The sequence below is a fragment of the Ammospiza nelsoni genome, chromosome 2 (genome assembly GCF_027579445.1).
Source record: "Ammospiza nelsoni isolate bAmmNel1 chromosome 2, bAmmNel1.pri, whole genome shotgun sequence".
NCBI lineage: Eukaryota > Metazoa > Chordata > Aves > Passeriformes > Passerellidae > Ammospiza > Ammospiza nelsoni.
Genome location: NC_080634.1, coordinates 46,994,300 through 47,130,456, shown reverse-complemented (window position 1 = coordinate 47,130,456; position 136,157 = coordinate 46,994,300). Strand labels below are relative to the sequence as shown.

At 37.9% G+C, this 136,157-nt stretch overlaps 2 protein-coding genes across 4 annotated transcripts; one reads left to right on the top strand and one right to left on the bottom strand.

Annotated features, from left to right (window-relative positions):
• The first annotated feature begins 35,714 nt into the window (after window positions 1-35,714).
• PSPC1 (paraspeckle component 1) lies at window positions 35,715-94,614 on the top strand. Of its 3 annotated transcripts, XR_009420536.1 has the most exons (11): window positions 35,715-36,158; window positions 37,761-38,062; window positions 40,579-40,674; window positions 41,685-41,881; window positions 45,816-45,900; window positions 46,858-46,966; window positions 86,512-86,765; window positions 89,558-89,662; window positions 92,802-92,905; window positions 93,154-93,431; window positions 94,063-94,614. XR_009420536.1 is itself a non-coding variant. In XM_059494029.1 (9 exons), the coding sequence occupies exons 1-9, from the start codon at window positions 35,778-35,780 to the stop codon at window positions 71,231-71,233; spliced, it is 1,584 nt and encodes a 527-aa protein (XP_059350012.1). In that variant the 5' UTR covers window positions 35,715-35,777; the 3' UTR covers window positions 71,234-76,738. The 3 variants fall into 3 exon arrangements, 1 of the variants encoding a protein (XP_059350012.1); XR_009420537.1 differs by lacking the exon at window positions 86,512-86,765; XM_059494029.1 differs by lacking the exons at window positions 86,512-86,765; window positions 89,558-89,662; window positions 92,802-92,905; window positions 93,154-93,431; window positions 94,063-94,614 and adding exons at window positions 63,349-63,406; window positions 67,726-67,895; window positions 71,048-76,738.
• A 3,220-nt stretch (window positions 94,615-97,834) lies between these two features.
• MPHOSPH8 (M-phase phosphoprotein 8) lies at window positions 97,835-119,843 on the bottom strand. Its single transcript, XM_059493945.1, has 13 exons — window positions 119,565-119,843; window positions 115,703-115,858; window positions 113,971-114,804; window positions 110,956-111,052; window positions 109,146-109,271; window positions 108,971-109,059; window positions 107,707-107,847; window positions 106,863-106,949; window positions 104,800-104,954; window positions 101,256-101,410; window positions 99,871-99,998; window positions 99,151-99,234; window positions 97,835-98,280 (listed from the first exon to the last, which is right to left on the bottom strand). The coding sequence occupies exons 1-13, from the start codon at window positions 119,841-119,843 to the stop codon at window positions 98,239-98,241; spliced, it is 2,373 nt and encodes a 790-aa protein (XP_059349928.1). The 3' UTR covers window positions 97,835-98,238.
• Between the last annotated feature and the right edge of the window lie 16,314 nt (window positions 119,844-136,157).

The window sequence follows — 136,157 nt, the reverse complement described above, 5'->3', positions numbered from 1 at the left end:
GCGGCAACTTGCAGAAGTTCTCGGTGCCGCCGAGCCAGCTGCGCCCCGCCGGCCGCGAGCAGGGTGCGCTGGCCGTCCCGGCCGTGCGCTCGGTCCCTGCCGGCGCCACCGCTCCGACCGTGGGGCGCGGGCTCGCCTCTCCCGCTCCGTCCCCTGCCGCCGAGCCAAGGGGCTGGCAGCGCTTATCCGAAGGGTCCCACTCTGCTCCTTCCTTCCCCTCAATAGGGTTTTGAACCTGGGGCCATTTCCATGGTGGACAGAGCATGGGTAATGGAACCCATTACCCAGAGGGAAAAGGGAGAGTTCACGTCTCCTAGGGACGGCGCCTGACCCGCGTCCCCGCAACCTGCCCCGCCGAGCAGCGCCTCCTCAGCCGAGGACGCCTTGCTGCCCCCGCCCGCCGCGGGGGAGGGCGCCATATCAGCCGCCGACATGGCTCCTGGAGGAGATGGTAGTGGTGGTGGTGCTGGTGGTGGCAGTGGTGGTGGCGTCCTCCATTTTGTCGGAAGCCGCTGCGGGGAGCTTGGTACCAATTCGAACCAACGTGAGGCGCAGCGGGGCGTCCATTTGAACGGCTTCCGTCCGGCTTCCCCGCGGGAAAAAGAGCCGGGTGCCCCCGGCAGTGCCGCGGGGTGGGGACGAGTGCTGCGGCCAGGCGCCGGGAGCCAACTCTCCGCCCGCCCTTCGCCAAAATGGAGGATGCGCGCTTCCCTTGCGCGGCTCCTTCCCCGCGCTGGCCATGGCACCAGCGCCCGCTCCTTCGAGGACCGGGAGAGCGCAGCCACCCGTCTGGCGTGCTGGTCCCGCTCTGCTCCATTCACCCATCCTCCTCTGCCCAGAAGAGGGAGAGAGAGAGCGCGATACCCGCCCTGATCCTCTAGCCGGGATCAATCCGTGTCAACCACGCGGAGCAGCGTCCCCCGGGGAGAGAGGCTCTTGTGTGCGCAAGGCGCTGGGTTTCAGCGGCTGGCGCCATTTCCAGTCGGGAGCTGGAGCCCCCCGCGGGATCAGCCTGAGGGACAGCCTTCCTCACGGGCGGCGCAGGAGTCATTGAAGGGATGTCGCCTCTCTCTCAACAAACCTCTGATGTGTTTGGCTAATAATTTTCATGTGTGGGAGAGACGAGAAATTTTCTATCATCCATTGTCACAACAATACATCTAGTGTCTTCCCAATGGTGCCACCCAGAGACACAGGCTCCAGTCAACAACTCAACCTAAAAGCTTATCCGGCACTGTTACTCTGTGTTGTTGGGTGGAATTAATATGGGTTTGGGGTTTTGGGGCTTTTTGTTCAAAACACACTGCTCATCAGATGAAGCTTGGAAGGGCTACTTGATGTGGAGGGACAGAGTTCCCTCAGGACTGGCAGCAGCTTGCTCATGCCTGCAAAAAACTATGTGAGCTGATGGCAAAACAGCTCTAATACAACCACTGCCAAGGAGGAAAGTGCCATGTCTGCATGCATCATCATCCATTTTGAAGATCTCAAAGTTGACCCATAAATTTATATATATTTGATCTGCAGTATCACACTACCAAACTAATTATGTAACCAGAAAGGTGTTGAAATTTTGACATTGAATCCCATTCACTCCAAGTCAGCTGGCTCCAGACCATCTTCATCATTAGCCTGGAATATCTTCTAGGCTAGTAAAATTCAAAGCTGTTTAAACTTGTCCTCCCTATTACATATTTGCCAACGTTCCTAGTCGTATGTCTCAGGAAGAAGTCTTTTGTTCTACAACAGTGTTTATCCATAAGCATTTAAGTTCTCATGGAGTTCAGAAAGAAATTCAAGAGGGCTTAAGCACTAGGAATGGATGGTAGAAAACGAGTGTTTTTCTAATTAAGAACGCATTAAAAGAAACCTATCATTCTTAGTATTCTATAGTACTAAAAGTAACTGGAGAATACTTTGCATCTTACCACTGCCGCCATAGCAAGAGACATTACCTAATGGTGTTATCTAGGACTATTACGTAGCAATAGAATGTTTTCATTAATGTTTTAGATTATACAGCCTAAACAAAATTTAATGGTTTTGCTTGCACTTTTGGAACTATGTGAAATGTTTTTATATATTAAAGTTTAATACTCCAGAGAACTGTTGTCCCCCTATAGACATGTAACCTTAGTTATAAATTCATATGTTGAAATATAGCCAAAATAATTAAATGCACCGTGACTTTTCCTTTATTTCTTCAACTGACACCAGGAAAAAGGGTGAAAAGTTCAGGCAATTATGTAAATTCCTCTTCTTCTATAGAAACATGTATAATTCAGATAACTTTTAAGAACAATTCATAGAGAGTAATTCTTTTTATGGTTTGAAAGAGCGTTATTTCAAACTCTTTCAGCAAAATCTCTTCATGAACACCAGAGAACTGAAGTATATGTGTTTATAAGCTTCACACCACTTCTTTCATGGATAGGCCTGATGTCAGTAACCTTACTAGAAAATGTCAAATGTACTGACCAGGAGTAGATAAATTCAACAAAGTTGAGCCAACAGTTTGTTTACCAACTTACAAGAAGAATGACATCCTTCTCTCTGTCATGGAGGACTATTTTCTCAAAAAGCAGTCAACTTTGAACTGAGAAGGACTAATCTGATATATTTTGAAAGGTTTATGTTTGAGCAGAAATCTTAAAAGCACTTACCAAGACAACCTTCAAGTGATGCATATTGTATTGTAATTACAGGATGAACATAGTTTAAAGCCACTTCTTAGAACAACTTTTCTTTTTCCCCCTACCATTTCTTCCAGTTTTTCTTTCTTTTCTGTCCTTTATCTCACTTCTTTATCTACTTACCCTCAGACCCTCTTAGCCACACAAAGAAGAAAGATGTGAACAACCTGTATAGGTTGATGGAACATGTGTTCTCATAGTCATGGCATAATGGAATTCTGATCTACCAGTGTTTGCTCAATACAACTTCAAGAAATAGCAGTGGGAAAAGAAATTAAAAATACAAAATCAAAACAAAAGAAAGCAGAATCTTAAAACACCTATAATTAGTAACAACTTCATCATTTTGGTTTTGCTTCCTCTATTGGTGTTCTGATTTTTGAGTTTCATCAGGCATAGCAGCTATTCTTTGTAGACTAAAGCTCTGAGTGAAAAGATACTTAGGAAAAAACTCTTCACTGTGAGGGTTCTGAAGCTCTGGAGCAGGTTGCCCAGAGAAGCTGTGGATGCCCCATCTCCAGCCATGTTCAAGGCCAGGTTCAATGGAGCTTTGAGCAGCCTGGTCTAGTGGAAGGTGTCCCTGCCCATGCTACAGGGATTGGAACCAGATGGTCCTCAGAGTCCCCTCCCAATCCAAATCAATCTCTGATTCCATGATTCCATATCTGTGTGTTTGTACTCTACATAACAGAACCCTTAGAATTTTTTAAACACTACCAAAAATGCTTTGTACAGGACATTACCTGTGGTATTCATTATGGCTGTTGAACTACATATATATTTTGTAATATTTATAAATAAATCACTATGTAGCTATAAGCAGATTGCATTCAACTGTTTTATATGCAGTTTAATTAACCAAAAGTGATCTTTCCAACAGTTAAATAAGGAGACAATATATTCTATTCTATAAGATTATCATTCATTGCATAGTATAATATGCCTTCAAATTACCTTTATGCCACATCCCGTATTTAAATTTTGGAAGAGTAAATAACAACTTATGTTCTCTGGGCAACTTCCCCACTGAAGACATTCCCATACTGAAAGAATAAGATTGTAATACCTACCAGTTGTTCTTCTGAAATAATTTTAAGAGAGCTTACAATAATCAACATAATCTTTACTTACAAAATAATTTTTATTAATTTTTAAACATTGGAGGATTTTAGTTGGATTTATCTCTTGTCCTAATGGAGCAATGGTATTACAAAACACAAGGTAGGATCTTAAAACTGTAAGAGACTGCTTAGGTCACTGAGTCCACTATCTTGCTATTAGAGGAAACTGTGTCATATAATCCCTTGCAGAAACTTTTCAAGCCCCCTCTTAATGGTAGCCTGATATGTTTACCCCCTACTTCTGTTGCAAATCTGTTCCAGAACTTCATTGTTTTGGTGGTTAGAAACTTCCTTCTAATTTTCAGACTAAATTTATTCAAGAATCCATTTGTTTTTGTGCCAATATTCATCCTTTGGCTTAAATAGCTCTTCTCCCTCCCTGGTGTTTAGTTGTGATATATTTAGAGACAGCCATCATATTCCCTCTGAGCCTTCCTTTTGCTAGACCAAACACAGATTTTTTAGTCTCTTCTTGCTCAACAGATCTTCAGTCCACTGGTCTGAACTCATCTGTCTGAATGTGAGTTCAAATTCTCATAATAATCCATTTTAGGCGAAATTACTGCATTGTACAGTAGATCAATATTTCCATATCTCCATGGAATATTACAGTCCTGGGTGTGTAGTTGCCTTTTTGTATAAGTGCATTAGATAGCCACCTACTGGTACCTATGTTCTTTTCTACCACTCAGTTACTGGGAAAGTTCTCCATTAACAGCAAAATTTTTGTTAGCATCCAAGTGCATGACCTTGCATTTTGTATTATAGCAGTTTGTTTTGTTTCCATTAGTTCAATCATCAAGGTCATTCATTGTTTTTCCATATGACATCTCACTGCAGCTCTGTTGATGATGCTGCCTAGTTTTGTGGAACCAGCCACTGCAATAAATTTATTTTCTCTTCTTTGCCAAACAATAAGATTCATCCCAAGAATAAGTCCCAAAGAAACCTACTAGAAGATACTATTCATTTTGGTACTCTTCTGCTTGATACTACCTGCTGCCATTTCCTTCATTCTGTTCTGAAAAATATGACCTTACCTCTGGGATTCTCAATGGGTGGCAAAACTCTTCTGCTACTCAGTCCCTCTTTCCCCAGAAGCACTCTACTTAATGATCCTTTTTATGAACTGTCTTAGCACCTGCCCCTTTAAGAAAGGGCAAATAATTTTGATTTCAAACTTCTGAGCTCCTCCATTCAGTTGACTTGATTAACTAGGTCATAGTTTACCAAAATTTGCCTTTTGAATAAAGGGGTTTAGATATAGACCTGCTTTTGTCTTCTTTCCATACAATTTACAGCATCAACTTTCAGGATCATTTTCTACAGCCAGTTTTTCTATACTGTCCTGTCCTCAAACTGTAAGTCCAAGTCTAAAATAGCATGATTTTATGTTGGTTTAGTGACATTTTGCTGAGAAAAACTGTCAGCTATGACATTCAGCTATTTTGGAGGTGCTGCCACCATTAATAACATTTGTTCTCCAACCTACTAAATCAATTAAGTAAAAAAAAAAAGGTGAATAGCTTTTTGCCACCTTAGTGAGTTGAAGTGACTTATGTGTCAACCAGGTACCAAAGCCCCCACAAAGACCGCAGAGAAGAGTGTGCAGCCTGAAGGAGGAGAGAATGACTCTGTTTCAGCAGGAAGGAGTTGTTGCATGAACCTAGCTTCTCATCTTACCATAACCTATCTTTGGAGCAGCATCTGTGTATGTATTGCTATATATAAAGAAAATTCCCTATTCTTTCTAAATCCTATTTCTTTCTAGATTTTTCACTTGTGGATCTCAAAAACTATTTGATCACAAGTACTAATCAAATACTGGATTTGCAAGTTAAACCTTTTCTAGTTTCCTGAATAGGATATTTCTACTTAAGAGGTTGAAGATCTCCTCCTGTGGGATGTGTAAGAATAGCACTGAATGAAAGAGCTTCTGTGTACCTTCACCTTTGTTTCTTTCCATTAAATATGGCTGCTGGTATTCCTTTTTTTTATCCTGGTATTTCTCTTACAGAATAACTTGAATAAGATCAGGCTCCACGGTTTCACCACAGGCAAGTTGCTGCATGATAAAGCTGCTGCCAAAAGTAGCAGTCCTGCCTTCTTCTCAGTGACTAGCTATAAATTTATGTCACCTTTCTATGGTGACATGAGCATTCTTGCAGCTAGAAATTGGCCAATTTTCAGTTGGACCAACACGTTGATCTTTCTGCATGTGCAATCAGATGAGTGATAGTGCTTGATAAGGGGGTGCAGTGGAAAGCACAGGGAAAAAATGTATTTTCCTTTTTTGAAACAGCACTACTAGCCTGCAGAAATTGAAGTGATGCTATATATATATAATGGAATCAGTAGTTTTTGGCTGATGACCTGGCTTCTGTTTTATCTCAGTAAGATCCACAATATAGTTTTTAATTGGTTAGTGGCATTGTTTAGAGCTGTCTGAGAGAAAAAAAACTAAATTGAAAAATATAAAATTGTCAAGTGAATTTTATTTCATAATGCTTAAATTTGGTCAGTTTTTAAACCATTCTTCAATATATTTCTTGTAATAAATTTCATTTTAAAATCAAATTATTCAGAATCATAATAAGATTCTCTTACTACAAATCACTGTGATAATAGTTAAGTAATATTTTGACATTTTCTATTTCATAGGAAAAAAATGAAAAAATGGTAATTTTTGTGAACATTTTCATTTTCAAAACAAAGCCATTTTTCTTCAGTTTCATTTAGTGTCTGAGCAATGAACAAAGTTGCTTTTGCTTTTTTAGGCAACTTGTCCTTTCCTGTTGGATGAGGACTGCACCATAATCAACAGGACTGTCAGGTTGGATTAATGCACTGCTTTTTTATATTCTAAAAGGCCATTTGGAAAAATTAGTTAGGGCAGAACACAGTCAGGGCATTTACTAGAGCACCTTTCCACAATGGCTTTGTTAAACTGTAGGGTGGATGGGTGAATATTCTAAAGAGCAGAGTCCCTTGCTTGTCACGAGGCTCAGAATATGTCCTGCACAGAGCCTTGCAAGTGGGAAGACTCCAGCCTACTTCCCACAAAGAGAAGATTTTGTGATGGCACTCTCACAAGACTCCTGACTGACCTGACCATTTCTTCCTTTAAAAAGACTACAGACTTGGACTTTGACTTGTGACCCAAAACCCAAAATTTTTGCTCTTTAAACATCTGTCATCATGGTGCAGCCCCTTTTTCATATAAACACTAACAGTGCTCTGTTCTCCATTTCAGACCCCTTACTAGTGCAACATCACCCCCAGAGCTGACTCTGTTGTGGTCTCTTTATTTTTGTGATCTTTCACAGGTCCATAATTTCTTTTTAGTTTTCTAGTGTCTCTTAAGGTACCTTCCCTTCAATCTCTTGCTCTTACTCTAAAAGCATAATTTTGTTCACAGACTTTTCTTCATTTAGTTCAAAACCAAAAACCATTCTTGTTCATCATAACTAAGTGTGTTATACATGAAAAAGTAATTGAAGGAATAGAAACTTTCCAAAGTCTAATGCCTACAGGTTAGGATGTGCAGCATTCCCTACATCCCCATTCAACTTCAGTTCTAAAAGGCCAAATGTGAAATTCACAATGAACTTGTGACATGGCTTTTAAGAACTGCCTTCCATAGTCTCTGCTCTCTGGAGCTGCTGTCTCCAATCCTTGTGTCCCGCTGCCTATGTTCAGCTCAACAGGCAGCTCCTTGTCCCTCTTTGTCAGCTTATGGGGATTCAGACTCAAAAATCCCCACCCTGTGATCCCACCTTCAAGCTGTATTGATGTAAATTCAGATTCGATATTAACAAGCTCTTCACTGAGAGTGTGGTCAACTCTCAGTGAACTGATGGGAAGTGCTCCAGGCCAGTAGGTGTTCAAGCAGGGTTTGAACAAAATTCTCAGATATATGATTTAACTTTTACCTTGTCCTGTGGACAGTCAGGACTTGAACTTTATGATCCTCATGCACCCTTTGCAACTCAGAATATTTTAGGATTCCACAGTTCCTTTGACATTTATCACTAGCACATGACAGCTTCACAAACATTAATGCATTTATCCCCACATTATACACATGAGAGAGCATACAGTTGGTGTCACAAATATGTGTTATTTGGCTGCCTGGTTTGGATGGCTACATTTGTCAGGGATATAGCATTTATTTCTACACTTTATTTGGCAATCACCTCTGACATCAACTTTGTTTGCAGTTGAGGAGTCTTCACAGCATGAGGCTGGGTGCCCAGAAAGTGAAAAATAACTATTTCTCATTGCCTGTCCCAAAACTGAATTAAATGAGATTCAGCCTCACACAGGATCCATTGAAACAAGACAATGAGATAATCCACTTGTTCAGGAGATATTCTTCTGTCCAGAGAACACACTTTTTCTTCATGAAACCAGGTGCCTCAGTCACTGGACTGTGTAACTTTTGTACTAGAAAAGGTAAATACAAAGAGTCATACAATCAGCAGGCTACTCCACGTCTTCTCCCTACTCTGAACACTAGATATCTTGTGTACTGAAATAAGTAAGGAATGGAACATTCTGGTTCAAACAGAATGTGATCTCTCACAGATAAAAGACTGTATCTTCCAGGAGTTTGAATTAAGTTTTTACAAGTGACCCAAGTTCGAGTGCTCTTTATTTTTTGTATGTTTTAATGTCTGTATTCTTAAAACTCCCCAAATTACTTTTAAGAGTTAACTGACCCAGAAAAACAACCATCAGAAATTATGTCTTGTTAAAGCAAATTTATATCCCTGGGGCTCATCCAAAAAGTTCAAAACTCACAAGTTTATGGAACAAATTCTGGTGACATAAGCCAATAGCAAATGACAGCAGGAGAAAAATATAATTCCTGAATTCTGTGTAGCTCAATCATTTGGGAGAGACAAGCTTAAATGTTAGGTTGTCTCTTTACCAGCTAACTCAGGAATCCTGGCCCCTGAACTGTGTTCCAAAGGACCACACATTCCCTTTTCTTCTGCACCACTACCTGCCCTGCAGCCTATGTCTGATTCTTCCAATTTCTCACGTCTTAACTTCCAGTTTGAAGATGCACGTCCTGGCACATTTGAAGCTTATATCCTAGTCCCCTATTGCTTTGAAGCATTGTTCCAGCTCCCATTCTTTCCTTATCTCAGTAATCATTAAGTCCCTTTGAGCATATCTTCTCACATTTATGTATTCCAGCACCACTTCCCTACTCTCAGTTCTTGGCATGGTAGCAAGCTATTCAGGAATAATGTCAGAGTTTGGACCTCAGACTGGAGCATATCAGTTGGTACGTAATCAAGAATTTATGAATCACAAGCTAACTTGTGCATACAGAGGATTTTCAAACTTACAGGAACATATAAACATAAAAGCAGTCAAACCCAGCGTTTGTTTTGCCCAAGATCCCCTCTCTCACAATGGCCAGTGGACATCCTGAGAACAGCAGAAGACAGCAGTACAGTGATACTTCCCAAATATTCTCTCAGCCTCCATCTTGTCACTTTTTCAAATATAGGTCAGTGAATAGATATCAGGAGATAGAGAGGTAGGAAACAACAGGTTGCATATATTGCCGTGGATCATAGTTGTTAAATATACTTGCTTCAAGGTTTCTTTTGAGCAAACAGGACATTTTTGTGGGTTTTTATTCTGCCCCATGGCTTTTGGTTAATATTTTGTCACATTTTAAAGATTTGAGATTTCAAGATGCCTCACCTTGATCATATTTTCAAAACAACCTACCCAGCCCAAAGTCACTGTTCTGCTGGAGAACAGTTTACCCACTGGGGTAAGTGGCTTGTTTTTCTGCTCAATTAGATACCAAATAATTACTAGACAAGGAATCATAGAATCATAGAATAGAATCATATAATGTCTTTAGTTGGAAGGGACCCACAAGAATCGTTGAGTCCAACTCATGGCCATTGTGGAAAATGGACTGACTGGCTGTTTATGTCAAAATAGATGCTGTGAGACAGTGGAGAATTGGTGAGGGTTATTGAGCAAAACCACAAGCTAGACCACTTCCTCATCTTGTGCCTGGGCTTGAGCAAGGCTTAGCAACTGAATGTTGCCTGTGCTGAAGCAGAGGCCCCAGAGCCCAGTGTTGTCTCAGTAAAGTGCAGAAACTACATCTCTGTGCCAGCCCTCAGCCTCCTTCACTGTGCACAAGCAGCCTTGGTTTAGATCTGTTCCTCTGAGGAGACAATGATGGGAATACAGACCTGGTGAAGGTCAGAGGGCCACCAGTGCTGCCTCAGCCCTGTGGAGGAACACACTGAGGTACCACACTTCTGTGCTGTCTATGTTTCAACTGTAAATTTTGTTCATACCTTCAATCAAACAAAAATTCTGCAAACTCAGTTTGACTAAAGATAACCAGAGACCTTATTTGTCCCCTTATTTACATATTAAAACCACACTCTAATTGGTCATAATTCAGAAATAATTAGCCACACCAAGCCTCTCTGATGTCTAAGGACTAGTTGGAGCAAGGGGGTTTATTTTCTGCCAAATTTTGTACACTTACTGCACTAACTGTGCAGAACAACCCCAAGGATCACACCATTTGCCTGGGAGCATTGTTCAAACAATTTTTGAACTGTGTTGGGCTTGGTGCTGAGACCACTTCCCTGGGGAGCCTGTTACACTGCCCAACCACCCTCTGGGTGAAGAACATTTTCATAATGCCCAACTCAAACCTCCCCAGACACAGCTTCATGCTATGCCCTTCATTTCTACCACTGGTCACCAGAGAGAAGAGATTGGCACTGTGAGAAGTGCCAATCTCCCCTCAGTCTCAGGAGGAGGTAGAACTTGGATGTAGCACATAAAAGAGGAAGCTTAAAACCACATAACCTACAAGAGAAAGTTTCATCTGAACTTAAAATATCATTTCTGAGAAATCCCTTTATAACAATGTCAAATGGCACAGATTTTAACTCCCTGCAGTGTAGAGATCTTTAATGTAGTGGAAAAGTGGCAACAGATACATTTTACTGATTGAAAAAATTGAGTATGACATCTAATTACTGGAGCAAGTAAAACTATGAACACACCTATGAGGAAAGATCCTAGGCTGGAAACTGCTCTACAAAGACACTCTTCAGAGCACTCAATGTAAAATGGCTGGAGATAATTAGTGGAAAATCCCCATTATGAAGAGCTATTCATCAGGACATGACTAGGGAATCAGAGAGGAGAAATTAATGTAATCATGTGTTTCATACAATCTAGGAATAGGAAAGAAATGAGTTTCAGAATTTTCTTGCTATATACCTGATGGCTACTGATAATAGCAGCAAAATTTATGATGGCATAATTTACAGAAACTCTTGCTTTAACTTTTGTCAGGACCCACATATGAGAGATGAGAAGTCACTTTCCACTGTATACAGAAGCAGCACATGTGATCCAGTAAGACATTTAGAAAATGCATTTGGGGATCTTCCTTGGTTTTGACTGTAAGCCACTTTGTTAATGCTGCTATTCTGTAAGCACATGTCACTCTCATAAAATGATACAATCATTTAGTAAGAGAGTGCAAGGAACAAATATACATTTGAATATTTCTACATGAAAACTCATCAGCTGGGAAGAAATTTTACCATCTTTAGAGTCCAGGTGCTCTGTTCTGGCCTGTGCTAACTGGGTCACAGTGAAATATGATTCTTCAGCACAGTCTTGTAGGCAAGAGGGCCATTATAATCCTTAAATGTATAAAGAATAACATAATAAGATGTTGTAGGGAAATTATATTACAGCTGAATTTGCCAAAGTTGTGGACTAGTACTGCAGTGACCATTGACTGTTTACATTAGTTAGTTTAGTAATTGTTAACACCCAACTTTTGGATCTCATGAAGCCAATCTGTAGTGAGAGACACCATTGTAGTGAGAAGCTCAGGTGATTTTAGCTTTGTGTGAATCCTAACTTTACTTAACGTTTCTCCCATGGGAAACTTACATTTGGTAGAACCAGGGCACCTTACTCCTTGCTTATGTGGAGGAGGATAGAACAACTGAAAGAAATGTGGAGGTCAGATGGAACAACAACAACAACAAAATACACAGGCTGCACTGGAACTACTTATCAAGCCTTGATATGGACTCTTCATCACTACAAATGTTTAAAATTTTTTTTTGTAAAAGTTGTACTATAACTCACATGGGAAATAATTCTGAGAACGTCTTTCATTCAATGTTGTTTAGGCACCCAGAGGTCTATTCTGGTATCAATCATCAGAGGAGAGACAACAGCCTTTCCTGGCTTTCTCTCAGTAAAGCCAACCTGGATATCCTTTTTTTTCAATGATAGGGCCCAGGCAGTTTAGCTAGAATTAAGAATTAAGAAGACAAATGGAAAAATGTCCTGTGACACTTAAAATACATGAGGTCTAATCAGTTCTTCAGAGGAAGGCTGATGAGTATCATGTTACTGTTTATTTAGATGTAATTATCCTAAGTAGAATGCACATCAAGGAACAACAGAAAAATTCAGAATGTACAACTGCTAAAGAAGACTTACTATCACTTTCTTGAAAAAGAAAAATTGATTTATTGTATATTCCTCAGAATATATATCTGTTATTTCTTTAGAAATAAGTGGGACTGTGTCAAGAAATAACTGACTGTGTTACTGGTTTTTCTTCTGGAGGAAACAAATCAACACCCCAGATTGTTGGGAAATTGACTGTATAAGTTATTGTATTTTCTTCTAAGCAGTTTTGTGTTGCTGGTTTTGTTCTTTGTGGCAATTGCTAATTTTGGAGAGCTTTTCAAGCTTGATTAAATTCTAAGAGAAAGATAGCAGGAAAAAACTTGTGGTTTATTTATAAATATCAGTTAATAACTGTTGACCAGTTATTTCTCCTGAACTGAGTTGCATTTCTTAATTCTAATTTTCCCCCAACAATAAACAGCAAAGGGCTTAATTTACTTTACAGTTGCCTAGATGCAAGTTCAGATAAATATTTAAAATTAATAATTACATTGTTGTCAATGTCTGTATTTGCTAGACAAAATAACCTGATTCAGACATTTTTGTGTGGATTACTGGGTGCATTAAGAATTCAGTGTGGTTCTGTATCAAGTCTGTCACTGCTGTGAATATCATCTAAATCACACTAAATGTATAAATCCAATGTGATGCTTTCAGAATTAAAATGAAACTATTTTACTAGAGCTAGAAGCAGAGAGGTAAACAGGAGTTGGTATAACATAAATTAAATTAATATCAAAACCTTTATTTGTTTATTGTAAGATGTGCACTTTTGTAATAAACATTTCTTAGTGTATGGAATGGAATTTCAAAGTGGTTTACTTTTCTTTCTTTCACTGATTCAGAGATGGGTTCAGAAGCTTCACAGAATTCCTACCCCTCCCAATTCCCTCAGTTCTAAAAACTCTAAAGCAGGTGTTTCTCAGACATTTATCACCTTTAAATTTCAGACTCAATGTGATTAATGTAAAAAAAATAGAGAGAAACTACAGCATTTTCCTGTTTTAGTGTTTTCACTTTCCAATTGTCACTTAGAAGCTGATGTGCTGAATATTCCCTCTTATATACCAGCTGAAGTAGCAATTTTCTTCTATGTTTAGCAGTGGCCCAGGGAACCATGATTATTCTTCTTTGCTATAAAATGAAGGAATTCCTATTTAATAATGAGTGATTGTGAAATATTCAACCATGTTCATAATTTACAAAAATACTCCAGAGGAAAAAGGGAATTAGCTAACCTTTTAGAAAAGATCACTATGAAATTTTCTGCATAGCACAGGATTTTTTAATGCAGGAATGGAATTCTGTTAATCCAGTGTATTTCGCATTATAGAGAAAGAAACATGAAATTTAAGTGCTTGGACAGTACTATTTTTATATGCAAAGTTAATAATACTGTCTTGAGATTAACCTTCTTTCCCGAACATACTCAATGTCTTTTCCTTACTAGCTGTTGACAAGCTTTATTCCAAGATGAATCTAGCCAAAGTCAATGGATACTGAAAGCAGAATTTTGAAATTAAAACACTTAAAATCATATATATATTTTAATAGCCAAAAATATTTCCACCTACTATTTCTTAACAAGCAGTCGAGCATGCAAAACCCACAGGTTTTGCTGTAAGTAAAGAAGACACTGAACTCAGGAAGACAGAACTGTCAAAGGATTTAGCACATTAAGTAGTCAGTCAATGTATGTCCACTAACAAAGCTAAAAAGAACCAAAGAAAGTTCTAGTGCACGCAGAGGACTGGCATGAATTGGTCAAAAACAAGTGCCACTGATGGAGTGTCAGGGAAACAATACCGGAGCAGAAAGCAGATCTCAAGAATACCAGTAAGTGCTCAAGAACAAAAGCCAGGAGCATGATTACAACTTAAATGCAAAGAGCAGCAAAGAATTACAATGCTCATTAAATGTATTGGGTGGATCTCCTGCAAAAACAGAGACAAAGCTTCTAGGATCAGCTTCTAACTTGTCCACTTGTCAGGACTTGATGTGATTAGCTGCAGAGCTGTTGGCCCAGAAAGTAACTCCCAGGGCAATCTGACTGGAGGACACAACAGGACGTGAGCCTTAACACCTCAGTGTTACTTGGATTTCTCAGTGGCACAAGTGAGCAGCAGCACCTTTCAGCTCCACAATGTACTTTGCAGCTGAGCGTGGTTTTAGAGGGAACAGAGTAAAGAGTTTAAAGCCAAACAAAGTAGAAATGCTACTGTGGACTTGTGGCAATATTTCCTCTTGAATATGGGGAAGAACTTTTTTACTGTGCAGGTGGCCAAGCCCTGGAACAGATTGCTTAGAGTAGTTGTGGAGTCTCCCTCGCTGCAGATATTCAAGAACAATCCTGTGCTGTGTGCTCTAGGATGACCCTGCTTGAGCACAGAGTTTGCATCAGATGACCTACTGCAGTCCCGTTCAACCTTACCTATTTTGTGATTCTGTGAATGCCACTTAGAAGGTTAATTCCATAATGAAAAGTTGGTTTTAGACATTTTGACTATATAGTATGATTTGCTAAAGGGAATTTTAGTCATTGGAGCAGCTCCATTACCTAACACTGGGCCACAACAGTTACATTCAAATGAAACGTTAAACAGCAGAGAAGTGAGTTGATCTCAATGGACCAAAATTTTCAGTTGTCATTACATTTTTATAATCTGAAATGATTCTTTAATATCATAGTACATATTTGCATATAACTTGTCATCCTCCTCTAGAGACAAGGAAAGTAATATTTTTAAATATCTTAGGATGATATTGAACGCTTTCATATTTTAACTCTTACCTGTGTAGAACAAATCCATGTTTACATGGATAAGATGTTCTGAGAACTGTAAAAGTGTCACCAGCATGGGTATGGAAAGCAACTTATGTCATCAGAGGTAACATTTACAAATTTTAATTTGCAGTCCTGGAGACAGCTCCTTTGTTGAGTGACACATGCATCCGGATGGGCTCTTTTACCCACCACACTACAGAAAGAGTACACCTCAGCACGTTCCCAGCAGGGGTCGGAATTTGAGACTGGGTGGGAAGCTTGGGAGGAGTTCAACATGGTTCTACCCTTTTTTGTAATTGAAAAAAAAGGATACCTGGAAGGGCAAGTGTCCCATTAGAGAAACAAATGTTTTCAAAGACTTGACAATAAAGAGATAAAAAGTAATGACCAGCAGACTAGTAGTGGACTTCTCACATTTTTATCAGTGATGGCAGGTGAGATTATCAAGATACACAACTAGAAGCGTCTCATGTGTTGTGTATGGCACAGACAGAAACTTGTGAATCCTGTGGAAACAAAGAGATGCAACATGAAATCAAAAGTGTGATTGTGCTGGCTATGATGTTATTATATTGAGAAAAAGGACTTGCCTAAGTGAACAACTTACTCCATCTTTATTTGCTTAAAATTACAGTTTAGAATGTATCAAAGATAGTGTAAAGTACCAAAACATTTATTCCTGGCAAACTTACTACTATGAGTAGTAAAAATTACAGTCATTACAGAGGTAGTGCAGTATCTTCTGCAAATATAAATTATAAAGTCAAGGAGAATGGCATCAGCAAGAAGTATAAAAGAAACTGTCTGGCACCTTTGGGAACGGCTAATTACTCTGCAGCAGTCTGTGCACACTGAGTGATCAGAAGGGGTCAGCATGTGACAGTGTGCCATACCAGCTCTGTTTAGAACATCAGACAAATGTTCTGGCACTTTCCACATCAGAGAATGAATAATTAATTCCATTTCAGCTACTGTGCTGTATATTTAGGTGCAAAAGGTCTAAAATAATCTTTATTTTATGCAATGAACTATAAATTGTTAAAGTAATAAGGCCCACAAAGAAGAATTACTTGAACAGACAATAAGTTACAGCGGCTCAGTTCACATATGAATAGTTCCAGCTGCTTTTTGAGGAAATGGTATCAAAATGACACATCAGCCTCTTACCCTCCTGCCATGAATGGTTTAGTGAAATGATTCATTCATCTGTTTGAGAAAGCAATCTGTGCTCCATTCCTGCATGGTATTAAGCTAGCTAGCTCAAGCTAGTTACCAACACAATAATCTTCTGTCTGTAGAAAGGCACTCTGGCACTACCCTTTGTAGGACTTAATTTAAGACCTCACCAGGATGTTCTAATCCTTAAATGCAGAAGGGTACTGAAAATAAATATTATGACTGAATAGTTACAGCTAAAAACAACAGGGCTTTCATGTTACAAAAAATCAAACCAAAACAAAACAAAAAACCCATAAAACCCAAAAAGAAACCCCAAAACAACAACAAAAAAGGATATTATGGAAGCATTTGGAAAGGTGGAGTAATTAGGACAGAGAATGATCCCATCCTCTTCTTCACTGTAATATATGGTAGGGATAATTCATGCTATTAATGTATAGTATAAAATATTGTGAAATTCAAAAGCATGTCTTTGACCATCCCGGCAGGGAGCAGCTGTCTATTTAGATTCAACTAATTTCTGGACACAAGACAGGATAACGATCGAAGCCTTAAGACAAATTAATAAATCTTTGCTAAATTTTTTATAATTTTGGCTCACGATTTGATCATTTATAACATTCACTAAGCTGAAATCTCATAGAACTAATTAGGTTGTGAAGAAGACATGGAATATTAAGACTGAAAGAGATCTCTCAGGGTCTCCCATTGCTTTGGCTCAATGCAAAATGAATTCTATCGTTATCATCCCCAAACTGCTCTTTAAAACTTTAGTTAGCTTGGTTTTAAACAACCTCTATATCCTCATGAGTTTTATTCCAACTCTTCAACACCTGCAACATTCAAAAGTTTTTTCTAATGTCCAGTTTGAATACTCATTGCTTTTTCAGAACAAATATAAACAGACTATGTTTCTAATTTCTTTCAGTCCTTACTTTCTACAGCTCTCGTCATTCTTTTGGGCTTCTCTGGACTCTTGCTAGTTGATACATGACCTTGTCCAGAGCCTTAAATTGAACATGACATTGCATTAGATGAGCATATATATGTGTCAGAGCCATATGTATGTGTCTATTTCCTGTGTCAAGTAGAATGTACTACTGTGCATCCACTCTACTATTGGTGTTTGTAACACCACTTTATGTAGGCAATACACCTGGAATCCCACATCCTTCTTTGCAGAACAGTCACCTGAGCACTTTATTGTTCTCCATCCTATATCTGATTATTTTTGCCTGAAGGTAGCATCTCTTCCCTGTTGAGTTTTATCCTTTTTCCCTCTTCAGATGATTTCTCTGATTTAATTTTTTGAGTACTAATTCTGACTAAACACAGCTAAAATCGCTCCCATTTTTCTGCAAAGTTGAAGATTCTATTTAACTACTCAGATACCTTATGAAATAGGGAAGAATACTGAGCCCTGACCTTGCAGGACTCCAGTCAATACACTGTCCAAACAGTCAATAAAAACTCTCTTAGTACAGTTTTGCATTACAGTAGTTTCATCCAGGGCATCTTTCTCCAGGTTCTTTATTGGACTCTCACATACAGGAATATCAAACCCATTACTTAAGTCAGTATACAAAAAAACAACCAGTTCTTCATCTGTAAAATCAATTAATCTGTTGCAGAGAACAATTAAACTAGCTTGCTATTATTTGTTTTATGCTGTCTATAACTTTTGTTCCTTCTGATTCTTACAGATCATTTGTTCCAGCATTTTACAGGAAAAAACTGATTGGTTTATCATTTTCTGATTTATCTTTCCCCATTTTAAATGTTTTCCCTTTTCTAATCTCTTGATACTTTTTAGAATTTGTCAAAGCTAGGTACTAACTACTTCACCCATATACTAGAGAGAGGTTTCTTAGGTTCAGACAGTTTAAGAATTCACAAGTCAGTGTATTTCTAGTCTGCTCGTGCTTATTCTTGGCTGAATACTTAATCCTTTAGCTATAGGTTTTGTGCTACCATCTGATTGCAACTGACCTTGATGGTAAAAGCTGATGCAAAAAAAGGCATTAAACTATCAGGTCTGTTATTAACTTCCTTGTGTATTTGTCAGCGGGCTAGTTATTTTCTTAGCATCATATTGCTAATGTATTTAAATATTTTTGTGGATATTGGCCTCTCTGATTTTTGTACCTTTATATTTATGCTATATATTTTTATTTCTTCCTTGGTAATTTGATCTATTTTGCACTTTAGCTGTGTTTCCTTGTTGTTTAAGAACTCATGGTTTAACCAGGTTGGTCTCTTTGCGCATTTACTGTCTCTCCTACACAATGAAAACAGTACACATTTGTGTACATACATTATTGTGGACCTGGTATCTTGCCCCCAGTTTCTGACTGCTTTAACTTCCCAAAAATCTGGAATTCCTATTTGCTATTCCCTCCTTCCTAGGTGTCCGCCTAACTTCACATTTTCAACCAGTTCCTCAGTTGGTTAAAAATATCATGTAGAAGAATCCTTCAAGGAGCTTTCTCCTGCTGCATCAAAAATTTTTCACAGACTGGACAGTCTGTGTTATTTTCCCAACAAATAACAAGCCTAATTATTAATCTATATTATTATCAAATAGTGGCTCTTAACCTCTTGTCTGCATGACCACAATTAGTTACAACTTTTGATTTGCTGGTCTGTGATAGGTTCCCACAGTGATAACACCCATAATTCCTTTATTCTTTGTCCAGAGATCTTCAGCATGAAATGTTCCTCTGTTAGCGTTCAAAAACACATAATCACGGGGGATTATATGCGGTGCTTTTTATTAAGAGCTCTGGGAATCGGGGTATATTCAACCCAAATCTGATTCCGACCATACATCCGAAATGATCATGTTTTATACTCTATCGTTATATAACTTTCATGTTAATTATTAAACTTACATTGTTCTATTGTACACATAAATTTAGCCCCTCTCTGAATTTCCAACATAGTTTCTCATTATTCTTCTTATGGTTATATAATAAATATATTTAATTACTAAACAATCATCACATCTAACAATTATATAATTTATCTTACTGCTTACGCAGGTGCAGTTGATCAGGGAAAGCACAAAGCCTAACATTTTAGATTCTATCTTTAACTTTTTCCAGGGCTCCACTATCACCTCTACCATCTGCAGCTCATAGCAAAGCTAAGTCTTATAAGTCTTTGCTTATTTAATTATCTGTTATAGATGGATAATGAGATGATTGGCTCTCAAAATTAAAAAATAACTATTGTGTGAGTATTAAGAAAAGCTTTAGTGATGTTCAGTTATGTTGTTGTAGTTTAGATGTCCTCTGTTCTCCCCATAGTTCCCTTTCTCCCCCCGTATTGTTGCCATCAGACAGCCAGGGTTGTCTAGGACAGGTAAAAAAGAAGGTGTGCACGTGTATCCCTTGCCTGGGGCAGTTGGGAATGGACAAGCTTGTTGCTTAGGGGGTGTGGCATGGCAACACCTGATCTCCAACCAAGTTACACGAAAATGGTTTCCACCAATAAACGGCAAAGAAGAGCCGACTGACCGACTATGGGAGGGGCCAGGGCTGGCTGATGCAATCCCCCCCCCAGAGGTATAAAGGACTGAGCATCAATCTTGCAGGTGAGTTGGATGCGTCGTGTGCACGAGGGGCAGGTACGAGCACTGCGGCTTTTTCCTTATGTAGTCTTTTGTTGTATTTTTGTTAAGGTTTGATAAGCCTTTTTAATTTTTTAAGTGAGCAGTTGTTTCTCACATTACGTATGTAATATAACAACCGATTTTACACCATTCTAGTTCCCTGAAAAATAATACAATCTCTTACTCCAAATTTATGATCATTTGAATAATGTGATAGGATTTAAATGTCTTTAGACACAGTTTAAGTGGAGAAGTGAGAAAAGGGCATGTTCATCTTCTAAATATCAGGTGAAGACTGAAGATTCATGACTGCTTATACTAAGTATGAACTTAGTCAGGGGTTCTGTTTATTTTAAGATATTCTCATCATCCTATAAATTTTTATCCTGCAAAGACTCAGAGGATTCCGTAATCCTTCCAATGCTTAGTGGGGGTCAGCAAGTTCTCAGTTTAGAAGACCTGTCTGATTAATCCCCGTGCACCATCCAGCAGCATCTCCTAGCCCTCAAAGCAGTCTATGGACTCAGGTATATCATGACAGGGGATTCCAGCTTTGCTGTGGGTTCTCTGCTGGAGTAGTGGTGGCAGGAGCTGCCTTCTCCGCTATCCTGGCAAGAACAGTGTCATAGAACCATTGAATGTCCTACATTGGAAGGGACACACAAGGATCATTGAAGTGTGACTGCTGGCCCCAGCAGGTCACGCCCAGGAATCACACACGTGCCTGAGCACCCTCTGTTATCTACTCCCAGACATGCCTCAGGGGATGACTCCACTCAGGAACAAAGAAGTGACTACAGGAATCCCCATTTCCTTTCTGAGCAGAAGCAGGAGCAGGAAGAGATATGCATAGATAGTGCGCCTCTGTTGCCAAGCTGTTCATGTGACTTAGTCTGGAAGAAGTCATCTGTGAATTCTTTTGTTCACATAGTTCTTTCACTAAGTGGTGGTTTCCACTCACAGCTCACATTTCTTCTTTAGGTGTATAGGTTACACACCCTCAGTCAGTCACACCTAATTTATGATTGCAGTATTTCCTTCAGAGCCACATGACTGGACATTTGCTTTTTAAGTTTTAAATACAAGTCTGAGGGTTTTTTTAAGAACATTTTTGCAGGAGGTGTACAGCAGTCCCTAGGATTTAGATCTATACTTTATACCTACCCTAGATAGAGTTACCTCTCAATATTCCAGAAAAACTCTGAAATGTTTTATTCAGGTCAGGTAGATTTTCACTTATGTTGTTAGGCTAAAAATGAGATTCTAAGATAGGCATAGAATAATCTAATGATTTTCAAACGTGACACATGATAGTTCCTAGTGAACTTACTGGCAGCTCCTAATTACTGTTACCAAAAATCAAACCATGCATTTAAAAAAATAAATATGGATAGGAGATACTAATTTATATTTCCATTAGAAAACTAACAGTGTTTAAGGAGCTATAATGCAAGTAACAATCAGTTACCACATACCAAAAACTTTCTCTTGCACCCTAAGATTACATAATGAACTTTCCATGTCTATTATGAGAAAGAAAATTTACTTGAAACTGTCCCCTATTTAAGTAATTTTCATAGTGCACTAGCTCAGTAATATTCTGTTTCTTTAATCTTTCTCAGTCTTTATACAGTGCAGCTGGAATTATTACTCAGGTGCTTTAATTGAAACCAAACCAAACCAAACAATGCAAATTAAATCCATCAGGTGATTTCTGAAGACAAGCTTCCTCTGCTTGTTTGTCAATGGATGCAGAGAGCCCAGACCCAACTTCTGACCTTTAAAGACATTCTGCACAGGAGGAGGTGCTAGGCTTCCTGAAGTTAGCACCTCTCTTTGGAGTGTTTGCAGGCTTTTGTACAAGTGACAGCAAAGAGAAGGTTGCGCAAAACTTGTTAACTGGTCATCTTGACCAATGCATTTCTGCACATGCTCCAGCTGCTCACTACAGAGAGGCAATCTGATATTAGCATGTCAGGTTCCTCTCAGGGGCGTAATTTTTATCAAGGTAATTAATCTTTAGTTATCTTCAGACAACCTTGCTCTCTTCTCTCCAGTCTCCCTAGACAGGAGGTGATCCATCTTTGGCATTAACACACCCTTGTCATTCTTGTGTGTGATTCTCCACTTTGAGGAGGACCACAGTATTGGATCACAATACAGATGATGCAAAGTCCTGAGCTCACACAAACCTACTCTGAAACTTCAAGTGTGTGTTAAAAGTGTGAAGGTGGACTGTGTCCTAGAGGATTTGGTATTGGATCAGGTATTATCAAGCTACTTTTTTGACTTCTTGCTGAATCAAGCATACTTTGGCCTCCTACAGACAGTATGAAAAATTATAGCCATTATAAAAGGGGCTGTATCAAGTGCTAGGGAAGTGTGGTGGAAACGCAGTGCTTTGTTCATGCTTGATCTATATTAAATCTGAACTGAAAGTGATTCACCATGCACAAATTTGGAACCCGGTCTGAGGCTTCTCCTGGTCAAGGAAAATACTCCAATGAATGACCAGCATGCTTATTGCACTTGTTATAATTACATATAGTTTTACTTGATTTCAGCTCTGTTTAGGTAAAACATCCCTTTCATTATTTTTCCCAGGATTTTAAGGGTAGAAGATAAGAATAGATCCTTCTGAACTAGTGCATCTAGGTACTACAAGGCATTTGGCTATCACATTATTGTGGCTATATAACTTGAATATTTATGTTGAAGCAATTTTAAACAATATGACAGTTCTGCACAACATTAGGGGTTTTTCCGCATCATCTGGAATTAGAACTAGTCTGCCCAACTTTTCAAGTCAAACAAATTAACTAAAATAAAAAATACCAGGAATTTTTGTAAAAGCTTAATTGTTCTGAAAACAGCTATACAACAGTAGGAGATTAAATCAATTAGATTGCATATTCAACTACAGTTAAAAACAGTGTATTCTAGTGAAATAATCATAATATTAAAAGACACGCCCAAGCTTCAGCTGAGTAGATGAAAATGCAATATTTTGCCACTTAATAATCAAGTAAGTGACCACAGTTACTTTTTACTTTACAGTTACTTCCAATCACTATCTGGAAGGTGAGTAGAAATAGATTTGTAATTGTGTAACTATGAAGAAATGTGTAACTTTAAAAAATACATTGTCTAGAACTCCTGGTATTTGGGATACTAGGTACATGTACCAGGATGTTTTCCTAGGTAGATAGATAGTTTTGTGACCAGTTCCATATGGATCTTTGAACCTGCAAAACTGAGACAAATGCAAAGGCAGGACATATACTCCTACAAAAGCAGCAGCTCCAGTCTCCAAGAAAAAACAGGCTGATGAAGGTTCTTCCTTCATCATTATTTCACTGTGCAGCACAACTGTCTGACTGTGAAGTGATGATCTCCAAACCACTTTTTACTGTAATTCCTCTCATTCTACATCAAATAAATTTCGATATTAAGAAGTCCTCTGTAACTTTTGAAGGCATTTTTTCACTAAGACTTCATTCAACCTTGATCTCTCTATGCCATTCACCCATTCATTAAAGCTACCTCAGAGAGCAAGTTTCTATTGCTTTCCACAAGTTTAGAGAAAGAATAAGAGTTGTCTTTGATGACCTTACTGCATTTCTTTGTATAATATAAGCTTTTCCCACAATTCTGCAATGTGCTGTTTTCCTCTCTGTTCTGTTTATCCCTCTGATCCTCAAACATATGCTGGAAGAAGTAGCAGATTCATACAAGAATATGTAATATATATTTTTAATTCTTGATAGCCAAAACTTTTATCATGCTCTCAAAATTATTTACATCTGAGGATGCTGGGATAGGTTTCTCTGGAGTGATTCTGAAATACACAAAGAATGTTTTGTAACAGTAAATACGGTGCTTCTCACAGGCAACTCTTCTCTAGGTTCAACATTCACACTGTCTGGATGGACAGCAGTCTACATTCACAGATTTATGTGTATTTTTCACCCATTTTGCACAGTATGGTCTCCTGAAAGTTCACTTGGCAAGAAACAGTTTTTGCTAAGTATAAAGTGTGAAATCTGGCAATAAAGTTTTAAATTAAACCCAACATTTGTCAGGCTACATTCTGACAACTGCTATCTTACTAAACAGTATTAGTTTCTAGCCAGAATTATGTGCCATGTCCACCACCAAATTTTTCAGAGCAACATACAGCTACTGAGATACCAGGTATCACAAGGCAACAAGGATGGGCAGGGATGACTACTACATCACCTCTAATTGAAGATACGGTGAATGTGACCCAGAAGAAAGAATAAATTGAAAAAGATCAAATAAAATGACATTATTGTCTTTCAAATGTATTGCCCATTGGAGAAGTGTCTGTAAGGGTAAATACACCTGGGGGAATCTTGGTCAAGTTGCCATTAAGGTAAGTGATGCTTAGTCCTGTTGGCAGAAGGGATTCTGTCTTGGGAGACCGTTCTCAGCCCTGACATTTGCAAGTGTGAACAGATGCATCAGTGTAGACTGAACCTCTCTACTGTACATATATCAAAAAGATAATATACTTCTGAGTATTTAAATGCTCTCCTCTTGAGTACAAATCAGTTACAGGATGGTGTAAATCAATTACTTAGCCAACAAGTTAAAACTGATTGTGTTGATTGTGTAGCCTCAGACTCCTAACCTTTTTCATCATATGGAAACGAGGTGGATCGTTCAGACTCATACACTGTTGAAAACCACTGGGACCTCCAGCGCTGCATTTTTCACCACTCAGGGCTGTGCTCCATCACTGACCATTTCCCAGTGCTCCCAGAGGCAAGGACGTGCTTTCTACAGAGGGCAAAGCCACAGTGCACCAGCACTCTCCTTAAAAATAAGCTCCAAATTCCCGCAGTTCTCAGAGGGAATGAAGCCACTGTTGCCCCCAGCCTCTATTTTGACAGTTTTGTAGCCATTGGGTGGGCTGGGCCTGCCCCTGTGGCAGGCGGGTGGGCTCAGTTCATTGGGAAAAACAGCACCTGGGAAATGGCAGATCAAAACAAATCAGCCTGCACTCTCAGGAAGAGCAGGACATGCTGGCATTGTGGAAGGGATCAATTATTCATTAGGTTCCTCACAAGTGACTTTATGTACTGCCTCTGCTAAGCCTTTAGTTATATTGGAAAATAAAGTAATTAAGCAAGGAGTTTGACTATTGGTGCTAAATAAGCATTTTAAAAGGCAACCTATGGCAACATATTTGCTAAAAGATTAGAGATTAGGATAAGAGAGGTGCAATGATATGTGAGGCTATAGGGATGTAGAGTAAATGAGGGAATTTCCATATACATAATAAAAAGCATGTGTTTTTCACACAGGAAAGGAATTTCCACTTTAACCATTACTGCAAGTGCAGCTAGATCTCTTTCTGTTTGTGTAACCCAGGCTCCTTCTCCCAACTCGATCTGCTGCTCACTCAAATACAGCCAACTTTTTGTGCTGATGGAAGCATTTTTTCCTTTTAACACTGTTCATCCTTCTGTCTTTCATGAGAACATACACTGAAGTGAATGGTGTGGAGAATACTAGTGTACAACCCCTGCCAGAGATGATAGCTTCAGCCCCCAGTGTATTTTGACCAGCCTTCTCCCCATCATCCAAGCACTCTGTCTCAGGCAACTCTCACAAACAGCAGAAGCATGAAGCAGGGATGGTGATATCGTCCTGCTGTTGAATGAACACTTTCATCTTCACTTGCCATGCTGGTTAGCACATCCTAGTTCCTCACAGATTATGTTGCATTTGGTTTTCTATCATCTGTGTTCTAGATTTGTATCACTGAAGGGGTACTGGGAAAGACAAAGGTGATACAGAGACTCCATCATCAGAAGGCATGAAAAAGCATTTTATTATTAGAAATTCACAGTTCTTATAGAAAAAATGGTGGACCTAAAACCTGATTGACCTTTAGCAATCCTCTCTCACCTATTGGATAAGAAGGGACAACTCCTTCTTGTAAACATCTTTGACAAACAGAGATTGCCTGCCAAGTGTAGAGATTGAGATAATAATTGTTTTAATTCTTTCTCTGAGCTTTCTCACAGCTTCTCAGGAAAATCCTGGGAAAGCTGAGTCTCTCTCTGTTCAGAGGATATGTGATTACCACAGACTTAGCCTTATTTGTCTGATGGGTGGGCTGGATGTCTCCATTCTCCAGTTATTTTCCTTTTTGTTTCTATTATTCACCTGTATCTGTAGCTTCCTTACATCACCCATATGACAATTAAGCTTGGAAAGGTTGCCATTCTTCAGTGTAGTAAAGTGATGGTTGTACTCCCCAGATGCTTAATTGTGTGTCCCTAATATCAGGTCTTTTCTGCTACTATAGCAGAAAGTCTCCTTTGTATTACCTTCTCTTAATTTAAACATAACCTTTGTTGTTCTTTTTCTGTTCTTAATTGAAAACAGGGAATCTGTTCTCTAGTCAGTCAACTGGTTACCAAACCAAAGATAATAAAAGCTAATCAGTTTAGTCCCTGAAACAATATACCTTGACACCTCAAAATTGATTAACAGCACTCCAGGTCTCACTTTTGATACTCAGTCTTGCAGCTGTCTGTATGGCAAATTTTACCTGTGCTCAAATTCTTTCCAGTGCAAAACCATTTACATTCCACTGCAATGCATGGTAGTACCTTGTGTAAGTGTGGCCACCAGACAAGTTTAGGTGACCTAGTTCAGGACCAAATCATAGAAAGATCCCACTTGGTTAAATAAGAAAGCAAAAGTAAAAATAAAGATGAGGAGGTGATTATTATTTCTTAATTTTTTTTTGAGACATGAGAAATACTGAGAAAGAATACAGTTTTTTGACACAGAGAGCTCAGGCAAAAGTAATCAGTTTATTGAGATATTATAAGCAAACTTCTCTCACCAGGCCTATCTTCTGTACACAGGCTCAGAGATAGCTCAGAGATCCCTTCACACTTGGACCCTGGCCAGTCTATTCTCTCTTCCCCAAACTGGCCTCTCTATTTTAGGGCTTCAGTGAAACCTGACATGTCTTAGAAAGTGTGTGCACATGTCTGAGGATGCTCTTCTCACTATGTTCTGCATTCATCACGCTCAGCATAATGTGTCATGATTGGCCTAGTTTGAGAAAAAGTATCTCACGTGTTCTGGTTGCAGTTCTCCACTGAGTATCCACCAAGTAAGTTAATCTGCAAAAAGCTGAATTAGTGAGGTTTTGTGACCTTACAGTTCCAGGTTTGATTATGTCCAGAGGAACTGGACACAGGACTTAGGACATCCCAGGACCCTGAGTTCCAGGTGCTTCTGTATCACCATAGTTTTTTCAAATGTCATGCCATTTCCCATATAAACTAACAGAGGCATTCATCCCCAGCCTGGCTAGGCTCAGGCACGTGGGTCCGACTGTGCAAACACTGTAGGCTGCTGGGTTTGCTCGTGGTCTGCTTTGTACATAGTAGATGGCAAAGTAGGTTGCATGCAGGGTGCCTCTGTGAGCACCAGGTGATCATGTGAGCAGATTTGCAGAGTATTTGTGTGGGTATCTGGCTTTAAGGTTGGGTTGGACTTTCTAGTCCTGTCCCTACAAGCAATACACTTGGTCCTTTGCCTTATTAAAAAAAAATGACCACAGTGTCCCAATTTTTCTCAGAATTGGAACATCTAATGAATATCACTTGCTTTGGGGATTCATCCTGCTCACATTTCTGCCATAGGATAACTGGGATTCTGTGTGATAATACACAAGTAATCCTGGGAATTTATACTTGAAGAGTTTCCTTCGTTTGAGAATTCACAGTGCTTAAAATTTAATTCATATTACATTACATTACCCATGTGAAGTAAGTAAACATTTTCCCCAGTGCAGAAACTGAGATGTTATGAAGATCAAGACTTTGTAGGCTGTATATCTCATAGACACCTGTATAAAAAATGGCCTTATTTTTGAAGGTAGTAAGTACTTAAGTTTTCTACTGACTTTAGCCTCTAGCTTTTGTCACCTGCTTTAGAAAATACTGACTCAAATACATTGCACTGCATCACAAATGATGTGTTAAATGTGTTCACATCAAGAATCTGCCTTTGGCCTGATATTCAAAGAGAAATCCTTCTTAAATTCCTTTTACAGTCCTTAATATTAGGGAAAAATATACCAGGAAAAAAAAAACCCTGAAAACAAAAAACAGACCACTACAACCCAAACCAAAAAGGATCTCATATATGTGTCTCATCTAGAAGCTGATAAGATGTATGTTTGTCCTTAATTTCTCTATGGGAGAGTACAACTTCTAACAGATTTCTTTATTGCTGGGCAACAAAGCAATTTTGCTGTGCTACAGATTTAACCAATAACTTGCAGGAGCTGTCACAGTGTGAGAAGCACCACCAGCACCTGTGGGAGCAACTTATTCCAGCCTGTAACTAATCAGTCACTGGTGCTCAGAAGCACTCAAGGGAGCTGTTCCCTGCTACTGGGTTTAAACAGGATTCCAACAGGAACAGAAGCTGGCTGGCTGCAGGAGAGCTGTTTTTAAGTGCAAGAGGTTTTCTCTGAGGTCACACTATTACTGAAAGGCTGCCTGACCTTCAGGCCTGTGCATCAGTTTACTGTATTTGTTTGCCGAATGAGCTAAACTGACCTTGCATTTACTTTGGGATTAGATCTTGCTCAAGAGATTAACTGGGGAGCTGTGGCCTTCTTTTTTCTGGTCTGAAAAGAGATTAAATGGAGTATATTACACAACTTTGGGCAAAAAAGTGAGTCTGTATTCAAAGTTTTTGCTCAAAGATTTTTGTTAATTTTACTATCATGATTCAGTATGTTACATTCATCAATTACCTGCTTGGTAGCTGAGCTATTTCCTTGACAAGGTAACTTTACCTTAATCCAAAGATGAGCTGGGAGCAAGAAATACATGCTCAGGTCTCATTTACTCCAGCCTACAATTTCAGCTCAAGTCCACTTTAATGAACAGTGTACTCGGTAGCTGGTAACACTTACCAGAAAGATGGCTGGCATAGGGATAGAAAAACTTCAAGCTGTAGCAGGATCTTCTCAAATGCCTTAGGTGAGGTATTTTTACAGGGACAGACACTTTGTCATGTTCATGCAGGTGGATACCTCCAAATTCCAGAAGTGGAAGGTGCTAGTACTTTAAGGAGTGCTTCTTTCCTAACAGGTATGAGGAAGCCTCCATCAGGTGCTGTTTGAGATGAGACTGGAATGGTAATACCACAATTATTAACCACCAATGCTTGCTTAAACAACTTTTCACTTGCTCCTCTTCTCCCTCTCCCTTTATTCTTTCAGCTGGATTAGTTCCCCCATCCCATTTACATGTGGCTGAATAAGCAGCAGAGTAATGTGTCAAAAAAACCCCCTGCCATAAGAAACAAGACAGGGACAATCAGAAATGTCAGGTGAAAGAATGGAGCAGAGATTCTACAGAGCAGTGTAAGTAGTGCTGATCTATGTGTGGTATAATTTTGCACATGCACCTGAACTTACAAATACTGAATAGCAACAATTAGCAAGTTAAAAACAGCTAAATGCATTGTTACATAACGTGAAATTAGACTTAATTTTCTGGTATCAATTTTAATTTATCAATTTAGAGATTATAGATCTTGCATTATTTTATGTTGATTTTTTTTAACAGTAAAACTGTATATCTGCTTCCTATATTTACTTCCTAGACAGATCAACACTTTTCCCTTAAACATTTGGCATTGACTACCTGTCAAAAATAATATGATTAATAAGACAGGCCTTGAGGTTTCTCTAATATGGCAGTTCCTGAATTTATGTGTGCTACACTACAGACAAGCCACATTCCACCTTAAAAAAAAAGCAAAGTTAACTACTCAAAAAAATGTCAAAACAATATTCCGATTTATTTTTTCATTATTTCCTAATTTTTTGTTAGGTGAATTTTTCAAGTTTTTGAATTTTAAGGATAGTAAAATATTTTGACCTGTAAAACATACTCAAAGATTATAAATACTCTTTCTTCTCTAGCTGTAAGAGTGATTGACAGATATGAGTGAAATCAATAAGGTTTAGATAAAAGTATTAGATAAACTCCTGAAAATTGAATTCACAAATTCCTAATTCAGTTTAAATTTCTTCCCTTGATAAATACAAAATTCAATCCTGGAACTGGAGAGCAAAAGTAAAGACCATAGAGAAATGTCATATACCTTTTCAGATCACAGTCACTGTTCTGATTACAGAATATTTTCAGTCCCAGTGGCACTGTGGAAAAAGTCAATTCACAGAGGAATAGTCTTATGCCCCAATTTGAAAGGAAAACCAAAAGAAAAAACTAGTGAACAAATAAGAATCATGTAAGAAAATTTCCAGAATACATTAGCTTAATTGCAGAGGATACAAATAATCAAATGCAAGAGATACATTTTGCTACAGATTGTAAAAGAGATGATTTGGAGTAAAAGAGAACAAAACCCCCAACCACTGGCCATCTACCATATTCTACTGGATCCCCAACTGAAGCTCTACTGCCTGATGTGCTGACAGGATACCAAATGATTGTTCAGATGTAAATCAAGAGCTGAATATATTTGGGAAATGCTTCCTTAAATCTCCAAGTTCCTGCTTGCCTTAGTACTTTACTGTCATTCATCTACAGAAAAGGTAAAGAAAATATGCTGAAAAATATTAAAAAAGGAGTGCATTGTATGCATTGATTATATTAGTGGAGAAAGTAGCTTTGGAAAACTCAGGTAATGTTTGTTGAGCCTATATGTCCATCTGACAAGTGTCTTCACAGACACATATATTTTAATGTATTTTCAGTCCTTGAGACTAATGCTGTTTCAAAGAATAATACTGACTATTCAAACATGGATAATTCCAAAATACAGGTCTTCACTCACATTAAGGTAGCTATAGATATGGCATGAATTTAGGTGACTACTAACCATATTAGATTAGGTTGTACAGATTTTATAAATGCAATTCATGTACATTTCAATCCGTGTAAAAGCAATGAAAGAAGGTTGCTGAATTCTGCTAGTGTTAAGAAAAGAAAACAGAGAAAGGCAGCCTTCCCACCAAGTTTAAAAATAGAAAATCCAGCTCGTGCTGTCCATCTGGGAGCAGAGAGGTGGTATTATTGTAGGTTTGTCATGTGTATTTCCACTTGAATTATCCACTAAAGCGATAATTCCAGTATTTGTCACCAGATGGCACTGCAAGGACGTGATCCCGTAACCTCTCCTCGTGCTCCATTAGCGGCGCCATGAGGCCATTCCCCGGCAATCACAAAGATGCTCCTTCGGATCGCATTAAGCCTCTCCTCCTCCACCCCTTCTGTTTACCCCCTCAGGCCTGCCGGCACAGCTATGACAGCTTTTAATATTCCTAGCCAGCTGGACTTGGTAAGAAAAGCTTGATACTGGAGACCAAAACCTGCCTAAAGGTAATTAGCCCAGATATTGCCATGAGCAATACTGAAGGCGAGAGATGAAGGTCCCACCTGTGTCAGGTCATGCACAGAGGTTTGCTTCAGTTCCATGGCCTTGCAATTCTGAGCAGGATCCCAGCTCAGGCTGTCAGCCTATCTGCCTGTCTCATTCCCGGCTTTTTCAGTGCAGAATGCTGTGTTTTCCTTTGTTTCCTTTCTCCTCTCAAACAGAGCATCCTGTTCCATGCCCTGATTTGCCTCTCAGTTCTAGTGCTCCCTGATACCTTCTGTCATGGCCTGCCACTGCAGCTTGAATTACAAGTACTGATCCTGTGACTCAACGCAGATTTTAGGAAGTAAAAGGAAATAAACCTGGAAGTCCAGAGATGTATTGAGCACTAAGCTACCGTTGCCTTTTGAGAAGTCAGTTTCAGCCCTATCACAGCTGTCATCACTGGAGTGCTGGCACCTGAGCAATCACATTGAAGCTGTGCAAAGGAAACTACGTGTAGTGTCAGATCCTCATTTGCAGATCAAGGTGTGTAGCATTTTCAAGTTCGCAGCATAAAAAGCTCTCGAGCTTCCTTTCAGAGGTCTGATGCATTCCTTGTATTCAGCAGGATGCTGATATTTGGTAGGAAAGTAATGCTACGATACAGAAAATTAGAGGCTAGGACAGTTCCTTCTGACAGTCTAATATGACAATATGACATAACCTGTCTCTGTAGCAGACAAAATGAAAAATACTGATTTTCACCCCCTTTCTTTTTTTTTCTTTCTTTCTTTTTTTTTTTTTTTTTTTTTTTTTTTTGCTACTGAATGTTCTTCTCAATAGGGCAATAGTGATTGTACTATAGATACTCAGGCATATGCAGAATATTGTCTTTATGCTAGTAAATTTAAATACAAAGCCATCTGTGAGATGATAATCCAAAACAATACATGAGTAAGAAAAGAGAGTCTGGCAGTACATGTAAAGACAGAAATGAAATGAAATGAAATTGCAAAACCCCAAAATTCCTAAATGAAGTGAAAACAATTAAATGGAATTGGAATTACAGGCATGAGCCGAAACTTCACAGAAAGGTTTGTCACGGAAATCTTGAGATTTCATTTCCTTTCATGAAAAGAAGGATTTTCATTTCATGAAAAGAAATTAAATGAGATATGAAGGAATGAAGGGAAATAAAAAGACAGGAAAGGAAAGGAAATATAATGATATGAAATTAAATTGGAAAAAAAATTCTGAAATTAGGCGAAAACAATTAAATGGAATGGAAAGAAAGGAAGTGCAATGAAATGGGCTGAAACTTTGTGAAATTATTTTCATTGAAATCTCAAGATTTCATTTCCTTCCATGAAGTGAAGAAGTCATGACTGTTTTAAGGTCTTAAAATAAATTCCAAGTCAAACTAAATTTTGTTAGTCAAAATCAGGGCTGTCTGTTGTGGCCTTTTGAATGCCAAGTTGAGTAAATTCAGGCTTTCATAAAACCCCTCAAGAATGACAATGAATGTAAATTATCATGTGATTATAAATATTTCTCCCCCATGCTTCTGAAATCACTTTCATGTAGTTCAGCTACATTAAAAACATTAAATGTAACAATACCAGACTAATGGAGAGTGGCTGGAACAGCCTAGGATATAGCTTTCAATGATATGTATTTGATTTAATAAGCCATAAAGATTTCTGTGGATGTTTATAGCTAAAGGAAAACATTGGGACAAGAACTTTAAGGGACCCTTTTTTCTCCTTTGAAAATAATTTTTGGTTAACTGGTGTCAGTGCCAAGGTGTACATGTCACCAAGCCACCAAGACTCTGGGCACTTGGGGAGATAAACTGTCTGGGGCTCTTCTGATGAATGAGTAAATTATTGTGAAATGATGTGTTCATGAAGATGAGGAAGTGACTGAACACAGCAGATATAAGATTCTTTCTGTGTGTTAACTTTAAATGCTTGCCCATGTGCAAATAGCTCCTTCTCAAAAAAGCTAAAACAAGTGCAAGCATTATGGTTATACTGTGAATCTGACTAATTAAGATAGTGTATGGATCCATGAGCATATTAAGTATATATATGTTTTCAGATATATTTCCTTGTTTCTGGAAGGGGGAATTTTGTTGCTCTATTTTACTGAACTATAATTTTTTTAATTGAGGTATTGCTATAGTTAAGGAAAAGTAACAATAGTATGGAATTTGTAAACACTCCTTTCTCTTCCTATTGACATTTTTATAGTACACAGGAAATTGTGGTCGCAATTTAAATGGTTGCAGCTTTTACTACTAACCTGATTTGGAAATCTCTGTTTGAAAACCATGACAGTTTTATTATATCACATTGGTAAAAACAGCCAGACTACCCGGCATCTCCTTTTTTCCATCTGCAGTGTATAGTCACCTAATTTCTAACATGTATTTCACCCCTTTTCATGCTTTATTTACAAAGTTATTGGTTTGGTGTATATTGGTTCCTTTTTTAAACACTTGTGTCTTAACACTTGTTATTGAATCCTAAATATACTTCAAAGCATTGTTCTTTGGACAGTCAAGATGATTAGGCTTTAGGGCTCCCATACTGCTACTCTCATGCCTCCATCATGTTCCTACACTGCCTGACTTCCTGCCTTTTCTATGAGTAGACATCCTTCTCCTATCATCTGTATTTTCTGAATTTCAGAGGTTAAAATCTGCATTTAGCTTGATGCACTACACCCACAAGTCTGCTTCAGAAAGAGGTGGACTGATAAAGCTGGGAACTTGTGTCTTCTCAAGGTCCTTGAACAAGCTCAGAGATAGGAAGAAAGGGACAGATCTTTGTTGTACCTCAAGCGGTACGACAAGACAGAGGAACTTCAAATATTCCACAATAGACAAAGTAACCCCCAAGCACCACATTCATGCCTGTTGTAATTTGTTCTTGAATATCATGCTTGATATTGCTTGTTCCAAACAACAGTGTATGCCACAAAGTAGCTGAAGTAACGACTGACCTCATAACATGGTTTGGACTTTTTCAGTGTTAGAGTTCTATTAATGAAACAATTCTGAGAAACCATGCACTAGTTGTACTACTGGTTGAAACACATGAACCAAGCCAAGCAGCTACAAATCTGGCAGGAGAGCAAACCACAGTCTGGTGCTGCAGATGGGGAACATCCGCAGTCTTTGCCAGAAGAAGGCATGCCCGAGGGAGGAAACGTTTGACTTCACACCTCTCAGAAGAAAGTTGCCCCCTTTATAATGAAAGCTGTTTCTCCGTAAGAAGTTGTCCTGGAAGGAGTGTAACAAATCTGAGTGAAGGCCTCTCTTCACTCAGATTTGTCTCGCACATCTGCTTCAGTGAATGCTTTTTTTGCCCTGTCAGTCTGCAGGTCCTCCCATGCGGCACAGCAGTGCCCGGACAGCCCTTCCTGGCCTGGCTCAGCCAGGTGTGGCCGGCAGGAGCAGGGCAGTGACCGTCCCCCTGTACCCAGCACTGCTGAGGCCGCACCTCGAGTGCTGTGTCAAGTGTTGGGCCTCTTAATTCAGGAATGACACTGAGAAGCTGGAACTAGTCCAGAGAAGGACAACGGAGCTGGAGAAAGGTTTGTAGAACAAGTCCTGTGAGGTGTGGCTGAGGGAGCTGGGGGTGTTTAACCTGGAGAAAAGGAATCTCGTGGGAAACCTCATCACTCTCTGCAACTGCCTGACAGGAGGGTGCAGCCAGGTTGGGGTTGGCCTCTTCTCCCAGGCAACAGGTCATAGGACAGAAGGACATAGCCTCGAGCTGCATCAGGGCAGGTTTAGGTTGGACATCATCTCTTCACAGAAAGGGTAATTAGACATTGGAATGGGCTGCCCAGCGTGGTGGTGGAATTGCTTTCCCTGGAGGTGTTTAAGGAAAGACTGGACGTGGCACTCAGTGCCGTGGTCTTGTTGACATGGCGACATTCAGCCGCAGGTTGGATTCGATGACCTCAAGAGGCGTTTTCCAACCTGATTGATTCTGTGGTTTTTGTGATTCCCACAGCTGTTCCCGCCGCCGCCGCCGCCTCAGCGTCTCTAGTGTCACGCCTGCCTCCCACTACCGCAGGGACCAAACACCCCAGGGCATCACGGCCGGCTGCCTTTCCCTCGGGAGAGAACCCAGCGAGGGGCTCCTCTGCCTGGGGACGCGCTGAGGAGACCGCTGCTCTAACACAACGCGGCAGCGCAGCCGCGGAATCACATCTGTCTCTAGAGGGGGACAGACGGCTCTCCGTGGGCCCGGGGCAGGTCCGGCCGTGCGCGGGAGCGGAGGGGGAGCGGCGGCGGCGGCGCGGCCGTGAGGGGGAGCGGGGCCGGGGCGGGGCTTCCCGCGGGGACGGCACAACTCGCCGGGGCTGGCGGCGGCGCCATTTTGAATTGGCCGAGGGTCGGAGGCGGCGGCTGCCGAGCAGGGTTCCGCGTCCCCCGAGGGAGAAGCCGCGAGGAAGGAGCGGACATGGCCGCGAATAGGAACTTGAAGCAAGTGCGGATCGAAAACAGCTCCCCGGCGGTGCCGCTGGGCATGGTGGGGGGCGGCGGCGGCGGCAACCTGAAAGGATTGCGCGGCCTAGAAGCGGAGAGTGAGGCGGCGGCGGCCATGGCTCTGGTGCCGAGCAAAGAAGGCGGCGGAGATGAGGAGCGGGAGGTTGGGTTCACCATCGATATCAAGAGCTTTCTCAAACCTGGCGAGAAGAGCTACACGCAGCGTTGCCGGCTGTTCGTGGGGAATCTGCCTACTGATATCACCGAGGAGGATTTCAAGCGCCTTTTCGAGCGCTACGGGGAGCCCAGCGAGGTCTTCATCAATCGGGACCGCGGCTTCGGCTTCATCCGCCTGGTGAGGATCCGAGCGGGCCCCTGGGGCTGCCTCTGAAAGCGAGAGGCTTCGGTCCCTCGCCCCCCGCCCCCTTCCCCTCCATTTCGGCGGGTGTAGAAAAAGGCAGCATCTGCCTGTCTTCCTCCTCGCTGCTAGCGCAGGTCCCCCCGCCTCTTCTTCCTTTTTCCCCCTCCCCGTCCGCCTCTACACATACAAGCCAGACCCTTGCATTCAGAGGAGTCTTCCCAGCCCCTGGCGTTTCGGTCCTTGCCTCACCCCATGGCACTTAATACAGTTAATTTTAGAGAATGGACAGGATTGTTTCGAAATACAGCTGCTCACACATCGTGAATACGGAACATAAAATCACGGAGTTGAAAAGGTTGCGGACCGCGGGTTGTTTGAATTACTTGTGCCCAGATAAGACTAGATTTTTAGGGGTAATACAGTATTTGATTAAACGTGTTCGAGTTAAGCATGCAAAAAAACCCGAATCATTCGAAAAGTTTATGATATTGTATTTAAATGGTAATTTAGTATGCGAGATTAGTTTTCACGATTGCTCTGTTTAAAATGCACAGATTTGTATCATTCTGGGCATGGCTTTAGAGTGCTTTAGGTGTCTAGTCATGATTTTTCCATGTATTTTACTGGTTAGAGTTTTTTTACTTTTCGGTTGTCATCTTAAAATACTTGTGGCATTCTGCCATGCGTCTTTTAGCCTGAGAATTCCCCGGCCTGAAATAGCAATTTTATGGAGGAAGTGAGATATACTTACATCTCGTTACTTGTTTTTGCGTGTAATAGAAATTAGATAGAGTTTTTATGTGACCTTCCATTTTCCATTACGTTTAGGGAATATATATATATATATATATTTTAACAGCTTGCCTAGCCTGTTGAACTGTGAAGAAATATATAAAGAATTTATAAATGTCAGGGATTGCAGGTATCCAGCCTGGTGAAGATTTTTGAAGTGCAAAGAAAGGTAGTTGTTGATTTACACAGTCTCACGGATGTGGGTGCAGAAAGCCCGTTAATGTGAGACGAATGAATAGAAGAGCAAAGAAGGTAATTTCACCATTTGTTGATGAAATTTGAATTGGACATTGAAGGCAAGCGCGATATTTTCACTTACTTAAAAACAAAACAAAACCCCAACCCAAAATACCTTAGATCCTGTAATGTTTGAATATCGTTTCCTGCTGTGGGGAGCCAGAGATGCAGAATATAAACATTTGAGTCGGTAAACGTGAAAAGTATCAACTTTGCAACTCTACTCAAAACCTTTATAGAGCAGTAGCATCATAATGAGAATCTGTTAAATCCTCTAATAGGCAAGAAATAATTTGCATCTGTGTTGTTTTTAGAATAAACCATAAGGGGTAATGAATGCATAATGTATTTTTTTCAGTCGGAGGACAGAGACTTTGTTGATTTGTTTGTTGGGTTTTTTGTTGTTGGCTTGATGTTTTGATTGGAGGAAGCAAGTTGGATGATCTTGTTGCCAATATGCTCAAGTGAAGGAAAACATCTTTGCTGCTTTTTGGGGGGAGGCACACAGAAGTGATACTTGCTGTCTTTGAAAAGAAAAGATATAAAATATTTTCTATCTCTATAAAGGAATCTAGGACCTTGGCTGAAATAGCAAAGGCAGAACTTGATGGTACTATTTTGAAGAGCAGACCGCTTCGAATTCGATTTGCTACCCATGGAGCTGCCTTAACTGTGAAGAATCTGTCGCCTGTGGTTTCCAATGAGCTGCTGGAACAAGCATTCTCGCAATTCGGGCCGGTGGAAAGAGCGGTTGTTGTAGTCGATGATCGAGGCAGAGCTACAGGGAAAGGTTTTGTAGAGTTTGCAGCAAAACCTCCGGCACGGAAAGCTCTAGAGAGATGCAGTGATGGGGCATTCTTGCTTACAACGTAAGTTCCCAGGTTTTTGTTTGAAGTTGTGAGTATATCTTCCCGATGTGAGCAAAAGTTGCATTCATGCTATTCCCTAGTTCTTACTTGGTTTTCAAATTCTCTCAAAGCCATGAGGTTAGAAAAGTGTTTTGCATGAATACCACAAATGCTCTTGTTTTGTTTTTTAAAGAAAACCATCTTTCTCTGCTTACTGTTTATAAGATTTTTTTATTACCATATGAGAGTCTGAGAGCAAAATTCTCATTTTTTTCTTGCTCATATGTAATACTACTTTTCCTTCTCTATATAATAAGGCATTTTCTGTTGAGACTTTCTTTTCATTGGTTGAAGTCTTCCTGATCCCAGTAACAGTGACAAAATAATATTCCTTTGTTTCTTAACAAATCAGTGCACCACATTGCTGATATTTCTGTAGACTAAAGAAAGTGTTTATACCTCAAAAATTATCTGTGGCTTGTAAGGCCAGGATTTTCTCGCTGTTTTAAAATGAAGACTGAGATTCTGAAGAGGTTGATATAAGTACCAGTGATATTTGGAAAACAGTCTATTTGAAGGACAAGCAAGCTTGCAATAGCAGCACTTCTCCTGCAGCTCCTATTTCTGTACTTGCCAAAGAGAGTTGTTAATTGCTGCACTTTACACAGTCGCAAGTAACATTTTCAAATGCTTTCTTAACAACGGTGTGAAATGATACATATTTATGATTTCTTTTTATTTCTGTGATTCTCATTGGGAAAATAAGGCTGTGGTTTCACAGCATGAAAACTTGCTGCCATTAATTGGGTTTGGAGTTCTTTTCCTGCCCTGGCTGTGCTATTCTTGAACTTCTTGACAATTCCATAAGCCACTTGTGCTTGCTAAAACAACAGAAAAGCATTCATTTGTATGGGGGTCCATTGCAGTCTGCTCAAGCACAGGAAGGTGCTTGCTGATGTCAGGTCCAGCAGAGAATTAGGCAGGAGAAAATGTTGCCAGGAGGAGTTGGCAGGTGAGTAAGGGGTCTGGGACTCCCAGATCTTGTGTGCTGCTGAACTGACTTGATGGTTACATAGTAAATTTAATCTGAATACATCTTTACTGTTACCGAGAGGAGCCAGCAATTTGTCCTTGTTCCCTGGGTCTTCTTGGCATGAGTAACTGAATGGAAGTGTGGTGAGCCAAACAAGGGAAGTAATGTAGTTCAGTGTTACATTAGTGCTATTCCTGGCGTGAGAGATGTGGCAGGGAAAAAGAAGCTGGGATATGAGGGGAGAGTATTCTTGTTTTGCCAGCTGGATAGATCAGTTGGATTGAAATGACCACCTAACCGTGTCCTGAGTGAATAAAAAGCACTTGATCATTTCATTGCTCAGGTGACATGTTCCCTAAGGCACAGTTGCAAAGATAATTAGCATGAGTCTAAAATGCCGCTAATCTACTTTGATGTTTTGCTTCAGAGTCTAAAGTTTTACCGTTTTAAGTTGAAAACTCTTTGCCTAATCAGAACATTTTCAGTTCTTGTTTAAATGTATCAAAACTAGATATTTAAAACATTAATGTTTTAACATTATTGTTTTACATCATAACATGTTAGCACCACAGTTCAGTTGCATTTAAATAGCAGAGCTGTCAGCAATTGCCATGCAGATGGCATCAGTTGTGGTCTTTGATTCTGGGCTTCATCTTTTTAATGTGAACTTGATGCACAGAGTTAAATATATTGGAGGTCATTGGTTTTGTTTGTTATTTGTTTTTTTTTCCTGGTTAGGGACTGGGGCAGTAGGGAAAGATCTGCAAAGTGAAATAAAGACATGGAACACAATAAACGAGTGCTGATGTTTTGAAAATCTGTCTCTAGTGCTCTGTGATTTGTAAGCTCTGCTCCCAGGACTGATGCAAAGAGCTTTTTACACAATTCAGAGTTTTTACACTGCTCTCTTTGGCTCATGCTTGCCAAAATATCAAAGAAGCTGTTTTCAGCTTTTCAGTCAGGATTCTAATTTCTGAGTGTGTGGTTGTTAAAATAATGGATTTTAAATAACTTAAGTGGAAATGTTTTTCTAATTATCGCTGTAATATTAATACTAAATTATCAAGCTGTTTTCAGTTCTAGAGTAACTTGCAGAACTAAGTTGTAGAAGTCAGTAGAAATATGAATAGGTTGTGCTGCTCTGTTTTGGATTTGTTGCTTTCCCAGTACAGTCATGGCCTCTGTGGTGCCTCACTGATAAAAACAGAAAGGTAGTTCCTTCCTAAATATTTTGTAATTAGTGGTAGATGGTTTTGGTATTTTAAAAAAGCAATCAGAACTGTGTCAAGTAAGTTGTGGTTTCTAGGCAGCATAGCTGGATTTGGGAATAAAAACAATTATTTTCTGAGGGTAATTGTTAAGATTGGGATTCATTTGAATTCTGAGATTTAAGACAAGACACAGGAATTACATGTTAGCTTTCTGGAGTGTTTCTTCGAAATGCTAAAGTAACTTATAACTGCTTCTTTAATGATTCGGTTATTAAATTGAAAATGTTTTCCAGAACACCTCGACCTGTTGTTGTAGAACCAATGGAGCAATTTGATGATGAGGATGGACTCCCTGAGAAGCTAATGCAAAAAACACAACAGTACCACAAGTAAGTTGTGGTTAGCCTTTTTTTGTAAAAGAGTGTTTAAATACGTAGTTACCTTTGTAAATATACACCAATTTTTACTTTGAGTTTGTATAGCAGGAAGTAGTGCTTTTGTATGTTGTGCTGTTTTGGGTCAAAGGATTAAACAGGACCTTCCCAAATTTCCTAATCGTGGTAAAATAGAGACTTGACCTATTACTTTAACATTCTGTGCATTTAATGTAGTAGAGAGATTCTTGGCCTACACTGCAGTCAGTAGGAGCTTGTTGCCAGCAAACGATAGTCTTTTATGGATTAGAGGTGTGGTCTAATCCTACAGAGATTTTGGATACCCACAGATCCTTATGTTCTCTGAATAGCCCCTGAACTGTTTGCAGCCTCCCTGGCATGTAAATCTTTGCAGCTTCCACAGCTGAGGTAAAACATTGAGCATGACATGAGAAAGTGAATCTCAGTCATGAGATAGAAGTCCCCATATCTGAAAATACTAATTTTTAATATTGTAATTTGCCACTCATGTTGCTTGAATCTAAAATGTTGATTTTGAGACTGTAGAATATCACTTCTTAAAAATTTGTCACTGTTAGGTACAATATTAGTGTTAGAATGGGAAATGTGGGCTCATTTTAATGGCTGCAGATTCCAGCTATTATTCTGGGCTGTCTAGTAAGCATTGATGTTTATCTAAATAATTGGTTTAGTGGGTTGACTGCTTGATTTAGAAGGCTGAACACTGTTAATCTAGTGTTGCAGCTTAGTATTTTGTATTGATGTCAATACAAATTTTTATCTTAAATAAATTGAATCTTTATTTGGGCAATTTTTGGAAAAGTGTCTTTTTACTTATCTTAATGTCTGATTTAAGCTTTGGTTTAGAATGTAGTCATCTGACAGGTTGATAAAAAGTGAGATCTACACTTGAAGTGGTTGTGTTGTGTATACATTCTGTGGCTGTTAGAGCTGTTGATCTAAATGTGTCCTTCTGTACCTTTTTACTGCAAAATTTTTATTAGGGAAAGAGAACAGCCTCCACGCTTTGCTCAGCCTGGAACATTTGAGTTTGAGTATGCTTCACGGTGGAAGGCTCTTGATGAGATGGAAAAGCAGCAGCGGGAACAGGTTGACAGGAACATTAGAGAAGCCAAAGAGAAACTTGAGGCAGAAATGGAAGCAGCTAGACATGAGCATCAGCTAATGCTGATGAGGCAAGGTAAAACCAGATCATTTACTGGTATGGAAGTTGTTTTGTCACAGATGGTTTTTTTTGTGTAGCATATTGAGCTGTATACTTGGACCTTTTGCTGGTCACCATTTAATTAAATGCGTTTAACTGAGAAAAAGGAAGGAATAATTCTCTGTACACATATTCCTTGATGATTTGCAGAAATTAATTAAGAATTTTATAAAGAAGTGATTGTCTGTTTTCTTCACTTCCTAAATTTATCTTTAGTAAAAAGTTTACTTAGCCTGTTTTTCCTGAACAGGCACATATGCTCCCAATGTGGAGCCATGCTGTTTTTATAAGGTCTGGTACAGAGCAGAAGGTCTTATGCAGAATATAGTAACATAAAAGCTTACCTATATAATAACATGAAAAGCAGAAGGTCTTATACAGAGTGTAATAACATAGAAAACTGTTTTGAAATGCCAGATAGTTGCTGTGGCACCTGAAATGGCAACTGTTTCTTGGTTTGTTTTCCAAGAAAAACTGTTGAAGCATTGTGTTTCCTTGTAAGCACAGGTGTGTATTAGAGGTGAGGAATGTGCATGTTAATATGATCCAAGATTGCTGCTGACAGTACACAGTGCAGCCCTCCTTGGCAGCTGGACACACATTCTAATTTTGTGTGTATGCATGACTGACATTTTTAAAGATGGTTCAGTGCTTAAATTACAAGTTGGATAAATCTACTGTTGACTTATCTAATAGTTAGTATTTAACAATGCTAATAGTCCAGTTCCAGAACTCATGCTCTTTAATTTCTTTTGAATTTATTCACCTGTTGCTTGGATTTGAGGGCAAGATTAGAGATTACTTTGTCTTAAATTCATGTCTTAATTATGTGTTAAGCTGAGATAAGATTACGGTGGCCTCTTCATTAAGATAGAAGAAATGGTAAAACATGGGAAAACATCTTTGTGTTTTTGGATATTAGGGTTTCTTTTAAGGACAACATGAAGGAAAAGGTATTCTGCTTTTTGAATATTTGTGAAATGCCAGTTTTATATAAAAAAGAGAGAATTATTCCTTCCATTGGAGAGCCACTAAAACATAAAAGCCTGTGGTGCTACTATTCCAGTGGGGAAATACGTTTCTTTTAGTGTAGGAGGAGAGCTTTTCCCCCTCATAGTTTGGTTAGCAGAGTACCTCTTTGGTACCACATAACTCAAAATTTTGTTAGATAGTTGGGTTTCTTCTTGGTTGTCTGCTGACACTTACTTTTCAGAGCTCTAGAGATCAGTAAGAATTCCCTGTGTTTTAATCTTCTCAATTCTTCGGCTTCAGTATGCATGAAAATGAGGTGGTTTTTTCACTTGTATTTATTTTTGGAGATACCTTCCTCTTGTAGCTCTGAACAGTGGGTCTGAGTTCATGCCATGCCAAGAGTATTGCTTATATTAATTGCATGACAGGATTGCAATCCTTTGATTACATCACTGTCACTCTTGTGCCGAGAATGGCACATGAGCAGGCAGGAGGCAGTATTGTAGAAAGAGGCTTTATTCAAGAGAACTGCACGGTTTTTATAGAGTGATATGATACATTCTGTTTGGTTGGCTAGTTAACAAAAACACCTTTCTCATACTCCATCCTTGAGAAGAACAGAAAGATGAAGCAGAAAAACACCACCTGCAGATTGTTTATACTTAACAAGTTATCATAGCCTTACAACTCCCTGAAAGTTCTCACAAGCTGCTGTGAGAAACTTTTGCCGTTTCTCTCTCTCTGTCCCATGGCATCCACACATCACAGGATTGTGTAGAAAGATGCAATGAAGTTTTTAAGGCACCAGAACCTAGAATTAATAGTTTTGTATCCCTGGTGCATGAAGTTAAATTTAAAGATGTATTGAAGTAATTATGAAATATGAAATAAAATAGAAAATGTCATGTTTTAGTTGTGTAGGAGTTAAAAAGAAGACAGGAAGGATGAGCTTACTGGTCCATATACTGTAGCAGGTGAAGGTTGTGTTCAAACTGCTCCACGAGAGCTAGTAAGACTGGAGCTCTAGAACGTGTTGGTTTGAGTACTCAGGTTTTTGTGGTGTGCTATTAATTCTGAAGGTAGATTTAATTCTTCTGATATGTGTAATTTTTCACTTCGAAGTGTCATATTTTGACAGACTGAGTCAGAAGTAATTTGTAAAGCAGAATACGTGTTTCCATGTGTAAGTAAATTGCATGGTATTTCTGATCTATGTACTGGTGGGGTGCATCAAACATTTGTAAATATTCTCTCGTAATAATGGTTAAATAGATTATGAAAATACTGGAAAACGGGACTGAATTTAACCAGAAGCTTAATTTTTGTATCAGTTACATGGAAGCTTGGCATTTATTTTCCATCTTTAGAAAAATCAGTAGTTAAAATTGCTAAAAGTCTTTGTGGAGTTGATATTCCAGTTTGTAGGATTAACTTCTGAGGTGAAAGAACACCTTCACCTTCTGCTGTCTGCTATGTTAGAAACTTGAAGGTAAAACAAAGCCCTTGTCCTTTTATAAGCACAAGAAAATGCAGAGGCTAATGATAATGCTCTCTGTTTTTCTTTTTTTCCCACAGCTGCTTTAGTGCAGATTTTTTTCTGCTCAGAGAAAGGGCCTGTCAATCAAGAATTACCATCATTACAGGTCCTTTAATATGAATGGCTCTTGTGCAGAGTTGGAACCTGTATATCTGTGTTTTCATCCTGCTTATTAGGCTTTCTGCCAAGATTCAGCAGTTGTCAAATGATACTGAATCATAATTTGCTATGTTGAATTTTTAACATACTAACAATTTCAGGAAAGGCAATAAACTATGCTGTGGAGAAAAATCAGGAGAACAATGAGAAAAGTAGAGTGCTGCACCTTAAGAACAAAGGAGAGTAAATGGTAGTGGTAGAGAGAAAGTAGGAAATCTTGGTCCTGTGTGCACAAGAAATAGGGAATGCTGTATAAATTTGGAAGAACAAAGAATTAAAAAGGAAGCATATTTTCCCATAGTGGACAGTGTTGTGTACAAGTTGGAGGACACTGATTTGCATAGCTAAGAAGATATTTTAATTAGTGTAGTGAAGAAATGCATAGAGAAAGGGTGCAGACAAGTTGAACTAAAGCATGAAAGCCATGTAATGGACAGTATTGGAAAATGTTACTTGTGGTTTCTATAAATAGTATCATGTGGCCAATATCCTATGTAGTCAAAAAATAAAAAAAAAAAAAATGCTTTCTAACAAATGGTAAAATTATTATTCATTGAAGAAAGCATAGATTTCCAGGCAGAAATCAATAATGTGACTTGTCAGCAAAAGTAATTACTGTGAGTTATGCCGTGCTTTTTAAGGACATTTGAAGTGCTTCTTAGGAGGCTATGGCTGTGCCTTTTTTGTGGGGTTAAACTACTAGTCATTTGTACGTTGCAGTAAGCAGAGCCATGATAGAGCTTCGTGGAGCTTCAGCCTTCCTTCATGCACCTGAAATTCGTATGACTTCTCTTGCTCTGATGTGTGCCATGCAGGGGTCTGCCGTAGGTAGTGGAGAGTGTAAAAGTCCATAAGTATTGTAGTGGTTTTCTTGGTAGTGTGACTTTAGCAGTACAAAACCTTGTGAGAAAATCGAAAATTTCCTAGATGTAAAACCAGGATGTGATTTAAGGGATTAAGGGAGGTTTTTTTCCTTTTCTTTGAGAACTTAAAACTTTGTTTCTGTAACCTGCTCTGGGGTCTTTGCCCATTTTGTACTTTTCTATGTTTGTAAGCCACAGATCCAGTGTTTTTTTTCAAGTACTAGACTTAGCTTTATGGAAAGAGATGAGTTAAATGCATTGAAAATTTGGTTTAAAACCTTGAATGTTAGAACTGTAATCTGACAGTAATAACATATTTTGTGTTGCCACGTGATTGATTGACAGCTTTTATATTTAAATGCACTTTTAATCCCGTTAGATCTCATGCGTCGTCAGGAAGAATTGAGGCGCTTGGAAGAGCTTCGAAACCAAGAACTTCAAAAACGCAAGCAGATACAGCTGAGGTATTTTGTCTTCTACTGTGCACAAGTGTGGCATGCAGCCACTGTAGGCCTGCATGAATTTAGATATGTTAGCTCAACTGGCTTCTCAAAAGCATAATAGGTGATGTTTCTGACAATATAATGCAATATAAAAGATTATTTTCGAGTGTTGCTTGATTTTTTTCACTTATTTGAGCTCTGCTAATTTTGTTGTAAATTTCTGTGATGTCTAAATAGCATTGAAATGTCAGCCTATTTTTTTGTTTCATATTTCTTTTAACATGACCAGAGCATTGCTGTAATAGATAGGAACATACTTCTAAATTTTATGGGGAGCTGATCTGCATGTAGAATCATAGCATTGCAATCTTATATTCTGATAATGGGATTTTTTTTTCACTTGATATTCTAGTTGTTGAAAACAGTTTTTCTTTTGGGATTTGATTCATGCAAATAATTGTTTTAATGCCTCTTCTAAAGTTTAAGAAAATAGGCATAGTCTCTTCATATTGATTTATACTCTTTGTTAAATATCACAATAAGTGTCAATAAGGTAAAAAGATAAAACAGCACAAACACATCAATAAGTGTCAATAAGATAAGATAAAACAGCACAAACACATCTCAGAATTAAAAATTGTGTCTTTTGGCACTGTTGAAATGTTTTAATCCATAGTGGCTTCTTTAAAACTGGAATATTTTAACTTGTTTACTGATACTAGCTGGAAGAGTAGGTATAGAATGTATTGGTATTGAAATTACTTGTATTCCAGTTAAAAAAAAAAACAACAAAAAAAACCCAAACCAAAACTGCAAAAGTACTCAGACTCATCAAGTTGAGTAGATTAGTGCCTTGCACTGTGCAAAAAAATAAATAATGGCCAGTTTTGTTTATATGCTTGATCTTACCTCCGAGGCTGAGTACAAACCTAAACAGGTCAAGAGACTAAGCTGACATAATTTTGAAAAATACCCTAGGCATGAAGAAGAGCACAGACGTCGGGAGGAGGAGATGCTACGCCAGAGGGAACAGGAGGAATTGCGACGACAGCAGGAGGGAGGATTTAAGCCAAATTTCATGGACAATGTAAGTACAGTTCTATGGTGAAAGTCCAAATTGCAAAAGAATTTTTTCATTATATTATTTTTATACTAGTTATTGAACTGCCATCTTCTTGTTGGCTGTTTTCAATTCAGTATTTCACTGTTCCCTGAGCAAATTGCTGCATATTCAGTAGTGTAGTTACTCTTTTGTATGATGACATCACTTGTATTTTTCCAACAAGCTAGTGATGTAACACTTCCATCAAGTGAAGGTGCTCAGATACTAATTTTTTTTTACTTGGGAATTGAAATGTTTCAGTAAAATAATTTTTCTAAGTGGGAGGTGATAGGAATCGCCCATCCTGATGTGCCCTGCTCTACCTGAAGATTTAAATTTTAAACCAGTTAAAGCTGCTAAGCTTGTTTGAATTACTGGTTTTGGTTTATGCTTAACTTACTAAGAAAGTTTTCAGAAACAAAAAGGGCAATATTAATTTCATATGGAGCCTAAAATCACTCTCCCTTTTGACCCTGTAAAACTAGATGAGGAGAACATCCAAATCATTACTAAAGCAGACTTAAAGATTATAATAGTGAGGGAAAATTTGTCCTCACTATAATCTGTACGTTATTTATATTAGTAGTTTAGGTATGCTCTGCCTCTGAAGACTCATCCTGCAGGACTAACAAAAGAGTGCTATCAGAGGAGTCAGATTCTAAATTTTTTTGGTTAAAGGGTATGACTTTTTTTCTACCAACCACATCAGTTCAGTGAATGCAAACTGTGTTGCAAATGCTTTAGTTTCTCTTGAGTAGGATGCCTTTTACTATAAGAGCTATTCCTGGTGAGGAAATAATGAATAAGCAATTCACACAATGCTCTTTTACATTATTAAAACAACTGTAGTTTGCAGGAGGGGATTTTGCTCCCCTTCACAGGTGCAACTTCATACATCAATGAGAAATGAGCTGGTTTCTCAGCTACTTCCTGTGAAAGAAAAACCTGGTTTACATTCTATACCATGAAATTTTCTGTAGGGTTGTGAAGAATTTATTATCTATGTTGAGACATCCTGAGAGGTGTTAGAAAATAAATTATTTTGTCTTGTCAGCAGGACATTTTTCCCCTTGTCTGTCCCTTAGTTTTTTAGTAAAGATGGGGAGGAAGCAAAATAGTTCCTTTGATTTTATTAACAGGTGTGATTTGCTTTTGCTCACTGTGTTTTGAGGGACTCGCATCCAAAGTAGATGGTAATTTATTTCCATATGTTCTCACTGTCAAAGAAAACTGCTTTCAGCACATCTTTTCTTCAAGGAAATGAAGACCAAGGATTCAGAACTCATACTGTCCTTTAGTGTTTTCCAGATATTATCAAACATAATTGGGGAAATAGCATGTTACAGTTGTCTCATGTAATTTAGAAATAGCACTTACTGATGACTTCTGTAGTGCCAAATATGAAATTTCACATGACTCTAATATCCTAATGTAGCATCTTTTGGGGTTGCCTGACTTTCTGACCCTGTAAGCTACTTGTCAAAATCTCCTGGCTCCTGTGAGACCCGTGATTCTTGCTGCAGGGAGCTGCCATAATAGCAAACTGGAGAGCCAACCCACAGCTCTGGGATGGCAGTAGCTCCCTCAGATTCCATTGCTGTTAGGAAGCTGTGGCCTGTGTTCTGCAGCTTGGAGCAGGGAAAACTAGATAATGTTGGCCACCACAGCCTTTACTGGTTTATTCTTACATCTCTCTTGAGATAGGAGTGTTTAGTCTCTGTGCTTAAATTGCTTACCACAGTTTGTCCATCCGTGTTGCTTATCTAAATTTTTAAATTCCAAACCCTACATGAGTAGAAACTGTTAAAGTTGGTGTGCTGGACTTGGCAAAAATGTAGGATAAAAGGCGGAGAAGAGTGGTTCAAATGGGAGTCACTTCAGTCACTATGCATAATTTTTATGGCTTTTATATGTCAATTTTTTTTAGGTGAAAGGTAGAAGAGTGCTTTGGAGAAGTGTAGCTTTGCCACTCTCATGCATTACTGAAATAGTGTGTTCATATGGACCTAAGTAATACACTGCAAGAATATATACATGTAGTTTTGCAGTAACAGCCCTACAAAAAGCTTTTAAAATTAGATATAAAGGACTGTAGAGTACAGGTGTTGTTTTTAATCATCTTATGAAATTGAAGTGGCATATACAGTGATACATAATGAAAAAAGATATTTTTAAGATTAGTCTTTAGTGTTCTGGTTATGTCTCAGGTTTTACTTCTCATGCTTTTTAAAGCAGGAAAATGGAAACAAAATAGCGAGTGATGTGTTTACTTTCTTTAGCACCAGTTTCTAATCAGGGCAGCAGTGTGACTAAGCATTTTTTAGATGCTTGTTTTAAGATGTATTTAGATAACTAGTTGTATAGTGTGAATGAGAGTTGAAAAAGCCTTTGCATTTTGCAGCAGAGAAAAACTGTAAGCTTTTTCTGGAGATTGCAAAATGACACATGAAATCTGATTTCAGCTTAGAATTTCTTATACAACTAATTCGTTTTTATTTGTTCTTACTAATACTTGTTTACTGTGAACAGATTCCATCTTGCACTTACTTCTACTCTCAGATTACTACTGTACATGTACTGGGAAAGTTATTCTCTATTTTCAGAGATTAAAAGTTGACTCTTGGTGAGAATTGCATTTTTTGATACTGTTGGATAGTACTGTTGGATAATTTTTTTACCATATCAAGTCTTGATAAACTTTTCTGGCATTATACCTACAACATAGTAAAGTCTTCTGCCAACAATGTATTTAGCAGGACAATAATAATTGTTTCTAATCATTGTTTTTGTTTCTTAAAAGCTTTGAAAAGTAAGCTTCCTTCACTTACATCCTATCACTTTTTACTGGTCAGTCTAAAACAGGAAGATAAATGGTAAGTGCAATGGCAACCAGAATTGGACCCTCTCATGTAAGGCTGCAGTATTAGGCTTTCCTATTGAAAGTTTCTATCTGTGTTTTTTCCCTAACTCATTAAACTTGGATTTATTAAAATTATAACTACTTTTGAGAAACATCTTGTAATCAAGTTTAATGCAGGTAGCAGTTATTTGATTTTATTACAGATGATAAAAATATTATCTGTGAGAGGATTTATTTTCCTGGAGCATTCTTGTTGCTGGTGATGATGAACATTAGAAATTTGATTGCATTGATTGTTAATATAATGGGCAGCCTGATGATGCCTAAACAATTTATTATTCTATTTGTGTGATCTCTACTAGATAAATTATGAATAAATACTTTCATATTGGTTAGGGGTTTTCCCTTCCTTTCTACAAGTCAGTTAGTTGAAATGTGCTGTTATAGCTCAACAATTTATATGCATTCTGATTTCACAGTAGCTTAATTGGGAAACTAATTTTCCAGTAGTATTTTGCTAATTTTTATTTTGCATACATTCTTCTGGCTGAAAGAGGAACTTGATGATGGTGATTTATTTTGCAACAGCACAAATATTTTTTAAATAGAAGATACTTCTGAGTGCCAGTAATACATTAATTACTCAAATATGCAATGGTTATTATCCAGTTATGGATGGCTTGCTTTGATTTACATTGTTGAATTTCAATCAGAGGCATTCTACAAAATAATTCTTGTTCCAAGACCTGCTTTTATTTGTGTCACCAACTTAGTGTTTTGCATTTAGTGTATTAAAATAGTTTCTATGTGTCTAAAACAGAGACCAAAAATATGTAGGAGTTGTAGTCCTGGTTTTATGTGGATGGATTTACTTCTGTAGTAACACTGTGAAATAGTGTTGGGTGGGTATTGTACTTAGTGAAGCAATAGCTGTAATACCAGCCTTAAACTTACCTCTCTTCTTACTGGTAGTTTAAAGAGGGAATTGAGATTTTTGGACATCCTTGCCTACTTCCCTCCAAGGAAAACCCCTTTTTGAATGTGTAAGGGACTGTTTCCTGAAATTTCTTCAGTTTCAATTTCTGAATGCTTGCTGTTTTTTTCATGTAAGACTTTTTCATATATTAAATAGTTTTCTTTTGAATCTCATAGTCTTTTCAGGAATTATTACTAGATGTTGTTTTGCTTTCCTTTAGTTTTTCTTGCAGAAGCATCTTGCTCTCAAGTATGGTGAGTAATTATCAGCATAATGTGTCAGCTGCTAAAGCAGTGGAGATGCTTCAACAGCAGGGATTGTAGTGGACTTGGATCAAAAACTCTAAGACAGATGAGAGCAAGAAAGTAGAAAGGCACACTGCAAAACAGCAATGATGTTTATAGCTTCAGGAACGCTATCACAACATAGTTCTTGTTCTAAGAGTTTGGTCCTTTGGAGCAGTTTATATAGTTTTCAATTTCTTACTGTTTGGAGCCCTGTGGAGGCATGTCTTATCCCTCACTTCTAGGTTTACTTGCAAGTTAAGCATTAGGCATGTTTTAAACAAGACTGTCAGATTTCCATGAACTTCAGTAATTCAGGACTAGATTTTTGCACTTCTTGCCTGTTTAGGAGAATAGAGCTGTGTTTTGATCCTATCTTTTCATAGTGTTGTGCTCAAAAGCTCCAGTAATGTAAGCAGTTAGAATTTTCACTGAATGGTGATTTTTTTTCTTACCTAACTCAAAACTAAACTGAGGCAGATGCCCAATAATAAAATAATGAAACATTTCTAAGAATCTTTTCAAATTTGATAAGTTTTCTAACAATTAATGTTGGTTATTTTATCCTGACAGCCTCGTATACTGAATGAAGCTAATGGTGGTAAAGTTGTGTGAGTTCATATGAATAAAATCTGTTTCTTGCTGCTTTGTAAAAGCTCTTCTGTAGAGTGGGATTGGGTGAGATGAATTGCATCCTTACTGCAGTCCAGCATATACATAGTTCATGTATGACACCTTAAAGGCTTTTAAAGGTAAAACTAGCTTGGAAAAAGACAAATCATTAAATGCAGAACTAAAACACAGCAGCCTGACAAAATACTGCTTTTCTTGGCAGTGGTTTTATTTCTGTGATCAAGTTTCTTCCTATGCATAAATCAACACAGGATAGGCCTTTAACCAGGCATTCTATCAATACATAGTTTGTGGTTTTGTGGGCAGTCTTGGTTTTGGCAGTAGCACTAAATTATATTTATTTTTTCATGAGTGATGTACATCAGTAGACAAATTCTTAAATCATGCGTTTCTTCTGTTCCGAGATGTTTCAGATACTAAATTAGTTGCTTTGGGCAAGAATAATACTTCCTTAACAAGCCTTAAAATATTCAATTTGTATTATTTTCAGCAACTAAATAAATTATTTTGAGCCTTTAATTGCCTTGTCAGGTAAAAAAAACTTTAGCTGTCATATCTGCTTTTAGTATGAAAAGACATTGCATGGAAATCAATGCAGATCTTCAGGTATCTTTTTGTAATGTATTATGTGCTTATATGTATTAAGTGAAGGTGTTTGAGGAATAAGTTCTTTTGGTTGTAAGTATTTCATGACCATTTTAGGATGGTTCATAATTGTTTTTCTAGGTCATGGTTTTATGTGTGTGAAGGATGCTACTTAAAGTAATTTTTCAGTAACAGTTTTTAGGCAGTATGATACTTTTGTATTATATTTAGGAGACTAAATATAATACAAAAGTATTGTATTTGCAGTCATCTTCTAAATTGGAAAGTCCCAATGTGTACTTTATGTGAACTCACAAACAGAACAAGTGACTATTCACAAGTAATTTTTATAGTTTATTCTGCTGTCAAATGTGCAGTAATCTCCAATATGAATTTAGGTGTCGTGCTACTGCTTTTAAGCTTTCCCAAATTTGTTCTTTTCTACAGTAATTGATAGAGAATTTTCTGTCCATGTTCTTTAGATTATCTGGTTTTGTTTATAACCTTAATTTCTCTTAGTAAGACTGATGATTGGGATGCTAAAATAACACTGTCCAGATGCTGCTTATGTAATGGCAAAATTACATTAGTCATCATCAGTCTCAGTGTTTCATGAGGCCTCAGCTGTAGCAGATGCCATTTTTATTCAATTATTGATGGAAAGACCTCATATGCATCTATACTTGTTTGTAGAATACTCCATTTGCATACTTGACTTTTTCTGTTTGATGGCTAAAAATGAAAAAATCTAATCAAAAGCAGATTTTATATGCCTATATTCTAGATTTTACTATTATTTCTGAAAATTGTTGCTGCTCACAATTTGAAATAAATGATAAATGAAATGAATGATAAATGAAATCATCTTATTCAAGTTGGAGTTCTTCAGTTTTTCATATTCTGCCAAGCAAGAGTACTTAGAAAATAAGTAACTTAAAAAAATTATTGATGTGTTTGATAAATGCCATATATATTTGAAGAAGCTGAAATTAATGTTTGCCTTAATAATTTTCATTTTTTCTTCCTCAGCTACTGGAGTTAAGTTTGACTTGGAGTTTGTACACGTATTTACCCAGACTAAGAAGAAACTAACTTTCAGTTTCAGTTGTCTGCTTGGTACCTATTTCGGACTCATCCACCTCTCTAAATCTTGAGATCTTGCTTGGTGGCACTGAGACTTGCAATCAAAGTACATTCCTCTGCTTAGAGCAGTTTGTCTTTGCTCAAGGGATCTGGGTTTAAAGTAAGAATAAAATGCCCAAGAAGCACTAAGTGTGATTTCTGTAGAAATAGTATTTTTGCATGCAAGGAAACCTGTTAATGGGTCTGTTGCATAGTGTGGAGGAAGCCTGTGTAGTGACCTGGTTTCTGTCTCTCAAGCCAGTGCCTTCCACATAGTTTTTTTCTTAAATGTGACCTTTTGATTAGCCTCTAGCATTTTACTTCAGTAGCTCTCATGGAGCAGAAAATATTAATAGTGGTAATGCAGTAAACTGATAGAAATAAATATAAATTTACTTAGTGCTGTTACTTGTCTGTTGAAACCAGGATGTTGTTTTTAAAATTAAAATAGTTATTATTTTTCTCATGAATATTTCACAAGCCTCCTTGTCAAATTATTTTTTCTTATTACTGGAGGTAGTGCTTGTTTTGGGTTATTAAATCATCCATGAGGAAAATGGAGTTTAAATCTGATACTTCTGACTTCCATCAAGTACACTTTAATTGTGCAAAGATTGGGTATTACTTTCCAATTAATTAGCACTTTTAATCAATAGTAGGTTTTGGTAAGAAGATGAGTTTCAGTAGAACTGTTTTGTAACTAATTTTGTTCAGATGGGGAGTTCAGTAGAAACTGAAGCCTAAAGAGTCAATTAAATATATTTGAGATTTGCTATTCAAAGATGTTTCTGCCTGAACATAATCTTAAAATCACAGCATGGTTTGGTTTGGAAGGGGCCATTAAAGGCCTCTAGTTCATTGCCTTCTGCAATGAACAGTGGCATCTTAAGCTACTTTAGGTTGCTCAGAGCCCCATCCAGTCCTTAATGTTTCCAGGGATGGGGCATCCACCACCTGTCTGGGCAACTTGTTCCAGTATTTGTTTGCTCTCATTGTAAAAAAAAAAATTTAAGTTCCTTTCACGTAGTTGGAATAGCCACTCTTAGTTTAAGGTTATCACCCCATGTCCTGTCACAATGGGCCCTACTAAAACATTTGTCACCGTTCTGATTTCCTACGGTGGCTGATGGCTCATTAGTTTAGGCCTAGAGTTGTGTAGGATGAAAGAGTGCTTGCATTAGTTTTGTTCTGTATATGACATGAAGCTCTTACTACAGGTCTCAAATGCAGTTTGGGTTATCTGCTTGTGACAGGATAGCTAGTAGCTGTCTGTTTTAAGAATAAGACAATATAATGTTGAAATTAGGCTTTGTTTATCTTCCTACATGCTTCTGTATTTTATAATACTTTTTAAATGTTATTTATTTATGGAGTCTTCCTGTTTGTTTCCCCCACCATTTCTGAATCATTAAACATTTGTTTTAACTATAGGGGAACTTCTGAGTTTAGGTAAGAACCAGCCATTCATGTTTGTCCCTGTTGATTGGGTGGTCCCCATTGAGTCCCTATCATAATTCTGACCTTTGGGTTTATTGTATGTAAATAAAATAGTAGTTTTTGCTGGATATTTTTTATGAAACCAGACAGTGTAGCTTAAGAGTATGTGAGCTTGGGTTAGGGTATTTAGCTAGAAAACAATGTTTCTCAATCTGTTTAAATTTATTCAGATGACCAGTGTTTTACACATTTGATGGAAATACTAGGATTGTCTGGTATAATATATTATTTTCATCAGACAGAACTTTGTGCAAATGACAAGCATCTTCCTCATTCAAGTCTGCTTCATGTTGCACCAATTTTACAGGAAATGGCCAACAAGTTGTGTAAAATAACTGTGGAGTTGGCTTCCTGTAGAAAGTTTCACTGATGCTTCTCTGTTTTTATTATGTTTTAGTGTGCTGTATGTGTGGACAGGCCATAAGTTAATTGGGAAAATCTTGAATGTTGAACTGTTCTGGTTGTAAGCAACATCCATAGCATCTACAAAAGGCATTGTATGGGTGCTAGAAGTTTCTCCTACAGGACCTCTTTGTAGGATTGAAAGACTTTGGCTTTCAGCTTCCTTTTAACAAATACTTGCATATTCTATTTACTTGGTAACTCAAGTGGATTATGAGTTAACAACTACAATTGGACTGGCTTTTATGTTATAATTTATTTGGCATATATAATATCTACTTGGTGAGGGAAAAATTGATATTAGAGAAGTCTGGCAAAGAGCTATGTTTAGTGCACTGTGGCTGTAACTAGTGGTGCCCTTAAGTTGATTGTGCAGTCTTATAGTTGGCACTTCAACTAAGAAGTAGGTTTTCACATAAACATTCCATGATTAAGAGTATTCTTGGCTGATTAATTTCTCTTGTAAGTAAACATTGATGACTTTCACTGCATTCTACTACTTACCATTGAATCTTGCATTTGGGGAAAACACTTTTTTTGACTCCATCCAGTGTTCACTCTTTAAAATATTTGTATAGATTTGGGATTTGTGCAAAGAAAACATAACAGTTTGGGAAATCTATAGTGCAGCATTGTTCTGTAACTCCTGATTTTCAGTTTTGTATTTTAGTGCATTTCTGCATGAGGGTAGAGTTAGCCCAGTCTTTGTTACCAGTTAAGCAGTCCTTTCAAGTCCACCCCTACCATGGTAAATAGTGGCATGCATCTTAAATCATTTGCAGCCTGCCAGGTTGTCTGTTTTGATACTTATCCACTCTTTTGACATTTCTTCAGCTCATATAAAACCAGAATAATTCTAAGATGAAATTCTCTGATATGCCTTTGAGATTGTGAATATATTGTGAATGTAGTGTAATTGTTACATGTCTCAGTCATGAACTTGGTGATATGCTGTATATTTCTTCTAGAAAGTACTTTTGTGGGTAAGTAAACAGTAAAGTGCCTTTGAAAAATATTTGTATTATGTTCAGCTGTTGATCTCTATTTAATTTGTAGTTTGAATTTTTCTACTATTACTGGAAAAAAAGAAACTAACAGAAATGGGAGAAATTTTTTAATATTTTGGTTCCATGAATCTAAGGTGCCTCCTAACTCCAGCAGAACCAGATTAAGTGGCAGAATTGAAAAAGTTGCTATTAAGGGAATTGATATAATGGGATCTCATTTTTCAAAGGATTTCCAAATCTGTTGAAGGTGGTTACCTTCTCTAAGCACCTTTGTCTTGTGAAAATTATTTCTGAATTTTAGCTTAAAATATTTGAGAAGCAGATTTTTACCTCTCTTGTGAGTCTTAGTTGTTAAATCAAGGGGAAAATTTGCCAGAATAACTCTGTGCTTGTTTTCTCTCAAATCATCAACAGCAAAGGCATTTGGAAAAAGTATCCTTGTTTGCAGTTACATCCTCAGAGAGTGCTTCATATACAGTGAAAGGATATGGTAGGATTTTTCTTTACCTGAACAGATGATGTAGTGATGATTTGAGGCACAGAGTTAAGATACTCTGATTTTGGTCCTAGCTACTGTATATATATGCAGTTTGTTTAGGGCTTGATTTTGCCCTCTGTGTACCTTTTTTTTCCTAGATGATGAGTAACTTTTATCTCAAGTTACGAGAAAATGAAGTAAAGTTTTTGTCAGTTTTGTAGATCTTGTATATACAATGTTGTACTGTATTTTAACAAATGAAAATGAGACGTGGTAGAAATGCTCACAAATTATATTAAAGCAGTGGCTTAAATGCAATATTAAAATTCAGTGAAGGAGCAAGTAACTACAAGACAAAATAATGAAGCAGAAAAGATATAAATTGCAACATGGAACCAAGTTCTGTAATCAGCAGAATAGGTTCAATGGTGTATCTTGGCTTCTTTTAGACTATTTTCTTCCTTGTTAACAAGTTGGATTGTAATTTGCATTTTGAGCTGTAATACATTCTGAAAGTATGACTTCTTGTGTAAAACAAAGCAGTTACTTCGCTGTACATTAAATAGTATTGTCTTTCACCTTTAGGATTAACCTTTTCTTTAATCTTTAGGACTATTAAATGTTGCTGGTTTGTGATGTATCCCCTAAAGGTCTTTGTATCGAGAGTCATGTTAGTGTAATTAAACTGCTTTCTTTTCCAATACTGGCAGTTTAGACCTGACTTAAACATTATGTGAGAATTGAAAGGAGGCTAACTGTAGTTCAGAAAATCAAAACATTCTGGGAGGTTCACAGCTGTTTAACAGTTTACTGTAAAAGAATTTTTAAATAATAACTTCAATTTACAATGCTAAATACTTTTGAGGAGTTTTAATTGCATTTGTTTAATTGAGTGTTTTTTCTCTGTGGGCTTTAACTGTCAAGGACTATCCTTAGCAGCTGATGCAGAAGGAAAATGAGATCCCATAGGAGTTGAAGACTTTTTGTTCTCAGAACTAAAAGAAGAGAACAAAGATGTAGTGCATAGAGGTTTTTCACAAATACATCTCTATCCTTTTGCTGTTAGTTTTGAAAGAAATTCCCCTCTTCAAATAAAATTGATACTTCCTTTCCAATCTTACTGAAAGGACAGGAATACTTAAGAAATATGTTAAACTAGTAATAATTTCTTTTGTAGTTGTAGATTTAATAGCATTAGGAGTGTTTTTCCAATTTGTAGCATTTACTGGAATATGTCTGTGTGATTGTATTTCATGCAATGTGTATTCCTGATTTTACCTGTGTGATACTTCTTTAATGTTGAGGGTTTTTAGTGTTGGAACTTAATGAGTCATCTCCATTAGCTTTATTCATGACCTGAGTCAGAAAGCAGTAAATTGCCTTCATCTCCTCTGGCCACCTTAGTATGTTTTTTCAAACATTGAGGCCTGGTGACAGGTATTAAACATAATGAAAATTCTTTTCATTAGGATTCCTATTTAAAAAACAGGACTCTCTAGTTTTTATGTATGCTATATGTTTTATAGCTACATTTACTATAGTTGTTATCTAGTTTGATATATTTGTGTAGATTTGTGTGAAGTAAGAGAGTTTATATTTTTTTAGACTCTTGGGTGAGCACTATCCTCAGTTCTTAGAGGTTGGAGTAGTTTAGGCTGGAAGGGATTTTTGGAATCATCTGGTATGATGCCCATCTCAGGGTAGGGATCAGCTCTAAATTTAGATTTCAGTGCTCAAGAACACATAAAAATCTTGGATTTTGAAAGATCAATATTTGTCATGTAAAATTACTTACTGGTATTGTATATGAACTCTGTGGGGGTATTGTAACTTTTGGATCTTACATAGAGATCTTAATTGAGGAACAAACTGAAGAGGGAAGGATGACAAGAAGATGGAAGAGAAATCTTTTATTACTTTATCTTCCTACTGCTACTTAACTTCAGTGCACTTGTCATTCGAGTGAAATAGTGGACTATTCTGAGGAAAAGACACATAATGCAAAATCAAAAGTATACCCCAGATTCTAGTTTTGATTAAGAACTAGCAGCTTTAATAACTTGTATGATTTATGCCATTAAAATATAGGTGTCTTTCAATAAGTTACAATTTAAGTAAGGTTCATGCCTCATTAAGAGGTCTTTGAAAAGAATTTTTTTTTTCCAGAATGAACTTAATGAAATAAACCAGACTAGAAGGGAGTAATGAATTCTAGTAAGAGGCACAGAAATGTCATACCTGTTTGAACAAATATATAGTCTGCTGCAGAATAAAATTCAGTTTTCATGTTAATGAAAAAAGTGAGAATCAGCAGCGCTGTTAATTACATTTTGCTCTACATGCACAACCTAGATAAAGTGCTAATTAAACGGTTAATTTTCAAGTTTATGGGGAAAGTGTTCTTTTCTTACTAAGGCATTTTTTGGATGTCATGTCTTAGCATTATTGTGATTACTGTACTATGAAAGGTAAGTAAATAGTTGCATGTTTGTATGGTCTGCCATCATAACATTTCTGAGATGTTGTGCTTTTTTGCTGTTCTAAAATTTTTCGTGCCGTATTTTGTTCATACCATAATTTTTGACAGTTTTGTTACCATGAATATTGCATCACTTGGAGACAAGATTAATTTTTGCTGGGTTGCTGCAATTGCAAGGCCTATTTTTAAGGAGGAAAAGTAGCACTGGTGTGTCAGTTAAAAACGTCAGGTTTATGACTATTTGTATTTTTACTTGCAGTGTGACCTGTATCAATTCTTAGGTGTTTTTCAAAAGATTTAGTTTCATAGTTTTGTAGATCATTTAAAAATAGTGTAATATTTAACAAACTCAGAAGAATCATCTTGGCTATTCTCTGTATGTTTAGACTGCTATATCAGTGTGGTAAGAGGTGTAAGAACATAGCACATGATACACCTCAAATACTTTGGAAAACTGGTTTCAAGTATTTGGTAAAAAGGGGAGAATCCATACTATATTAAATGTTAAATACATATTTTGAAAACTGAGTGTATTCAATATTTTGTTGTAGATCTACTTTTTACATTTGATGTTAACATTAGTTGGCATTGTGAGAAATACAGTTTTCAATGTTTCTGTCTAAAGTAATTAGTAAGTATAATCCTATAGTTGCCATCATAGCAGTTTTTCTAAAATATTAATCAGATGAATTGGACCTTTTTGAAGGTTGTCTGCATTAGTGAGTTCTGAAGTATTTGAAAAATATCCTGGCAACAAATAATTTGGAAAAGTTTGAGTTGTGTAAACAGTGCTTTTACAATAGGACATTTTTTGTTTGCTGATTTAGTCTTTTTGATAATGGTTTTTTCTGATTTTCACAAAGTTTAACTTTTGCTTTCCTGCACATTTTTTGTCTTCTTTTCTTCCTGTAACAGCATGTCATCCATTTTTCTTCTCTTCCTGTTAAGATCAATTTCCCAGGTATGGGTGACTTCAGAGGTTCTTAATCACCCCACATATTTCTCTCTTAAGGATTTAGCCCTGTTCTCCTCGGGCTGCTCAGTTTTAACTCCCTGTTGTCAGTGGCTTTGGGGGAAGAGTCTGAAGCAGGCTTCTACTGAACAGAAGAATAGGAAGTAATTTAGTGAGGAAAAGAACTTTTGAGAATGTAACACTATCATTGTTAAGCTCTTCAAAAGGCTTGAGTATCTGAAAATGAACCTCTCAGATGGGCTGGAATTACCAACCAGCAGTGGTTCAGCTACTGTGTCAAACTGCCTGTTGGTGTTCCTTTCTGTTATATTTTGGGCAAAACTCATGGACTAGTTGATTTAACTTACCTGTAGTAACATGTTTATGCTCACATTGTAAAGAGCTGTCTAGGATCTGATTTGTGTGTGACAGGACTGAATTTTTGTTACCATCCAGGACTCCTCCAGATAGAATTTTTGAGTACATCAAGCATCTCATGTCATAAATGATATATACTGCTTGCTAACATTTGAAATTGAGTATTTTTTCTGTCAGGAAGTGTAAAGTTGCTCATTCTGTGTTACAAGTTTGGAATAATTTTTCCCGTGCTGAAAAGTCAAGGGAACATGATATGTTTTGTATGTGCAACAGTAGGAATAAATATAAGCAGCAGCATCTTAATCTTGAAGTCATGTTAATAAAGTAATAGGCAGCAGAGACCTTAAGGCACATTTATTTATTATCAGAGTCTTGATTCTATACCTGAAATGTTGTTTATACTGTATTAATTCAACACTGAAGTTAAAGCTTGAAAAATGGCAAATAATTACTTCATGGTTTTTCTTACAAATGTTAAACTAGACTAAACAAAAGTAGGTTCTACCTATCTTTGGTGTACTTCTGTTAACCAAAGACTGGTAGCATTTCAAGACAGGGAAAAAATGGTGAATTGCTAGGAGGAAGACTAGTGTATTTTTTAAGGAAAGTGTACATCAGAGCTTGCATATGCTTCTGTCTTTAACAAAGAAAACTAGTTCTAGTAACTAGTGCAGCTTTACAAATCTGTACTTAACATCTTTATCAAGCCAGTATTGTACTTAGCCTTGCATTATGGCACTTGTCACATTAAAAAACAAATACCAACCAACTTGCAGTTTAACCTGAGATGAATTAAGTAAGGTTTGTGCCTACTGTAAAGTCTGGTGCTTTGCTTTGCAGTGGAAGTTTGTCACGGCTGTTCATGATGTGTCAGGTTTTCACACAAGCATATAGGCATACACATGTGCACACAGTGTGACTGGTGTAACTGATAGCCACGGTGTTTCCCTGTCCTTTTGGGCCAGGGATGATACACCACTTTCCCTTCTGCTTCCTGATGTCAACACTGAGTTTTACAAGCAGACTGATAATCAACGTGATTGTATGCTGATTTGTGACTAACTCATGTCAGTTTATGGATATGCTTATCCTGATGGGGCTGCTGGTTTTACTTAAAATGTCAATTGATGTTACTGTGAGAGGTCTGTCAGAGTAAGCTGCATGTTCTCGGATAAATTTTTAATGTGGGTTCTAGCGTCAGAAGAAGAGATCCTCCTTAGTGTTCCATCAATGGCCTTTTTTAGCCGGACTTTAAAACCTGCCTGTGTCTTTTAGTTACCAGACCTTATTTTTCCACCCCACATTAAGCTATATTCTTTTGAAAAGAGTGTATACTCTTCTTACGTTAAGTACTTTTTCCAGGTTAATATGACTTACTACAAACAAAGTTGTTGATTTGAGAGCTCTTTATCATATATCCCATGGTATTTTTCTATAGCAGGATATTTATAAAACTGTTGGTTCTGTTCTGTCACATAGTGGTGTCTGCTGCTTCAAGTGGCTGAAGATAGAAGACTCATGTTTGGCATCCCAAATATGATTGACCAAACCAGACTTTGTGAACCTGTACAAATACAATGAATGTGTTTTGATGTATTAGTATTTCCATGTAAAAGTCACTTATAGACAGATTTAGTTGCCTAGTATGCAGATTTCTTTTCAAAGTGTATCTGATCTTAGGCTCTTAAATCATAAGTGGAATGGTTTTTCAGAATGAGGTAATTGTTTTTGAGTTTTCTTATTCTCAGCACGTGTGTGTTTGTTTACTCAAGAGAAGAATGCTTGTTAATATTCCTGTAGAAAATTAAGGAGAATTTTTTTTTTATAAATTTCATTTGGTTTTGTTTTTGAACTGTGAATTTGTTCTTTTTGATGTAAACAGAAATTCTAAAATCCCTTGGAATTGTCTCTGCTAGAGTATTTTGTTTTCCCATAGGTGATCATTTTTTTGCCACTCTGGGTACTATCCTTCGAGTATTGTTTCACAGCAGGCTGGGGTTCATGTTTAGTAATGTCAGAAAACTTTTGCTGTTGGGTGACTGACCATCAATTGAATCTTGATCAATTTGATGTGTTATTTGTTTAGTGTAAATGCATGTCACAGTTTCTGGTGACACTACAGTTTTATGCTGGTTTTTAAAGGATGGTCAGTATCTGAACTAACATCAATAGCAAAGTATAATCCATTAAAAAAATACACTACCAGCAAGTTAAGTCAAAACTATTTCAACAATGATGAATTGGTAGGTTGAATTTATATACCATAATATAATACATCAGAACTTGGTTTTCAATCAACACAAGTATTTTTGAGTCATTAAATCAGTTTGAGTATTATTGAACCTTTGGGCGAGTATTGTAATAAGACCTGTTTGTTTACAGGTAAACCAGAAATATTTATTAATTAAAAACACTCCGTAAAGATGGATTCATTTGTGGTTGATCACATAACTATTTGGGAGCTTTAGACTGCTGCATCTGATAAATGAAACTTGGGGTGTTTAACCTTTAACCTTTATTATGCAAAAATATACAGCATTGTTCCCTTGAACTTATTTATCCCTTTGATGTTATAAAAACCATTATACATCCTTGCACTGTTTTTGATCAATGGAAACTTTTAAACTTTAACATTTTTATTTTCATGGAGTAAACAGGAATGTTTCAAGTTCTAAGAATGATAGGTTGACCATGAAAACTATGTTTACTTTCAGAGAGAACAGGAAATGAGAATGGGTGATATGGGTCCTCGTGGAGCAATAAACATGGGAGGTAGGGATCTGAAGGAAAAAGGCTTCTGTAATGTAATTTTTTTTTCTTTGGGACTGTACATATTACTCAAGCACTATTAATTACTGACAACTGGTAAAAAAGGAGTAAGCAATATCAGAAATAAAAAAACCCCAGCATATATATTGCTTTCAAGCAGCTTTCCCCCCCCCACCCCTGGTGTATCTTTCTTTTACTGCTTTGACTATACATGGCAAAAAAATGATGTGCAAGTTAAGAGAAACAAAAATCAGGGACAAGTGATGCTCTGGGAGTTATCTGATACAAAAAAGGCATCTTATGTTAAAAAAATATTTGGCATTGTTTTGGAGGGACCATCTATTCAAAGAAATTATGACTGTAATTGCATGTAGTGAAATGATGTAGAGGTTAAAATTTGCAAGTTCTTCTTGATGTACTTGGTGTGGTAAATGAATAACATGCTTGATGTTCTACCAGTTTCCTCTGAGTCTGTTATTTGCAAATATCCTCTGTTAGCTCTTGCAGCTTAAAATACTGTCATTGCTAAAATCTATTACTGTGTAATCTACTACTAAAAGCTAGTATTGTGTAATAGAAAAGTATAATTAGTGCTTGCTCCATGTATGCAGACTGAAACACTTTGGAATCTTACTTACCCAAAATATCTGCTTTTAAACAAGACTGAAACTTAAAATATTTCTTCAAAACCACCAAATCTAACTAAACTGTGTGAACTGTTCATCTATTGGAAGTGTCCTAAGAGTAGTTTAAAATAATTTAAGGTGGTAATTAAACGAAAAGTAATAAAACTGTTTTCCCATATATTTTAAAATTGGAAGTGCGTACAAAACTCAGTAATTTCAGTTGACATTTTGAGTAATGTGAATTTTTAGAATAAGAAATCTGCTTCAAATTTTGAAACACATTATTCATTATTTCCTTGCATTTATTGAGACACATTTTTAGCTGAAAACTAGAGAGGCTTGTGCTTTCAGGGATGATGAAAATTATTTACAAATAATTCTGAAGAAGGACATTGTGAAGTTATCTACAAATATTAAACTGAAGCATAAATTGAGACTTAATTTCTTTTTTTATAGTTGTACTTTTGCATATGATTGCATCATACTTGAAAATTTCATTTTCTTCAGTTAGAAGACTCTTTAAATATTGATACTATGCCAGTTGTCCAGATTCACAAAATCCACAAAAATAGTCACAGTACTGTATCTGTGTGAAGTGGCCTCCTTTGAATGATGGGTATTTATAGATGCATTATTAAAAAAGTGCAGCTGTGGTGAGAAGTGAGGGTTTATTTTTAAGATATAAACAACAGGCTTATTAGTCTACCAACATGTCAGATTTCTTTATATTATGAAAATGTATACTTAAAGTGTACACTAAATGCCAAAGGTATTTCTTTCTATGTGCAGATTTAAAGTGTGTATTTACTGTAGTTCTTAACAGTGATTATTTGTCTTGCTTTCTAAGTTTTGTGTTACAACTTGATTTTAAACTTAATACTTTTAGAAATAAATTGTATAATCCCCAAAAAAGCTATAGTAACACTGAACTGCTACTTTAAAATATACATAGGAAATAAGTGTAGCATTTATTTCTGCAGAGGCTGGATTTTAAGTTCACTCATCATAGGGATTTTGGTTTTTTCCCAGCAATTAACTCCATTAGTACAACCAAAATAATTGTCCCCAAAACCTTACAGTAGACCTTTAAATAGTAGAACTTTAATTGTTGACAGTAGCCACCTTTCTTAATATTTCTATTGGAATTGTAATTTTATTTTTAACTTACCTTTACATGTGCCATTTGCGACTTTTTCTAATGTGGGACGGAGTGAGCTGGAATATCTCTAATAACTGAAATACCTGAATGGTAATTTTCTTAGAAAGCAGAGTACCTCTATGACAGATTCAATAAGTGCTGATTTGTGTAGAGCTGCTCATTTTTACAACTTTCTGTGACAGTTTCTTAGAAAATATGTATACCTCATCAAAGCATTTAATTGGATCTGTAGTGCTAAGTGCAGATTATGAACTTAAATATGTAAAAAAGGGACTTTTTTGGGGAACCATCTCTGCATTGATGGACTTTCTTGTTGGGTGCATTTCAGACATTTAGAGTGGACTTTTTCAGCCCTTCAGTTTGCAGAAAAGGGCTTTTTTTAAGTATCTGCATTGTGGCATGAACACTAATAACTGCTTTCCATCTGTTGCTGAGCACACGGTCCTGTAAATGAATTCCTCACATCAGTGTCCCACCAAAAACAAAGGACAATTAAGTGGTTAGCTCTTAGGGTCTGCTTTGGAGATAGGAGGATTTAGGAGGACCTTTGAGTTACAGCTCATCTATTGTAGTGGCCTCTTGCTGAAAGTATGCAGGGCCCCACTCTCTCTTTGCATTACACTCTGTAGTTTTGCTCCTTTCAGATCTGACTCTGCCTGAAACAGGATCAGAATTCTAGAGGTTTGATAGTATGAGTTGCTGTCTGCCACCCTGGGTACATATGTATGATATGGAGCGCGAGAACTTTGTGGCAGTTGACAGATAAGTGACAGTACCTGTGAGTGGCCACCTGGCTCAGGTTAATTAGGCTGATAAGCAAACCAATAGCAGGTAATTAGGCATTTAGTTAATGGCACTACTGCATGCACCTGAGTGCTGCTACCATCATGATAGTCCCGCAGAGTGCCTCTGAAAATAAAGGTTTCTCCTTATATTGGCAGTCTAGACTTCTTTTCCTTCTGTATCTAACTCAATGGGTGACAGTAAAAAACCATTTTAGAGCATATGCTCCTGTAATTTTCTTGAATTGTAGCCCAGTGTTCTACCTGCTACATGAACTGATCATGTGTATGGATAGGTAAGAAGCATCCAACATGAGTGGACCTTTGCTTTGACTTAATGTTATAGGGAGGAGCCTACAGGTTATTTCATTACTAAGCTCAAAGACTTCTACTTTTCAAAATTACAGGATTTCTGTCACTTGTAGTATACTTGTTTAGCACTTCTCATGTGCTGCTGTGTGGCATGCATTGTTTTTGCTAAGGAGTTTGTGATTGGCCTAACATATATATGATCAAACCCAGGTCTTCAATTTTAGCAGCAATATCTTGAATGCCATGGTTTCACTGGCTGCTGTGACATGGTGTTCTCCAGGCAAATAATTGAGATGTAATTTTGCATGCCTGCAGATAGTCACAGTACTGTATCTGTGTGAAGTGGCCTCCTTTGAATGATGGGTATTTATAGATGCATTATTAAAAAAGTGCAGCTGTGGTGAGAAGTGAGAGGATTTATTTTTAAGATATAAACAACAGGCTTATTAGTCTAGCAACATGTCAGATTTCTTTATATTATGAAAATGTATACTTAAAGTGTACACTAAATGCCAAAGGTATGCTTTCTTCCATTACCAAATTTTGGACGCATACTTTGGGCTGAAGAGGATGGATTTTTGTGGGGAATGGGAGGAATGCATCAAGACCAGCCTTGAAGTTGGTATTTCATAATAGTAAGATGTTAGGTGGGTAGAGTGTTTTATTATAGCAACACATGAAAATACAATTAAGGCATTTTTACCTATGTGTTCAGTAGCTTAGTGACTACTGGCAGAGTGATACTTCTTAGTGTAATATTACAGCTAAATGATCTCCTCAGAATATGTTTTCAAGATTTCCTTCTACCTCTTTGATTCAGACTTTGGGAAGAGATTGTTCTGTCTTTTCAAGTTCTAACAAAACTACTTAGTTTTCTGGTACTTATACCGTAAGAAATGACAACTAAATGCAAGATGTTCTTTATTCTATATTGCAAATTTATTGTGAAGTTGAGTACCATCTCTGTTATTGCTGTTAGACCTTTAGTCTTATCTACTGTACACTATATCAATTAACATACTGCTGGTGGAAGACTTCTTGCAAATGTACATTTCATCTGTTAAGATCCCTAAAGAGCCAAGTTGCCTTATAGCTGCCAATATCTGTAAAATCACTTGAGATTTTTGCAAATTTGTGGTGTGGATACTCCATGTAGATGCAGTATGAACATTTTGATTCCTGTACAGAAACTGTACAGCTATATTTAGCTGTAAAGGTTGGGATTTTCAAATACATGAGGCAAATTATGTAATGCAGAATAATAGAGATTATTTAAAATCTGTTTAAAAGCAGATGATTGAGATAAATGTACAGTCTCAAAGAATATATTTTTTTCCAAGTATTTGAAGTCTTGTACATTTGGCTTTATAAATATTGTAAATTGTTTGTTTGTTTTTGTAAAATTAAGATAGGACAGCTCTAAGTATAGATTGTTTTGCATAGATGCGTTTAGCCCAGCACCTGCTGGTAACCAAGGCCCTCCTCCAATGATGGGTATGAATATGAACAACAGAGGAACTTTACCTGGCCCTGCAATGGGTCCTGGTCCTTCCATGGGACCAGAAGGAGCTGCAAATATGGGAACACCAATGATGCCAGATAATGGAGCAGTGGTAATGTATCACAAATTTAATTCCTTTGAATAGCTGTCATGTCTCTTGGCCCATTTTTCTTACCAAAGGTATTTTCACGCTGAGTTAAGAATTTGTTACACGTTTTGGATCTGTTAAAAGTAATTGATAAAAAGTTTTCATGCAAATAATTTACAACCGGAAAGAGAAATTTTTTTTTATATTACTGTGAAAATCCTACTTCCTTTAGGGAACAAAAATCTCTAAGTTTAGACTTTTGCTGTTATTTTCTTTAGTAAAACTAAATTCTGTGAATTAGCCTGTTGGTATTTTTGATGAACAGTTAAATGTTGGAAGGTGCAAAGTGTGAAGATATCTTTGTGTAAACTATTTAATTTTTTAAGAGACTTTAGTGTTCTTTGTATTTCTTTTCTAACACTGTTAAACGCATGAGATTGACAGTAATTGTGCCACTTAGAAAATTGGTAGCCAACAGCTGTTGATAATTCTTATATCAATACAGGAAAAATAATATTGCCCAATTGCCTCTGGTAATAGGGAATGTCTTCTATGTGTCTGGGATTTATGATCAAGAGCAGATAGGCCATTGGATGCAGTTAAAGCACTAGCCATTCTTGCTTTATTTTCATAGCCAGTCACTTTTCCTAGCTGTAATGTCTTATGTAGAGAAACAACTGTATAATTTGAAATCTGACTTTTACATATTTTTCAGTACTGTTCTGATACTAGATTGGTGGTGGTGTGATATAATGGAATACATAGTATTAACAGTTAGCCTGTTACAATTTTGTTGGAACACAGAAGCATTTTGTAGCTGTGTTTTTTTTAAATATACCTTCTCAACAGTATCTGTCTGTGATTGAGCAATCTGTATAAGGAAGTTAGAACAAAATCCTTTGTTCCATAGAAGAAAATGAGATTTTGATTTTGCACAAAATACATTGTGGGTTTGGTCTTTATCAGATGAAAAGGGGAGAGTCTTATTTCACATCATATGAGCCAGCTCATTTTATCAGTTGTGCCATTACTCACAAAATGGAGAGCATGCTATTCACAAAATACTGAATTTGGAAATGCTTTTGCTGGAGACCACTGTGTTACTGGTCACCTTGAGAACCATCTTTTGTGATTATATAGACTCTGAAAAAGAGGTATATGGAAAAGAACGTGGTATTATAAATCACAGTACCTAACTTAAACTGTTGTTTTTCTACAAAAAGTCATTCCAGGTATGGAAATGTAGGAAATAAACTGACACTTCAAAATGCATGTTTAAAAAAATTCTTTTTCCTTTCATTTTCTTATGCATGCTTCTGAAGGATAAATTAGATTTTAGTGTTTTCTTCATTTTGGTCTTGGAAAATTTTTAACTTGGGAGGTCAGGCCCCTACAGAAAGGCATAGCCTTATTGTATTATTGCTGTTGTTAGAAAGACACTTAAAGATCCTTTCAGGGCTATCTACTAAAACACTGTAACAGTTATTTGCCACTGAGGGAAACGAATAATATGCTGTATAAATTACAAATTTCATGGTTTTGATTGGATATTTTTCTGAAGCCTCCAAGGGAAAGTTGTAGCATTCTCCCTTTTTGTTTCACTGCAGTTTTTGAAACCTGGATAGTCTTTGAACGTAACATTTTAAAAGTAGCTTCCCCCACTTACTAATGTAGGTAGTTAATTACAGCAGTTTTCTTGTTGGCTGGGAAGAGGGGTCCTTATTGGAAGGAGGACTTGACTGTTTGTCCAAAAGTCGAATGGTAAAAGGGATCAGGGATATGTAATAACTTACTTGTTGAATTTCATATCCATTGCTAACAAACTGGCATGCATTAAGATAATTTTAAAACTGTTTTTACCCAGTGCTACAGATTTAAAGGTGCTTTAGCTCAGTAGTATGTCTTTATGCAGCTCAGTGAAGTAACAATTCTCATACACAATGTTACACTTGAAATAATGCACATATATACAACCATGATCTGGGTTGCATGTACTTTTATCTATGTGGATAAAATGCTGGGGTTTTAGTTATGTATGCATATATATATCTATAAATTAGCAGATTCCAGAGCTCCTGAGCTCTACTACTGTCACTGCAGTTAGGCTTTCAGAGGAATTCTTTTCTGATTCAGGCATATAAATAAAGTGCTGGTCCTAATGTCCTCACTGAACTCTGAACACCTGGGGAGTTGATGTAATCTCTGTACAGAAGGAATTTATTCTGAAAGCATGACTGTCCTTAACTGGTGAATGATAAATTATTTCCACATCTGATTGTACCATGTATCTATGCTTTTAAGGTTTAGGTTGAGTTTAAAATTCTCCATGTGGGGTTCTATTTTTAAACACTTATATACTGAACTGTATTTGCTCAGATGGATTTTTTTTTTTACTTAGAAATTAAGCAAATAAATCTGTGTGAGGATATATACCCTTAGTAATATTAATCATAGAGCCAAGGAAAGTAAATATGGAATATTAGTTGGAATTTATCTCACACTGATATTTCAGAATGAACCTTAGTTACATAAGAGTTTTTTTATAAGCTAGGAATAGTCCAAAATTATGCATTTTGTCACTAATGTAGTTTTGTTTGGACAGAATTTCAGAATTTTAAAAGCCTTAACTAAAGATCTCTCAAGTGCCATGCAAAAGGCTAACTCCAGGTAGCATGGACTTGAAATATCCATATGTATGTGGGTATAGAAGTCTTAAGGCTATTAAAACAATAAATGCAGTGTCTAGAAATACAAAAGCTGATTTCTTCCCCTCCTAGTTTGACAGTGTTTCTCTGTCTAATTTATTTAAGGGAGAAGCTTTGTAGTTGCTATGTAAGGCACAGTAGGGCTCAGATATAAAACTGTTTCCTGTCTCCTCTGTTACATAGAGAATATGTATTGCTTCAGATGTGCCTGTAAGGATGAAGTTACATTCAGCACCAGAGTCGGTCTTAAGTATTGTTTTTTAATTTTATATTTACTTTACAAAGTTGGAGCATAACATTAGCACTCTTTAATTTCCAGCTCTTTTTCCATAATAACTAATTGAATTGCTCCTTTCTTCCTTCTATGTGTGATCCTGATTCTGCTGGACTATCTGCTGAACTCCATGACAACATCACTTGTGATTTTTGTTGTAACTCACATTTGACATGTTCCAAATGGACTTGTGCTAGCATAATGAGAGATTCCCTCAAGGAGGCCCATCCCAGATGGGTTCACCTCTGGTTAGTAGAACGGGCTCTGAAACTCCTCAGCCGCCAATGAGTGGTGTAGGTGCCGTGAGTGGTGGACCTGGTGGCTTTGGTAGAGGAAACCCAGGGGGCAACTTTGAAGGACCTAACAAGCGTCGCAGATACTAAACCTTAATTCATTCCTTACTGTTTTAGAAATTCCAGTAAAATTATACAGTGATATGCCTTTATAATTTTAGCTGTTACCTGGAAACGGTTCTATTGTTATTGTAGTCTTTAAAACAGTTTTCTTTTGTAAAACTTTTTTTGTATTCAGTCATAGGCTTTGTAGTATAGAGCAGAAACGATGCGGATCATTATGTAAGGCAATGTGTTTGTGACTCCAGCAAAATGCAATGTGTGACTATGCTGTAAAACGTGCGGTTATCTGATTACAATAAAACAAAAATCACTGGAAAGGATTTTGGGAATGTTGTTACTAATACTGAGTAAGAATAATTTTATGCTTTATTATAAGTGGCATCATTTTAATTTTTATGTAGTTTCTACTATGTGTCAAGAAAGTTCCATTCTTAATAGTGTTTAGCTGAACTGCATGGTGCAGTACATACTATGGAAAACTTAAAACACAACTGCTTTTGTTTTGACTTTCAAAGAGCATAAAATTTTATACAAAGTGTTCTCAACGATGATGTGTCCTTGCATCTCAATCCACCATTGCAAACTTAGTCACAGTAGGCTTATCAACAGAGGTTATCTGTCAGACAAATTATTAGAAAATTTAACTTGGGGAGGGAAAAAAACCAAATTTGGAAAGGAATCTCTGTGTATGCTTTATTCATAACAGTATGAGTGAATTTACCTAAACCATATTTATAGAGGAGAAAATTGGTTGTGACATGTGTGTGTTCTGCTGATGGTTAAAGTGTCTCCCATTGCAAGGAAGGAGACATTTCTGCACAGTGGTCAAAAGCTTTCCTCTGTGTTTGCACATCATTATTAATAAGTATACATTTTCCCTAGTGGTTGGTTTGAATAAAAACATGTCTGTTATGAGTAACTGTTTAATTAGGAAGCAAATACATGTTTTTCAGTGAAAATAAGTGTTCACTTCTGGTTGAGTAATACGTATTTGGAAGGATTGCACATGACTATTCTTCAGAAAGTTTTACAGAGCAAGGAATTTGGAAAATCCCATTTACAGCATAACTCTCAGGGTAGGTTTGCTGCTTAAGTTTTAAGATAAAACTGGTAGTAAAGCTGTTAGGAAGCTTATTATGATTTTGTTTTGTCAGTGTTGGAAGATGATGGAAAAGACCTATTGGTTCTATTCCTGTAATGGCAATTAAGTAGGGATATTGGTTGGTTACTGTTACTTTTTTTCCTGGGCAAAATAGTTGTAAAATAGTAGTGATCTTTTTTATCAGTTCACGTACATTTTCAGAGGTAGACATAATGAAATTTTATCTGCATGAATTGTGAATTATCTGTATTGGTTAAAAACGGATTTGAAATAACCTGGTGCCCTAATAACATCCAGATGGTATATACATACCTCAGCATGAGATGCAAGCAGCAGAGAGGGCTTGTGTGTTACTTGTTAATGTGACAGTGATTGGCTTGGTGGATTGAATTTTGAGCAAATGGTTAACAAGAAAATTGCAGTATTGCTGACATTTTGGAAATACACTGTTACTTAAATTGCCCGTGTATATGGCTTAAGATACTGTTTTCATACAATTCAGGAGTTACTGTAGTGAAGCTAAGTATGTAGGTCCTCACTTGTGACATCTGTATCTGCAAAGCATTTTCCTTTATATTGTCTTTAATGTTGCCATTTTTTGCTTGACTTAACACATGCCACACTTTGTAATGCAATACTGAGTTACCTTTATTCTGGAATACTCTTTCTCCTTGGTATATGTATCACATTATAGCACTCATTCTTAAAGTAAACCTCAACCAAACTGCAAATGGTTTTCCTTTACACACTAAAAGGTCCTAAACATCAAGATTTGGGAAAATTACTGTTTTTTCACTGCTATGAACTAGGGCTTGTGTATGGCAACTAGTTAAACTCTCTGGTCTAGTGTCCCTTATGCAGTTGAAAATGCAGTTTACATTGGTATCTAGTAAGGTGTCTAAATATGAGATGACTTTTTATTAATATTTCCTGCCCTTGTACGTGACCTTTTTTAGAGGATTAAGGAAGTATTGGTGAATTGGTAGTTCTCAACTGTAAAGCTGTACAGGGAACATGTGTTAAGTACAAATTAAACTGCATTCAAAATGTTGGTTCATTTTCTTCAAAGGAAAAGGCTGTGTTATTCAGGCTTTTAGCCAGCTCCTGTATATTTGTTTAGCTATGTAAACCCTCCTCCTTATAATATCTGAGTATGTTTCAGAAGAACATTAAGTACACTGAATCTTCAGAAGTTGTTAATACTTTCTGTGCCAGCTTCATGCTATTTTAAGTGCATGTTTGTTGCACTGTGGTTTTGATAGCAAGTAGAGATTTGCATGTATTTGAAAGTTATTTTAGATTTTATTTAACATTAGTGATTGTCATTCCACAGTTGTGACCTGCCCCTCCTGTAAACCTCTGACTTGGATGGCTCTGCTGCATGGTAGCAGTGGATTTGTCAGCTGTCCTTACTGCAGAAAATAATTTAATCTATTTTTAAATGTCTGTGAACCAAGTCCTAACAAATAAATACTGAAATATATTTTTGGGCAGATTGTAAGGAGTTAATGAAGAATGCCTTTTGTAGCTGATGATATGCTGCTATGTTAAGCTCTTAAAAGTTTTCTTTAGGCTGCTTGGCTTAACTGTAAAGGCAATGCTTCTCGTTTTGCCAAATGTGGTAGAAACTGATCCTAGCTATAAAATAAACACGTAATTTTATTGAAAAAGGAATGGTCACAAATTGTTTCTTTAAAATGTGTAGATGTGGCCAGCCAGTATTTTTGTGTGAAGGTTCTGCCCTTCTCCTAAAGTGATTAATTTTTCTTGATCCTGGAGCAGTTTATCATTTTTTCTGTGTACACAGGTACTCAAGTTTTTAACTACATTTGCATTGTTTGACTGGAAAGTACAGTGAAGTCCTGACACTCTGCTATATGCTATGCTAAAACAAGTAGGCTTGGAATATATGTGAATCTGCCAACTACAGTGCACTTACTTTTATAATGTACTTACTGAGCTTTTACATTATTCCTGAAGTTTCATATTCCTAAACTACCAAATTTTCCAGTGAGATACAATTTTGGTACTTAAAGATAACAAAGCTTTACTATTCCATGTAAGTTAGACACTGTTCTGACCAATGTGCTCATTAGATAAAGCACATTGATATCTTGGGAAACTTTCTGGTGATCCTAATATACTTTACTGTATTAATTTCCTAAGAAAATCACAAACTACTGTGAATTACCTGGGAAGAAAATTCCTGACATGCAGTTCTTTTATTTGTTGTCCATGGTTTTTTTATGCAGTTGTAAATAAAGATATAAGTGGGAGGTTCTTACTAGAATAAAATTTAAAATAGATGGCAAGAAGACTGTATGAACTAAATAATTAAATTTTAAACATAAGCCAGTAGGATTTTGTAGTATGCATTTATTGAGGAGCATTCTGATATAAAGTATGCCGCCATATTCACCAAATTCATTTCTCTCTTTTCCTCTCTTGATTTCAGATATAGAATAATTTGTCATTACAAATACTTTGTAAGGTACTACAAACACAGTGACATTTATGAACTATGTCTTGCTAAACAGTTGCAATCTCCCTTGAGATAACTTGGCTCAAAAATGCTGAAATAACCAATCTAAAGGCAGATTCTCAAATGAAAACCAAAACCCTGTAGGCCTTTTTGAAGGGAGAAAATGTGATTGGAGGTGAGATGTTCAGCAATTATCTGGTGTGCTCTGGTGGCATGAAGTTCATTTTACTTTAGTTTGTTGCAGAAACAAATTTTTTGGGACTTCCTAATTTATCTATTTTTTAGAAGTTGGATCATGATTTTTCCCTTCCTCAGTCAAACTACAGCATTATTGAACCACTGAATTGGCACAGAATGCAGGGTAGCAACTAGAGTCAGTTAATGTTGGACCACAGATGTGAATGGGGTTCTAAATCCCATTCCTGAGATTTGAAATGTTGCAAATCCATGGGTCATTTTAGAGACTGCATGCAGCATCTTTTCTTAGCTTGTGCTTGTGGCCAGGAGTGGGGGACTTCAGAGAGCACATACTTCCAATGCAATCTAATTGTCTTCTCAGGAGCCCTCAAATTATTAATATGACACTGTGCTGTTAATAAGATGCCCATCTTGGAGTTTGGTGCTTTCCATGGGCTGTTAGCTCACGCTAGCATGAGGGAATATTGGACCAAACTTTCCTGACTCATCAGTGGTAAGGAGGGAGTGAGTGTGACCTATGAGAAATGCAAATCCAATACTTTAGATTATTGGATATTCAGTGCTAGTTTGGTGGCAAATGTTGAACAGTAGTAACCTGAAGGCATTTGCTTTCTTAAAAATTCACTTACTGAAATGTAAGAACTTAGTAATAATAAGAGAATTGACTAAAACCTTTGAACACCGAATGTCAGATAAAATTTTTCCCATTTGATTTTTTTTAATGTTACCTTTTGTTACTTTTCCAGATACACTGTAAAGTAGTTTTAGCCATCTCACCAGTCTAGTGTGTTTTGTTGATGGTTTCATGTGCTTTCCCATAAAGTATTTTAGAAATTGTAGCTGTAGGTATTTCAGGTGTGTTTTCATGGCAATCCATGAAATACTGAAGCTAGTTATAAAATTGTCTAAAATATTACTTGTAGAATAAATAAACTGAACATGAAATTTTAATGAAAACTATTTTTTTATGATTTTAAATGCATGGAAACAAACCTTCATTGTGTTAATTTTCAGTGGGATAGATTTTAATAGGTCTTTTCCATCTTGAACTTCCTTAAGATATCCTGAAAGTTAATATAATTGAAATTTGGAGGGCATCCTTAATAATGACCTCAGCCTGACTCTTAAAAGCAGTGTGAGAAGTTTCTTCTGTTTGGAACAGCAGCCCTTTTCTCCTAATTGAAGGAGCTATTTGGAAAACCATTCAGAGATAAGCACAACATACTTACAGGTAAAACTGTTTAACAACCCCTCTGCTCTAATGTAAAGATTATTGTACACACAAATCACAATGAAAGAAGAAAAGCAACTTTGTAAATGTGAGTAAAAACTGAAGTGATTTGTATGTGGTCCCTTGGGTGGAGAATAAAATGCTCATAATAAGAGATACGAGATTCAAAAGGAACTGGAGTGTGTTACTGCATACACATGTGGATAAGGTTTTTCCATTTGTTTGGGTAAATGATTTGTCTAGAGCTTCCATTGTTCCTAGAGTTACTAGTGTGCTTTTATGTCTCAGTTTCTGTAGAGTAAAGCATAGCTGTATAATTTGTTTGAATTTACATGCTGACTGTATGTGGGATGTTAAGTGCTTGACTTGAAAGAATTGCAGTGAGAATAAAGATGCTGTTCTTGACTTTAAGTAAAAACTGCATAGATCCTTGAACAGGAATAAGTGTGGAGATTCCTGTATGTAAATTGAACAAAAAAATGGGAGAGAGGGAATAAAGTAACATAATAAAAGTGAGAACAGTGTGGTTTAATTTTATATCTGCAACAGATTCACAGAAATAACTTAAAGTCTTGTTCTACATGAAAACCACAATGCAACTAATTTTTAATAGAAGAGGTGGAAATACCAGTTACATTCATGTCTTGGATTTTGGAACTGAATTTAGTTTTGTGCAGATGGCCAAAGAATAGCAGAAAAACTGAAACGAATTAATGTTTTAAAAATATTTTGAAATTCTTGGCTTGTATGGTGCGATCACTGCAGTTGGATATATCTCTTTGTGTTGCTTTTATGAAGTTGATGTGCAGGACTTCATTTTGTGGCTGAATACAGCAACCGTATACAGCGTACACACACCATGTAAGTATGTAACAGCTGATTTTAAGGTTGTTAGCCTCTCATCAAACTAGTGAGAATCCAGTCTTAAACCTGAGTGCATCATAGTCAGAGAAGCACCAAACAGAAGACCATGGTAAAGGAAAATGAAATAGTACATATCTATTAGTAGTAATGGGATGAGATTAAGGTATTTTCAATTTTTGGCCTTAATTCACTGTAATCAATTTTTTTTGTGTGTGACAGGGATATTAATTTTATTATCGGTAAAGATAAAGGCAAGAAAGAAAAAAAAAATTCCCAACAAAACACCTCTTCCAAAGAATCCCCAAACCCTAAATACCTCAGTGTACAGCCTAATCCCAAGCAAAATGTGTTTTCCCACTTGAAATAAATATGTGTACTTAAGCAAGGTAGAAGAGAAAATAAATCTAAAAATATGTAAAAACCAAAAGGGTTTACTGTAATTCTTTTTGCATCTGTTAGCTCTTGATATTCTGGTCATTTTAAAGTGTTTATTTTTAAAAAAAAAAATATACCATTACTGTTCATTATTTGTTATAAAAGGATTTATTCTACTAAATTTATTTATTGTTACTAAGTTTTCGATATTTTTATATAGTGTAAAATTGCATGAAAAAACACTGCATAAAGCAGCTATTGCAGTACTGTAGAATGCAGTCTTTGAACTGCTAGCTGAATTGGTCTTCCAGGCTGCTTACAAATGTTTTAAATATTTGTATGCTAATGGAAATTTGAAATATTTGTGTGCATATTTAAAATAATACAGTACGTGCCTTGCTGCAGATATGAATAGCCTTTTGCCCTCCTTGCTGCTTGGTCCTGCTCCCTCTGTGTCCCCAGGCAGGAGACACAGGTAAAGGCAGGTGAGGGAGACTGTGAGAATTATTGATTCTGCTTATTTCAGTGTGGAAGGAAAGAAGAGCAAGAAGGGGCAGTAGAGCAAGACTCTTCTTACCTGTGCATACATAGGGTAATTTGTGCTGCAGACAGAGAATATAGTTCAATAAATGTTCTCATTAAGTGAGTTTGGAAGAAGTACATAGCCTAGAACAAATGGGTAAGAAGTGTGTTGAGGGCTTTTAGATATCTGAATAACACGGTTATGGTTTACATTCTTGGTGATAGTTGGGCCAAGAGGGCGAGTATTTCAAGCAGTGAAAAAAAAAAAATTCCACTAAAATGTTGAGCCAAATTTTATGTGAGCTTGACCTGTCTGTTCACTTTCTGCAGTTACCAAGAAGGTTACTTGCAAGCCAGTAAAAAAAATGGAAAATAGTATTCTTTGTGATTTCTCCAGGAGAGATAATATACACAGTTGCTTTAAAAAGAAGCAAGACTATTCACATGTATTTTTCTTGGAAGAAAATATAAAAACTGCCATTACAAAGATGGGAAAAACAGTCTTTTAAAATGCTAACATTCTTCATTCTTTGACATGATAGCCTTGTGTTGATATATCTTGTTCTGCTTTTAAGGGAGAGAGCATGCGCAAGGTAAGCCGGAGCTGCAGTTTTAATCAACTTCAAATAAAAAGCTTTTCCCAGAAGACACACCTGTAATAATGAAACAGTAGTTAAGCTTCAGTTTTGTTTCAGTGTGGAACATTGTGTTTCTAGAATTTAGCATCATACCAGTTCCAGTTCCACATCTGACATTTTCGGAACCAGAGCTGTGCCAAATCATACAAATAAAGTTTTTGCCTTCGTGTGTGAGCAGTGCAATTACTGCAATTCAAAAACTGAATGTTCAAGAGTTTTAAAAGAAAATGTATGGAAGAATTGTCGTCTGTTGAATTGCTGGTTTAAAGGTGAAAATTGTCAACTTGGCAGCAGGGATGGCTTTACTTATGACATTATTTTAGGCTATGTGTCAGTTTATTATTACCATGTTATACTGTGTGTCATTTTTGTAATACCACTTAATGCATGTTTGACATTTTTCTTGCATCACACTTGTTGTAGTTTCACATATTATTCACACTGATTAATACAACTGTCTGTAGGTGGGGGTACCAGAGCATTTGTTCAGTATTACGTAACTTGTTTAGGAGGGTTTTTCATTGATAAGCTTGTTTTCTCTCTTGTGTTTACTCTGGATGTTCTGAGCAAAATACACTTTTTCTACTTTATGTGGGGAAAAAGCAACAAGTAATGAAAAAGTGGTTATTAGGAAAGTAAATGGAAGTTCTGGATGCTTCTTATTGTTTCTAAAATGACAGCTGACCCAGGAGAATAAAATCACTCGGTATACTTTCTGCATGACTGTGCTAGACTTTTCCCTTCTTACAGCACACTTAAGAATCATTATTCAAGGTTGCAAACAAAACTTTTAATTTCTGTCTGATTTTAATCCTGTGTTTACACGACAGTAAATTAAACGCAAATCTCTCAATGTTTGCTCTGAAAAGTGCTCTTAACTCCCGAAATTGTATTAAACATAAGGAAAAATAATTTGAGTTTCATAATTTTAAAATACTGAATTAGCCAGTCCTCTGGGGGTGCAGTGGGGGTGGAGGAAGCACAGATTTGTGGAGAAATCATACTCTTGTTTTCAGTTGCGTTGTGTTCCTGGGCATGCATTTTTTTACTCTTTACATTGGGCCCATTTGTTACAAAGATTTAAAAAGAAATATAATTTATCATATTTCATCCAGTTGTAAGTTCATTGCTACATTGTAAAAATCAAAATTTGTTAGTTAAGGCACATTTACTTTACTGGAGATTATGGCATGTAGTATAAATATCAGAAATAGGGTAATTCAAGTGTTGGTAGTTACTGGTGATATGTTGTTGTGCCTTTAAGCGTGGTTGGATAAAAGCTGATATATGTTGAGCATAACAATGTCTTAAAACTCAGTGCTCAGAACCTTGATGCTGAATTTGCATTTCTGCTTTATTGCTGTGATAATAACAAAATACTCACAGGTTTGAAAGTTTACATCTAGATATATGGAGGAGAGTAAAGGATTGAATATTGTAGGTTGCTTGGTTTTGAGGTCTTGTGTGGGAAAACTGATATTGTAGAATCTTTTCTATATGATTGCTTAAAAATCTGGTTTTTTTTTAAACTGTCTTGTATATTTAAAACTGTCCAGTGTGAAGGAAGCCAAATGATGTGTCTTTAAAGAATGTAGGAAGGCAATTTCACTAGAGGTCTTACTTGAGCTCTAAATCATTTACTGGTTTGACACTGAGGACATGGTGTCCTAGCTCTAACCTTACACTACAATTATATTGAAAAATTGTGCAAGCTTCTGCCAAGCTTTAGAAGTGATGTGAGGATGTAAGGTGACATACTGACTGTAGAACTGGGCCAAATTATTGATATTTGTTGCTTGTCATGGGCCTGCTCTGGTTATCCTAATCCATTCCTTTTAGGATTTTGTTTTCTTTTCTGTACTCTAGGTTTTCTTTTGTTTAAAAGGCTTTATGTTTTCCTGATAATGTGGAAGATATGAGCTGGATGAAACTTTATTTGGGGGTTCTAACACTAAACTCGATGGAAATGGTTTAAAGTAAGGGAAAGATGTCAGATGCACAGTAAACACCAGTTCTGTCTATGATGTGACAAGTTGTTACATACCTCTCCATATGCGTTTTGTTAGTATATATCATGTATGTTTTCTTAACCCATTGTGCCTTTAAAAAGGATTTATGTCTCTTTCTAAGGGGGGCAAAAATTTTTGTTCTGGATTAATTTCATTTCATTGTTTCTCTTTTGTGTAATTACGCAATAGTGAAGTGACAGAGAGTACACGAGAACTTAATAGATAGTTACTCTTTCTGAACTCAAAGATGTGTGCAAATACTAATACAGAAAAGTATAATTAGATAAGTGCTCTTCTTGGATTTACAGATGGGGGAGATGCTATTGTGGAAGAGCAGGAAAACGTGGCTTTATCTCATCTTTCACTTTGCAGCTTTTAATAATTTAGTAACTACCATAGAATTAAAGACCCCAAATACAACTCTTATAAACTTCATCTAAAATTCTTAAGTGTTGTTTCAGAGTTCTGCTATAAACAAAACTAATTCAGTGTAAACATTCAAATAAAATACATGCTTTAATGGAAAAAGTAATTGTGAAAGCCTGTGTTTTATTAAGGTAAGAAGAGTAATGTTATTGGGGAGTTAGGTGTATGTTCTCGTATCTTTACTTTTTGACTACACAACCTTAAAGGAATAGAGGTGAAATTAATGACATGCAGGAAAAGGCTAAATATACAGGACAAAATTTCCTGGGAAAGGACTGAAGTTCAAATATGTGTAACTTAAATACCAGTGCTTCCAGTAGAGGACTTCTGTCTTAAGTTCAGAAAGCTTCTGCTTAGAAACAGGTGCTGCCAAATCTAGTCCTGCTCTTACAGCAGGAAATTGTCATCTTTGCCTTGATTGTGACAAACCAAGAATAGGATTGTCAGGATTTAAATTTATGAAGAACCTAGTTATCTTGCCACAGTGATAAATTTGAATAGCTGAAGAGTCAGCATCTTAGGTAAGTTTGCTGAGTTGGTATATGTACAGCTGCATGATTGTCACAGCCTTCCCAGAACTTGGAATATGGTAGTGCCTTTGGTTGTTTCAGCAGTTGCTTCATGTGCCTGAGTTAATGAAGTTTATTTATGGCCACTCGGATGCTTTTCAAAGTCATTTTTCTGCTTAGCAAATTCTCTCAGGTAGTGACAGCCACTGCAGTTGTGGATTGAGAGTGGTGCCGTCATGGGGTGCTTAAATCAGCATGTGCTCCTATCAGCTGCAGTCAGCTTAGTTTGTACCTGTTCAGTCATTACAGTGCACTTCCAAATATTACTTTTCATTAATGAAAGTTGTGTTCTCAGTGAGGTATCGATACAAGCAAGTTTGAGTAGAGGCTTAAGAAAATAGAGAAAATACAAACTAGTTACACTTGTACTGTCAATGAGACAAATTCCTTTAATAATTCCAGGTGTGTTATGGAAAATTAATCTCTTGGATGGTTCTAATTCCCTAAGTTTGTAATAAAGGTACTTGGATTTTGTTCTACCTCCGTTTTCTGAGGCTCATCTTTAAACTGTTTGGACATCTGCATTTATTTTAGCTTTCACACTTGATGTAAACTAGAGTCCTTCAAACTTTATGCATAAATATACCCTGTTAGGGCATACTCATCAGTCAGGTGCTGATCAGATGCAAGATTTTGTAGAGTCCAGAATGAAAGTGTAAAAGTTGTTAAATAAGATGAAAGTAAGTTATGAGAAGACCAGAACAAGATTGAGCAGAATAGGAGAGCAAACTGCTTTGAAGGTGGTCTGTAAAATGTAGTGCAGAAGAATCTGATAACAAGTACATGTTCTGTTAAACTTTCTAAGAAACGGATGCATCAGGATGCAGAACTTCAGTATGAAATGCAGACTTTTTTGGAGAAGCTGCTGCTTGCTTAAGCGGAGTTTCTTTTTCAAGATGTTGCAAGTAATGTTTGTAGTGTATTAGAATGGATGTTTTTTACTCGCGTACATCAAAAGTCACAAACAGGTAACTGAAGTAACAGCTTTTATGTTTTTGTCTGTGTGTGTAACCATTTTCTCATTAATGTGTTGATACTTACAAACTTGGCACCCAAGATAATTTTGATAGCTTGTTTGTAAATTAGTATTTTTAATGTGAGAATTATAGTGCAAGCTTGCATCTTGAAATCTGAATGAGCTATGATGAAAAACAGTACCAGCAATCAGTCTCTTTGATTAAAAATATTTACTTTTGAATATGATGCCAAGTTACTGCCTTTGTATATAAGATGATATCAAAAGGGAGTTCCTCACTTCTCACACTGTGGTCATGGCCTAGTCCTGTGCAGAGGAGTGTCATCACAGAGGCCTTTACTTTGCTCTCGGAGAAAATGGTAGCCAACTGGAGCGACTTTATGGGGGCTATACGGTGGAATGGTTGATAGTATTCCTAACACTCACTAAGATGCCTCATCTGATATTCAGGCTTGAAATGATTTCTAATATAGTGCTTTTCAGTCCTCTGCCACAAGTTAGTAGGTGTTCAATTTGCTCTATGTATGATGGCTGAGCTTAAAGCTTTTAAAAAATGTTTGATATTAACTTAGAAAGCTACTTCACTTTGGGTAGGAAGAATAGCTTTTATCTTGCCGGTAGTAGTGACTTCTACTAAAATAAGGAATGCTGTACATAGAATTTACAGCATTCTATGGTACTATAAAGCTGAAATAAATCCTGATAGTGCAGCATCAGGAATATGTCCAGTTGTGCAAGGAAAGGACAAAGAGCGAAGTTTGAGTCTCAGCTTGCCAGACAGAGTAGCAAATAGAGAAATGGCTTCTTTATTCAACATTGCTTTGGGAGTTTTTTCAGGAACAGGTAAGTCTATGTCAGTGTACCAATATGGGGTAGAACATTTGCAGGATACCCTGCAGTTTATTAATGCTGTTTGTTGTCTTTGTCTTAAAATACAGATTCCATTTCCTGTATTTCAAATCTAATGTAAGATTTTTCTGTTTTCTACCAATTATGATTTTATTATGGTGGAAGCCAGAAGTTGATATTCTGCATTTCTTATAGAGTAATCTTATAGAGTAATCTGATGGAAGTTGTCACCCAGTAGAGTTAGTACAGGAGGGAAATTACTTAATTGCACAAAGAATCACAGATCTTTTGACAGGACCAGAAGAAATGGGTACACACAGAAACACAGGGGATTACTTCTGAGCATCCGGAAAGATTTCTACTGTGAAGGGTGACCAAGCACTGGCACAGGCTGCCCAGAGGTTGTGGAGTCTCCATTCTTGGAGATGCCACGAGCCATCTGGATGTGGTCCTGGGCACTGGCTCTAGGTGGCCCTGCCTGAGCCGAGGAGTTGGACCAGATGATCTCTAGAGATCCCTTCTGACATTAACAAGTCCATGATTCTGTCATCTAAGCAAAACTGAATTCATTAAACTTTATGCAAATGAATTAACAGTTAAACCCTATTACATGCTTAGGTGTTTGAATCCTTCCTTACTTGGTTTCATTTCAATGTAGTTGAATGTATTGGGTAGTATTGTTAAATTTTACATTTTCAAATGAAGCATGTCAAAGATGAAAGCTCTTGGAGTGAATGAGTTGATGTTAATAAAGACTGTGTGACCACATCTTGCCCTGCCCTTCCCCCAGCACAGTCTTACAGCTTCAGAGATTTTAGCCCCACAAAGATAAACAGTTCTGCTGTCACTATTTTGGAAGAGGAGGTTAGGACACTGGCCTAACTTGGCACCTGCTGCAAAAATGACAGGTAAGGAGCCTTACAGGAGGGAATGGGGAGCATTGTGTGAAGTTCTGTAAAGCAGAATTGCAAACACAGAAGCTGTGTATTAGTGAATTTCACAATTCCTTAGGAATACTGTTGTTGGTTTTTTTTTTTTTAAATTAGAGAAAATTGGACTATGCACAGTATAAGAAGTGTTATGTGAAACTAGATTCCCTCTTAGGTTTTGGAAGATAGAAAACATCCTCAAAACTAGTGAGGTCATCACTACTATATATCAGAATTATTCTATAATACAAAGCTTATGCTGGTTTTCTGTAGTCTTAAAACTAAGATATGAGAAAATTGTCTCTTAGGCTTTGCATATGCACATTTTTGCTACTTTAAAACAATTTTAAATATTTTTGAAATAAAAAATTAGTCTTAATAGAAGTATGCCTAATTAAACATTCCTAAAATCTTGGTGGTTCTCTTAACTCCTTGCAGAAGTTTATATTTGTTTGCATTGTGTGTAGCACAATGGTATCCTGACTTCTGTTAAAGCAATAGACCTGTACTGAGATCCTACTTAACTCTGTGCTAGCTGTGCTGGTTTAATGATATCTTGTTTACAGCAGACTTTTCTAAATCTCTGTCTGTGATAGGTGACCTCAGAGTTTCCAGAACCTGGCAGAACTATTTTGTGAAATTTTAACTCTAGCTTCCAGTGCAGCATTATCAGATGCTTTTTATCTGTCAGATTTCTTAAGTTTTCTTTGTGAAGTCACATCTATACATCATTATTTCTAGGTGAAAGAGATGATGAGGGTTAAAGGTTATTCTCTTGTTCCTTCAGCAGTTTTGTACTTCTTAGCTGTTCATGATAAAGTATCACAAAATGCTCAGAACTTCACATCTCTGTAACCTGTCATATGAGTTCTGAATGGAGAAAATAACACCATTACTTGGACATTTTTCCAAGATGCTCAGCATGAACACAGTCATTGAAAATAAAAATCTAAACATTGAAAGATATTTTTGCTGCTTCAATGACAACATTTGTAAAATGGGTAATTATGAAAATCAGTGATGAGCCAGCTATTCTGGTGGTGCAGGTTCCTCAACTTGAAATGGGAGTGTCATAGAGGGGAGGGGGCTGTATTTAAAAATACGGGATTTAGTTGCTGTTTCACACAGGATTGTCTTAATGACTTGGACTACTGTCTCACAATGCATAAAATTTTGCAAAAAATATAATGTGTGTGTATATATATATATATATATATATATATATATCAAACCCACTTGATGCTGTTGTGTCTTGCATCTAGGAATGTAATGACTTGCAATTGAGCAATTTTATTGATTTTATGAAGTGCTTACAAATTTTAGTATCTTTGAATTCAGACCTTGCTGAAGCTGTACAGATGAAAACTTTTGTGTCTTCTGTTTAAATGCTTTCAGACATGCTCATCATTCCCTAAATACTGAAGAAATCATCTAATTTCTATATGGTGAAGATCTGCAATCCAAGCAAAACAGAAACTAATGTCCCTTGATCGCAGATTGTCACTGGCATATGTTCATTGCCTGGCCACTAGTAACTGCCACCATTTGTTCTTTTTTGAAATCTGATCCCAGAGGAGGAATATTACTGCATTCACATTCCTCATTCTGTGTAAGATGCTAACTTCAGGTACCCTGCTCCTTGTAACTTTAAAGTTGTGAAATGGATGTAAAATATTTTTAACCATCTTGCAAAGGAAATTGAATGCCTTGTTGGCTTAGCTCAAGTAGTATTTCCCTTTTGTTTCTAGGAACTTAATTCTTCCTTTGAGTTTTAATTTGGTTTTTTTTTTCCCTTAAATGCTTGCTTGCTTCTACTTCTCTGCAAGTACTTAATATGCACTTATTAAGAGAATTTGACAAACACAAGATTTGGAAAAAATATGTTGCAGTTTGTCTCCTATAATCCCTGGCAGCTATGCAGTGATGCCAGGTAACAATTGCTTTTAGTCTCTAATGGTTTTATTGTCCTCAGGAAGGACTAGTCATAATTAAGATGAGCAGATTTGGCCAGACTAAAGTTAAAACTAAGAGAAGAATGGGGAGGATAAGATTGCCTGACCATTTAAGAATGTCTAGCACTGTATCTTCTGTTAGTATGTCAGCAGCCAACATTGTTATCTGTTACCTTTTGATAGGTAAGCCTGAACAAATGCAAACATGAACACAGCTCTGCGGATCATCTCGGGTTCCCTTTGGAAACCCCAAATAAGTGGCCACAAGGGATTGTGTGTTTTCCTGAGAACACCTCGGCATTGGAGTTCTTCTTTCTGTGTGCTGGATAGTGGTTCTGCTACTCTCAAAATCATACCTGTGCCAGCTGGTGCAAAATGCCATATGGTCACTTCAGTGGAAGTCAAAATTTACCTGTGCTGCTGTTGTGTGTTGCTAGGTAATTTTTAAAGTAGAACTAAAATAAAGGGGAAACTTAGGGGGGTTTTATTACTCTTACTTAAAGTAGCCACCAAAAAGCCTATTAACTAAAAAAACGGAAACAAAAACCTAAATCAAACCACAAAACCTGTTCTCTCAGTCAGTCTGGTGAAGCTGCCGTGCATCCGTGTGCAAGGTACATGTGCAGTGTCCTTCAGTGTTGGAGTGTCACAGCTGTTCCTGCTCCAAGTTGGCACCGGCAGCCTGGAGCTTGTCCCACAGAGCCGGTCTGTGCTGCAGATATCCTGCACTACTTGAGATAGCTGCACTTACGAGTTGGTTTTCAGTTTTCCTTTGTAACAGCACAATATATGCACAGTATCACTCCGTTTGTGTGTGATGCCTCTCTTCTCTCCAGAACAGGCATGTTTATCCTGTTGTAAGCCTTTTAGACTAGGTCAGATTCATTTTGTTTACCATACCCACCACACCCACTTTGAGCTTTAATTTAAAGAAGAACTTTATCATATGGATGAAAATTCAGTCTCTTTGAAAACAACTTTCGCTTGTGTTCCAGCTCACTCTTAGAAATCACATTTTTCATCACTGGCTGCTTGGATGCATTCAGCTCTAGCAAAGTAAATACTACTAATCATAAACAGAGTTTATATAGGGTAGAGAGGTTGGAATGATCTTAGAAGAGGGAGAATTGTGAATAAATTGTGCAGAGGCACATTCCTAGTAGAAACTATAGACAATTTAACACTTCCTAGCTGTCTTACTGGGTGTTTTTAGAGCCTGTAATCAAAAATTGATGATAATTATTTGGCTACAGCTTTGTCACTAATATCTACTGGTTGCCAAGAATATGGCACACTGCTTTCTCTTCAGTAAATCTGGGTGACCAAGAAAGAGAAAGTAATATTCACTGTCAGTTACAGAAACTGGAGAGACTGTGTTAGGCCTTGATGCTTTAGCTTTCTTGATGGGGGAAAAAAAAAAGGGAGAAAGTAATTATTGGGTTTTTTTAATAATAAAATACAGACTGAACTGTGCAGTTTGTTATTTTAGCTGTCCTGTTAGATGGGTACATACCTATCAATAGCTACATTAATTGCACCATGTGGAGGTGATGTCTCAGGACACTAACACTTCTCCAGATGACAGTTCCAGCCAACTCCCTATGACTGGCAGTTCATCACTACAGCTATTATTGCATTTGACTTGCTAAATGATTGTAGAATCAACGCAGTTAGAAAGGGTTAGTGGGCTGTGCTCTTTTATTTGTGCTTTAGGAAGAAAGTGTCTATCTTGCTGAATGTCTGGTACAGAATAGATAACTTCGTAAATCTGATAGATAGCAAGTTTCACCATGGTGTGGGAGGGGAGATAAAAAGGAACCAAATGGGAGAATTGATTTAATAGGGCTCATACATTAATCATGCCAACTTTAAAATGGTATTTATTCTGAGCTGCACATCTCAGCCTGTTTTCAGCTGTGTCTGATAAGGTAAATGTTAACTTTATTGTAAACGTTTGTGGTTTTATGTTGTAATTTGCACATATGTCACTTCTTGAATTGGTTTTTGGGACTGTTCCTAAAGTGAAGCTAGCCTGAAAGGTGTAACCTGTGTGTGGCTTTCCAAAGGAATTCTTTCTGTAATAAATGCTTTGCAGAGTGTGCTAAGTTTTATGATCATCAAAACGGGACCTCAAGATGTTGGAAAATAATTTTAACAAGTTTTTACTTGGGAGTATGGGGAGTTCTTCACCCCTTTGTGCTGTTGTGATGAGGACCTTTCCAGGCAGTCTTCTCTGTAGACAGTTTCTTGGGGCTCTCAGGCTCTGCAAACACCTTTCTGTGCCTGAGTAAGGGATTATGCTAAGCCTATCAAACATTGCACTGCTCACATCTTTAAGTCTGAGACACTTATGGAGAAGAGGTGATTTTAATTCTGGGAGGAGGGAATGTGTCTACAGGTGAGAGCTATTTCAAAGCCTGAATGGCTGGGGCATGGAGCTGTTGAATTTTAAACATTTTGGATAGTTGATTTGCATGTGTATTCTAAGACACTGTGCAAGGTGGATACCACTTACTGCAAATACAAGCCAATCGATTGCAGAAGTTGTAAAATTACAGAAGTCCTAAACTTTTGCATCAATTTCTAATGTTTGCAGTATTAAACTGTATTTTAAGAATGATACTTGTATGCAGTTCTGTTGTGAGATGGTTTTTTACTCCAGCTCAGTTCAGGTGTATCATTTTGATAGATAACTTTGCCCCCAGTTAATAATGTCTGTACAACAACATACTGCAGAAAGAGGAGACTGCAGTGAGAGCTATTAGTTCTCAAGTGTCACTAATGACTCAGTGTTGTGTGCAGGGATCCTAATCATTTTAGTGGCACTAATATTAGAAGGATGAAATGCCACTTTTGCCATGTGCCTTGGCAAGCTTAGAATGTCCAGACTGTCTAGTGGCACATGAAATACTTATGTTTTAGAAAACCTCCAAAGGGAAATGACTTGGGGCTCTTTGGATAAGAACTGCAGTTAATCTACTCCAAGCAGAAATATGAAAATCTAGGAACAGCTGTTGTTGAACTGCTGAGGTAGTAAAAATTAAATAAAATCTGTGAAGAAACAACTGAGTGGTAAGAATGGGTAGAGAATAAATTGATTTTTTTGTGGTAATGGGAAGTTTTATTATGGTTTATTACTCCATATATTATGGGTTTCTGAAAAGAGAAGCTACTGCGTTTTCCCTTTTGCTTGAAATGTCAGTTATTTACTGTCTCTTTATTTTTTTAGGTTACTGTTAAAATCTTAAAAATGCAGATGAAGACTGGCTTGTGCAGAATCCTTCTGGTATCTTATGCAGACAAAAGAGAATCCTAAACCAGGTTTTAGTACAAGGTATGTATTAAGGTATATGGCTTTATCCAGCAGTTACTGAAATCAGTCCCCCACTTTTTGTTCAGATTTGTGATTTGATGTAGTTGTTCTTCTACACTTCAAGTAATACTTGATTTCAGATAATGTAATTCCTGGCCTAATTCCTGACATGTGTTATGTTTTTAAAGGACTTCAAGCATATGCACACAGCCTCTAGCAGTCAGCTCAAGCTCTGGCCAGCCATCCAAACCCCACAGTGCCACATTAATATGACGCCATGTCTGAGCTGCTGGATGTTACTGATACATTGCACTTAGACTCCTGATTGTTTGTACAACCAACACAGTAGTTACTGATTCTGAACAGTCTTTGGCATTAATCAGAGGGCTCTGGTCTGGAAGGTGGTGTCCATGCACTCTGGGAGCATGGGGCACAGTTTGATTTGTGTGCACACAGGTGTGTAGTGCCATCTGCCCTGACTTTGGACAGCATTTCAATGGTGTTGACAGATAGCAAGGTTTTAAAGGGAGTTCTGTGTGGCTAAGTTCAATAGTTCTGGTAGCTCCAAAATTCCAAAATACCAGTTATTTTTATGAAGTAAAAGTAAATTTAAACACTAGTTGGATTTGACCAAGATTCTGCAAGTTCTAGTGGTAAAGCAAGAGAAACTTGTGTTAATTCTTCTGTTTGTTTGGCTTGGCAAAAGGACTCAGAGCTGTCTCTGTAGTTGTGTTAACAGTAAATCAGAGAACTGGGAATATAAAGGACCAGAACAATTCATCTGTTTTGTAATCACATGTAATAGGTGTCCCTGACCATGGCAGTGGTTCAGACCAGCTGATCATCTCTCTCCATGTGCTGGCAACTTTCTTTGTAAAGCAGGATGCCATTTGGATGCCTTTGTGGCCAGGTTGCACTCTTTGCTCAGGGTGGTTCTTGGACCTGGTGTTCACCAGGGCCACCATGTCCTTACCTGCAAAGGGGCACTCCAGCCAGCTGGCCTCCAGCCTGTCCTGGTGTCTGGGATTATTTCTCCCCAGGAGCAGGATATGACATTGGCATTTCCTTCTGTTGAATTCCATGAGATCCTGTAAGCCCATTTCACTAGCATCTCAAGGGATAACTGGATGGTAGCATGACACTATGGCCTTAGCAGAAATATGGCCTCCATATTTCTATGGAGGCCACTATAGCATGACACTATGGCCTCTCAGCTTTGTCACCTGCAGACTTCTGAGGACATGTTGTCCCATCAACCAGGGCAGAAATTAACATCCTGAAAAGGACTGGCCTCAGTGCAGGGATACTCTGCTATTCACTCATGTCCAAGAGGACTTCATGTCACCAACAGCCTTCTAAGCCCATCTCTTCAGCCAGTTTTTAGTCAACCTCATGTTCCACTGAGCCTATCAGTAGTCTGGCAGTATCATGACAGGATCAAAATGATAATTGGAGATACTATGGCAAAAGATTTCCTAAGCCAAGGCAGATAATATCCACTGCTCTCCCCGTGTCCACTGAACTGGTCACGTCACCAGAGAGGCGCTCCAGTTGGGATCCTTAAGAATTTGCAAATGACCTTGTTGTAAATCCATGCTGACTGCTCCAACTTACCTTCTTGGTCTGGAAATGTTTTTTTGGAGTAGTTGTTCCATCACCTTCCGAAGGCCTGTAGTTCCCTGAGTTCTCTTTCCTGCCATTCTTGAAGACTGGAGTGACTTTTGCTTTCCTCTGATCCTTGCACACTTCTCTCAGTTGCCACACTTTGTCAGCAATGCAGGGTGGCCTTGCAAGACCAGCAGCCAGCTCCTTCAGCACTCATGGGAGCACCCTAGCAAGCTCAGCATGTGTGACTTGTCCAGTTTGTGTTCTCTAAGGTGGACCCTGTCATGTTCTTGGTTCTGGGAATGGCACTGACAAGATGGGAAAGTTGTTGCACACCTTTTTGTGGTTCTGCTTTTGCCCTTTACTGAGGAGTCCCATTGTTTTCTAGTTGTAGTAAAATCACAGTATAAAAATTATCACACAACAACTGGCAATATAAACCAGACTACTGAAATAAGCAACCTACAAGCATTTACTCACAAAATCTAAAAAAGACAAGCAGCTAAAGCTCTTTGTCAGAAAAGTAGAAATAAAACAGAAAATGGCTGCCTAATTTTTTCAGAGTTTGATTCAAATGTTTTTGTTTTTTTTTTTTTTTATCCAGAGGACATTTTGTCTTGACCATGTAGCCATTGGAATTCAGTCTTGTTTGTCACTACATATGAGAGTGCTGCTGTGCACAAGAGCCATTTGGGAACCTCAGTGTTTGGCAGGTTTCCCGGGCATCTCAGAATTTTTCTGTCAGCTTACAGTTTCCTTCCTGTGAAGGAAAAAACAGGTGGTCAAGGTTCCTTGGAGATACAAGTGTTCCTTTTACTGGCTAAATAACAACTCCTTGTCTCAATGAAGTGATAAGAACCTTTCTTCCTCTTCCCCCATTCCTCACATGTATGGAGGCTTCAGATCGCAGTGTGAACCTGGCTGACCAAGTATAATGGCCCAATGAATTTGTGTTTAGTATTGTGCCAGGCTGCCTGCTCCTGGGCTTCCTGAACAGAGGGAGCTCCAGCTGCCTCGGCGGGGGCAGGGCTGTCTGAAAAATTGCTGGCATTGCCCAGCTCTTTATCCAACTGTATTTGCTGTAGGGGGATAGAATATAAGAAAATAAAGATAGTGTAGAAAGTAATCTTCCCCCCAAGGAGTTGCAGGTGGGCCACTTATCAAAGACTAGGAACAGGCCTGAATTTAATAGGCCACAGCTGTAAGCAATGAGAAGAGTGCTATAAAAGAGTGGGGTGGCTGGTTGAGGAGGGAACTGGGGTTAGTTGGCTGCTTTGTGAAGAAGGAAGAGTCAGTGCTCTGAGGAGCTACCCATGAGAAACACCAAGAAGGTATGAAATGTTTGTGATAAGGAAACAATAGTATGGAACCCCTGCAATAAGATGAAAACATTTGCTGTTGTGTTGCTCTGTTATTTGCCATTTGAGTCTTAAGCGCTCTACTTTGATGACAAAAGCACACTGTCAATGAAGTTATCATTGAAGTGTCTCTTGTAACTCCTCAGCCTGAATTGTACTTACTTCCTGGAAATGTTTGTCTCCATTCAATGCATTAGGTTTCAATGGAAGCCGCTGGTGGCTGCCCACCCTCAGAACTGAGGCTGTTACATTGTGATGATGTGCAAAATGCTGCTCTGCACCTTGGACAAGGACCATCAGGGTGAGAATGTAATCGTGTTGTCACTTGTTAAAACTCATAATGGTACACTTTGTACTCAGTTTTCAGTTTGTTAGTACTATTTTTGTGCTTAATGCATGAATTTTTTTTTTCCTTGTATCTCTCAGTGCTCTTGGGCAAACAAATAATGCTGTTATCTAATAAAATAGTAACTAAATCCAGCACACCTGGCTGAAGGTAGGAGGACAAACTGATCATTCTCAGTTAAGCTGTTTTCTCTCTGCTTGCAGACAGGCCAGACCTATGAGACCTGAGGGAAAAGGGCTGTTTGAAATGACAAAAAAGAACATACACAGCTTGGAGGTGGTGTCCCCCACCAATACCTCAGCTTGGAAAAGACATAAGAATGTGAATACATCTGCTTGTGAGCTCCAAGTCCTCTTCCTACATGAGGAGACAAGTTATAGCTTTTGTGATGTTACTGTCTTCAGCCTCTGGCACAGAAGGTGGTGCCAGTCCAGCATTTCATAGCAGAGCTGATGTTGGCCTGCTTTGATGTGTAACTGAGGTACTGATGCCCTTTTCATCTAGACTGCGCTCCAGGCAGATTTTCTTTTTAGAAACAATAGTGTTAAGGGAAATGGGTGTAACTAAAAGGATTAAAGTTTGCATGTTCTATAAGAATAATAAGAGTAAATGATATATTAAATGATTGCTCCTTGGTTTAACTGATTGCTGTTGGACTTTAAAAAAGCCTTTTAAAAAGTAAGAAAATATTTTGAGCCCTACAATATATAACAAAAAATAGGAAAGTGGTAGGGTTTAAAGAAAAAGCAGTAGTGTGGATTGTGTTTATGTTGCAGTAGTTTAGAAGAATATGGAAGTATTAATTACCTGGAGAAAAATGGTATGAGGCAGTGATAGCTGAAAAGAACTGGAAGGAAATGCTAATCACAGAGGAGATTACAGCTGCAGGAAGTTGTCTGTGCTGTTGAGTAAGGAGTTATGCTACAAATGCCAGCTGTCTTAATGTAGCTCAATAAAGGAAAGAAAAAACATGAAGAATGAAAAATTAATTTTACGTGATGTGATTTGAACACTGGCCTGTAACATACCACGAGGGTTTTTTTCAAATTTCTATAGCTGTTGTAGAACTGTTTCAAATTAGTAACAGGATGTTTATTTTTTATTTCCCGAAGTCAGCAATGCAGTGGACATGAATTGAAGACTTGACTGGAACCTCACAGTTAAATCCTGCAGTGGGAACTGAAGTAAGCCGATGCAGTTGTAGATCCTGGTGGTGAAGAAGCTTTGCAGAGGCTGATGTGGGTCCCGAGGGACAAGTGAAGATGAAGGTGTCCACCCCCATGCTGGGCTCCATTAGAAGATCATGGCTGAGCAGGGGCCAGAAGAGCAATCTCTCAGTTCAGTACTTCTGAGACTGCACTGTGCCCAGTTCTGGGCTCTTGAAGACAAGAAGATGGAAGCCATTGGGCCATGGAAGCCATTGGGCAGTCAGAAGGCTGTGGAGCACAGGAGCCACAGGGACAGGCAGCAGGGGTTTTTCCAGCTGGAGAGCAGGAAGTAGGGGTGGTTAAGAGATCCTGTTAATCTGGCTGCGTAAGAGAAGCACGTAGAGAAAATGGGGCCAGGCTCATGGCAGTGGTGCACAGTATGGTGGCAGCTTTGTTCCATTGTTTCAGTGCATGGCAGTGGTGCACCATGCTACTAATAAAAGCAGTACAAGGCAGTACCGTGTGGCTGTACTTACCTGGACTCCCTGCACTGTGGAACCATTGGGGGCTTCCTGGTTTCAGGAAGGGTGGATGCAGAGGACTTGGTCTGGAGGTTCACTTGTGGTTTTAGGGATCTTAACCCTGCTATTCACTGAAAGAACTACCCTGATATTGACACAGCAGAGCTGACAGATCGATAAAGGTGAGGGAACACCCAAAGTTTTGTATCTCCTGTGCAAGCATACAGGTCTCAAGCAACCTTCTAAAGCCTTTTTGAGAAAAACTGTCAGCACAATCTTTACAGGTGGGAGGGGCTGAGACAGCACCTTCCCCTCTCCCCCACTGGAAGGCTTATTCAGTGTAGGACATGCAGCTGCTTTAACAGAGCTTTCTTCCCAAATTCATCAAACTGTTCTTGGCTAGGGAAAGTCCATACAAGTAACAGCTACAGGGTGCAAGACTTCTCATCAGGAAGTGGGAGTCTGCACTACAGATTGAGATGTCACCACATGGATAACCCTGTCCCCTCAAGCTCTGGTGGCCCATGCCCACACAGTTGCAGTGAATCCAGTTTTGGAACAGGCCCTCATCTTCCTGGGTGTGTAACAATGTCTTCAGTTCCCATTTGCATGGTTTGGGTTTCTCAGCAGCATAGCTGTGCCTTCCTTTAAGAGCAAGAGGCACAGCAGCAGAGGGAGACAATGGGAAGGTCTGACCCCTCTACTGTAACTGCAGCAGTGTGACCAGTAACTAACTGATCAGAGGAGTTCCTTACAATTCAGATCATGCAGGAACTATTACAGACATTCTGGAAAAAGGTTCATTTCTAGCTATCACGCATGACTGGTTTGCTGTGGAAAAACAGGAGACCTGAAGTCAGAAAGAACCATCCTCTGCCTGGTTCCTTCCTGCTGTCTGCTACACTTGAGGTATCTGAGCTTTGAGAAACCCTTTTAAAGCTTAATTTTTCCTGCTGCCTCAGTTCTGCTCAAATTTCTAGTGTGCGGTGTCTTTTTTCAGGTGTTTTTTTCCAAACTCATCTTTGTCCCTCACTCAAACATTTTAGCCATGTTCAGAAGGTGAAAAGTATACATCTTTCTTAAATTCAGACTGATGAAATCCCATTTTGTTTTTGCAAATGGGTGCAGAAAGCACAGAAGGCCTGTGACATGGTCAGCTGCATCACCCACCAACCTTCAGCACCGGTGAAAGAAGCCAGAACAGCAGTACTGGTGCTGGAACAATGAAGGTAAAAACCCTGAGCCTTCAGAACCATCTGCTACCTCTGCAATTCATGGGAACTGCAGCTGCAGCCCTTGCTGATGGCAGCAAGAAGAAACTGAGCAAGTACTTCACAGGTATTTCTCCATAGTGCCTAAATAATTGTTTTTTATTGTAGCTACTTTCTCTTCATCCTTTGTCCACCAAAACCTTTTTCAGCAATCGGGCAAAACCCATACAATAAAAACTGACAAAACCCAGCTTCAAACAGCTTTTCATACACTTCTTATGCATCTTCAATAGGGATTCTGAATTTATACTGCCAACTAAAAGAGAAAGATGGCTGCAAAATATTCATCCCTAATAAAAGCATCATGAAACCCAGATTTTATTCCCATGTTCTGTAGAACTCCTCCCAAGTGCCTCAGGATAAAAAACAAAACAACTCCCCAAATCAACAGCCTCTGACAAACTACTTGCTCTATCAACTCTTGGAGCATTACTAGACATTTTTAGGTTAGACTGTACAACAGTTTCTAAATAGCATCTCTATCATTTGAACATTTGATCAAAACACCTTTTATCCCCGCCTGGAGCAGCTCCAGCATTTCCCACTGGCAGGTACTGTACAGAGCTTGTGCCACACACACTGTGCTGCCACATGTCCTGCGAGGGGCAGCTGTGCAGATGAAACCTGGCATTCCAGCATAAGGAAACACAAGTGTCCCCTTTCCTTATGCATCATCCAGGCTTATGCACGGGGACTACAATTTCAGCTACACAAAGTCCCAAGTGTTGGCAGTGACATACCTGATTCTCAGCCAGTGCTTTTCATGCATCTCAGGTGTTCACACTTAGCAAAGTGAGGTATCTAACATATTTCAGAGAGGTGGAGGTATAAAGTCTGTTCAAAACCCAAATTTGTTAAGATTTCATCAATACTGTGCAAAAACATAAGCAACTATTCTAAATCAAAACAGAAACGAGTATTTCTATGTCATGCTGCTGTTCTAGTTTTATATAGCTTAATGTGACATTCCACAAAAATTGTGTCCTTTGTTACTCATTTGGCATCTCTTAAGTATGAAAGATGTAAAACTTTAGGAACCAAAAATTAAAAACTGGTTAACTGAAATTTATATTAAAAAATCACAGTTCTTAAAATGATACTTCATACAGCTGCACCATTTGGATGGTGAGCAGTCAAAATTATCAAGAATTTATGCACAAGTCTTGCTAATAATATAGGCACACAGTGGCATGTAAACTACACATGACAACTAGAACAGCAAAGGCACGATCTGGTTTGCTTTTTCCTACCTTTCAAGAAGTTGGTTAATTTACAAAGAAAGATATTCTATACTCCATGCAGAAGTATTACATTTATATTTTACAGCACAGGATCATTACAAAACTGCTGTCATCTGATAAAACGGGTCATTTAAATAAAATAATAATATAATAATAAGATAAAAAGATAGCAGCTTTTCGCACTGAGGAACTGAATTTCTGAAGTAAAGGACAACACATGTTCTGTCATCTGTCAGGCTGAGGACATCTGAAATTCTCTATGTATCTTCTCGTCTACAAAAAGCACTGCCTGGACACTGAAGGTAGCTACAAGTCTTCTGATTTGCTATTTTCAGCTTGTATTTGTTCTCAGATGTCACGTAAGACCTCAAAAGTTAAGATGTCTGTAAAACTACCAGATGCTTCTCTAATACCAAAGCAGGTTAAAGTAGAGATTTAACTGGGAACCTGACTGAGACCCTTTTGCGAATGGAGCCTGTTCAGATATCTTTGTTCACACCTGCAGACTGAATGAACTCTGTTAGTTCAAAGAGAATCACTCTAAGCATAACTGGGGTCTCATTGAGAGACAGGAACAGAAGCAGTTTTAAAACAGAACACAGCCCTCAGTAACTTAAAAGTTAAACCTAATGCAGTCATTTTAAAGTGTAATTTCTTCCCATGGCTCCAATAATATGACAGGTCTGCATTTCACATAGAAATGTTAGAGTAAGTAGAAAATTTTAGTTTACAAATGAAGATCTTTAAAAAAGACATTTCATGTAATTACCTTAAATAGTTCTTATATGCACCATTCCACATTGTGGAAAAGCTGAAATATGCAGTCTGGACTCCACAAGTTAAAGAAAAACAGAGTTATATGTATTGGCACAAATACTTACATCTACATCTGTACAAAGTAAAAAAAGCTGACAACCCTGTCCCACCAGTGCAGCGTATTCAACTGCTCTCCAACACACACTTCCTGCGACTGCCAACGAGCGGCGAGCTGGGAACTGAGTCTTCAGTGTGGTGCCAAAAAGTTCCAAACTGCTTTGTCAGTCTCTGAACAGAGGAATCAGAAGTATATCCAAAAAAGTGTCAGTCCACTCACGGCATGCTCAGAGGTCACTGCAGCTGCACTCTGTAAGCTCCTATGAGCAGCTTCACCTGCAAAAGAAAACAAAGGTTTCCATATCAACGCTGGCCACAGGTGATTACTGTGTTAAATGCTCCTATGTGCCACAAGGAAAGGCATACAATTGCTACTGACTAAGAAAGGAAAAAAGAGGAATTATAAAGTCCTTAATAAAATCAGTTTACAGTAGCTCTACTGAGATATGGATGGCTTGTTAAGAAGACTCCAGTAGAATACTGCAGCATCGGGTGGTGTTTGAACAAGTTAGCCCCAAATCTGAACCAGACAAACATATACTTCCATCTGAATACACCTTTTTCCACAAAAAAAAAAAAAAAAAAAAAAAGTACAATAAAACATTTAAGACTGTAACTTCAGTGCAACTTTTAAATCTAAGGATCTGGAAAATATACTTTCTAGGATAAAATAAATGCTACCAGAACAGAATTCATCTTGCAACATGTAGTGGGGAATATTGCCCAAACCACCTGTAAAATGCAACAGACTATTTAAAAGCAGAGCGCATACCCCAGTAAGTATTTCCAACACGCAAGTAAAAACATCTGTATGCAAAAAAAATAAGTGACCACTCCATGTATCTTTCAGTCATCAAATTCACAATATAGATGGAGAAGATGTTTAGCTGGAACACTAGTTTATACTAGTGTATGAATTATTCTCACCACAACATAAAAATGTTTAATTATAACAGAACTAACACATGGCAATGTTCCCAAGTTCTGGCTATGTCACAGGATGTAACTGTAACTGATGGAAACTGGGATGAGGAGACAGAGGAAAATCTTTAAGTTTTACATTTGCAACATACAGGTAGAAGCATTCAGACAATAGAAGAGTACAACAAATGAGCATGCACATTTAATTTTGAGAACATTTTGTACCTTGGCAGTAGGAGCTTCTGCCAACCGTATGAAAAGCTTGTTAAGGCCTGCAGTAGGGCTGAAGGAATAAATAAAGTGACTATCCTAAAAGGAAAAAGACAATGGACAAAGTTAATGGTAGGTTATGGCTGAAAGAGCTGTGTGAGAGGACTAGCAATTCAACATTTTCACTATGCTTTTTTTTAAAGAACATTGTATATGAACCTTTGATGCAACGACTGAGAAAACAAGAAGACTTCAAAATTGTGCAGAGTGATGCATTTAATAGATTAAAAAAAAACAAACTAGAAAATAATTATTAGAACTTTGAGGTAGGTTGTTAAAAATTATTTAAGAACTTCCTTGGGTCAAAAATATGAGAGGCTTGGTCAATTAGAGAAGAAGCCTCAGTCCCAGAATCACAGAAGGCTGGAGAAGATCTCTCCAGGGCATCTAATCCAACCCCCTGCTCAAGCAGGGCCACCTAGAATCAGTTTATCCAGCACTATGTCCTTAACTTTTAAGTCATACATTTTTATGGAACATAGTACAAGCAAACATTATAGTTCTCTCCATATACAAAGAAAATTAATTTTCATTTTAGAAAAACATCATAATGATAAAAAGTATGCTTCATCACAATACTGTAAATTCAAATTACGGCACTGAGATTTCCCAGGCTGCTCTATAAAGACTTTACGAAGTAGTTTTACAGTCAATCAGCTGTATGAAAAGATTTACCAAAAATACAGGGAGCTGGAATTTGTCGTTTAAAACCACAGCTTGTACACTGCATGGTCCACAGAGCCGAGCAACAATGTCTTTACCGAAGAAATTTGCATGGAAAACAAAGAGAAGAATTCCAGATCCTGAAAGGGAAGACAATTCAGTTAAAATCAGACCCATTATCTAGAACTGTGTACACTAGACCTTTGAAGACAGGTGCAAATACATATAAGTAAAAACCATCATATGGTGTATATATTTATTAACAAACCAACATGCAAAACTCCCATTTCCCAAACCAGTGGATCCAGAAAACAATTGGCTTGGTCACTGAGTTAAGGACTTTTCACAACAGAAATAATTTTATGTGGCTATCAGAAAGGAATGCAAAATGGAAGCAGCAATCCTCAGCACAGTTCACTTCTGTGGTTTCAGGTTTACTCAAAGACAGTTATGGAAATTAGTGTGGTTTGGGTCTAGTCAAAAGAACAGACAACTGAGCCCAGACGTTACAGATCTTTATGAACCGCACTGGAATTCAATAAGCAGCAACTTAAGCTACCCACAAATGTTTCAAGACACAAACGTTAAGTTTCTTAATTCTAAAAGACAGGATATCTATATTAAGAACTGGAAGACTTATCCAACAACTCTGAACAACCAGAAAACTGAGCAGACATATCCACTTTCAATCTCAGTTTAAGTGGATTCTAATAGTCACACTGAGTTATCACTTTAAGAAAAATCAGTATCAGTAGATATTTCCCTGATATACTCATCAAAAATGACTTAGAGAAGCCAAGCAGCAGAAAATAGCATCTGAATTCCTGGAAAAATAATTAAATATTCCCAAGTACATTGGGAATTTGATTCCTGTCGTTTTCAAAAGGTTTGTGGGGAAGACAAAGTTGACCGCAGCTGCTTCCTTTTCCTAGTATTTCTAGACTGCATTTGTCTCAGGGCACTGCTGGGACTACATTCCAAGCCTTCAGCACATGAGCTACTGTCCATGAAACAAAAGGATTCACTACAAGACCTTCTCTAGATAATCTAGTAAGCCTAGATTTTCCTGAATCATTAATTCTAAGGTAAAGGTAAACCACTCCTTTCCTATAATGCCTGTCACTGAGCTAATGTAACCCATGAACAGAAAGAAGTTGACACTCTGTATGTGGCAATTAAAAAGCCTTAAAAAAAATACAGACAAACCCTACCCATAATACATCAAAATATAATTGCTCTCCCTATGTTCCATAATCAGAGTGTTCTTAATGTGATGTCCTGCAAAATCATACAAAAATAATTTTGCATAGGAGATAATTTAAGACATGCTTTAAACATATTGTTCTACCTTTTTTAAACAAACAAAACCCTCGCCACAACAACAAACTCCTCCCTACCTTCTGGCACATTCTGTGGAGGTTTATAGTTAAAATCCAAAGAAAAGTCTGGCCCTTCGCAGAGACGATGACACGCAATTGGGAACACTGGCTCCAGCAAAGCAAGGCGAGTTTCAAAATAATTCCTGATGGTATCTTCTGCTACTTTTGAGAGCCTGAAAGACCAAACAATGAGGCCTGTGCTTCACACAGTGAATTATTTTACCAGATATAGGCTTGGTGAGACATGACACACACACATGCAAAAAAAAGCATTCCAGATCACCTTTTTAGATTCCTGATTTTCAGGAGTGAATGCCCTCCTCACTAGCATTTATAGATAGATGAACCACAGGTCCCAGTACTGTTAATAAAGTATTTTATCAGCAATCTGTGAAATTCAACTACCGGCTCAAAAAAACTAAAATGTTAATACAAACACACTGCAGTAGATTTTAAAAAAAGGATTTTACTAGCCACATATTTTGAAGGCTTTATATACAGAAAGATATCCCAGAAACATCAACATATACTTGGTGGCTAAATAGACATCCCCACTTTCCCAGCATGATTGAATTATCAATCTGCCTGCAAGTAAAAATAAAGAAGCACATCCCTGTAGAATTTTACTAGAAAAATGCAGTTCCTAGTTAAACTCTGTGAATAAAACAGTGCAAAGGTAGCCATTCTACCACTAAAAGGCAGACAAAGTGGGGGTTTTGTGTTTTTGGGGAGTTAGGGAACCAGGTGGAGTGGCAGCCCAGCTTTCAAAGAGAGACCACATTATGAAGTGGTGTCTAGCACCTTTGCAGGCAGATCACTCAGTAATCCTCTTCAGAAAGCTGTTTGGTCAGAAATGGGTTTTACGTGCTTTAGCACAGCAGAGGTCCTGCCTCTGGCAGCTTTATGGCTTTTTCCAGTTATTATTCAGAACACACTTCCCCACCCTGCTAACTGGGACTATCATCTGCAAAATCTAAAACTTCAATGTTTCACTGGAAGGAAACCACAAGAACTGCCATGCCTAAGCAAGCCCCAAAGCTCATGTAGCCTGTTTCCCTGATGCCTGACAAAGCCATATTAAATATGAGAAATTAAACAGTAGGTTTTTTTGGTACACTGTCCTATTTTCTAGCAATCTGATTAAGAGCCATCCAAAACTAGAAACTGCAGCCAAATCTCATCTTCTTAGATCTGCTTAATCCCTTCTAAAATCCCATGTATTTGTGACCACAGCATTCTGCAACGAGATCCATGATTCAGTTTTGCTGTGCAAAAATATTCTTCCCCTTCAAACCTATCACTAGATCATTTAGTAGGATGGCCTGCAGAACCTGTCTCATGGCTTTGGGTTATTTTTTGTTGCTGTTTCCTGATTTCACATTTTGACCATTTAATAATTTTATTTTCAGCTTCACTACTACTATAATGTCATCCTCTGACTGACAAAAAACACTGAACTGGTATTTTCAGTGAGTCTAAAAGCTTCCCGAATTAGCAAGAGCTGTGTTACTTCCTGTACAGTTCACATCAGCACAGTAGTACCCCCAGACATGACTTTGCAATCATCAATATTTAATTTCAACTGCCACTTGACTGGCAAAATTACATGGTCAAGATCTTCCAAAACTCATTATTTAGATTAGCCAAAACTGAGGGTGGCAGATGTCAAAAGGGAAACAAACGGGAAAGGTATCAAAAAGTGAATGAATGACAAAGTCTCACTACACTGAACAGAGATACCAGATCACTTACTTATCCTGCATGCTTGCTGTTCCCTTCAAAACCTTAACTAAAAACAAGTCATGATTTGCTTCCCTAGGCCAGAATCAGCATACTCCATTCACCCACTTTAGCTGCCCCTGCTCACTTTAACAGGTTTCTAATTTCTGAAAAATAATTATTACCTTCTATGTTTTTAGCACTGTTTCTTTTAGCATTCTACAAGAGAAAAACATTCCTTATAGTGTTCCTCTGCTCAGGACAGAAGTTTGCTTTGGTGATCTACAGTATCTCAGACAAGCTTTCCAGGGCACTAAAAACAGTGGCATCACAATACTTTCCTCTTGGTATGGAACTGGATCCAAACACGTTACTTCAGCAAAAATCCAGAAATCAGTAGCACAAAATCTAGCTGGAAACCAATCATTGCTGGTGCACTCTGAGATCAATAGTGGGTCTGGTCCTGTACAACAGCTTAATTAATGACCCTGTGGATGGTGCAGCAAACCCTCAGCACTTTGGCAGATGAGACAAAACTGGGAGGAGTGGCTGATAGCCTCTGATATCCACAAGAGACCTTGACAGGCTTGACAAGTGGGCTGACAGAAACCTCACAATGTTCAGATATCTTTACAAACTTTCCAAGGACCTGACAACCTCTCTGAGCAGCCTGTGCCAGTTCTGCATCACCCTCAAAAGGAAAAATTTCCTGATGCTTAGAGGTAGCCTCCTGTGTTCCAGTTTGTGTCCACTGCCCCTTGTCCAGTCACTGGCAACCCCTAAAAACAACCTGACTCCATCCCCTTAACCCTGTGACTTCAGATGTTTTTTGATTGATACACACTGACCATTACAAGGCAGTTTCTGTAAAGACAGACTTAAGAAGTCAGCTGGTGGGAAACACAAGAGATATGAAGCAAAAAACAGCCAGGGCTTTCTATACACTGGAAAAGAATAAGTTTGGATTACAAACTACTTGATAGATTGCCTTAGATTACATATAGGTGAATCACAAGGACTACATCATCATGAAACAAGAAAAAAATCTTGCACTGAGACAGTGTTCTTCCAGCACTAACTATGCATTCATGGCAAAATCTCACCTGCTGTAGAAGCCACAAGACCCTCCCTAAGTCTTCCCCAAATTTAGAGATGGCTGGTTTTAATTTTCTGCCCATATACATTAACTACAGTACTCCTCCAAATGGGTATTTGGAGAGCTTGCTCCTTCTCTGTATGTTTGTCTCAGTGTAGCTCAGTATATTTTGTCATGACCATATGACACCAACACTTTACATGTCACATACACTGCACTGCTCTTCAGTCATTCTGCTGCATGATATTGATGATGTTTTCCATCATCTATTGGCATGAAAGCTTTATCCCTGGCACTTTCAGCTCATAGCTGATGTTTAAAGGTCCAAACAACACCACAGCAACACAACACCTGCACAGACTTTTAATGGTGTTTCAGCTTGGTGTTCTTTTGTTTGATTTTCCCCTATGCTTTCTAGCAAGGTATTTTATTTGGCATGCCCTACTAAGAGCTTACATTCAATGGTCCAGTGCTTATACACTTCTAAGTTTTCACGGCTGCTATAGCTTAAGTAATCTTTCTCTTCTAGGAATTACCTTTTCCTCCTCTCCATACTCAGTGTTTGAGCAAGTGTATGCCAATTCTGCTAGCTCACATAATTTTGCTTTCACATGATTTATTAGTTAGCTTGCTGCCCAAATCAGATCTGTTTTCTTTCCTGACATTTTCCTTGACTTAAACCAGAATGATGACATGCCTAGCACGGCAAACTTCAGCAGAGAAAACTTCCAAGTACATTTTACTCACGTTTCCAAGTGGCTCTTGAGCTGCTCATACACCAGTACGTTGTTGCACTGTTTAGCAAAATGCATGGCGCTGTTCTGGTGCTTGGACAAAATGTTGCAGTCGGCTCCGCTTTCAATCATGAGCCGCACTATATCAGAATTCCCTCTTTTACATGCCTGGGTGGAAGGACAGAAAACTATTACAAACCCCTCAGAACAGAGTATACATGACAGCAAGCAGAACTGCCGAAGTGAATTAAAATCCAAAATTAGTTACAATTTAGAACTTTAATTATTTGCTCTGTGAATGGTAACACAGCTTGAAACTCAGGAACACGCTCCATAAATATTTTATCTTTATCCAGGCAGAAGCAGCAACAGTCAGGATTACCAAGCAGACATCATTAGAAAAAAAAATAAAGAAAGCAAATCCCAGAAGTTCTGTGAAGATAACTGATTGGCTGGAGTTCAGTAACTGTAAATTTTCTTACAATTGTTTACCTCAGTAAATATGTTTTCTGTAGAACCATTCAGAAATTACTGAGATAACATTTCAAGTGCCTGTTTTTCTATGCATCTCAGTTTAAAATGGTACTTTGGGTATGCAATTAATTTACAGAATTTGTCTCAGACTGGTACGTAGCTATGTCAGAAAGCCACTTTTATCATCCTCTGCATAAATGTTCAAGGCTGTGCACTGTTACTTACAGCAAAATTTTCAGGGCACATCAACCATAAACTTAACAAAAGGACAGGAAAATCTAAAAAAAGGTTTCACTTTGAAGAAAGCAAACACATGCTCTTGATCACTTGTTTTCAAACACTTCACTCAGATAAATTAGGAAAAGGCACAAGAGATAAAACACTTTTATCACTGTAGACCTTTCAGAAGACAGCTTCTGAAACTTCTCTCTGCTCTGAACTTGGATCTGTGCCTTCAATCCATCATCTTCCATAAACAGTACAATCCACCTGCCTTCCTCAAACCAAAAAAACCAAGAAAAATCTCACACCACCTGACAGAAAGGAACTGAGTGCAAAGATCTTTTTTCTCTCCTTTTAGAAAAAATATGATCAAACTCCTAAGGTTAAATAAGAGTGACTTGATAAACACATTGATAGGTTATCCACAGAGGGCTAGCTTTGTCCCAGTAAGTTACTGGAAATGAAGATCCTATTCTTTGTATCTGCATTGTAAAACAAACACCTGGAATAAATCATTGTAGGCTGCTAATTGGTTTGTACAGCTGTGCATCAAAGACTAATAAAAACTTTAAAGAAGGTCAAGACTGAGGTTCATGGAAGTACCCAAATTATGAAGAGATTTTGGATTGAAGTGGCTGAGGAAACCACAAGTGAGTTGTTGCCTTCAGAGAAAATGTGAAAACCCCACTTGTTACGCCTCACAGAGTGCAGAACAGAAACAATATCACATTGTCTGGGCAGGAAAGCTTCTGTAACCTCTCTGGCAAACAAACCACACAAACAGCCTACACATAAATACAGCAACTTCATCCAAAGGGGAACTTTGGTGAAATTCATCCACATACAGAAAAAAATATTAAAAGCACAGACTGTTTTAAGAGTATTAGAATTTTCCCACTGCAAAATTTTTTTTAAAAAAATCAAGATTTCCTTTGTGACTGGGGGAATAATGGTGCAGAACAGGCACTGAGAATCAGACTGTAAATTGGCTATTTTATTTCTGGCCTGCAATAAAACAGCAAGTGCCAATCACAGAAGCACCCAAGTGAAAGATTATTCTTTCTGGAATTTTTCTCTTCCTGCTGACAATTTGATTATCTCAGCTGGAAGACCACATCTGCATTTCTTTGAGCCGAACAGCACAAGAGGATGATGAGCCACATTTAGCACTGCATGCTGAAGGCATCTGTGTTTCTTGTTTAGATATTACAGTACATTAAAGAAATGGATTAGAACTCTGCTTAGAGTAACTATGAAGGGTATTTTTATTTCAAATCTGGAATGTGTTCCTGAAATGAATTCTATAAATAGGTTTTTATGTTTTACTAGTTTGACAAAAGTATTCCTAATAAACCACATAAGGACAAACAGAGGATTTACCTTCATTAAGGCAGTCTCACCACTGCTCTGCTGCATGTTCACATATGCTCCAGCTTCCAGAAGAATAGCTACCGTTGTTAGAAAATTCTGGGGAAAAAAACCAAACCAAACCCACAATACAAGTAAGTAAAAAATATTCTGATTTTGTTTCAGAATATAAAATGACATTTACTTAAAATTCATCCATAGAACTCAAAACATGAGTCATGGTACAATTAACACTGTTCTCTCTCATGGTTAATAAAGAGCATTTCAGACTTAGGCAAGTGGATAGTCCTAATTATTTACAGTTCTTACATTTTTTTCCTAAATCCTGCAATAATAAACATCACAGAGAGGAAGCAGTGTATTTGCATCTGCCACCAAACAGGAATGAGGCTCCCTGCTGCCCTTCTATCTACTGTTCATGGGACCCACCTGAACAGAGGAGTGCACCCATGAAACCCTGACTTGCTCTTACTGCTTGAGCTGTCTTACTTTGGGAAGAGCTTGCCACTGTGTTCACTGCCCAACTGCTTTAAAATACCAAATCATGTTTAATCAGAGATTTTCTTTCTAAGTGTCTCCAGTTTGGACCCTGTGTAGCCAGATATGATAACAAGCAATTCTACCACAAGAACTTCAGCTCCACTTTTCCTCCTATGATATTCTCTGCTCAGGGCAGGGTTTGAGATCAGAACTTATTTATACTACAATAACCACACCTGCTGAAATTATTATTAGTCACCCTGCTGTATCTTGCTAACTACTTTTTAGGCATCATTCAAAGGTAAAAAAATGTGTACTGCCTTTAATCATAAGTAAAAGAGCTCAGAACCACAAACAGAACAATAAGCAAGCCAACCTTTTCAGCTGCATGTATCAATGCAGTTGTTCCATTTTTCTGTCTACCATTAACTTTAGCTCCTTTCCTGATCAGCACCCGCAGAAGGTCGTCGTGCCCTCCAGCAGCAGCAAGCATTACCAGGGTCATTCCACTTGGGTCCTGGGGAAAAAAAAAATCATTTCCATTACAGAAAAATAACAATTAAAAAAATACTTCAAGATAAATCAAAGCTGCAAGACAAAAATTTCAAGTGCATCAACATGTTTCACAAGGATTTCCCTCCCTGGCAGAAAAATTCACACATACATGGCTGCCAGACATCAGCAAACTATCACCTCCCACTTCTCTGGTCTGCAGGTCTCACACTCTCAGCTCTATAATCTGCAAAATCCATAACATTCTGAGGATCAGAACAAGAAGCAGAAAAACCAAAATGAACCAAGAAGAAAGGCTGTAGGGTATTTGAGGGTGGGGAAGGCAGCAAGACTGTCAACACCCATGGAGAAAAACCACTATGGCTCAAGTCAGCTGCTCTCACAATACTGCCTTTTGATTTTAGCAGAGTGTATGTACAAAGACACTCTAACCAGCCAGTCTCCTCACTCATTCCTGCATTTTCCACCAGACCTTACAACTCACAGAACACGTGCTGGCCTCAGTAGTTTATTTCTCATCTTCCCTACAACACCTCAGAAGACTCAGCATAATCTTGAGTTCTCAAAATGCTGCATAACACAGCTACACAAAATCACCAGCAAAAATACCAATACTAGAGATTTTAGAACTCAAAAATGGAACTACAGTCCTATTCAACAGGAAAATAGATGCTTGAAAGTAAATCTAATAAGAACATAGCGGATAACAAGCTGGCAGAAAACTAATTATGAAGTGGTCCCAGTATGTCAAACACCCTGCAGGTTTTTGGGGCTTTTCAGAGTTTTGTTTCCCATGTACAATGTTTTACACAGTTCAGCCACTTGTACTGATGGTTATTGTTCCTAATAGCATGCAAAGTTCCACATTTAGTCAGTTAAGGACACTGGGCAAGTTGGCTGGAAAGCTACTGGGATGGTTCTATCAAACTTTATTTTTTCTTGGAAGAAATAGATAACAAATACTGAAATTTCCAAGTCTGTGCTCCTTTTTAACCCCCTGTGCTTTTTGTTTACTTAGGTGAGATGGAAGTCTGCTACAACATAAGAGGGGAAAGCTTTTAAAATAAATCAAAATTTGTATTCTTCCCTCCAACTGTCTTCCAATACTTCTACTGCATAAAAATTACCTCTTGATCCAAATTATATTCCTCATTTGAAGAAAGCGCCATTTTCACCGTCATGTAGTCTCCACTTTTAACAGCATCTCTGAGGAGAGCTAGAAAATAAATTCAGTGTTGTTAAAGGATATTTCCCATTGAAATGTCAGCTAAGAAATACCCCTTCTTGCCAGAAAATACTCACCACTTGATATTGGTTCTGTTGATACATGATTCTCATCTTCTCCATCCAGATGCTTCTGGAATTCTTCTAGTGTCAGCCACTCTAACTGCATGTCCATACCCAAACTCAGGACTTGCTGCTTGCCATCTATCATGTATTTAATTTTGTGGAAGAAAAAAAAAAAAGTAAAATAAGCAATAAATTGTAAATTTTCAAGCTAATGAATGCTTGCCCTTGCTTCAATGATCAGCAGCTTAACAAACGACTACTGCTACTTTTCATTCAAATAAACCCTGGCAGTCAGCATGGAATGGTTCTCAGCAGCAAAGGCTACATTACAAACAAACATAAAAAGCTTTTACATGAAAGAAACTGCCAATTTGTGCTAATAAATAAGGCTGAAGTGATTATGGGAAGGTGAACACTCCATCACTGTGGTAGCACAAGCACTGGAAACACACTGAAAAGGTACCAGCGAGTTTCAAAAGAAAACTTCTCTGCAGCCCCCTGCAGAGACAAGAACTGGAGCACTCGAGATGCAAGCAGGAATGGAGAAAATCTTAACTACCAGTGTTCTCCATTTGACCCACATCCACTAGTTCTCAATCACCTTCTGCAGCAATGCAAGTCCATCTCTTTGCTTCATCCTTTATATTTCTCCTTTCCTTGTACACCTTGCTCTTTTGATTCTTCTATGAATTTCCATTCTAGCAAAGATTCTTTTCTTTTGCAGTTATTCTCATAATATTATTTTTTTTTCTTCTGAACCTACATTAAACAGCTCAAATGCACTTTTGATGACCTTAAAGCCTAGAATATTAAGACAGTTACCAAGAGTGACTACTTGAGCCACTAAGGACTATCACACAACAAAATTTAAGCAGCATCAATTTAGAAAAGATCTGTTCTCTTTCTGTAAGGTATTGGAGCACAGTAGCAAGCTTAGCATAAGACAGAACTCAGGGAGAGCAAGTCCACCTCCACCTATCCTGGTAAGTCTGATTTCTGGCTGCTTTACACATGGTACCTCCTTCCTTTTAATAAATGCTGCTTAGAATTGTGCATAAGTACTATTTCTGAAGTATGGTTCAGTATCTGATTACCACACAAAGGATAAGTGCTGCACAGAAAAAATTACTCATTCTGCTTCTTACCACTTTTCCTAAGCACTCTAAGCATCTATGCCACTTTCAGAAAAAAGTGCTTCTCTAGTGAAGGAATTTATCCTGAAAAAAGTAATCCAGAGCTGTTCTGAGATGAAGAGCAGTAACACTAATAATCCATTATACCATTAGGAACAGAAACAGAACCTAGACATTCTTTGTTGTGTACCTAATCATCCAGGGTTGTATAACATAATTTGTCTCTGTGGCTGAAGCAAGAGGCAAGATGTTTGTCTGATGGGAGCCCCTACTATTTTTTCTAAGTATAAAAAAGTATATACTCATAATATTGTCAGAACACTTCTGAAAGTAGCCAATAGTCGGATGAATTCCTCTAAAAAAAGCTACTATTACATGCCAGAGAAGCACAGTTGTCAATCTTAAATTAGAAAGGGTAAAGTTAACTTGTCTACAAAAATGTCAGAGACTTCTATATATTCTGTGCTTCATACATGAAGCATATATTAACATTCTCATGAAGCATGTATTAGCAAAGCCATAGACCACAAGACTTTTGCTTCCTAAAATAAACACAGAATTCGTTATTTCTGGTGTGTGTCTTTGTGTGTGTGTGTGTTGCAAAACTACACAATATCTGCCTTATAGAAATTAGAAGAGAATGCCCTGAATGGTCATTCCCTTCTCTGTTTCAAGACGTTAGCACTTACTTTTTAGGACCTTCTGTTCTTTTCTGTTTTTTTCTTCTTTTTCAGGCTCCTTTTTTTGAGATTTTTCTTTAATTTCAGTTTTCTTTACTTCTTTTTCCTAAAATTGAAAGCAAAGACCAAATTTTAGTGGTGGAGAAAAAAAAATGGAAAATTAACTCCTTTCACCACTCCAACAATAAAGTATATTGACAATTAATACTACTGAAACCTATATGCAACAGACTTGTAGACATTCCTAAGAATTAAACAGGTGAGTCAGGAGTTAAGTCTGTGAAGGCTTTTTCCCTAACAGTGGAGGTATTATTTCCTGAACATAATTACAATTCATAATTTTACTGCATCCCAGCCATTCAAGTTGCCTTATGGAAGAGCTGCAAATATGACAAAAATCAGTATTTTAAAGGAAATTCAAAACGAGAAACTTTTTGTTTGTTCCAAAGTAAACCTGAACAGAATGTAATGATTTCAGAGTATTTAACAATTTTGTAGCACCGTATTTGAAGCATTATGATATCATTGAGTTGAACCTCAACTGAGAAAACTTGACAGTTGGACAGAAAAGGTTTCAAGCTTTGCAATTTACACAGACAGAATGTTATGGCAACAGTTATTTGTGAAAAACACTCAGCAAAATCCACCCAAAGTCATTATATCCCTGCAGAAGTCTGAGCTTAGCAGTATCTAATATCACAGAAGAAACTTATTGTAGATGTAGATATATAATCAAATTTGCCAAAATGGAATCCAGCTTTCTCTACCAAGGTTTGCCTTTCTCCTTCTGTAATCCTCTCTCTCCACTCACCAAATTCACTGCAGAGTAGGTTGGACAAGGCTCCTTGGCATGGCTTTGTATCAGTCTCTGACACTAACCTGGCAAAGAGAGTAGCACTGTCTTTCTGACAAACTGCCCCAAAAGAAGTCCTCACAAAAATTTACATATATGCTACCATGTGACAGAGCAAAAACCTTAATTAAACCAGATTAATTTGGTGTATCATTATGTATCAGCAGAGCTAAGACATTTAATTGCTTTCCTCACCACCCCCCTTCCCTCCACAAACCTTGGCTTTTGATCACTGACGTGATTAATGCAAACACAGGCAGCTGTTCATCCTGCCAGATGCTCAGTCTTTAAGAGGAAATCCATAACTTACTACAGGGACTACCAGATATGTGCTACAGTGGGGCTGTTAAAATCAGTATTCTATTCCAGTTAAAATCAGTACTCTATTCCAGTTAAAATCAGAATTCTATTCCAGATTTCTAATGCTGATCAGATGCAGAACATACCCTTTTTTTTTTGGAGGCAAACAAAATGGAAGGAATGGGTCAGCATGCAGACCTGGCCCCAAACAGAAAATACTGTGTTATAAATTGACATGCCTGGTGCTCCATAAGCAGAGTTACATAAGGAAAGACAGGTACCTGAAATATACGTGATGATTTTCTTTGACAGGTATCATCTTGTCTGGGCCAACAATTTAGTGAACAAAAAATACTCTGCAGAACTCTCCACCAAACCTACCATGCAAGTCCACAGCTGCTGCAGAGAATAACTAACCAGTTACAGCAAACACTGTTTAAGCCTTCTACACTCAGAAGCAAAGAGCAGAACGCCTTCCATACTTTGCTGGTACCTCAGAGCATGACCTTCCTTGGAGCACGACCACCAGAAAAGCACAGAGATAACTCACTGAGAATGCTGACTGAAGAGCCACAGGCAAACCCACTGTCCTCTGCTCTTCATTCATTCATGGTCAAGGTGACAGGATTTTTACACTACTGGTAAATAGAACAGAATGCCAAAGATTTTTTCTATTCTTGTCTCTCTCACAAACACTATAGCCTTGAACTGTAAGTAAACCATTTGGGTAATAAAGGACCATATCACTTCAACTAATTAAATAGCCTTCTGAAACTGGCCTATGCCTCACAGTAATTCCTTGTTTTCCAGAACTTTCAACACTAAGATCCTGCAAACACACTCTTCTGTGTAGCTCTACTCTCAGATTATGACACATAATTCTCTATCCCCAAAATAACTTATTTAAGGTGACCTACTCCATACACAGAACAATCACAAGCAGAGGACCACTGCTGAACCTGCAGAAGAACTTCCCACCATGGAATTATGGTTTCAGAAGTGGCATATAGTCCAGTAAGTAACAATGTGTTTTGGCTGCATTCCTGTTAAATCAGAACATGGCTGCTCTGAGCAGACAATGTTTTATGAACTGCAAACTGTATTAGAACAGGCTGAAGCAGATGAAAGAAATTATACTCCCAGAAACATTACAAAAACCAGTTATTTTTGTGATAATTTTCTTCTTTTGCCTTTACAATACTGCTTTTCTCAAAGCACTACTGTATTAAACAAGGAACAATAAATATCCTGGTATTTGCTTATTTCTTACAACAGGTACAGCATTTCTATTTCTATTTAATATGAAACCATGTCATGAAACAAAACATTTGCTGTAAGCACTATAGGAATTCTAACACGACAAACTTGTTACACAATTATTTGGGAGACCTGGGTTTTAGAAGTGATTTCAGCATTCCAGTTCTCAGGCAGGTGCAACCACAGGTAATCCCTTTTGGAATGGCCAGTGTCTGAGAGAACAAGTGTTGCTCAACACTGTTCTGCCTTACTACACAAGTAAAAAAAAGTCAGATGGGGAAACTCCTGAAGGTGGGCACAAAGCTCAAAATAACAGCATGCCTTGCAAGAACAGGAAATTTCATTCTAAGAAGACACAGTAAATGGGAGACATTTATCCTTTCACATTTGTGCTCTCCTTTCCTAAAGCATTCCCCCCCTTAGAGTGTTCAGAACCCAGACATTTCCCAGTCTCTGTTATACACTGTGCAGTGGGTGTTTCTTTAAGCTCATGCAGCTCAGTACCTTTCCAATCTGTACTTTTCTCTTTGCCATCATGAACAGTCATGGTTTGAGGTATGTGTACCTTGAAGATGACTGATTTTACCCCCAGGGCCCACACTGACCATGCTTACCTCCCCAGGGGAATCCATGGGCCTACACACCCTTTCATCAGTGCTCAATTTCACACCCTTCTGCACTGGTGAAGGAGCAGGTGACACTATCTCCAACTCTCCTGGTACTTTTTCTTGACCTGTTTGCTTTTTGTGCATGCTCTTCTTCTCTAAATGACTATCCTGAATTTCTACTTTTCCATCTTCTTCTCTACAGTCTTCTGCTCTGTGAATTTTCTTCTTCTTTCTTTTAGCCCTAGTATCAATACCATCATCTTCATTACTTGCTGATCCATCAAAATATTTATCAGGAATGCCATCTTTTTCATCAATTTCTTGTTCCAGTCTCTCTTCTCCACTTATTACCTTTTGTTTCTCGTCTTTATTTTCAGAATTTATGTTTGAATTTTCATTATAAGTCACTTGAGAAATTGAATCATCCACAGGACTTGATTCTGAGTCCAACTGAACATCTCCATACTTCTGTGATTTTTTATTTTCTTTAGAATCTTCTTTAGATTTTATTTTTAAATCTTCTCCCTTCTTTTTCTTGATTTCTTTAGTATCTTCTTTCCTTTGCTTCTTTGGGTCCTTTGAATCTTCCTTAGTTTCTAAAGTCCTTTTTTTTGGCTTTGAATCTAAAACCAACGTATCTGAGGAATTTTCACATTCTGTTCTGGGTTTTTCCTTGGCTTTTGGAGACTTAGATTTTTTCTTCTTCAGGTCATCTGAACTTTTATCCTCTTCCTCTTTTGACTTCTTCTTTTTCTTCTTTGGTGAAACATCATCTTTTGTTTCACTCTGCAAGTCGCTGTCAGACTCTGCTTCAAATATATCATCATTTAGAAGTGGTTTCTGAAAGGTAAAGAAAAAAAATTTAAAGTTTTTCCTTCCCCAATAAACTATCACTTTGGTACAAAGTATACAAAAATGGTAGTGGTCGTGCTTGGGAAAAATAAATTTTTAAGCATTTTAATCTTTTGATCCCTGCCAAGAGCATTTCTCATTGCCAAACTGCAAAATGTGATAATACAATTCTAGCTTACTTACCTAAATTACATAACTAACTGCTTGGATGAGAATCAACACACAAACAATTCAAGTAAACCAATTACACATCCAACCACTGTATTCTAGAACAGAACAATTCTGAGCGATTTTGCATTAGAAACAATTGATTTGATTTTGTAGGATTTACCTACAGGTTTCCCAGAAGCAGGGTACCAGTTTCCAAAAAGGATCCTTTTACTGCTTTTTCAGGCTAACTGAGCTGTTAAAAAGAAGAAAAAAAAAAAAAAACCTATATTCTGCCCTCTGGCATCTAATCTTTCTGTATTCCTCTCTTACCAAACTTAATGATTCCATGTTCAAACTCACTGATCTCCTACAGAAAGCAGGAGGATGACTGGAAGACTGTGCCCCGCTTCAGAGACAAGACAATATGCATGTGGGTAGGGAAATGGGGTTATTTATATTGTCAAAAACAAACTAAAATGACCATACATTACTTACATAGTCCCATTAGAAATGAAATTGAAGTTTAGATGGATTCAGTCTACAAGCAAACTTGTCAACAAAAAGAAAATCCCTACCAGAGAACAGCAACAATATTAAGTTTCACAAGAAACAACAAAGTTTTGGATGAGATTTTTTAATTCCATGTTTCAAATGCCTTCCCTTCTCCCCTCCTCCCATTAGTAGAGTCTAGATAGGGATTATGTCTCCAGGGTAAGATACTGAAGTTGAAACACACCTGTATTTCTTTTTTAACAGATTTAGGCTTGTTATCCACAATCTTTTTTCTGAATTCAAGAAGCACTTCTTTGCAGTCTTCCAAGTGAGCCTCTGGTTCCCAGGTATCATCATCAGAGGTGTATCCTTTCCACCGGACTTTATAGAGAGTTTTCCCCTGTAAGAAAAACCCACAGCATATAACACAATATAGCACAGTATTGCATCAGCTAGTCAGTTCTTGAGCACGTCAGTGGATATACAATTTTGTGTATACACAAATCAGTATTTCTGTAGTTGGAACAGTTTTATCCAAAATACTTCCAGTATCTAACATTTGTTCAGAACCACAGCTGCAATGTACATATCATAATTTCCCAGTCAATTTATCAAAATGGGTTTTCTGACACATATGAAACGATTTTTTTTCAAGTTTTAATATTTCTTCCATAAAAATTTCAAGACTGATGGTTTTCTCTTTGCTGAATAATTTCATATAAATCCTTAACACTTCTAATGAAGTACCACCACTCACCAAGTTCCATATTGAAATTTATAATTTATGCTATATTTGTAATCAATTCTATTCTTGATAAACTGAAATACCAACAATAAGGAAAAGAAACCCCAGCAATTAAATCAGGTTAAACCTAGACAAAAATCTGAGTGTGTACATCTCAGTGGAGCTAGTTACAGAGAATTTGGTAGACTGCATACAAAAATCTGAGACCAATTGTTTCAACATTATTGAACTTCACTGAGGGATAAAACTGCACCTTGCAGTCTCTATCTAGTTTTTTCTACTACATTAAGAAGTTCTTTACCATTAAAAAATTATTTTTGTAGCAAATGTACTTAGGAAAGCACCTTTTGAGAGGCAAAATAGTACCTCTCACTTTCAAACATGGACTGATAACCCTCTGAAAGACCTTACAGCGCTAACCAAGCCTGGAGAAAAAAAGCTTTGGGAAGAATTGCCAATTGGCACTTACTGTTAAATGTCTATGCATAAATTTTTGCCTGAGCATAATTAACCTCTGACCAAGGGTATAAACATGCCACGAAACTTCAGCAACCAACTGACCAACTCTATTTATAATCTTCTGTATTTTGCTTCACAGACATCTAAATAAATAAATAGCCTGTATTCAAACACCTTAGTTTTAACATTTCTCTTAGAATTTAGCTTAACCCATCTCTCTTGATTTAGGAGTTAAGTTTCCAAAATCATATTCCCCTCTCCTCTTTCTTCTATTGGGGTTACTTACAAAATAAGCAACCAGAAACTTCCTCATTACAGTCACAGAGTGTGTTAGGTTACAAAGGATTTCCAGAGCTAACAAGTAAAATGCCCTCTCAAAGCAGGACTGCCTCCATCAGGCTGCTCAGGTATCTGCCCAGTCAGTATATCTATGCAGGTGTCCTTGTGTTCAGGCTTGTGTCCTCACTGTCACATCCCTTCCCTGTGCACCCCCAGGAAAGATCTGATTCTGTCCTCTCCACATCCTCCTGTCAGATACAGATATTACTCTGATCTCCCCTGATTCTTCTCTTCTTATGGCAAAGCAAATCCAGCTCTCAGCTTCCTGTTTTCATTACCCTCCTCTCTGGTATGTACATGTCTTTCTGTCCTCGGGAGCTCAGAGCTTCACATGCTGCTCAGGATGCTTCTCAGCAGTCTGAGAAGAGAGAATGAAGCATCTCTCGATCTTCTGGCTACACTCCTGGGTGCTGCTGGCCTCCTTTGCTGCAGGAACTGCTGACTCATATTCACCTTACTTGCCTGTGGGGACTCCCAGCTCCTTTCCTGCAAATCTGTGTCCTAGCCAGCTGGACTCTCACCGGCCTGCTGGCACAGGGTTATTCCCTTTCAGATGCAGGACTTTGGCTAGGTGCAGTTAGGAACATCCTTGTAACTCAGGTACTAAATAAGCTACAAATCCTTCTTTCATTAATTGAGAAAGTTACATGAAGTCTAATGCAAATGCAAAACCATTTGGCTGTTGAGTGACTATATCCTGTACATGGAGAGTGACAGAAAAATGCAGCTTAGGATAATTTTACAAATTCAGCTTAAGTGAAGGCAGAAGAGTGATTCTCCCACTTAAGAGGCACAGTCTTACACTCCCCTATCAACACTCTCTCACTCAGTATTAGTTTTTTTCCCTTCTGTTATCACTCAGAAAAAACTGAATGCTTCCAAGCATTTTTATACTGCTCTAGCTTCAGTGAGAACTAGTGATGAGCTAGAACCAACTTGTATGGAAAAGGATACTACCATGTCATTAAACAGACCAGTTAAAATTTCCCACTTCCACTGGGGAACATCACAATTTGCACCAGAGCCTGTTGTTGGAGTATAACTGAGGTGCAGAATAAAAAGCTTTATAGATACACTGACGACATTTCCAAACTTTCACTGCTTGCTCTCTTAACTAGGTCATGTTAATGTTTTATTTATGCACAGGTCTAACTCCCCAGCCCAATCCCAACCCAGGAGTGCTGTCCCTCATCCCATCACCAGGGATGATGGGATGCCAGGCCCAACACCACCAGTAGTGTGTGTGGGAAGAGCACCTCCATGCAGGGCTCTGCAGCTGTGACACTTCTGTTCCGTGACACACAGCACCCCACGCCACGCTGCCCAGTGTGACTCCCTCTGTGGTGACACCTGGCTCTTCCCAGCCCTTCTGGAAGTTACACCTGAGTATGAGCTCCTGCCTTGCCCTACGCTTGTGGAGCACAGCCCCGGCTGCAGAGCAACTGAGAGGGCACCTGATGAGCTTGGAGCTCAGGCACAAAGCCACAATCACCATGTGCTGGCTACACCCACTCGCTGGAGCTGACCCAGCCTGGAAAACTCGGGCACACAGAGCTCAGGATGTGCTGCAGAACGGGCTGCTTGGAGGGGAGGGAAAAGAGACACCCTGTCACCACCACCACGTGCCAATGACACTTTTAAGAGATGGTACTTGATGTATATCCCAGTACTCTCTAATGTCTCACCACCATGACCACCTACAGACTTCAGGTTCCATCACTCGGAGGTGGGTGGAAAGAATAAAAAAAAAAAAAAAAAAAAAGGGAATCCTCTTGTTTTCAAGCCTAACTTATGTTGACCAAGACTTCACTTCTATAAATACTGTATTACCCTGAAAGCACAACATAATCTTAAGACATCAACATACTTCAGCTAAGGTACAATTTAATAACATCACAAATATCGAAGAAAATGCTGATCTGAAGGCTCTCCAAACTAAGGGTTTCAAGACTCTGATCTTTTACATGAAATTGACAGATTTTTATAATGTCATAGACCGAAACTTGAAATTAAAAAGCATCAACTAGTTAAAATAAAAATCTTTCAGGCACAAAATAATTTAAGAAAACCCCTGTGTTAATTATTTTTTCTATTTGAGGTTTAGGAAAATTTTTAAAGAACTTCAACCAGTCTAGGTTGCTTTCAAAGAAACAAATCAAGGCCTGGTATTTCATTTTAAACAATGCAAGACTACAAGCTTATTATTTCAATTGGGAGAAGACTCTCTTATTTCAGGAGGTCTTTCCCGGTTTTGTCTGTGACCGTGGTCCCTGGCAACATACCTTGAAAACACCTCTAAGCTCACAGTTCTATTCAGCCCTGCCCATCTCTGCGCTAAAACATTTCACACCTAAACAGTGCCGCAGCTCGGCGTCAAGAGCCAAGAGCAGTTTCATAATGCAGACAAAACCCAACAACTTAGCAAAGACCTATTTTTGGCTGGGGGCACAGAATCCGGAGCAGGGCACAGAAAGCCTCCTTGCACAGCACACGCTGCACCCCTATGGGGATTACCCTTTCCCCGTGCCCCCCGCGGCCCGGTGCCAGCGAGCTGCGCACTCACCCCCTCGTTCTTCACGTCCAGGATCTTCTCCACCTCGAACACGTCCTCCCCATCCTCCTCCTCGTCCTCCTCGCTCTCGCCGCCGCCAGCCTCCCCGCCGCCTGCTGCCGCAGAGCCCGTCGCTTTGCCCGCTTTGCCCGTCCTGCCGCCGTCTTCCTCCCCGCCCTCCCCATCCTCCGCCGCCGCGGCCGCCGCCGTCTCCTCCTCTCCCTCCGCCCCCTCCAGCCTGGCCGCCGCCGCCGCCGCCTCGGCCCCGCTCCCGGCCGCCGCCGCCGCCATCTTGGGCCGAGTTTAGAACGACAAGGGCGCAAAGCGGCTGCGACATCCGCGGCCGGGCGCGGGGGGCGGGGCAGCGGCCGCCACGGCCAATGGCCGCGCGCGCAGCCCGTGACGCACGGGGCCCCGTGCCCTCCGCGCGGCCGCCGCTGGGCGGGGCTTGGGAGGGGCCTGAGGGAGCGTCCTGGTGCAGCCTCGGCCGTGGCTGGGGACGGCTCCGCCCAGGGATAGGGACGGGGACAGCTCCCATGGGAACGACGGCCTCCCAGCCACGTCCGACGTGGCCGCGGGCACCTCCGGGCATGGGGCAGCCACGGCTTCTCTGTCGCCTTGGGCACTTCCAGTCGTGGGGCATCCACAGCTTCTCTGGGCAGCCTGTGCCAGTGCCTCACCGCCCTCACAGGGAAGAATTCCTTCCTCACATCTAATCTAAATCTCTTCTCTGTAGTTTAAAAGCATCCCCCCCTTGCCCTATCGCTATCTGCCCGTCACTCTTTCTCGTTTTTATAATCCCCCTTTAGGTACGGGAAGGTGCTACGAGATCTCTCTGGAGCCTTCTCCAGACTGAACAATCCCCACCCCCTCAGCCTGTCTTCCTCCCTCCCACTGATCATGCCAGTGTCCCTCCTCTGTACTTGCTCCAGCAGGTCCCTGTCCTCCCTGTGCTGGTGCCCCAGAGCTGATGCAGCCCTGCAGTGGGCTCTGAGCAGAGCAGAAGGGCAGAATCCCCTCCCTGGCCCTGCTGCCCACCACTGGATGCAGCCCAGGACACGTTTGGCTCTCTGGGCTGTGGGAGCACACTGACAGCTCATGGCCAGCCTCTCATCCTCCAGCAGCCCCAGGTCCTTCTCAGCAGGGCTGCTCTCAGTGAGTTCTTCTCCCGTGCTTGGGATTGCCCCAATCCAAATGCAGCATCTTCCACTTCGACTTGTTGGATCAAAGGTATTCTTTGTCCTCAGCTGGATGAGGTTTTGGAGAAATGCACAAGAAAGATGTACATGGACATCTCAGGACAAGGTCCTGCTGTGGCATTGATAGGGTTTCTTACTAAGAAAAAAGAACTGCTTTTAATTTCATGGTATTTTGCAAGTTAAAGCACTTGGCAAGTGTAGCTTTTTTATGTAACATGTAGGAGGAAGGAAATAGAAGACTTGTAAGAAAAAGCAAATAAATCACACACTATTTGCTTATTTCGCTGCCTTTTGCTAGAGCCAGAGTGTCAGTATATGGGTGTGATGGTGTTCGCAGGGGTGTTAGGATGAGGGAAGAGATGAGAATGTTGACTCTGTGTTTCAGAAGGCTTGATTTATTATTTTATGATATATATTATACTAAAACTATAATAAAGGAATAGAAAAAAGGATTTCATCAGCAGGCTAGCCAAGAATAGAAAAAGGAATGAATCATAACAAAGGTTGGTGTCTCGGACAGAGAGTCTGAGCCAGCTGACTGTGATTTGCCATTAATTAGAAACAACCGCATGAGACCAATCACAGATGCACCTTTTGCATTCCACTGCAGCAGATAACCATTGCTTACATTTTGTTCCTGAGGCCTCTCAGCTTCTCAGGAGGAAAAATCCTAAGGAAAGGATTTTTCATAAAATGTGTCTGTGACATATTGGATCTCAGAAACAGATCCTTGGGGAACATACATCACTGACCCAAAACTCAGCTTTTAGTGCGACACACATACCCATGTGGGATGTATTGCTGCAGGAGTGACAGATGTACTGAAGAAAAACAAAAATTTTTCCTATTTTGGCTAGCACTTGCTTTCTAAGGAAACTCTAGTAATGGAGCAATTGACCATGCAAAGACTGAACAGCAGATTTGGAAGCTAGTTTATCATGGTCTCTATTAAGGAATCTTTCTAGTTTTTAAGAAAGCCATACTCTGGCTCTTCTCATAGTGTAGTACAACAATTTCTTTGTATTGTTACTAAAAAGAGCCAGTGTCTTCCATGTTGAGAGGAAGGATTCAGAGCACCTTAGAAACAGGAGGACATTGAGATATCCCTCCTGGCAAGGTCCTCTACATGGTCAAGTGTATCTACTCCACCCTTAGCCTGTTTGTTTAAATTCTCAGGAAAACCTCTATGGAAAAAGTTTTCCTTAGTAACCTCCTGCAGTTTTCCTTAGTAACCTCCTAGTTCTGTGTAACTGCTGGGCAGCATTCTTCATTTGCAAGGGCAGTATCAGGCATTACTATGGTACTGCTGAATCCCCTGCTTCTGAATATTTTCAAAGGATGGACAAACAAGTGTGGAATATGCCCCATACCCACCTGATCCCTCAGTGCAAGCCATTGTGCTGTCTCCAACTACATTTCATCAGGTACCAAAGTGTTGCTCTTCTGTGCAGCTCCTTAATTTAGAAGATGTAGTGTATTCATTAAACACCTATGAAAAGCCCATTAAATTAAAATAAATGTTAGTCTGGTTTTGTTATTAGGCTACAGTGTTTGGTCTGGTATAAAATAAAATAAATTAATCAGCACAAAATCAGAATACAGAGTAACAACAGGAAAGAAAGAGAGAACTCTTTCCTCCTAACAAAACTGACCTATGTATTCACAAATAAATCTATGATCAGTAAGAAAAGCAGTGCAGTAGAAAAATATCCATTCTGCTGTTTGCATTTCAAGGCACACTGTAGGAATTACAAAACCACCAATTAAGAACACTGATATGTTATAAAGATATTTATTAGTTCCTTGTTAATCACACTCTTGTATCTGCCAAAACATCTGCCATACTTCACTGAATTGCTACATTATGCTGTCTTTACTGTGCCATCAAAGTACATGAGATTTTAGAAGAAATCAAAACAAAGGTATTATAAAAGTACTTTACAATGTGCAACAAACCAGAAATTAACATGAAAAATTAAATATTAAGGTATTTTAAACAGTTACAGGTAAGTAAAATATGACATATATGTAAAAACAACACTTAATAACTGTAAGACCCTTTGTTTCCATACCTTAAAGTGTGTGACTTTGAAAGTTAATATTTAGTAACAATATAAGATCAAATGTCCTTAACTTAAACATTGTATGTTAAACTGCAAGGAAAGCTAACTGTTATTATCTTAAAGAATGATGGCATTAAATATTTTATGCAGAAGGATAATTCATATTAGATAAAGTTGATATCCATTATCTCCTTGAATCCCAGTCCTTCCCAAGTTCAGCTTGATAGCAAAGAGATGGAAATTGCCTTCTTACCAACTCTATTGCTTTCTTCATCAACACAAAAGCCCAATGAACACCACTGTGAGTAGAAATGAAGTATCATTATAATAAAATCCTATAAGTCCACCAAAGGAGCAGGAAAAAATAATTTCTTCTTATGATAATTATTTTAAAGACAAAATTTTCTATAGTATGCTGATCCAGCATGTATAAAATATCATCTGATGCAGAATGAGTAATATAATTCCTCAGAAGAGGAAGGCAGATTTCCAGGGCTCTCCTGACTGTTTCTGTATCCTTTTCCTACATGCCCAGTAAAGTATGAAGTGTATATATTTTCCTCTTTTAGCACAAGGAATCTATTATATATTGGTTATAATATTCTTTAATATAGCCATTGAATCTTCATGATGATACTTGTTTTTGTCTGTTGGGAGGATTTATAGATAAGATTTTTTTAAATGCACACCTTCAATTAGATGAATCTTCCAATTTCATTAGTGTTTTGAAAACTGTCCCTTTCAATTCCTTTGTGCATCTTGTGAACTCTAGCACAAGAACAGTAGCAATCAATGGCAGCAGCTTTTCTTTTCCATTTCGAACCAAGGAAGAAGAAAAGGGAAGCAACATTACTGTTTGAATGACTTCTTGACAACAATAAAGGTACTTTCTGCAAAGGCCTTTAAGCCAGCATTTGCCTAATGCCAGCTAATTGTTTCACCATGCAACCACTACTAGGGAGAGATTTCACATTAGTGGTTTGTCAAACATGCTCCTGGGTTTCACACTAACCTTGGTAATGGGCTGTTGGGAATTTTGCAGTTTGTCTTTGCTTAGGTTCTCATCTACTTCTGGCGCAAATGAAACACGGCATTAACCAAAACCTCCTCCTGCCCTAAGTAGTCTACATCTGGTCCTGTGTTGGTAAAAACATTTTTGTTGCAAAAGCATTTTGGTGGCAAAAACATTTTCCTTTTCACCAAATATTATTTGGTCTAAATGCAGCCTTCAGTTACAAATTACAGATTTCAGAAAAAAACAAGTAATTTCTGCTATGAGCAAGCAATGAGAGTATAAAACTTCAAAAGATATATTTAGGGGGAAATAATATTCAGATGTGACTGTTCTTGTTATTAGGACAAATTTACTTCAAATAGACTAAATTAAACTAATAGTCTAATTTCATTAGACTAAATTTTAAAAGCTGGCCTAAAGAAAAAAAAAAAAAGTTGCATATTAGAGTCTTGCAATGATAAGCATTCCATACAAAGCATTCTTTAGAATATAACCAAATTTATTTACTTACTGTAGTAAAACCCTTCAGTAATGCCAAATAATGTATGATGTTCATGGCAAATGAAGAAAATTCTGTGAAATCTGTGAGTAAAGACTGATTTTAAGACCATTAAAATATTAAGCATGGAGCAATGATATGGAAACACAAGCTTAAGATTTATGACTGAATATCAGAATAGAAGTATTACAAACTGCTACACATTCCTGGTTGTGGTTCAGTGTGTTTTGCTGGTTTGACAATAACAATATGCATAAAATTAGGCCATGACAAGAAAGTAACAGCTGGCTCCTCAGTAAAAAGTAAATAGAGGAACTGTATTTCAAGAAGAACTTCTATTTCAAGCCAACTTTGACTGTATTCATTCTTTCTCTGAAAAAAAAATAATTCCAAAACATGTAAAGCCATTGGCTTTGCTGGGTGTAGAGCTGAACCTGCCATAGAATTGGAGCAATATATTACAATAATCATTTCATTGGACAAATGCTTTTCAAATGCTGTTTCAAACTCTGGTTGAAACAGAAGCATGCAAGCTTACAGGAGGAGAAGCAAAATCATCAGGGCAGTGGACAAATATTATTTCATTACAAGTGTACCCAAACATCTTCATTATTCTTATTTTGGAATAAGAGCAGAATACAGCTATATTTTAGAGTTTTAACAAATATATGTGTCATTTACTTCAAATGCCTGAAAAGAGAAAATACTCTGCCTTTACCTATATCCCAGGTATCACATGAAAAACTGTAAAAGGGATTTTGTGGTTTCATGTTCTTATCCAATTTACTGTTCTGCAAACAACACTGATTCTAAATCTTAAAGAAATCACAGATATAATCTTTTAGTCATCACTGCCACCATCAGTTTTTGAGAAGTATTAGAATTAAAAAGAATATGTAAATCAGAAGTGCATACTGTCCTTGCTAAGAACAGAGATGCTATAAAAAACAAAGCTTTTCAAAAATGGAACAATGAAATGCCTGAAGAATGAAAGTGTTTCCACTAGGGAAGGAAAGGTTTGCATAAATAGGAATCACTTTCTCCTTTCCTGGAGGGAGTTGCTGTATTATTGCAGCCATCAGAAAGAAATCCCCAAACTAATACATTTAAACTAAGCAACGCTGATGAAAAGGAAGAAAAGAAAAAGACATGATGGTTGGAAAGAAAATATTATCTGTCATCTCACTTATTTTAATCAATTTCAACAGCAGATGGACAGATTAGTCATGTGGAGACTTTGCCTTTTACCTCTACAGCATTTTATCTTATGTAAGGAAAAAATATATATAAAAAGGAGCTGAAAAGAACTAAAAGTGTCAGGACTTCATAAATGTGTGGGACAATAATAACCTGGAATCACATATTTTAAGATACTCTCTTGAGTTTTAGGGGTATTTCTCAGGCAAGGAGTTTCTGTGAGTGAAACAGGGGTTGAATTGATCTCTGCTTTCCTACCTAACCTTTTATTAATGTTTTCCAGTGGTGATAATGAGCTTTTCTGTAACACAGCCATACCTGGATTCTGTTTGTGGGTGCTTCAGAGTGCTAGAAGTGCCACCTATGGCCTTTTCACATTTTAGTGAAAAAGATTCAAATACCTTTGAGAAAAATCACTGCAGCAGCAACTACAGCAGAATGCAAAATCTTGGAAGGCCAAATGGCTTAGAATAAAATACTGACAGATTCTATAAATATTTGTGTGTAAACTGTAAATACAGTCCTAAAAATGTAATGGTTTAATAATTTGTTTATATTTAATTAGTGTAGCAATTACATGACTCATAGATGCCACTTAGTTCCAGCCTCAGCTGCAACTTGTTTGTTCACATCCACTGCTCCAAATGCAACATCTGTATAAAACACTGTAGTGACATTTCTAGGAAATACAAACAGCAGCACAACAGTTGGGGAAAAACTGTGATTTAACAGAAATGATTGGACACTGTGTTGAAATGTTTTACTTGTATGAGGCAAAGGATAAAAAAACTCCAAAAGATTCTGTGTGACTGAAAAGAAAATTAATTTCTGGAGAATGCTCAGCTTAGGAAAATTAATCAAAATGCATTCCCTTCCATGGTGTGAAATACTCATCAAAACTAAGCTGTTCATGTTTATGAGGTTATAGCATATTCATTGTTACATTATGAACAGTACAAGTTATGCATTATATCTCTCATTTTGTTGGGATGCTTCTCTACCCACTTTTGAGGCAGGTACCTCTGAGAAATCTAGATATTTAGAACAAAACCTCATTAACAAATTTAATGACAGCCTGGCAGTTTGTCTTCTAGAAAACAAAAAAAACCCCACTTAAATATTTATTTAATAACAAGACAGTGAATATTAATTATTTTGTAACAACAGAGAATGCCAACAGTAGATTTAACAGAGGTAGTTCCCAAGGCCTGTTCCCAAAGAGCTTATCAAGGTACAGTTTCCATTTATATTTTATGTTCTTTAAAACATCACTCACTTTCCCCAATGTGCTTTTACATAAGAAGATAAACCAGAAAGGCTTCAAGCATAACAGAAATTTTCGGCTGAGAAGAACAGAGAACCAAGCTGCTTGCAGAATGAACAGTAAAGCTGAGACAGAAGTGTTTTCTAGGATAAAACTTCCATTTTAAATATACAACAGAAATTCCAAAGCAGAAGCATGGCTACTAAGTGAAATTAATTTACCTTTATCTGTACACCTATGTATGTTTTTAATATTGAATGGTATGTCAATACCCATATCTATGGGTATGGAAAATCCACTAAATAAGAGAAAAGAAAAAAAAAAGAGCATGAATGGCACTCCAGGGAATTTGATGTTTAATCTGCATGCCATGACAAATCTATGAGAAGGAACTATGTTTTCTGTCCTTTTAAACTCTTTAAACAAAAGTGGTGAATACCAAATTTGTTAGACAAATTTTTGTTCCTAGGCTACCCAAAGAATAACCACATTAATTCATTATGGGTATTCATAGCTTAAAAGGTTAGAATGGATCAAGAGGTGATTTGGCATGATCTCCTCTTTAACGCATTACATTTATTTTCTAAAGCAAAGCTTTTTAACAGCCAGCCAGACTGAATTTCAAAGAAGGTGAGTTCATATATTCCCTGGCTAACTGTTCCAAACCTCACTGGTAAATCTGCATGTCTTTTTTTTCTTTTTTAGCTTTAATTTGCTATGACCTTGTTTCTTAGTTTACTTCCACAATAGCATTACAAAAGCAATTTGCTAGGTTAAATAATACACTCAAGATACAAAAAGACACAAGACACCACATGATGTTGTCGAACCACCTCCCATTTTGCAGACAGAGGTGCAGGCCAAAGGAGAAGCAGCAGCACAGCACAGCAGATAACTCAAAAGAGTTGTGCCAACACAAGTGAACTTTCCAAGTCCTACAGGAGCAAATGCATCCTTGGAGATAGTTACAAAGCCTTCTACCAATCACAGCAAGCCTAAGTTCATGGTTTAGTTGCCTTATGACAAGAATGATTACAAACAATTATCCTCAGACAAAAGAGGAGAAATTGAAAGGAAAACAATCATAAGCTTATTTAAGTCTCTTGTGTAACTACATTCCTCCAGGCATGGAACTTTTGCTTCTTAACAAGAGGTTATTTTAAGACTGTGTTTTAACAAACCTGCGTGTTTTCATTCAATGCTTTGTCCTGTTGCCATAGTGACACGGAAGCTGGCACATGAAAGGAGCCACAGCCATTCTGAAAACTCAGTGCAATGACATAGGTGATTAGATCACAACTGTAGAACATGAAGATTAACTTCCAACACTTATTACAAAAATATCCTAAGAAAACCCCAACCCAAAAACCAGAAACAAGATTTAATGATCTCATTAAAGCCCATGTTTTCCAAAACAATGATCTAATTAGTGTTTAGAGACACTGAAACTAAAAGCTAAACCAGAAACTACTATTTGATTTGATGAAGTGTTGAATTGATAATAATAATATGAAATGTCAAACTTTTCATAATTCCTTCATTTCTGGCAAAACCCGATGAATGGTATCAAATGTATGGTCTAATTAAGTCCTCTTCTCAATAAAGACATGACTCAGCAAGGAATCTGTAAATGGACAATTGTAAATTTTCTGGTTGGCACTAAGCCATGATATTGAACATACTGGTGCATTTTGGTCCATTTGCTAAGCTCTATCACCCTAATAGCTTTTTGATATTACCTGTTCTTTTGATTCACCACTCTTTTCTTTAACCTATGAAAGATTTTTCCAAAAATAATTTAATCTCTATAGACAGAAAACTTAGCCAATATTCTCTTAAATGACATGCCTACATTGAAATACTGCTAAATGGCAACAACAAAAGATGTGAAACTAAGATTAGCATTGTACATCTTCATTACTAATTAAGTGGTTTCAGACCTTGAGATTGAAGGAACTACATCAAAGGCAAGGTACAATAATATTTTATCTCTCCAGTGATGAGTTTTCCATTGATAAAAGCGTCAAATCCATAAACAGCAGCTTTATCCTCCAAAGGAGAGATATATTTAGCTTCAATTGATTTATGGTTTTAATTGGTGTAAGGCTGTAACATCACTACCTGAAATGAGTATTTTTTGTGCAATATTAAGTTGTGATTAAAACATCAACACTTTCAGCGTAATGCTGTTTTCTACTACAAAATATCAATCAGCATGCCACAATTAGAACTTCCATTTATACTTTAGAAATGAAGGTACAATATTCATCAGTGCTTGAAAAATAGACATCTCCAGAAATATATAAGTAGCTGTAGAATTTTAATCTCTAAATCATTGATCAAATCTCTTCAGAAGAAGAGGAAAACATGACCTTCTAAAGGTCATTTGATGCACTGTCAGAGCTCAAGGTGTCAAGCTATGGCCTGCAAAAGAAGTCACTACTGCAGTAAGTCTGTAATGGTACAAAAATCATTATGTGCTTTTATGAGGCTGCTTTGGCACTGAAACCCCTTGAATAGAGATCCTTGTGCAGAGACACGTGACAGATTTGGTGAAGCCACAGCTCCAGCACGATGAGACTGCTTGGGGCAGGATGTAGTTGAAAGGGGAGGAGATTGTGGAATTATGTTGCAGGATTGGAAAAGACTTGTGACTTGACAGAATGTGTTCTTAGGGAATATGTACTAAAAACCAAGTTAGCCTGCCTGGCTAAGTTTTATTAACCTTTTTTCAGGTTAGAATAGCAACTTTTCTGGAGTAACAATAGCAACACTATTCTGGAGTGATTGATATTTTACTTGTAACAGCTAAATTAGGTTGTCTAACCAACGCCAAAACCAAAGCACAAATACATTTCCAGAAACCTTTTATGATCGTAGGTATTCCTCATGGTTTACAGTTCAGCCAAGGAGGTCTTTTAAAGAGGACAGAATGTGTATGCTACTGCAGAAAGCTTCTTGACAACAGTCAATTGATTACACACAGGCAGAAGACAGACTTAAAAACAGAGCCAAACCTTTCACTGACCAAAGAATTTTATGTATTTTTTTTGACTATACATCTCTAAGAATAAAAACTATTTCTACTCAGTTTCAGGACTTGTCTTAATTTAGAGATTGAATTGCATCCCCCCCCTTTTTTAAAAATTTTTATTTAACTGAATACTAAATAGCATTTTTACTAAAAAATAGCTTAACAAATAGATTATCTTTTCAGGGCTGAGTTATGGAAAAGGACAATAAATAGCATACTCTACCTGGGCTACAAAGCCTATTATCCTTGCCATAAAATAAACATTTTCCAGAGGGAATGCATTTCCCAATCTGTCCTGAAGACCAGTTTTTACAGGATTAGAAAGATTTGCATTTGGTAATGCATAGGCTAAATAAAGAGTTATGAAAGATTAAAAAGCTATTTTTGACATATACACTTGGGAAGAATGATTAAAACGAATCCTATATCAATGGCCCACATTTATTTATGAGGTTCAGAACACAAAGGTATCATTCCATTTCTGTGTTGTGCACTGCTGAGCTGTACGCTGTCTCTCAGAGGGATCATGAGTTCAGGATCACTCTTTAGCTTTACAAGGTCTTTCTTTAGAAGCTCATATTTGAATTATTTAAAGACCATTTGATGATTTATGTAGAAGTACTTCCTTTGCTTCTCTTGAAACATTCTGTGGCAGGATTGCAACTGCTGTTGGTGTTTATGCCTGCAAGAAATCTGTTAAGCAGATGTTACACAGATGTCACACAGTAACCACTAATTTGATAACATCCGCAAACAAATGACAAATTACTTTTTATTATGTTGGCTTCAAACAAGTACTCAAAAAAGGGTTCTGATAAGCATTTATGAAACTCAAGGGGCAAGTCAATATACAAACAGAAAAAGAAATTCTTACTTGCATACTGTAAATGACAATGTAAATGTAAGATGACAATGACTCTGTGTCATTGCTCTCTTGCACCACTTCCATTCCAATTGTAGGCTGGAATGGTTTTATTTGATTGTCAGGAAGGCAAGGCTTCTGGATATCCTTTGCCAAAAATAAATCCTCTGGCAGGATCTATGGATTTATATTGTAATTGCATTAAAAGAGGGAAATTTCTATTTGCTCTGTACCTACAAGAATGATGTAGCTATAAGAGTTCTGACTGTGACCTCTCCAGAGGGCCTGGTGGCTTGGGCTCAGTGTCAGCCTTGTCAGCACAGCTGTGAGAAGACTGAAAATTCCTGCCTCTCCTCTGCTCACGTGCCTTTGAGCTTGGGCTCTTACCCGTGGTCTCTCAGCTGAACTCTGTGGCCAATATGTGTGCATCAGCCTTGCACCTCCCTGGTTCTGTCCCAGATCCTCATGGACTCAGGTTCCTGGTTTGGTCTGGACCTGCAGACGAGCCACCATGAGGAGGCCAAAGAGACTGACAGTGGCTGCTCTTACCAGCAGTGACAGCCACCTGCTCTGACCTTCCTGTGTGGTGTGGGTCCTGCCTGCCCAGAGCCGCTGCCAGTCCTCCCCAGCAGGCTGAGCACTTCCCCACTAGTTTCTGCAAAGATGAGGCAATGGACTGGCTTGCAGCACAGTAACTGATCTGACTGACTGAACTCCTACCCAGCTTAAAAATGAAGGAATTGACACAGAATCTTAGGGGGACTTCCTTGGAGACTGCCCTAGGCAGACCAGCTGTGCTTCAGCTAGGTGTTATCTAGATATGCTGGCTGACTTATTGCCCTGACAACCCAGGCAGTCCAAGGAACTCCCCTGAGCAGTTTATGCTGCAGGTGAAGGAGAAGTGCAAGCTGTACATGGATTGGTAATTTTAAATAATCTCTGGAAACTGTTCTGGCATATGCAGGGAAGGAAAGGGTACACAGAACAGTCTATGCGTATAGTTACAAACCTCAGATATATTTTTGCACATAGGTGAAGATTATAAAGAGAAATTTATTATGTACATGCGGGAGTATTTGTTAGGGTCAGCTGGAGGATGAATATAACAGTTCCCTGGTTCTCCTTTGATCCATCTGAAGATGCCCTCATAATGATTACAATGTCACCATTTAGAGAGCAACTGGTCTTCCTGATGAAAGCATCGAATTCCCTCCATGAGTGTTACTCAAATAATAAGATTCCAATAAATTAATTTGTTTTAAACTTACAGCCTGTGAATTTACCAGTTATTCAAAGTATCCCGTCAATTTATCTAGTAAGTATGTTCAGAACTTGTGTGTAGCACAGGGTTTACAAGCAATATGGAAAAGTTATCTGCCACAGGTCCTCTTTTCTAGATAACAACTTTTTGGAAACTATGTATCCTATTACAGTTTGGTGACATCTAACTTGATAGAACTCCATCAGCATTTTTATAGCGCCTCATCACCATGTCCCTCATCCAGGTGCATTTTTAACTTGGAGTAAAATACTTTCTGCTTTGCTCACCTTTAAAAGAAGAGACTCCTAAACTGAAAGCTATTGCAAAATTTCAGAAAGAGCACAAAGCAACAAATACTGAAAATGGATCATTTAAGTCCACACTGAAATAAAACTTTAACTCTTGTTAGTGCATGAAATATATTATTGCAGCTAGAATTGGAAAATAGTATTTAACAGTTGGATATTATTCTGCCCTCATCCTGGGCTACTTGCAAAGTACCTCAAGCAGAGTTAAGAGACAGTAAAATAACCTCCCTGAAATAAAATGGAATATAAATCACATTGAAAGAGAACAACATTGTGTTGATTCACATTGCCAGCTTTAATGTATTGATGAAATAACATAAAGAAGATATTAATTTTCTTACTAAATGTTTCCGTGCATCACATGATCCTAAAACACACAGTAGAAGTCTTATTTATAAAGTGCAACCTACAGATGAAATTATAGTAATGAATGTTCTATTATTTTGTCCTCTCAAGGCAAGAGGAAAAAGGCAAAATGCTCTTTGATTTACATGAACTACAGGCAACAGCTAGTAAAATGTTGACATAAGAGGCTGCACAGCAATGTCTTACTGCAGTTCAATATTGATCCAAGAACTAGTCTCTGTCTCTCAAATGCCTTTGGGACAAAATGAAAGGTTAATCTAACTGATCAGCATCCCACTTCTTGATTATTGTGTGATTTTTTTTTTTACTGAGATTTTTTTTCCTTCAATTTAAATGCTATTTCTCTTGTAAATTAATCATAAGTGGGAAGAGTTAGTGAAAGCTGTTTTATTGTATTCTTACAGATAGATGCACTGAGATTCAGAATCTTTTATGACTCTGTGGTTCAGTTCTTGTAAAAGCTATCAATGATTGAACATTATTTACCAAATACTTACCAGATTTCACCTACCTGAAATATGTCAGGAATCTTAATATCAAAACAATTGCATGTAGTAAAAAGCATTTACCACAAACAGTATTTCCTCATGCCTTTGCTGACTTATGCAATGTAGTCATTATGGTTTCTTAGTACATTTATACAATATTGCTAATGTACTCCGTACTCACCAGAACCCATATAAATATGCATTATTTCCACATCTAAAAGTGAAAAGAATACTCTTCTGCCATACAGAAATTGAGGAAGAGCATCAAAAGTGAGTTTCATGTAATAAGATTTAAGCAAAGTCATTCCAGAATTGGGGAACATTCTACTGGCAAAGCTCTTCAAATTTAACATAATTTTGCCTTCAGTTTTAACAAAATTCTTGCCTTAAGCAGTGATTTTCTTCTTGTTCTTAAGTCATAGTTGTTTGTTAGGTCATTGAAACTCAAATAACATGAATGAAGATTATCCTAGTCAACAATTAGACAGCAAAGTAAAAGAATTGAGGTATGTGGGAAAGGGAGATTAAATGAGCCATAGGCTTAACAAAAGGGTGGATAGGCAGTTACTCTTAATAACAGCTGTAATATCCAAAGGCCTTCAGAAGTAGCTGTGCATTAATTACATGTCACCTGATAATGCAGCAAGGACTATAATTACAACTATTTTTCCATTACAAGAGAATGGCTGGCTGAAGGATGGTTGAAACCTGCTGCATGCTCTGCCTTCTGTGACTATCTGCTTACATGATCTTCTTACTTGATTTATCTCATGAAAGGGATCCTAAGAATTGTGTCAATTGCTATAAAATAGAAAAGTCATCTGCCCTAGGGAAGTAGGGCATGGTTTTAGTGTTATGAGTCTAAAGCAAAATTTGAGATAAAAGTCTCCAAAGCAAGGATTGGAACAGACTGCATGGGAGGTGGTTGAGTCACCATCCCTGCAAGAATTTAGAAGATGTGCAGATGTGACATTTAGGGATATGGTTTAGTGGTAGACTTGGCAGAATTAGGATGGTTGTACTTGATGAACTCAAAGGTCTCCTCCAACTTAAACAATTCTATGAATCCATGGATTTGCTGAAGTGCAGAAGTATCAATAGTGTAATTACCAATCCCAATCTGAAACACAAGATAGATGTTTGCTTGAAAAAAATTACTTCTAACAGCCTTTACATATTGGCCCTCACAGAGTAACAAGAATTAACTTCCATCATTTAGGCTTATGTTGTTTACTGATTCAATTAGTAAATTATCCAGGCCTTTCATGGAATTATCAAATACATGGACATAACAGTCTGCAGACTCCAAATTCTTACATTAACAATAGCATAACTAAAATCCAATTCAGTGATGTGTTTTTTAGTCAGTTTCCCCTCTCCAACAACAAGAGAAGAACAACAGCATGGCAATTTTGGCCAGGGGAAAAAGACCTTCCCTGGTTCTTTTGTGGAGAGAGAATATTGCTCTTCATTTCTTTATATAACATTTCACTACTACAGCATCACATGCATTAAAAATGTAAATGGAATATTTTAATTTAAATATTGAATCAAGATACAATCTCTACAGTTCTTGTTTTTCTGCGTGAAGGCAAAACTCTACAACACTTGCACCACTTGGTATTTTCCTTCTGAAATCTCAGAAATAAGTATGGCACTTACTTTGTTATTCAGCACAAAACTAACTACTCTACCATTTTCCTTTATGGATGCTTTCAACTTGCTCTTCTCCTGAATAGGCAAGAATTTTAGATTAATAAAGAACACACAGTTTGCAAAGATTGCCATTGCTGTTCTGTTAAAAGAGAAAAGATTTTTTTTGGCTGAGAAAACTTCGTTTCCCAATATCCACCTAAGTAGTCTCTCATATTCTTGCAATTCCAGGGAGTTCCAAAACAGCATGGTATTCAAAGCTGCTTGGAACATATCTCAATCAGTTTTATTAATTTTGTTTAATTATGTGGAAAATTTACAGTGACCTACATTTTCAGTAAAATCATGTCTTGAACTAAGTGCAAACTCTTCTCTTAATCTCTTGCTGCTAATACATGCTGTTAGTAATGTGGAATTACCTTAAATTGGACTGCAACAACCTCACCTTCAGTTCTCCTTTGACACAGAACCATTATAAAATAACTCAAGAATGTAAATTGCATTTCATGTTTCCACTAACTGATTTATAATCTGAAAATATTAAAACAAAACAAACCCCAAAACAAAAACCCCACAGCACAACATCTAAAAACAAACTTTGGAAAACTGATCCAGACTAAACCCAATGCAGAAAACACACCACACATGCCTCAACTACAACAAAACCCCCAGACCCAAGAGGACAGTATTAATCCGGATCTGTTTTCTGATAGAATTCACTTCTGGCTGTGGAAGTGAGGCTGAGGCAGGGGAGAGATGGAAGTAGGAGTGCTGCTCTTCTCAGCAGTGTCAATCTAAATCATCTGTAAAACAACTTGAGTGAAAATCGGCTGCATGTCATTTGTGACAAACTATGCTAAGATATGGGAGACTGGGAAAGTTTCATTTAAACAGGAGTAGAATTTATGACAACAAAATGTCAGTATTTGGCTTAAGTGATTAAAATATATCTTCAATGTCTATTTGTTTTCCTGGTCACTAATAAGTGTAAGGTTATTTTAAAAGCTGATTTTAAAAGAATGATAAACACTGTGTAAATGAGCACACTGCAGAGAGCACTGACCTCTTTATATAGCATATGAGCTCCTCAGCATGTCATGGGGCATTCTAGGGTTTCAGAGCCCATCAGTGGTAAATAAGTCTTCAGTGCAAGCTAGCTGGTCTCATGACTGGGTGGGTTCAGACAGAACAAAGCCAAAAACAATGCCCCCATTAAGCTTATTTGAAGCACAGGGCAAAGTTTAATTTTCTCTGAAAGGCATTCAGGGAGTATGCTTCAAAACTACCCTGAGAACTTAATCAACCTTAGGCAGCTCTTGGTTTGCCTGAAAACTGCATTACTGCTCCAAGCCAAGCTAATGCAGACACCCTGCAAGTGCTACAGTAACTAGTGTGA

Bases quoted from the DNA above. Each gene is read 5' to 3' on its own strand.
- PSPC1 (XM_059494029.1), top strand. From the start codon at position 35,778: ATGGCCGCGAATAGGAACTTGAAGCAAGTGCGGATCGAAAACAGCTCC. The intron at 36,159-37,760 runs GTGAGGATCCGA...ATCTCTATAAAG, and splicing joins GCTTCGGCTTCATCCGCCTG to GAATCTAGGACCTTGGCTGA. The intron at 45,901-46,857 runs GTATTTTGTCTT...AAAATACCCTAG, and splicing joins CGCAAGCAGATACAGCTGAG to GCATGAAGAAGAGCACAGAC.
- MPHOSPH8 (XM_059493945.1), bottom strand. From the start codon at position 119,843: ATGGCGGCGGCGGCGGCCGGGAGCGGGGCCGAGGCGGCGGCGGCGGCG. The intron at 115,859-119,564 runs GTGAGTGCGCAG...TTTTTCTTACAG, and splicing joins TGGACGTGAAGAACGAGGGG to GGGAAAACTCTCTATAAAGT. The intron at 111,053-113,970 runs GTAAGCATGGTC...TTTCAATTTTAG, and splicing joins CCATGGATTCCCCTGGGGAG to GAAAAAGAAGTAAAGAAAAC.